The following is a 144,179-nucleotide window of genomic DNA, read 5'->3' on the forward strand; positions in this document are numbered from 1 at the left end:
ACAGAGACATTATATGTATTATATAAACAACTACTCTCAGTCCCTCCTGCAGACATCCTGCACAGACACACAGAGCTGCTGCGGAGGGGATTCAGCTCACGACTGTATATGGGGGACGATAGGTTGAGACGTGTCACGTGGGCGGGACGTTGCCAGGAGTTCAATGTAGAGCCAGCCCACATTTCAGATATGACGTCATATCGGCAGCAAATCTGGATCAGCTCATTTGTCCCCCCGTTTTTAGAGATGTGGGTAAGGAGGAAAAGAGAGAGGGTTGCATTTTCTGACACTGTCTGAGTCTCCTTGAAATGGAGATTGATTGTACTGACCTATTTTTTCCCTCTCCTGGGACATGTCTCCATGCTTTAATGTTCAAAAAGGTCTTTATTTTTCTCATACTGCCTGTGCTGCAGCACCTCTTTTCACCCTCTGTCTGAAACCAGAGCCCAGTCTGCCGATGAGACGTCCCGGCCCTTAGCCTATCACGTAGAACGAGTTTGAGCTAGCCAGTAGGAGTTTTCAATCGTGATGCCACTATGCTCAGGAAATAAACAAAGGAGTCCACTGGAGGCGTTTCAAGCAGGGAGGGAACACAGGGATTTTATCCTTTGCAGACCATTTACATGCACTAAAACCTATAGAACACACTACAGGAGATGGAAAACCCCCAACTAGCAGAATAACCTGTTTACATTTGGATGAGACGGCGACTTCAACCAATGGAAAATGTAATTCTGTCTCATCTAAGATGTAATCGAAAAGAACGGTGACATATGAAGTCAGTTGTGAAATAGGAAATGTTGTTGCAGTCATGCTCGGCTTTTTTATTTACACATTCCACTGTTTCTTCACACATCTGCATTAATGAGCTGCTTAATGATTCCAAATCAGCTCCGAAGGAGGCCCACTGAATACTAACGCACTCCATGTGACGTACAGCGATGACATTGAACAGTCAGGAGCCCTGTCTGAATTAACTTGGTTGATAACTTTACCATGGGCCGATTCCAGTTACACACACACACACACACACTCACTTTCTCTCACGCATAAATGGATTTACAGTGTCTGGTGTTTTTGGTCCCTCTGCTTTATCTCCGCTCTTGGCAAACAAAGCGAGGAGCCTACATTGAGACGAGATAAGCTCATCAGCTGTATGTGTGTGTAGCGGTTGTTTGTGTACGTGTGTGTCTAAAGGCTTTAGATAGCTTTAAGGCACTGTGGGCATTATGCCCCCTAGATGCAAAAATTTGGAGCCATTATCCCGTGCATGTGTGTTTGATTGTGTGTGTGTTATCCTGACAATGCTTCTGGGTCAACTCGCTCAATGTTGCACTCTATTTGACCCTACCTCCCAGGATGCAACACTCCTCCTAACCTCCCAAGGATTCACCCGGTTCGTCCTTTTCAATCACAGGCACATTCACACACACACTCTTAATGCAGAGATGCTGACACAAACACACACCTCTGTCTTCTCTCTGCCGGAGCTGATTGCTCTTTTCCTCAGAGTGACTGTCTGGTGACATTCGTTGTTTACCTTCTCTTTCCCTCCTGCTCCTCCTCTTCCTCGCTGTTTTTCTTTCTTGCCAACCAGACCTCAGAGAGTCTGTCTCGGATAAAGAGATCCTCAGACGCAAACTAAGATTGAGAGGAGACGACTGCTGTCTCAGTGCGATACCTGAAGACCTTTTCCTGTCCTGCTTTATTCAGGCATTGGAGAGTGTGTGTGTGTGTCCCGGCTGATACAGGAGGTGGTTTAAAGGTGCCATAGAGTGCATCTACCTGGTATTTTAAATTGTTCTCTGATGTATACTAAGAAGGCATATAACTTTGGTAGATCCCAACAATGTCCAGATGCGGTTTTACAGGCCCATTTGCGGGCCTTATTTGGGGGCTCATTTAAATCATTATGACGAACTCTGCTCTGATTGGCTGTTTTACCATGGTAAATACAGTTTTCCATTCTATGGCACCTTTAAAGTAATTAAGTACATTAACTTAAGTACAATTTGGAGGTACTTGTACTTCACTTATGTTATGCTACTTTATACTTTTACTTGACTACATTTTGAAGACCTTTTTTAAACTTTTTCTCCACAAATTGAGTTACTAGCTACTTGGAAGGTATGGATTTATAAGAGGATTGTAAGCTCTACTATAATACTCTTTCCCACCAATATATTCCAGGTCTCAGATATATACAGAACCTGTGTCTGATTGGCTGGAAACCCCAAACAGATCATTGTAGCATCCCATAACCCCATCTGTTTCCGCACTGATTCTGTGTCTGTAGCTTTAAATGCTAACGAGCTGCTGCAGGCCACGCCCCCTCTGAGAGATGATTGGTATAAAAAAACAAAACAGAATGGTACTCTAGGAGGAGATCCAGGTGATCAAGTAGGCGGGGCTTACCTTGGTTGGTTATTGGCTAATGGTTGCACAACAGCAAAAAAACATTGTGACATCACAAAGCGGCAAAATCTGCTCAGCTCATTTTCAGACAGGTTTTTATAGAGATGGATCAGGACAAAACGAGGGGGGTCTTTATTCCTGAGACTTTCAGAGTGTCTGAACACAGAGGGGACACATATTTATGTATAAAAGTGGATCTTTTAAATGATCAACTAATAACTCTAATAATGAGTAGTACAATTTAGATTTACTGGTAGTATTGCTACTTTTACTTAGATAAAAGTACTCTGCTGCTTACACCTCTGCTGAAAGGTCGCACACACACACATACACACACACACACACACACACACACACACACACACACACTCACACACACTGACACACACACACAGCGGGCCGTCACAGTTTATTGGCTGCAAAATGTGTCCCATATCGATTACACGCCTTAAATGAAAATGGGTGCTTGGAGAATCATAAGATGAATTGACATAGCTGTTTCCAGCTTGTTAAATGAACCTCCAGGGTGCCAAGACGTAGTTTCCTGTAACTGTCCTCACACACAAACACACACACACACACACACACACACACACACACACACACACACACACACACACACACACACACACACACACACACTAACGCAGGATGGGCGTCCTTAAGGCAGGTGAGGCTTTCTTCAGAAGTGTAAATGAGCGGGAGATGTGTTTGGAGATGACAGGAGCAGGATCAAATGCTCTTAAATCAGTGTAATAGTAAAGGCTCTCTCATCGTTACGGTGATTATTGCGCTTAATAAACACACTGCTGTAGTTGGAACAAATTTCACATTAATGGTGTTTGTTTTGATGCATGTCAGGAAACAGATGGTAGGGAAACAAGATAGAAGTGACAGTCACACAACAATATCAGACAGTTTAATGGTGTTTGCATACATACAGGTATGAATAAGTATGGATATGTTTAAGCCCTTTTATGGTTTTCCCTTTCCTGTAGTGTGTTATATATGTTTGTGTGCATGTAAATGGTCTTCAAAGGCTTCTTCTATATAAAGGTGTTAATTTGCCTTTAGGGATTTAATTAACTTTTAATAAAGCTTAAGATACTATCTGTTATAAACATCCACTATTCTTTACCGGTGCCTTAGTGTCCTTTTCGGCGAACGTGACATTGTGGTGTGTGTATGGGGGATATAAGGGAAATGTTGTGTGGAGGTGGTCAGAATATGTTTGGATGTGGAAACGATGACTATTGCATCAGGGTAAGATGTTTGAATACTCACAAAAATCTTGCATAAATCAGGTTTTTTTTCTAGATAAATATAGCATGAGGTGCGAACGTCCCTTCCCGCCAAAATCAAGCCCCGCCCACTTCTAGGTGAAAATCCTGCTTCAGAGCAAAGCTGAAAATAATAGTGTCTTCACAGTCTTAAAGCTGCTGAGTCCTACATTCCACCTCAAACAACAAATAAATCCAGAGGTTTCTTTACTTCCTCTCCAGAAAAAAGGAGAGTAAAAGAAAGGATCAGAAATCTCAGTCTCAGTGTCAGCCTGCTGCCTGCCACTCGTCCCCCGGCAGACCCACCGGACACCCATACCCTATTTATTCTCCGTAAGCTGTCTCTGCCGTCTGACCAGACATCTGACCCCATCTCCATATTTCTGGACTCAGTAAACCCTTTCTGACCAGCAGAGAGAGATTGTTTTCTGGCATCATTTTAACATTTTACTGGGAAAATCTTACCCGGTTTAAACAAAACTCTAATATACTATGTGTGTGTGTGTGTGTGTGTGTGTGTGTGTGTGTGTGTGTGTGTGTGTGTGTGTGTGTGTGTCTGTGTGTGTGTGTGTGTGTGTCTGTGTCTGTGTCTGTGTCTGTGTGTGTGTGTGTGTGTGTGTGTGTGTGTGTGTGTGTGTGTCCACAGTCGAGGAATGTGATTGTGTTTTGTTCTGGTTGCTCGTACACAGAAATAGACACAGTTAAAACAAGGACTTCAGCGCTGAACAACAAAAACATCAATATTTGAGCACAATAAATATTTGACTGCTGTGTACGGGTATAAATATGTATGAAATAGTATCTATATACGTAGTACATAAAAACAACACAATGGGATTTGTAAAGAGACGTGTAAAATAGAAAACACACATCAGATATTTATCTACAAGTAAAACCAGAGTTTATTTAAAGGATTCAATAAATACTGAGCGTTACACGGGACTACGGGACTAGTGGTAACTGTACTCAGACTGTTGACCTGTTTGTCTACTGCAAATTCTACCAGCTGTTTTCTGACATGATTTAGTCAATCCTGTTATTTATATTTTAGTTTGTGTATGGGACTAAATCAGAAACAGACACAGGTTTATTGCCAGGTAGATGAACACATTCAAGGAATCTGTCCTGGCGTTTTTGGAGCGTACGTACACATACTGAGAATATTGAGAACCCTTTAATAACAGGAAAATCGAATATGGTGGAACTATGGATTTACCCTGGAGAATAAAGTGCAGATCATGAAAGTTTAAATCCAAGAGAGTTCAGAAAACAACCTGGAAAAAAAAGCAGTGGAGCTAAATCCGTAAAGTTTTGAACGATAAAGAAAATACAATTTATTTCAAAATGTGAGTTTTGATCGTGATCTTTGAGAAACACAATTGTTAAAAGTTCTCCGTGCTTTTATTTTGAAAGAGGCTTTTATTTTGTAATACGGATTCTTTGTGTTTAAGCCTTTCGTACTTTATGTTTTTCCAGTCGCTACAGTGCACAAGTCACTTAGATTTGAGCTGCAGATTTGATCCTTTCAGTTCAGGAACTATATCTTCTCAGTTTCAAATCTTATTGACACATTTGAGGAGTTTGTGTAGTTCAAAAAACAAACAAAAATGAACTCATATATCAGAGGGTGAATCCAACTCCTCACTCCTCACTGAATCTAAGCGTCTTCCCTCGCCTGCCGACAGATGTACTGCTACCACACAGCCTCCTGGTGGCTGCGGGCGCGAGGCAAGTGTGCGGGTTGCTTTCCTGTTAATGCCACTTCGAATGCAAATCCAAAAACAATCTACGAAACAAACACGGACCATGGCTGCAACATCGACAGCTATACTCTTCCCGTTCTGCACCGAGGTCAGACTGATGCTCCCTAATCTGTTTATCAAATCATTGCCTCTAGAAGAACAAGTGGCAATAAAAGACAGGATGGTATTCACGTAGCATGCACACATATGCTTCTGTATGTCCATTTTATAAAGTTGAAATGGTGGCATAGTTAACACATTGCACCTTCTTAAAAACAATGCAAAAATGGAATTAATAAAATGGGAATGAAGAGGAGAAGAAAGGTGTAACTGGAGCGTATCCGGCGTCCCCTGCATCCACTGCTGCAGCTTCATTATGACCTGTGCTCTGTAACAAATGAATGCACCCTCCAGGCTGTTGAGTGGGTGCCATGCCATTGTTCCGACAACGCATTATTCCTGAAATCCAAATAGTTTGACAAATAACGCATTGGCCCGATTCCACCAAAATATCCGCTGCCAGCAGAACAGATATAGCTCCCAGCTAATTATTATGCAGACCTTTCTGACCCTCATCTGTTTCCTCCCTCATAAACCCAAGCAATGCAGTATAGACCGGACCAGCCCAACTAACGAGGGCAACCATTACTAGCCAATCAGATGCAGCTTATTTATGGTGGGTCATGCCTTTGGGGTATAGATGACAGATAGAGATTAGGTGCCTTGCTCAAGGGCACCTCAGCAGTGGCTTAGGAGGAGAACTGGCACCTCTCCAGCTACCAGCTCACTCCATTTTTTTTTTGGTCCGTTCGGGACGTGAACCGGCGACCCTTCGGTCCCAAGTCCCATACTGACTGAGCCACTGCCGCCCCTTAAAGGAAACACTTCGATGATGCTAATGAGGTTAGCATCAATCGTCAAAGTAAACAGTTGTAATGTTGCAAGTCAAAGTAGTGTGTATTGTAAGAATAATCAATATATTGAAACGGAACATTAAATGACATAATTCACTGTTTCCACACGGACCGGATTTCTCAGTTAGCATGTAGCTGATATCATATCGTATATGAGTAGAGGGAGAATGACGTGTGGAGTTACATACTAAGCACACCGCCACTAACTCTCACTCATTGACACTGCATTAATACTATTACGTGTTTAATAAGCAATAAACCTCAGAAGGATTGCATAATAACATATCATAAAGAGAAGGGTCATGATTGCGTAATCAGAATGCGACCGTGACGTCATAAGAGGGCGAAGCAGAATGCGCCCTGGACCCGCCTCGGTCGACGTCAGCCAATTGAAGCATGCTAAAGAAGAGACGGATATACGGCACATGTGACCACAAGGGGCCAATAGGATCCAGCCCCTGCCGCCAACCAAACGGGAGAAGACCGGAAAGGACCAGAGAGTAGAAACGCGTGATGTGAACGGAAGATCGAGGCCTTTTCTCCACGCTGCTGGGAGAGAGCTAACTGCTTCAAAGTGGACAACAACAACATAGTGGTACGATTTTACCAGATCGACGCTGATTATCAATCTCCTCTGTCATGTGTAAGTGTTTACCTCACTGACCATCGTAATTGGGCCGCTTCTACATGTGATTGACCCAAAACCCCTGTGTTTGTATTTACCGCCAACCAAATGACAGCATATGTTTTCATATTGCCTCATAAATTAAGTTACAAATGAGCAAAATCAATCAAATGTAGGGGAATTATTATAGCTTTTTAATATGCAGCTCTCCACAGGGTTTCATTTCATTTGTTGGCAGCTCATACCTTCAAACAGAAGCCTCAGATTGCTGATAATAAGGGGAAATACGAAGGATCTATTTCCAGCTGGTTATGGAAAAAAGTCCTTCATCAACTTCGACTTTATTTGGCAGCATTTATGTGACATTGGGCTTATTAACACATGAATACTTCTGTGTAATATCTGTGTACATATATATTTATCAATTTGTTTTAAAATTTGCTGCTGGGCCAATTAAAAAATGGTCAATGGCTCACAGTTTGGTCACCCCTGCTCTAATGTATAGGGGGGTAATTGTTTCCTGAGCAATGGGTGCGTTTTTCTACAAAACGGACTGTCATATATACATTTGATCAAATTTATACCAGGTTTTTGGAATAATGGGCCATGGGAACAATGGGGCGTCCACTCAGAGCGTCCGTGGCCTTTGTGATAATTACATCTGTGCTTTTACCAGTCACTCATCCTCATCTCTGTACAAGGGCATTATGCTGCCAGCTTCCTTTCAACAGTAATACCGCTGCCAGGATTACTGCCACATTTTCATTCAAACCGATATATTTCCATGCAGTGTATAAACCTAATCTCCTGTCAAAATGTGTTCTGTTAACACTAATACCATCCTATATGTCTGCACCCTGTAGGTCAATTTAGTTTGTAGAGGTGTGTAAACTCACTGATGGTGTTTCCGCTCAGTCCTGTGTCACCTTGTCACATTTGCTCGTTGGGGTGAGCCGACGCCGGTGCTAAAATGTTCATGTAGGTCAGTCATAAAGTCTGTCGTCAGAGACACAAACACAGGTTTAAAGAGGCCCTATTAAGGTTGTTGGAGGTGTCCCTTTCCTGTAGTGTATTATATTGGTTGTAGTGCATGTGAATGGTCTACAAAGGCTAAAATCCCTCACACTCCTCCATTGGACTTTATTAGCATTACAGTGCTTAAGGATATACGAAGGAGCCACTGAATCCAGCCTTCCTTAACTATAGAATTAGAAAAGCTCTTATCATGGCTGCCACTTAATACTTTTTAGGTCATTTCACTCAGTAATCATAAAAGACTATTCCACCATAGCCCGAGGCTCCATTTCCTCTCCATGTAGCTGGAAATGACATCTTCTTTCTCGCTTTGAATGGCACACATAATAAAAATTAAATGGCGCGATGAAAATGCAAAGCTACCGAGCCGCTCACCTCAATTATAGATGACGAGCGCCTTCGGAGGTCTGGTGAGTTCAAGTTCTTTCTAATTGCAGGTCGGCTCTGCAACAAGCAGAAATCAAGGCTGAAGACTTTCCTGTTTACCTCTGACTTAATAAATCAAAAATATCATTCATTTCTATCCGAGCCCTGTTGCTTTTATCCTTGTTTTTTAAAGCTGCCTTATTGTTGTAATGACTTAGTAATTGTATGAAACCATGTATATATGACATCCTCTGGAGCCACAAAGGGTAGTATACAACTTTTACCACCAAGTACCAGACTATCATTGGTGGAATTCCCCTTTAACAATTGAGTAATAGTACATTCAGTGTGAATTTAAAGTGAATAGCAGCTTTAGGGCTCGGTAACTTACATTAGCATAACCGTTAGCCACATTAGCTTCTCCACACACGTACACAGCAGAAGAAAAGGGACGTGAACATCACCTTTTTTTTACGCTGATTTGGGACGTTTATTCATATAGCACATTTCAACATGAGGTAATTCAAAGTGCTTTACATACATAACATTTAAAGCATTACGATAAAGAGCAGCTGACTTTACTATAGACTAGTATTCAACTGCAAGTGAGCTTCATATCGAGAGTCAGAAATGTTACTACGACCAAAGAAAAACCAGACATAAAAAGGAATATTTGATCAGCATATCAGCAAAGAAGCTTCTACATACTCCCAGTCATCCGTCTTGTTGAAGGCGGTCTCTTTGTCTATGTCGCCTCTGTGCAGAGACACTAATGAGCTAACGGGCTGCAGCTGTGGGAGCAGGCCGCGGGTCAGGAGGCTGATGAGGTGACGGGGAACAGGTGTGCAGAGAGCAGAGACACCGGGAGGGCGTCTGCTGGACAGGTGAGGCACGACTGCATCTGAAAAAACACGGATCTATAGAGATGAGGGAAACACGGAGACTGGTAGATGATGAAGGATATGGGGCAGATGTTCCTGAAACAAATTGGCAGTGAAAGTAAGCTTATTTGCTCTATTGCAAATAAATAGTGGATGAGAAGATTAACACAACTCATGAGGGGTTCTGTGCCCGACTATTACCTGCATCTTGCTATTCACCTCGTCAAAACTCCTATGAACAGGTGCTCAAAGTAGTACAGAGAACTAGGAAGTAACTTTGCCTGGATCCACATTTTCATCATTAGCATTTCTTCTTTTTCTGGTCATGTAAACAAATGCTAACAGGTAAATAGGCTTTAGCGTTGCTTGTGACTATTCTTGGGGGACTTATGTCTCCAAATTCTGACTTTAATCTCAGAATCTCTATGAGCCGAACATCTGGAACTGATCCGGGTACTTTTTGAATCTACAGTCGGTCCTTTGGGCTTCTTGTGCCACTGAGCAACTTAAATAGGAATGAACCAGGCCCGCCTCCGAAGCTGTATCCAGTTCTCTTCATGGATGGATCTTTTCGGTAGACCAGCTAGCAGGGAGATGAAGTTTTCAAAGACAGAAGATGATCAGAGCCGGGAACAGAACCTGCGTGATCTTCTGGGTGAGTAACGGATTATCGTTGTCTTATTGAAACCCAGATCAAACCCACTGAGGTACCCTTCTTGAGTCAGCTGTACAGATGTTGGTGGATGTCTCTCCGAACTTCTAATAGCCAGGCTCGCTATTTCCCACTGCTACGAGTTGAAATGCTAAGCTAAACCACAGCCCAGATAGGACATTGGAAAGATACATGTCTTCAAAGTTGTAGTATTCCTATAACAGTTGGTGGAAAAAGCTATAGAATAAATGAACTGACGCTCACGATACAAAACATGGTTTTATCTCTATGTATATTATTACCATTTTGAACCACATGGGAAATATAATCATTCAATCTTTCATTTTTATTTTCATTATTTGGCTCGATGGGTCTAAACTATAGAATTGAATTTAGTTCTCCCTCCATCTTTTACATATTTCAGATTTAAGATACAAGCCACTCTTCGCATGTGACACTAGCACGCATGTAGGAGGACAGAAACAAACACACACACACACACACACACACACACACACACACACACACACAGCGTCTGACAGGGTCTGGTTGGAGCAGTCGCTGTCAGTCTGTCAACTCTCGGGGTTTCCAAACAAGTCAAGACGAGCTTTCCTGGAGACAAGATACAAGGCAACACATCACTTTCGGCTATTCGTCTTTTGGGATGATTGTCTTGTGCTGAGATGTCATGTTCTTGAACATAAAGGCTAAGGGATAAGGAAGGGAAAAAAAGCACAACAACAAAGACTCTGGGTCATCATGTTGCAGATTGAGGCTAATTCTTGTTTTCATGGAAATTGATTGTTAGGATGCTGTGCATTGCGAGAGGACACTTGAGGCTTAGAGGCAGCCGGCTAATTAGGACTAAATTGTATTAGCACAACAACAACACTGACCCCGCAAAGCCCTCTCTCTCCTGCACACACACTTTCTGTTTTCCTCAGACACACATGCATAAACATGCGGTCTCTCGTTTGCACACTGGTAAATATACACCCCTCGTTATTGATGTTTTTGGTTAAGACACTCTCACGGTCCCTGCTGCTCTTGCCTCATGTAGAAAAAACAACCACGGAAACAAAAGCAGAGATTGGATAATATGGGTTTTACTACTCACACCAGTTTTAGAGGTCCACAGTAAACATGGCATGGTATTAGTGGCTCATACTGTGAAGAATGACTTTATAATCAATACGATCCAATACAAGAGTAAGTCCAGTGGATTCAGTTTGGTCCGTTCTTGTGTCTAACTACCAGTCATCTCCTTCACATGTTTCTGTCACTATTGTGTCCCCTTAGTATTGTAGAATTCCTGGATACCTCAGGAAAGAACGACAGAGAGAGAACGTTTCCTAATCTATATATTTAGGTGATATAATCATACTCTTTACCTCTCTCCAACTGGGTAACGATGTTCTAGTGTCACCATTTGTTTGTTGTGTGATCTACAGACCTTATTTCAGGTTTGCAACCACAAAAACAACAACATGGGAACCGGAAGGGGTAAAAAGCTAACTCATACCCTGGTTTTAGGACTCATTACTGCCCCACTCTAGTGTGGGATCCAGCAAATGACTGCTGAGGGTGAAGTAATGATATTATTGACATCATTCTTTGACGTTAGCAGCTATTGCACACGTAAACATCACATCAGGCAGAAACAGAAGCTGTTAAATTAAACGAAAGTAACAATTAGGAGTCAAAGGAACAGTTACATTAATAAAGTCATGAGCTCTCTATCGGCTCTATACACTAACAGGTGCCGTAAATATGACCCAATGGATACGCCAGTGTGTCCGCCACTGTGTCCTGCATAGAACATAAGACACGGTCAAACAGGGTGACTGCACTTCAACTGTTTGCCTATTCAGGAGCAGAACTTAAGCTTGAAAAAAAATGATTCAGCAATCAGTAACATACGCAGGTAAATTACACTGAATAATCAACGCTCATTACTCAAAGCATAACACTTTAATCAGGCTGGGAGACGTCTTGTCTGAGAGAACTGATTTCACGGCGGATAACATCGCTTTGTGTACATTTATTTAAGCTTTGAGTCATGGTAAGCTTGACAGCCAGGTATGTCATACAGTTAGATTTCGCTTGGGTCTTGCGGCTCAGAGTAGAGGAACAAAACCCCCCGAAAAAGGCTTTAGTTTTGAGGCTTTCCTATTTAATTTCCGCCTACAAATCATATCTGTTTGATTGTTTGTATGCCAAAGATGGAAACAGGTATTGATGCAATATTTGCTTTATTGCATGTCATAACTACCTGTGAACGTTTGGTCCAGATTTGGTGAATTTCTGATAATTATTTCCAGATATCAGTGTGATTAAGGCAAACACCATCCCCTTTGGAGAAGACTCACTACTCTGGGTTGCAGGAAGGATCCAAACATCAACCAAAATAACACATTTTGCTTTAAAATATTGTTATTCAACTATCTTTTTCAAGACCTACCTTACGTCTGGGTAGCTCTACTTTTAGGGGGTCTTAGTTCCTCTTCTATCAGTCAGGTGCAGGGCTCAAAGGAAGCGTCACAGATTAGCAACAAAGGACGACAAAAGTCTTGGCTGAGGTCCAGGTTCATTAAATCCGGTGGACCTGAACCCTCTTAGAGATGTTACATGGTCATGTTCAATGGTTGCCCATGAAAAGATTTGCCTGAAGGAAGAGACTTTGAAGAAACGATTAAACGACTCCAGTGGAAACCCATGATTAGCATTAGCGTCCCTGGGAGCTGGTGAAAGGCTTTCTGGACAGACAGCACCACACAGCATCTCAATATACATTTTGGGAGCAGAGTCTGTGTGCTCTGGTGGAAACTAAACGCTCAATCACTTTACATTAACATCCGTCAGCACATTATTTGAGTCTGGTGGGTCTCACTGGACCAAAAGACCATTTGTACAACAGCCTATTATCCTAAATGAAACCCATATCCAATTGTTCCGATGGTCCATTGTACTCTGGCCCTATAGGTCAAAACACAACACTTTAAAGACAAGTATTTTCAGTCAACAAGTATTGCTAAGACCCTTAAGTCACCGTGAGTGGGCAGGGACCACACACAGCCTCACAGTGTGTGTCCGGCTGGAATTATGATTCTGCAAAGATGCACAGAAACTGTCTCTGCAAACCTACGGGAGCCCCTATTACAGTTCAGGTCCTTTAGTGGTTTCCATGTCTGCGGGTGTGTGTGTGACATAAACCATCAACCCGGTTTGCAGCGACCCCAATTCAGACGTCCACATTCATCACAAATTGTGTTAGCGGCGGCCTGTTCAAGATCACCAACTGTGTGTGTACTAGAGTGCAAACTAGGCTTTTGTTTTGTTTATTAGTCCTGGTTCTTCTTCACATCACTCATCATAAACTCCAAAATACAACGTTGTACCTCTTGCAGTTTGTGCAAGCGCCATCTGCTGGCCGTGTCAATGTACAGCTCCGGCACTCAATAAAGTTGCCACGTTTTGAAGCTGTATTTGATGGACAGGCCTTCAGGTTTTTCTACTTATCAGGCTCCAAGATCAGTAAGTTTGTTTGTAAAAGGATATGACTTTATTGAGTTGGATACTTGCGTATTGTTGTGGGCCGGCGCAGAGGTTTGCATTGTAAGGGTTCCCTGGACCAAAATCAATGGGATTTTTCCATTGGATTTTGGAAATATTGCAGAAAATAAGCTTTGTGGCAAAACCATGTGTAATGCAATAAAGGAACTACATCACGGTCACAAGACTTCACGTCACCAATGCTAAGCTGAAGGCGGCTAATGTTCGCCGCGATGTCACTTGTTAGCGACGTCCATTTTCACGAAACAGACTTCGGACATTCTCAAGAGTGGCGACGTATTCTATGTCGGGAGAAAATCTTGTAAGCTTGTGCTATCCACAGAGCTTATTCCAGGCTTCTAAACACAAACACACTGAACAAACTGTTAACTTCAAGACCAGGGAACCAGAAGTGGACTCCTTTCTGGGTTTTATGACTCATTCCTGCACTTTTTTGCATCCTGTTATGACTCCACAGTTACAGCGCTTGTGTCTGTGAGGCTACCTGTTCAGTGCAGCGCCTCTGACCCTGCGCTGTGTAAGCTGCAGCAACCCTGATTAGAGTTCACTGACCTCCATGTTGGACGGGGAGCCGAGGAACGAGGGACGGAAAGCTAAACAGATGAGGATGTAAAAAGCTCTCTGCTAAAAATATTAAATTGCTCCGTTGCTGTAGCCTGGGAGCCGAGAGCAGGAGGGTTGAAAAGATTATCTTTAAGAGGCCGAAATGTGTCAGGACATTGGAGTGGATGGTGGGCTGTGGAGTCCCACTGGTGCTGAGTCTGATAAAACAACCAGCCAGATGAGAGGAAGATTAGGGGAGGGAGTCTCGGCTGGCTGACTCTGGGATTGCAAATACAAAGTAGTAAACCTTCATATGAGGGAAGTAGTAACAGGAAAAACCTATCCCTCTCTTTGCTTGGAAATAACTTATTCTTCTTTAGGCCCTGAAAACAAATATCCTGAAAAAGAAACCAAGATATTTAGGATAAGAAATGGTTTTATTTATAGGAAAACCTGCCTTAGGTCAACGCTGAAACACATGAGCACATACTACAGTTTACAGAAGCAGGAAGAGGATCTGAGCTGACAGGAAATGCTCCGTTTCAGTTTAACACACACAGTTAATCTCACACACACTATTCTATGAACATATAGGTTCACCTGCTGAATTACAAACAGAACAAATGAACCAAAGAGAGAGAAAACCATGAAGCAGATTCAGGCAGTAGGAGTATAGACTCACTCTGAAAGTATTAGAGAACAGAGCAGCTGACAGAGGAGAGAGGACACCTGATCCACTCAGAGTTATGAAGAAGTCAAACATTAAAAAGAAGTGAGATTTTTAAGATAAAGTAAGAATAAAATAAAAAAAGGTCATACATTTAAAAAATAGACAACAATTTGAAAATAAAGTCAGCAGTTTGGAAAAAAGTCAAACATTTGAAGAAAGGTCAGAAATTTGAGAAAATAATTGAGATTTTTTAGAAAAGAATTAGAATGGAATTGTGAAAAAAAAGGATTTCTTTGGAATAAAAAGATCATGTAGAAAATAAGTCGAACATTTAGAAAATATGTCAGAATTCTTTCAAAAAAGTCTACATTTGGAAGGAAAGTGAGAATTTAAAAAGAAAATCAAAAGGAAAAATATCAGAGACAAAAAGTCAGAGAAAAGGAAATGAGTAAGGGCAGATTCAGGCAGTAGGCGTACAGATTCACACTTAAAGTATTATCCTACAGAACAGAACAGCTCACAGAGGAGAGAGAACTTCTGATATTTCTGTTGCTTTTGATTTGAAAATCCCATCTTTCAGTGTCATTCTACGGCCGGTTAGTTTATATTAATTGAATTTAACTGGATTTAATTCCCTTGGCTTTGAAGTGACTGTCTGTCTCAAACTGAGGTGAAATGATCAGCGAATTAAAGTGAGTCAGCTCTGTCAATACTGCTCTATATTTAGCCTGCGCATACCAACGAGCCCCACAAACAGTAGGCATGCACTGACCCCCACCATCTGTTCTCACACGCACACACACTAATACACACACACACATGAGTTTAGCTGCTGCCCTCAGACCCCGCAGGTAAACCCAGGTAGATTTTTTAAATTCCCGTCTCGAGGCGTGAGGGGGACTCCCCACACTGTAGCCGCTCCGTAAAATTCCCCATTATGGCGGACGCAAATACTGTATACAACAACAAGGCTTCTCAAAGACTCACTGTGAGCGCAGAGAGCTATGGGGAGCCATTTTAATGAGCTCGCCTCAGTGTGTGTGTGTGTGTGTGTGTGTGTGTGTGTGTTTATAGTTACACATCTATCTCACATTATTCTCCCCTCTCACTGCTTCAATTATGGTTAAAGGACAGAATGACCCGACAGTATTCGTATAACTCCTCTTTCTAAATCCATATTCTGAGACACAATGTTCTAATAATATTTCTCGCACAATTTATTTCAGACGTGGACATTTTCTGCCTCCTCCCCCTGTAGCTTTAAAATGAAAGAGGACTTTACGCTGCTGCCTAAACTAAGATGTCACACTAATGTGTCTCTCCATGGAAAATCATTTACCACGGATGCGAAATAGGTGACGGAGGAAAGCAGCGAGTGTGATTCTTCAGGGGTCGTTATTTTTCTGGTTCAATACAAAAAAAATAAAAGGTTCGGGTGCAAAAAAAAAACCCCAACACTAACAGTTTGTAATCTATATTTTATGGCAAGTAGCTCCGGGCTGTGTATCTTAACCCTCACAGTCATTTGACAGGCTGTGTCCTTGTGTGAAATGGGGGTAATAACAGGGTAATAACAGGGTAATAGCAGGGTAATAACAGGGTAATAACAGGGTGATAACAGGGTAATAACAGTGTGATAACAGGGTAATAACAGTGTAATAGTAGGGTGATAACAGGTTGATAATAGCAGGGTGATAACAGTGTAATAACAGGGTGATAACAGTGTGATAACAGGGTAATAACAGGTTGATAATAGCAGGGTGATAACAGTGTGATAACAGGTTGATAATAGCAGGGTGATAACAGTGTAATAACAGGGTGATAATAGCAGGGTGATAACAGTGTAATAACAGGGTGATAACAGTGTGATAACAGGGTAATAACAGTGTAATAGTAGGGTGATAACAGGTTGATAATAGCAGGGTGATAACAGTGTAATAACAGGGTGATAACAGTGTGATAACAGGGTAATAACAGGTTGATAATAGCAGGGTGATAACAGGGTAATAACAGGGTGATAACAGTGTAATAGTAGGGTGATAACAGGGTAATAACAGGGTAATAACAGGTTGATAATAGCAGGGTGATAACAGGGTGATAACAGGGTAATAACAGGGTGATAATAGTGTAATAACAGTGTAATAACAGGGTAATAACAGGGTAATAACAGGGTGATAACAGGGTAATAACAGTGTGATAACAGGGTAATAACAGTGTAATAGTAGGGTGATAACAGGGTAATAACAGTGTAATAGTAGGGTGATAACAGGTTGATAATAGCAGGGTGATAACAGTGTAATAACAGGGTGATAACAGTGTGATAACAGGGTAATAACAGGTTGATAATAGCAGGGTGATAACAGGGTAATAACAGGGTGATAACAGTGTAATAGTAGGGTGATAACAGGGTAATAACAGGGTAATAACAGGTTGATAATAGCAGGGTGATAACAGGGTGATAACAGGGTAATAACAGGGTGATAATAGTGTAATAACAGTGTAATAACAGGGTAATAACAGGGTAATAACAGGGTGATAACAGGGTAATAACAGTGTGATAACAGGGTAATAACAGTGTAATAGTAGGGTGATAACAGGGTAATAACAGGGTAATAACAGGTTGATAATAGCAGGGTGATAACAGGGTGATAACAGGGTAATAACAGTGTAATAGTAGGGTGATAACAGGGTGATAACAGGGTAATAACAGGGTAATAGCAGGGTGATAACAGGGTGATAACAGGGTAATAACAGGGTAATAGCAGGGTAATAACAGGGTGATAACAGGGTAATAACAGTGTAATAGTAGGGTGATAACAGGGTGATAATAGTGTAATAACAGTGTAATAGTAGGGTGATAACAGGGTGATAACAGGGTAATAACAGGGTAATAGCAGGGTAATAACAGGGTGATAACAGGGTAATAACAGGGTAATAGCAGGGTAATAACAGGTTGATAATAGCAGGGTGATAACAGGGTAATAACAGGGTGATAATAGCAGGGTGATAACAGTGTGATAACAGGGTAATAACAGTGTAATAGTAGGGTGATAACAGGGTAATAACAGGGTAATAACAGGTTGATAATAGCAGGGTGATAACAGGGTGATAACAGGGTGATAATAGTGTAATAACAGTGTAATAACAGGGTAATAACAGGGTGATAATAGTGTAATAACAGTGTAATAACAGGGTAATAACAGGGTGATAACAGTGTAATAACAGGGTGATAACAGTGTGATAACAGGTTGATAATAGCAGGGTGATAACAGTGTAATAACAGGGTGATAATAGCAGGGTGATAACAGTGTAATAACAGGGTGATAACAGTGTGATAACAGGGTAATAACAGGTTGATAATAGCAGGGTGATAACAGGGTGATAACAGGGTAATAACAGGGTGATAATAGTGTAATAACAGTGTAATAACAGGGTAATAACAGGGTAATAACAGGGTGATAACAGGGTAATAACAGTGTGATAACAGGGTAATAACAGTGTAATAACAGTGTAATAACAGGGTAATAACAGGGTGATAATAGTGTAATAACAGGGTGATAACAGGGTGATAACAGGGTGATAACAGGGTAATAACAGGGTGATAATAGTGTAATAACAGTGTAATAACAGGGTAATAACAGGGTAATAACAGGGTGATAACAGGGTAATAACAGTGTGATAACAGGGTAATAACAGGGTAATAACAGTGTAATAGTAGGGTGATAACAGGTTGATAATAGCAGGGTGATAACAGTGTGATAACAGGTTGATAATAGCAGGGTGATAACAGTGTAATAACAGGGTGATAACAGTGTGATAACAGGGTCATAACAGGTTGATAATAGCAGGGTGATAACAGGGTGATAACAGGGTAATAACAGGGTGATAATAGTGTAATAACAGTGTAATAACAGGGTAATAACAGGGTAATAACAGGGTGATAACAGGGTAATAACAGTGTGATAACAGGGTAATAACAGTGTAATAACAGTGTAATAACAGGGTAATAACAGGGTGATAACAGGGTGATAACAGGGTAATAACAGTGTGATAACAGGGTAATAACAGGGTAATAGTAGGGTGATAACAGTGTAATAACAGGGTGATAACAGGGTAATAACAGGTTGATAATAGCAGGGTGATAACAGGGTAATAACAGGGTGATAACAGGGTGATAACAGGGTAATAACAGTGTGATAACAGGGTAATAACAGGGTGATAACAGTGTGATAACAGTGTGATAACAGGGTAATAACAGGGTGATAACAGGGTGATAACAGGGTAATAACAGTGTGATAACAGGGTAATAACAGGGTGATAACAGTGTGATAACAGTGTGATAACAGGGTAATAACAGTGTGATAACAGGGTAATAACAGTGTGATAACAGGGTAATAACAGTGTGATAACAGGGTAATAACAGGGTGATAACAGTGTGATAACAGTGTGATAACAGGGTAATAACAGTGTGATAACAGTGTGATAACAGGGTAATAACAGGTTGATAATAGCAGGGTGATAACAGGGTAATAACAGGGTGATAACAGGGTGATAACAGGGTAATAACAGTGTGATAACAGGGTAATAACAGGGTAATAGTAGGGTGATAACAGTGTAATAACAGGGTGATAACAGGGTAATAACAGGTTGATAATAGCAGGGTGATAACAGGGTAATAACAGGGTGATAACAGGGTGATAACAGGGTAATAACAGTGTGATAACAGGGTAATAACAGGGTGATAACAGTGTGATAACAGTGTGATAACAGGGTAATAACAGGGTGATAACAGGGTGATAACAGGGTAATAACAGTGTGATAACAGGGTAATAACAGGGTGATAACAGGGTGATAACAGGGTAATAACAGGGTGATAACAGTGTGATAACAGGGTGATAACAGGGTAATAACAGTGTGATAACAGGGTAATAACAGGGTAATAACAGGGTGATAACAGTGTGATAACAGGGTAATAACAGGTTGATAATAGCAGGGTGATAACAGGGTAATAACAGGGTGATAACAGGGTGATAACAGGGTAATAACAGTGTGATAACAGGGTAATAACAGTGTAATAACAGTGTAATAGTAGGGTGATAACAGGGTAATAACAGGTTGATAATAGCAGGGTGATAACAGGGTGATAACAGGGTAATAACAGGGTAATAACAGGTTGATAATAGCAGGGTGATAACAGGGTGATAACAGGGTAATAACAGGGTGATAATAGTGTAATAACAGGGTAATAACAGGGTAATAACAGGTTGATAATAGCAGGGTGATAACAGGGTGATAACAGGGTAATAACAGGGTAATAACAGGTTGATAATAGCAGGGTGATAACAGGGTGATAACAGGGTAATAACAGGGTGATAATAGTGTAATAACAGTGTAATAACAGGGTAATAACAGGGTAATAGTAGGGTGATAACAGGGTAATAACAGGGTAATAACAGGTTGATAATAGCAGGGTGATAACAGGGTAATAACAGGGTGATAATAGTGTAATAACAGTGTAATAACAGGGTAATAACAGGGTAATAGTAGGGTGATAACAGGGTAATAACAGGGTAATAACAGTGTAATAGTAGGGTGATAACAGGGTAATAACAGGGTAATAACAGGTTGATAATAGCAGGGTGATAACAGGGTGATAACAGGGTAATAACAGGGTGATAATAGTGTAATAACAGTGTAATAACAGGGTAATAACAGGGTGATAATAGTGTAATAACAGTGTAATAACAGGGTAATAACAGGGTAATAACAGGGTGATAACAGGGTAATAACAGTGTGATAACAGGGTAATAACAGTGTAATAGTAGGGTGATAACAGGGTAATAACAGGGTAATAACAGGTTGATAATAGCAGGGTGATAACAGGGTGATAACAGGGTAATAACAGGGTGATAATAGTGTAATAACAGTGTAATAGTAGGGTGATAACAGTGTAATAACAGTGTAATAGTAGGGTGATAACAGGGTGATAATAGTGTAATAACAGTGTAATAGTAGGGTGATAACAGGGTGATAACAGGGTAATAACAGGGTAATAGCAGGGTAATAACAGGGTGATAACAGGGTAATAACAGGGTAATAATAGGGTAATAATCGGGTAATAACAGGGTGATAACAGGGTGATAACAGGGTAATAACAGGGTAATAGCAGGGTAATAACAGGTTGATAATAGCAGGGTGATAACAGGGTGATAACAGGGTAATAACAGGGTGATAATAGTGTAATAACAGTGTAATAGTAGGGTGATAACAGTGTAATAACAGTGTAATAGTAGGGTGATAACAGGGTGATAATAGTGTAATAACAGTGTAATAGTAGGGTGATAACAGGGTAATAACAGGGTAATAGCAGGGTAATAACAGGGTGATAACAGGGTAATAACAGGGTAATAATAGGGTAATAATCGGGTAATAACAGGGTAATAATAGGGTAATAACAGGGTAATAACAGTGTGATAATAGAGTAAACACGGTGAAATATTGGTGGTAATATGGCCATAATAACAAAATGTAAAATGGGGGTAATAACAGTAAAACATGGGTGTAACAGGGGTGTGTAATTGTGTCATGTGGGTCTAATAACTATGTAATTATGGTGTAATAACAGTGTAACGTGGGTAAAATACGGCTCTGAAAATGGTGTGCAATATGTTTGTATTAATGTGTAATAACAGTGTGATAACAGGGTATTATTGGGGGTAACAGGGGTGTATTCATGTAAAATGTGGGTGTAATAATGGTGTTATAATGGTGTAATAACGGGGGTAACATGGGTCTAATAACTATGTAATTATGGTGCAATAACAGTGTTACATGGGTAAAATACAGAGTGAAAATGGTGTTATAACAGGGGTGCAATATGTTTGTAATAATATGTAAAAGGAGTGCAACCACAGTGTAATATTGGAGTGATATTGGTGTGACATGGGAGTAAAAGGGGTTTAATGCGGGTGTATTTGTGTGTAAAAAGTAGAATAGGCAAACGATTAATTTTCTAAAATATTTACATGTAATTTCCCATTAAAGGGTTAATGGAAAGTCAGGTTGATGTTCTATAATACCTCGTGGCTTGCCAGTAATATAGATTTCATTTATTTTGCTGCGTTTGATCCCTTCTTCTGTCACAAAGCACTCTCTTCCCCCACACATCCCTCTGGTCATGTGTTTATCTGTGGGGGACATTGGACATGAAACAGTGATTATTTGTGTTGTGTTTAAGGGCTCGCAGAGTGTCCTCTTCTCTGCAAGATGACAGCGTTGTCGTCCTCGCCGCCTATTAGACAGGAAGACTGACAGTGCAGCCTAGTGGTAAAGCAACGGAGCCTCACACACACCGACACACACTGCAGAGCAGGGACAAATCACAGAATAACAACGTCTGCCTGAATATAACCCGCTGCACTCCTCTGTGTTCACGCGCTGCCTCCATGCTTTATTGAGACACTGCACGTAGGCACAAGGCTTCCCCTATACAGGAAAGCATTATACGCACACACACAGAAAGCCCCTGTGTGTGCAGGCCTGGGGGGGTCGGAGGACGGGGGTTTGGCATGCGCAGCGCTGCCTCGATTTGGCCTGGACACCGAGCCTCCGTCCTCCTCACTTAGCAGGCCAGCTGCATGTACGCTCACACTCCAAATTCAGGGGGGAGTCCTCACTCGTAGTCTTTAATATTTTGCAGGATGAGAGGGACTACTTTTTCTTCTCGTGTGTGTGTGTGTGTGTGTGTGTGTGTGTGTGTGTGTGTGTGTGTGTGAGGAGAATGAAGCGATGTGTCAGCGGTGGCAGCAGCGGTGTGTGTGATGCCGTGTCCCGCAGCTCACAGGCCGGACACTTCAGTCTGAAACTCAGCACGAAGCAGGGTACACACACATTCCTCCTGTACAAACACACACACACACACACACACACACACACACACACACACACACACACACACACACACACTGCTCAAGCGGCTCACAGTAAACACCCCATAACCCCTCACGAGACGTACAGTAACTCTAACACTTTTGACAAAGATCTTCTCAATGATAAAAAGACTTACATGATGAAATGCTTTTCTCAAATCTAAATGTTTTTTCTAAGATTTGAAAGTAAAAATATTATTAGCATTAAGAGTATTAATTATTGCTTTTAGTTTCTAGATTTTTATTAGAACTTATTTGTACTGTTTTAATGTTACCTGTATTTTACGTGGTTTTATTGCTTGATTTAAATGAGACTTGTTCTCTGTAAAGCGTCTTTGAGCCGTTGATAAATAAAATGTATTATTATTATATTTAATTAGCAGTTGTTGTATGAACAGTCAGTACACTTTTATTATTAGTAACCAAAAATATATAAAATATAATGAATACAATTGTTATTATCAACATTGTAATTAGTATATTATGTAGAAGTCACAATAGTCACTGTTTTAGTAGAAAATGGATCCTCAGTAGTATTAAAATAAGTAAAGTTATATTAAAGTAGTAGAAGTTATACCTTTCTCTCTTTTCAGAAGGTTTTTTTATTGAACATATTCAGTAATAATATAGAAAATAAACACTATTATTTTGACCGGTTATCAGTAATGATGATGTTGTGTTAGTTGTAGCAGTTCTAAGTAATAATAACAGGGAGCAGTAGAAGTTACTGCAGTTGTTCCAACTAAATACAAATAAAGCTGTAATTATTAGAAAAAGTTTCGGCAGCAGCTTTTAATAACACAACGATTTTGAGCTATATTTATATTATTTTGAGTCGTGCAGCAATGTTGGTAGCAGTAGAAAACAACACTTCGAGTTTTGCCTTGCAGATCAAACATGAACTAACTGAGAAGTAAACAGCAGGGTGAGGAGGACAGAAATACATAAGTCAGATTATCAACGGAGTAAAACTTTGAGGAAAATGTAGAATTGTGCAATTTCTGAAATTTTGCACGTGTCCAAAGTTGTCTTCATAACATATTTTACACCTGAGACATCTGGAGTTTTTGTAGTAATAGTAAGACAACTAAATAAACAACCCAAGCAAAAGGGTTTAGGTTTAAAACAATATATAAATATACATTTAAAAAAGTGTTGAGTTCAGATTTGATTTGTACTCATAACAATAAAACAGTTATGGAAACCGTGGCCTGATCAACATGGACAGTGACACTGGGGAATAAGAAGACAACTTTGTACACAGTGACTGTCATTAAAATATAATGAGGAGTAGAAGTTGTACAAAATGAAAGCCAAAGCTGATTTTATTAATTAGCTTCAGAGTTTATTTTGAAGGTTAGGAAAGAAACTGAACAATCAGAGTCGCCTCACGGGAGCAGCGACTGCACGAACCTCCAGAATAGGATATTTTATACAGTTTGATACGTTTTAAATCAGCTTGAAGTTCATTTAGAGGCAATCCGAACACCAAACGTGCCTTGAGTGTCGAGATACTAGCACTTCAAACAAGAGTAGAGGATCCGACGGGTTTAAAAAAATAAGCGTTTCAATTTAGAGCAAAATCTGTCATGCGCAACACCCCGAATATCTGGCTCTAACTGCAGAGTAAAGACCACCAATCAGCTTTATAAACTACAGTTAATGATTTCACATCAACACCGCTCAGGTCACTTTGCAGCAGTGTGTGGAGGTGTGTGTTTATGTGTGTGTCATCTGCCGCATAACCAGCGTGCAAAGCTGATTGATCGGGACAGGTGCTGTGATCTGGCACAACTGCAGAGTTCCCAACTATCGCACCAGTCGATACGTGATCACAGACCTTGAATAACACTCACTCTCTCCCACACACACACACACACACACACACACACACACACACACTCACAGAACCATGTCAGGACACACTCCGCTGCACCTGGACATATCTAATAGCTTTACGAATGCAATAGAGGAGATCAATAACCAATCCTTGAGCCTCGCAGACATGCTGCTGTTTTCACTCTATCCCACCAGTCAGATAATAGCCACTGGGTAGGTGAATGTGTGTAGAGTGTGTGTGTGTGTGGGAGAGAGAGAGAGAGAGAGAGAGTGTGCCAGGTGATGACCCAGAGAGATAAACAGAAAGTGAGCCAGGCAGGTAGGACAGGAGGGTGTGTCATCGTACAGAGCATTTAGCGTGCATTGCCGGCCGATCCCATTGGCTGCTGAGACTTTGACAGACACTCCGGTCCCTCCCCCTCCATTTCGGTTGCCTGCCGTAAGTGTATGTATGTATGTATGTGTGTGTGTGTGTGTGTGTGTGTGTGTGTGTGTGTGTGTGTGTGTGTGTGAGGGAGCCGGCAGACTGAAGGCGAGCCACAGAAAGGCAAAGGCAGCCTCCAACTCAGACCCAATGAGCTCGCAGCCTGCACACTCCTCAACGCCGGCTCTCGCTTCAACCCTGGGACTCAGAGGAAGGGGAGGAAGAGGAGAGAGGGAGGCAGCGAGAGGCAGAGAGGGAGAGTGAGGCAGAGAGGGGAGTCAGAGAGAGGGAGAGAGAGGCAGAGGGAGACTGGCGGGGTGTGAGGAGGGAGAACACCATGGCTTCAGATCCGGGGCTGGCTGTGATGCTGCTATGGACTATATCACTACAGGCTCTGGGCACCGCGGGAACTAACAGTAACGAAGGTAAGAGTGTGTGTGTGTATATGTGTGTGTGTGTGTGTGTCTCTTTTTGAGGCAAACAATGCATATTCTGTAACTGACAGTGTGGATTAACTTCAAACATGTAAAGGAGCTCCACACCAACATTTCCCTACACACACTCTCAGATGGTGTGTGTGGGTGTGTGTGTGTGTGTGTGTGTGTGTGTGTGTCCTAACCCGGGGCACGACATCAAAGTTTGCTGCGCACCCCAACTCGTGCAATCTGGTCGAAATGTGTGTGTGAACTCGTTTTGACATTGCTCATATTTGGCTGCAGGAACAGCGCATGTGTTAAAGGCACTGACGTGAAAGTGTGTGTGAGATAGTGTGTGTGTGTGTGTGTGTGTGTGTGTGTGTGTGTGTGTGTGTGTGTGTGTGTGTGTGTGTATGTGTGTGTGTGTGTGTGTGTGTGTGTTTTCCATCCTGATCTGGGGTGAACATGTCACTTTTTCTTTTGAGGTCCTTAAATGTGCATCCATGTGCGTTTGTGTGTGTGTGTGTGTGTGTGTGCGCTCATGTCACACACACACCAACACACACACTTCTCTCCCTTAATCCCAGGCTGGGTTTGTTTACTTCCATCCTCCTGTCCTTCATGTTTCCACCGTGATAGGAAAAGTGTTGTCGTCACTTGTTAGACTAATGCCACACACACACAACTCAGAGTCCCCCGACGCCTTTCCTTTATGTGTGTGTTGGTGTGTGTGCGTGACAGGGACCCTGACATAGGTCTGGTCTCAGGAAGTTGAGTGACAGCAGGGATTGAGGGCCTGTTCTGCTTACTACTGCAGGGTTAAAAAAAAAAAAGCTGCAGAAAAAGAAAGAAGAAGAAGAAGTAGAGGAAGAGGGGGAGATAGTGGGGAGAAAAGAGAGATATCAGTGCTTTGGCTCAGGTGGGATCAGCTCAGCAGTGCAGAGGTGAGGGCAGCTCTTATCCCATGTTAAGCTGTGTAAACTCGGGACAGGAGTGGTGGGCCGCCTCAGGTCAGAAGAAGACAGACAGTCGGTCCAGTCCTGTGTTCCAGTCGTGTAATCATCGCTTTGATGAGTAACGGCTTTAAGAATAAAGGTATTTTTGACCTCACATTGAGTACCGAGCGCATTGACTTCCAGCTGTGTAAGAAAGTCTTCCTCATCAATAATCCAGTTTATTTTTGAAACGTGAAAGAGTACACACGATGTTGGGAGCTTTTTTAGTGTGTGTGCAGGTGTGTGTGTCCACTGAGGGAAAGCAGCATTATTGATCAACCGATCGAGGAAACTGAATCACTACAGCAAAACATATATAGAATCATGTTGACAATCAGTATCATGATCTTACTGTTTGCTTGAATTAATATAGATTATTGTCTTCAGTTATATGGGTCATATATATGCCTTTGATCCAGACTAAAGGGCACGTTTTGATACCTAAAGGATCCACTTTGTAATGTACGCAAGCAAACGGAAGCTATTTAGGTTTTCTTCCAAAATTCAGATTCAGTCTAAACTGATTTTTATGTTTTTAAGGCGTTTTTAATTTCTCTTAGTTACGGTAAAGAGATGTAGCGGAGAGACAGCTGTGACGTGCAACCCGGTTGGAGTCAAACCGGGACGGGATAGGTCAGGTCGGGTGGCCCCCTTCATTTTAACTCCAAGCCCGAACTCTTTTCTAAAGGGATTTCAAAACAGACCGAACTGAACTCCTTTAAAACGGCTCTCATTATCTTCCTCATAATAACACGGTCTTTAACATGAACACAAACAGTACGTACTCACATAGGATTTCGTGTCATTTTAGGTCACGGGATAGGAATAATATACTCAAGACAAATCAACAAATTGTAATACTGTTGTTAGCAAAGATATTAAATGTTTGTCTGGTCCTTAAACAAACCTATCTGTACTCACAAGATAAAAAGCTTGTTCAACATCAGAAAAAAGTACGTCTCTTATAGTTATTTAACCTTGCTCAATGCAAATGATTGAAGTGATTGCTATGCACACCAGGTTATGCTAGAAAGACGCTCTGACTCTGTAAAAGTCACCAGAGCGACGTAAATATGACGTCCCCTAAAGTACGATTTTCGCCCTGATCATGAACAGGATTATGTAAATGAAAACATGTATTTTTCAAGATCCTGCAAGAGAGTAATCACTGATTTCATTCTATTTGGGAAAATTGTTATATTTATTTAAATGCGTTGTGAAAATAACAAGCTGAAAATGTAATTTGGCCTCTTGGCTTTGCTGAACTTGGAACCTTTGTAAAGAACGACTAAGGGAAACATTAAATCGGTGGAAGAAAAGGCAACTGCTCACACAACCATGAAGAGCCCCCCCCCCCCCCACACACACACACACACACAGACTTAAGAGCGATCACAGAGACAGACGCTGCGTTTCTTTATGTATATTTGATATACGAGCCTCGGACAGCCATTTTGTTGTGGTCCATTGTTCACGTTTGCATCTTGTGTACGTGCAAGGGTTTAAGGCTGACCGGACACCTATCAACCTCTCCTCTCTGACACAGTGAGGTTTCAAATTGTGTACATTTGGGTTTTTGCTCCGGTCCACTTCGAACGAGTGTCCTTCAAACCTGTGTGCACGCACAGTACAATGCCGTGTATGTGTGTGTACTACGTATGTGTGTGTGTGTAATGCATGGGGAGAAATGGGGCAGGTTTTAATATTGTGACTCCTCTAAATGTGTTTTTCTTAAACAGAACGTGTGAATATATTAATCCGCTGGTGCCTGAGAGACACAGTCATTATAATAGAGAGTCAGATTGCCCTTTATTTTTAAATCCAGAAACAGAAAAAAAAACAGAAGCGGCTCGCTCAGCGGGGGTGTAGAGGAGGAAGGTAAAGCGTCCTCAGCTCAGTTTACCCCAATATTTCATTTGCATGGAGGGAGAATAATCATGTATAAGCTGATGTAAGGCGTTACCTTCTCTACATAGAGACTTCATGGTAACCGAAGCTAGTGTTAGAGGTGAACTGTTAAGATTGTAAACGTGTTAGTCTATGCGTACGGTTTGAGATGCATACTGAAAACAAAGTCTTTCTGAAACCTTTCAGTAGTTAACAAACATAGGTCTGTGTTCACCTGTGTAGTGTGCAGATAATCCCATTGGTTTTAAAATGGTTTATTTAGTGCGAGGATAGTCTTCTTAAAATCTCTTGAAACCTAATCCTTACGTTCTTTCTCTGTGTACTTATTTTTTATGTAATGGAGACACAAGGTTTTATTAGGCCTGGTTTCAAGTAAAACAAAAAACCTGATCTACATTTTTTAAAAGTAAAATCCCGCTTGAATTGTTTCCACACAACATCTGTCTTTCTCCTTCCCTGTTCTTTATTTGATATGTTGTAAAATATAAGTCAGACGATGCAAATGCAAATTCTGGACTCAAGAAGACATTCTTATCATTGATGAAACCAAAACTAATAAATAAATAACATTTTGTTCAATAAATAATCAGATTAAATAGAATACGGAGAATACTATAAGTAAATATCCGTCGGGTTTATGATGAGATGTTGTGTAATTCTCTCGCAGGCATTTTTAAGATTTATATTCAAGCTTTTATTTCAAATTCTATTTTGTTATTGCGTAATAATATCACAAGCTTATAATTTACACAGAGGGCATAGAAGCAAGTAAAAAGAAGTCATGGATCTCAGATCATCTCAAGGTGTGCTAACTGTATGTATTTCGCTTTTTGCTCTATGGGAGAATCATGTATTACTTAGACAAAGCGCTTCTTTATTTTTCAGTTTGTTAATGAAAAATCTGTCAGATTTTCGGTAATTTTGGAGTAAGGAAATTACTCTTAAAATATTTTTTAGGAAGCGAATCATGGGGCGGATACACGCGAGCCTTTCCGGTGGTATCACAGTTTCATGCTAGTTTCAAAATATCAAACTCCTTCATTTTTTGTACGCTCTGAGTCTCCGTAGGTTGTAGGTTTTCCTGCGATACAATTGCAAAACTGGGTCGCCTAATAGCCCACCTAGTAGCGCATGCGACCAATGCACTGGGGCTCAGTCGGTGTAACGGCAGACCAAATTCGACCCGCTGCGGAGCATTTGCGCATGTCATACTCTGTGTCCTACCCTCTCAAACCTGCCCTTGTAAAAGATAATCTAAATCACAACCTCAAGCGTTTACAAATGTGTCTTATTTGAAACAAATACACACGCATTTCTATTGTTTTCATCTTCACGTTATTTGCATTTTTTGCAAGTTGCTTTGGATAAAAGTGTCCGCGAAGTGAAATATAATGCAAGCACGCCGCAAACTGTATGTCCTTTTCACCGTGAAGTCTAAAGGAAGTTATAAACTAAAAGAAATCGGCACTTCGGATACAGATGTAGTTCTCTGGAGCAGAAATCATGTTTTTAGGTAAAGAAATAAAGGAAAACACGGTTATTGATGGATGGAAAAGGACACCATTAGTTCTGGTTATCAGTATTGAAGCCAGCCTTCAGATAAATCACTGTAAACCATCCACACAGAGAGGAAGCTCCCACATTGTGTAATCTCCGCCGAGCGTCCCCTCCAGTCCGGGCCTCTGTCCCTGATTCAACTCCTGCTCACTGTTTCACACCGCCACTCTCCCAGCGAGGATGCCGTTCCTTCAGGTTGTTGTCAGCAAGCAGGAACATGAAAAGCCCCATGCAGAGAGCAGGACTCGCTGCTAATGAGCAAACTGTAGGTGGATGGTTATTCCCACATACTTCTGCTGCAGGAGGACCGAGGGGGACAGAAGCACAGAGGCAGGGAATTAAGAATAGCAGCCTATGATTCGAACACATGATTTAGAAAAAATAAAGGGTGAAAAGTTGAGAGGAGAGAGACTGCTAGGAACTGCAGTTTCCCTCTTTCTGCAATAAAAGGCATATTTTTGACTGCGGAAAAAGAAAAGAGAGTAAGGCTTTTGATTGTGATCACTGCTACAGCAGACGCCTCTGTTTATATTGATCTCTCCTCAATTAGTGGAGTACCTGCTGGATGTGTGGTTACATCACATGAGAGAAAATACTCCGAACAAGTCGTAATTAATAGCTTGGAGGGGAAACATTCCTCCAATGGATTCCAGAGTAAAAAAACAGAGAAACAATGTGCAGCGGGGCCGTCATGATGCTTAATACATGACTAATGTAACTGCGTACCGATGCAGCGACGACAACGTGACTCAAAATGACGGCAGCACAGATCGAGTAACTGTCCAAGTCTGAACCAGTCTTTAAACACTGCCAGAGCCCAAACCGTGTTCCTGTTAGTGTTCACTTCCTGTCTGTCTTCTTCTGCTGTTCCCTTTAGTGTTTACTTCCTGTCTGTCTTCTTCTGCTGTTCCCTTTAGTGTTTACTTCCTGTCTGTCTTCTTCTCCTGTTCCCGTTAGTGTTCACTTCCTGTCTGTCTTCTTCTGCTGTTCCCGTTAGTGTTTACTTCCTGTCTGTCTTCTTCTGCTGTTCCCTTTAGTGTTCACTTCCTGTCTGTGTTCTTCTGCTGTTCCCTTTAGTGTTTACTTCCTCTCTGTCTTCTTCTGCTGTTCCCTTTAGTGTTCACTTCCTGTCTGTGTTCTTCTGCTGTTCCCCTTTAGTGTTTACTTCCTGTCTGTCTTCTTCTGCTGTTCCCTTTAGTGTTTACTTCCTGTCTGTCTTCTTCTGCTGTTCCCGTTTGCGTTTACTTAGTGTTTACTTCCTGTCTGTCTTCTTCTGCTGTTCCCGTTTGCGTTTACTTCCTGTCTGTCTTCTTCTGCTGATTTTCACTGACTTGTTGTCCACAGCCGTGTGTAATTGAATGATTCTGCGGATTAATAGGACAGTTCACCTTAGCAACAGTCTGTTCCCCTTAGCAACAGTCTGCTAGCGAAAATGAGCAGACCTCTTGAGTGTCCAAATGGTCAATCAGAATCAAGTATTCAACTAAGCCGTGTAATAAGCTCTTGTAATAAGTGCTTAATTTGCTCAAGGACACTTCAGCCGGCTCTCCGACAAGGAAAGACATTTTTTCTTCCTCGGTTCCTCCTCATTGAGCCTCTTTTTGACTCGTAGAGCTGCCTCTCTCCACACAGCGCGGCCATACTACATCCCAAAGTCTCGAGCATCAAAAATAGATCAGCAGCCTCATTAGTCAGTCTGTCAGTGTGTTGCTTCACACGCACACTGGTTTCTTTTGTTTGTTTTGCTCCATCACTTAGAGCTGTCAGTACCCAGGCTGTGATGGATTGATTGAAGCGCTTTAAGAGATGTGGTGGTCTCTAGGAAAAAATAAATAAATCACACACAGAGGTCTGGATTAATAACTCATGTTTTCACCTTGAAACTAAAATGAATGTGAAAATGTAGTGGTTATTAATCAGAGGACATATTCGGCTCATTTTCAGCTTCATATTTGTATTTTGTAGCTCTCCTGGGACATGTCTCCATGCTTTAATGTTCAAAAAGCTCTTTATTTCTCTCATACTGCCTGTATTTTCACACTCTGTCTGAAGCCAGAGCCCAGTCTGCTCTGATTGGTTAGCTGGCTGGCTCTGTTGTGATGCCCCGCCCCTTAGCTTATCACGTATAATGTGTTGGAGCGCTAGCCAATAGAACAGTAAACATAGTGATGTCGCTATGTTACTGGAATTAAACAAGTGAGTCTAATGGAGGCGTTTCAGGTTGGGAAATGGGAGTGTGTGACAGAGAAACCCCCTCGGGAACTCAGGGATTTTAGCCTTTGCAGACCATTTACATGCACACAAACCTATAAACCACTAAACCCCCAAAAGCATAAAAGGGCTTCTTTTAAAAGTAATAAAAGCAGTGATTGCAGTTATTATATCATTTCTTAACTCGAGATCCATTATCAGTTTACAGTGTCATCTCGAGGGGAGGGGGGAGCGTTATATGCAGTGTGAGGAAGTGCATTAAAGACCCTCAGAGGGCGTGAACCGTCCCTCCCTGTCTGCTGGCCCATCCTAACACAGGTTGGCCGGCTGCTCTTTTCCTCCCCAAGGCGCCGCTCTTTATTGAGACATCAGCCTTGTTAGCAGCTGTCGACAGGAATATAGAAGCTGCCGGATCAATACGGCCCAGTCTGCCAGTCCTCCTGAGCCAGGAAAAGCAGACGAAGCCTCCGAAAATCAGGGGCCTCTCTTGGGCCCTTTCCACCCATTAGCAGGACCTGATGCTGGGCTGGCTACAGTTCAGCGGCCCCTGGGTTTCGCCTCTGCCATGCTCTGTGATTGCAGCTGTATTGTTGGGTAATTAAAGTTTCTCTGCTCGGCTAGCATGGGAGGAGGGCTGTGGGGGGGGGGATCCTTCACTCAGATGGCTGAGGATAAAGCAAGAGTGAGATACAGCGAGCGCCTGACAGCTCTGTAATGGGCTGGTGTTGTGGTTGTGTTAGCACATCCCTCCTGGAGAGAGATTTCTCAGATGTTCCCTTCATGGTGACTGATGAATGACGGAGATGTGGCTCTGCAGCAGCAGCCCTCGCTCCGCTGTTAGAGACAGACAGAGGAACCCCGCGTGTGATAGAGACAAAAGAGAGTCATGGTGGGATACATGTGCAGACGGAGAGAGGGCAGAAACAAGCAGAGTGTGAGACGCTGACGGGGGGGAGGAAACAAAGTGAGGGGAAAAAGATGCTGTCTCGAATGCGACTCTTTAAGTTCCATCGGAGGGCGTCTTTATCAACACCGGCGGAGAGCGTCGAGCTGATAATTTGCAGCTCTCAATTCCCTTCAATCCATTAAAGGATTTAAATGTTCATTAAGTTTAATAGAAGCCCAGCGAAGGTCTAATACGCTCTGATAAACGCTGGCAAACCTGCCAACCTGTTCCAATAGCTGCGGCGGCAGAGAACCACCCGACTAATAAGGTCAAACTCAGAGTTTGTGCTCGGCTCACTTTGAGAGGAGCGTTTCCTCTGAGTCACTGCGACTCTAACACCGAGAGTGTGGAGTCATCAACTAGTCCTTTAAACAGGTTGTTTGTGGTTGTCTTTATACAACTTCTCACATTAACATCTGATCTGACCTCCCACTCTCCGGAGTTGTTCGTCAGTGTCTTCCTAGATTTACAATAGGTGTTTTTTAATTTGCCCCCTCCCCTGTTGTAACATGTTGGTCAAGTTTAAGCAATTAAAAGTACTTTTGTAGAAGCTCTATTAAACCTTTTGGGTGTTTTTTTATATAGGTTTTAGTGGATGTAAATGGTCTGCAAAGGCTACAACACATGTTTTTCCTCCAAAGGGAGTTTCCCCTGCCTGAAACGCCTCCATTGGACTCCTTTGTTTACTTCTTGAACATAGTGACATCACTTTGTAACACTCGCTCTTCTCCTGGCTAGCTCTCCAACACATTGTACTTGATAAACTGAGGGGCGGGACATCTCACAAATCACAACAGAGCCGGCCAGCTAACCAATCAGAGCAGACTGGGCTCTGGTTTCAGACCGAGGGTGAAAAGAGGTGTTGCAGCACAGGCAGTATGAGAAACATAAAGAGCTTTCTGAACATCAGAGCATGGAGACATGTCACAGGAGAGGACTCTACATACAAATATGAACCTGAAAAGGAGCAGAATAGGGCTCCTTTAAGGTTTGGGAGAACAGTGTTGGTGGTTTAGTGAGACCTAACACGTTTATGGGATACCGAATGTGAACAGTGGTGGAGTCAAGTTTCCCCATTTTCCACCAGACACATCAACACATCTTCCCTCACTTTAATCTAGAACTTGTCATTATTGTTTATTAGAATTTATTAGGAAATAGCCAGTTCATTTTCTACTTTCAAGTTCTTGAGAATCTTTGATGTAAACATGTGAAATTCATCACAATTATTCCTGAATTCTAACAAAGCACTGACTGATTTTAGTCTGGCTGTTGTGTCAAAATGACTCGCTTTGTTGTCCGGAAAGTTAAGTTGAACTTGTCAGGTAAAAATAATCCTATACTTATTTCAGCGTTGAGAAAATCAATGTTGTTTGTCTTTTGGAGAGCAACGGCGTTAAAAGCGAATGGTTCTCGGGGAGGATAGATCCCTCAGATTAAGGCAGGTAAGCGGCGCGCTCACGTATGATGTAGTGAAGCCCAAACCGAGCGTGATGCAAGCTGATGGATCTCTCCGGGGTCCTGTTTCCATAAGGAAATAATGCGTTTTACACCCCGTAATCTGTCCATATATCACCGGCCTGATGTAATTAATATGTGGCGGGGGAGGGGAGGGGGCGGGAGGATAGCTCATTTCTCATCTGATGAAAATACGGACACACACAATCAAAACACACACACACAAACTTACACACACTCCATCTAAAGGAATTATCTCTGTGGGGATCATATTAATGCCTGCTATAAGTGAAGCATTAGTCTAAAGGGAAGCTTTTATACTGTCCCTGCACAGATAGACGAGGAAGACAAGGGGAGACAACGAGGGGAGAGGGATTACATGAAGGGTAGTCTGGCAAAAAGGTTTATAAAAGTGTTTCAACGTCTTGCATCAGTGCCTGGTCCGTGGTTTACCTCCTGCAGAAGTTTCAGCAGTAGTAAATACAAAATCAGTGTCTCCCCTCGACGGAGGACAGGACTGTTTGTGGTAAATGAAGCCTGTCCTGACCTCCTGACATGTACAGTCACCGTTTTACAGAGAAAACATCATCATTACCCCGAGACACATCCAGAGCACTTATCTCTAGATTATTTCATAAGGTCTTCCAGTTAAATAACTCACAAGGGTTAGAAAACTGCTCTCTGTTGAAGAAGGGGAGACTTTCATCTTGCATTGACAGCACAATCTCTGCCGAGCCCATTGTTCCTCGTGCGAGCAATTTATTTTGTGTAAAACAACTTCTTTTATTTGTTTCCATTTATCTATTTGTCTTGTATCATCACTTCCTCTAACACTGTGCTTCACTGCAGGGATACACAGATCCTGGAGGAAATAGACAGCGCACATTTAAAGATTGCTGAATCTGGAAAGTTGTCATCAATCACAAAAAATAAAATAAAAAATGCAATAGTTGCTTTTATGTTCAAAAAGCTCTTCTGCAGCTCCTCTTTTCACCCTCTGTCTGAAACCAGAGCCCAGTCTGCTCTGATTGGCTAGCTGGCAACCTGTTGTGATTGTTCAGAGATGTCCCTTAGCCTATCACGTACAATGTGTCGCAGCGCTAGCCAATAGTCATTATGTTCAGGAAGTAAACAAAGGAGTCCAAAGGAGGCGTTTCGGGCAGGGGGGACTTTAGGATTTGTGTCTTTGCAGACCATTTACATGCACTAAAACCTATATAACCCACTACAGGAAGGGGAAAACTCCTAAAAGCATGATAGGGCCGCTTTAATGGAGCCATTTTGCAGGAGCTAACCCTCAGATGGAGCTAAAAGCAGCCGGTTCAAACACTCCTTTATCCCCCTCTGTTGTCTTATACAAACCTCACACTGCTGAATTCATTCATGTACTCACAAACAATCCATAATAACAACAAAGCTTGTGTATCCCTGCGGGGCCGGGGGGGACTCTGCTTTGTTTTGATGAGAGGAAAAGAAAAAGCTCAAGTTAGCGCCACGCTGTAACTTTCCTCCCTCTGATGTTTCCTGCTCCTCCAAAACAAACACACTGAGATATAGAGCATCCTATCATCCCATGCTGCTTTGGTTCTCGCTGCTCATGCCTTTTTATTTGAGCAGAGGCTAATATTATTGAGACACACGGCATGCACAGCTGGTGGCTGTGGGAGGGCGCTCATCAGGCACACACATGGGTACATGTTAGTTAAAAAAGCAGTGTTATTTTGCATCCATGTGAACCAAAGACGCTAAGACCTTTAGCAACAAGAGAACGCTCCTATGTGTTAATCATTACTCTATGAAAGTTAAGATGGATGCAGAAACAAGTGTTAGTAACAAGCATCGTAGTTACTCGTCAACACTTCTGCATGTTGGTGTTTTTCTTGCACTTCGTTGTGTATTTGTTTACATTGGATAACAAAAAAGTTAAGAAATCCAAAAGAGTTTACAAAAAGTACGTAATAATGGGAAAAAACGCAAAAACAATAAGGAAAAAATACACGAGACAAGAAGAGGAGAAAGTATATGGTGCAATTTGGTGTAATTTATACCATCTCTGTTCTTTGAGAAGGGGCTGCCCACACACACACACACACACACACACACACACACACACACTTTAGGTAACTTTTTCGGGCTTGTTTTGCCTTTATTGGAAAGTAGAAATAGACAAACAGTAAAAAGGGGGGGAATAATACCACTGTAATTGTCAGATCAAATCTGAAATTTCCCTCGCATCACATCAACAGTAATAAGGAGAGATATTCAGACACAATAAAGGAAAAACAAACATTATACGTCAGTCACTGAGAGAAACATGCTCGAAGACCCTTTAGCATGCATTCGACCTGGGAGTGCTTCAGTCTGACTTTATTAAACCGAGGGACCCCGTACATCCCATTAGATGGTTGTTCAGAACGTGTTTGGTGTCATGATCCTTGTTTCGTATCGGTCATGTCCTGTTTTATTTTGAAAGGTTTCCCCTCTTGTGTCATGTTTAGCTTCACTTCCTGTCTGTGTTTCCCTCCTGTGCCTGATTGCGTCATTGTGTTCACCTGTTGCCCCTGTGTTTTCTCCTCCCCCTTCCAGCTGTCTCTCGTCTTGTGATTACCGTGTATTTAGTCCCTGTTTCCCTTTTGCCTCTTGTTCGGTCGTCGTCATTTCTTCCTGATCTTGTCCATGTTACCTGCCTGTTCCTGTCTCCCTTCATGTCTGAAGCTAAGTGTTTTTCATGTCCTGTGTTCCCCTTGCTTCGTGGTTTCGTCAACAGCGTTTGAATAACGCTCGCTTTTTGTTTGGACCCTTACCCGCTTCCCCTTGATTTACTGCACTTGGGTCTTGTTTCCCCAACCCTGACAGTTGGGGTCAGAGATGATGTTGTTGGACAGCATCCATTATACTAAATAACGGGTAAGACCCAGGCTAATGTGTTAGCTGTAGTCATTTCAGTTCATTGTTATAATTAAACATAGATATCTTTACATTAATTTCTCCCAATTCATTCATTAAAAGCAACACATGGCAAATAATTGCTATACGACCACTTCAATCCACAGATTCCAGTTCATGGTATGGTATATCTGTCCCAATTCCTGATGCTATCTGGTTATGGATGTTGCACACTCTTTCCCTGTAAGCACGCACACTTCGGAGCTGAAACACCGACATGACTGACAGTAATTATCACCGTTCATCATGAAGCGTAATCCAGGGATGAGAACGGCTCTTTATGTGAAATGTCAGCTCAGTGAAATGATGAAAATGATTAAAGGGCATCAGAGAGGAACAGAGACGTTACACACCGCACTGAGAGCTGACGGAAAGAGCCGCTGCTAAAATAAATAAAGTATCAAAGTTGTTTTATTTATTAAGGAAGAAGGCAGAGGGGGAGAACTGGGCTCGTATAGAAACTTCCCAAAGATCTTTGCACCGCGAGTCGAGTCTGTATTGATAAAATATCACTGTGGTCTTGACTTAACTATTCTCTCTCAGCTCTCTCAGTCGAGCGCAGCTAACCTCCGCATGAACCCTCTGCACCGTGAATCAATACGTTGAGGCATCCTCGGTTTTTGCAGCAGCAGGCCGTGTTCAAAAGTCAAGAACTGTGCTCCGATCCAGGTGTTGTTGTCAAAACACACTGAAGAATAACTGGAACGTTGACTTTGAATGTATTAAGTCAACAGATTTCCCATTACGGTTCTAGGGTCGTTGAAAGCATTTATATTGAGTTGACACTACTAACAGTTTTGCTTTCAACTGACCTAATACAGTGAAGTGAAATCTGTTGACTTAATACATTCAATGAAAGTCAAACTTTGAAGACATTTCCTTTAATCTCCTCAACCTTTATGTATTTTCTATGCATGAAATATACTTTTACAAGGCAGGGGGATAACCTAACCTACTTCCTTAGTAGTTCCCGCTGTAGTTTGTATGGTGGTGTGTCAGGATGACTGCACAGTTGTGGAAATGAATGTGAAATAATAGCTAGATCTTGACAAGTGGTTTTGAATCCAACATCGATCAGTTCCACGTAGCGGTGACTAGATGAGATGTGCCTTTCTGGATACACTGTGATCTGTACACAGTCATGGACATTGTTGGAGCTATATCTTGATTTAAGTTGTCTTAATCCACATTATTTGTATTAGTTATTTAAAGTTATTCCGTATGCTTTTATTCTGAAGGTGGTTTTGGGCACCTGGTGATTATGCACATGATTAGAGACAGGTTGTAATGGGATTGGCGCTCCAGAGATGGCAGTTGTTTTTTATCGGGGAAAGCACAAGTGAAAACATGGTTTGATATTTGTTGGACATTGGATCCCCGACAATAAATTAACAAGAGGACGTTTCTTGCCCGTCCATTGGATGATTATTCCCTGCGTCAGATTTGCTTTCTGGTGCCTCATTGGCCGTATTGGTTTGAGTTAATGTTCTGTTCAAACACGTTGAAACATGATAATGAAATTGTTGAAACGCACTTATTTTTCTTAAGGAATGTCAGGTTGTTCTGCATGTTTTGTAAAAAGGTAGTTAATTTGAATACTTAATACTTAGTTAACACTTTCTTGCCCTTAAACAAAGGGAATCATTTAGAGTTGTCGTTGGTCTGTCCCACTTGAGATCAAATTTGGCTTTTTGTGGAACTGAATTAAATGAGTTTGACGCCCGAGCCGGATGATGCTACCAGCTGCTGTCATCTACACTTCTGTTTCTCACTCCCCTTCCTCTCTTTCCTCACCTCTCCTCTTTACCTGCTCTATAAATAGCTGTGCATGCTTCTCCTCCGCAGTGTCTATACCCCCTCCGGATGTTTTCCCCTGGGAAAGACAGGCAGGCCTGGGCAGCAGTGTAGCCGCTATTCACTCCTCTCCCCTGGGAGGAAGATGGGCCTCGCTGGCTCCCTCAGCATCCTCCACCCTCCATCATGCTGCAAACACTATATGCCTTGCAGGGAAATACAAAGGCAGGGTCCCATGCTCCAGCCTGGTAGCACCTGCTAAAAAAAGATATGAGGGATTGTGCCGGGGTTGCGCCGACCAGTGTGAACCGAATCATTTCAACAGACGCTTCTCTGCCCACTCTCTCTGGCATCATCTTGTTATTTTGGAAAAAGGGCTGAACTCTGGCGTGTTAGCATTACAGGCTTCTGTTTTTTAGTTTAGTTTTTTTGGAGGGAAAGCGCTGTCTCCAGTGCATTTTGTGCTGATATTATGGAAAAAGTTGCGCGGTGCACCCTTCCCTCGCCTCATTTCCATAACAATTTTGGATGCTCTGGCAGTGATGATGATGTGTGCTGTTGTGTCTCCGGTGTAAAAATCCTTACAGGAACAGCAGACCCATGCATGCTGCATCGGAAGAAGCATTGTTGGACAGCCTAGTACAGCTTTGGTGCAGCAGTTAGGTGATTGTAAGCCAAGCCTTTGTGCTGTGGTTGAGAAAATCTGTTCCCAAAATCAGTTATTTATAGACGAGGACAACAATACCAACCTTAAATTATTCCCGTGTTAGTTGGATATCGATTCTTCAGCAAACTCTATAAATGATGTGCCGTGTCTGTTGTCTCCTAAAGCATTGATCTGGCAAAATCAACAAATCAAAAATGGATCAACCAAGTAATGATTTCATCAAAAAAATATCAAGCGAGGGAGACAGTCCTATTGTTTGGGATTCTGCTAGAGTAACAAATCAAGCCTTCAATCTGCTCTCCTGGAGTCCTGTTGGGCCTCTGCTACGTCTGATGGAAGCGCCAATATGTACCTTTTAGACTCTGTGTGCTTATTTTTTTAACCAATATTTAATGGTAACATCATCTTTTGTCATTAATTCCTTTTCTAAAAATGGAATCTAATCCACCCTGCTTTAGTTTGACACAAGCACACACTTTACTTCTGCTTCTTGAGCTAACAGTGAGTTGGAAAGTGAAATGAACAAGCCAAAAGAAAAGCTGGCTGCAGATTTTCACTGTGAGAAATTGTGGGATAGGATTTGTCAGGTCAGTTTGGGCCTTTATCAGAGAGATACTGTATATTATAGAGGGGGAAAAAAGCAAAGGAAGTTTATCTATATAGCACCTTTCAACAGAGTTCAAAGTGCTTCTAATTCATTAAGAGCATTACCAAATAGTGCAGAATGATATTTAACAACAGTCATTAAAAAGCAGAGAGAATTCAAAGAAACACATAAAACAAGCCGATATATGCAGAACATGAAGAGCATTAAGAAATGACTCACTCCCACACGTTCCTGCAGCTTGCTAGTGTGAGTAAGGCTGGATTCAGACCTGCCGCGGGAACAGCTCTACCAAGTGAGCAAATGCAGTGGATTTGTAAGATAATTAAACCTGCCTGGAAAGGAGACTTCTGCAAATGTCTCCCAGATTTGCAGAAGGGTATTCTGTTGTGATTTTGAATGAATGCTTCTGACCTTTGCAACTTTTTTGATTGAAAAGAAAAGCCAGTCCAACTGTAATCCTGCTTTAGCAACGGTCTGTTCTCCTTAGCAACAGTCTGTTAGTGAAAAATAGTAGACCCCTGTCATGTCAGAAATTGACCAGTATTTAACTCAGCTGTTTTATCAATCACATCATAGCTTCTATACCATGCTTGTGTATATCTATTGCTGGTTTTTTGAAGTTGTTGCCTCCTATAACCACTTTAAATCCCATCCCCTGTGCTCACCTTACAAACAGAGGAGAGTTCAGAAGATGAAAAAACACTGCTTTTTTAAGAAGGGGTCGTCTGCATAACGGTGTCACGATAAGCCTCTGCCAAATTGTTCCCCCTCCGTACCGCTGTTCTGCTTTCGCTGCACCAAGAACAAAATGCTTACACCACACTGGAGACGCAGAGAGGAGAGCATGGCCTCTGGGGAGGGAAACTTCAGGGAGAGTCAGGAGGAAGATGAGAGGAGGAGGGGGAGGGGGAGGAGAGAAGGTTAGTGTAGGCGTGGAGGTAACGAGATGAGGTTTTAATGATCACTGTGGGGAAAATAGGCCACTGCTGCAACAATAGGATACAGAGAAAGAGTGTCAATGGTGGAGAGACACCACTGACCAAACCACGGTTACGGGTTAGGGTGAGCTCAACATTTTAAACTGCAGTTATGGAAATGTATGCAACTGCAATAAAAGGAAACTGAGATGAAGCATGCATTTAACCTACATTTATTCCACAGCTCAGTTGAATACTTTCTTCTGATTGGTCGATTTGGACATTCCATAGGTTTGCTATTTTTCATATGAAGTATTAGATCAATTTGCATCATTGAGACGAATAGGCTGTATACAGGTTGGTTTCTACAGTAAATGCAGGAGGTTTCAAACCAGTACGTTTATTTTTAAATTCAATATTGATAATTATTCTGCCCACTCACCTGCTGTATGGACAGCGCCACATCGAACTGACGGTTTCTCCCCTCTTGTTTTGAGCAGTTGCCATCACTTAGGGTAATAAAACCTGAGCTGTAAGCAAGGTGTTCTCCCACCATATGTCGTAGCCACATGAATGATTTTGTTCTAGCTCCCGAGAGCCCCAGGTGCTGGTAGATTACTTACAAAAAGATGTAGTGAAAGATGGTCGCATATTACACACGAAGTCTTCATCTGTCAGAATTTGAAAATGATCCACAGGTAGCTCAAACTCTGTTTTATCACAGAGTAATGTTGTCATGGAGTCAATATATAACCACTCATGGTTGTAGATAATGTGCTGAGAGGAATGAGTCCTAAAACAATGAAATAACAGCATTTTTTTAACCCTGGATACAATATTGTTTTCCTTTATTGACTCGTACTGAACTCCGTTATGATCATTTATATTTAAATGAAAGTTCTTTATTCATTAGATCCATATTCCCTAACTTCAGACCACAACAAGGTGTATAAAGCTTTAGGGTTGACGGGCTGAGACTGCATCAAATATTGAGGACCCCCTACCTTTCCCCAAATAAATGTAAATTGAGTTTGCCTCAGTATGTGGTGCTTAGTGGTGTTTAAATGAGGTACTATAAGGTCAGTATTTGCTGTGGCGCCTCACAATAATCAGCGGCCTGCTGTGGTTTCTGATGACCTGATGGCAAAGTGAATTCATTAAATGACATTAATGAAGAAATCGTGTTGAATGTGGATCGTTGACATCTGGATCTGCGTAATAAGGTTAGCCTAATGGACGCATCATTCATGATTATTATTACTATCATTATCATTATTTCCCAATGCTACCATCCCCGCTCAGCTTCCCCTAATACTCACACTACAGCGCTGTGTAATTGGATAGCTGCCTTTTTACACTGTGATAGACTCATGTGTGTGAAATGGAGCAGGTTAACATCTTAATGTAAGCGCTTCATTGCCGTTGACTTCCTGTTCAACCTGCTTAGGGAAATTGACTCGTGTGTTTTTATAATCATCAGGTTTTTGTTTATCAGCTATTCTGCTTGGCATCTTTTTATTGCTGTCAAGAGAAGTAACCTCTAGCCGTTACATGGCTTAGTTTTAAACTCAATTCTGATTGGTTGATTTGGACATTCCAGGTGTCTGTTATTTGTCAATAAAAGACTGTTGCTATGGAGAACAGACCGTTGCTAAGGATGATCAATTGGACAACGGATATTAGATTATTGCATCAAAACACTAAAGGGAACAGCAGAAGAAGAAGACAGACAGGAAGTAAACACTAAAGGGAACAGCAGAAGAAGACAGACAGGAAGTAAACACTAAAGGGAACAGCAAAAGAAGATGGACAGGAAGTAAACACTAAAGGGAACAGCAGACGAAGACAGACAGGAAGTAAACACTAAAGGGAACAACAGAAGAAGACAGACAGGAAGTAAACACTAAAGGGAACAGCAGACGAAGACAGACAGGAAGTAAACACTAAAGGGAACAGGAGAAAAAGACAGACAGGAAGTAAACACTAACGGGAACAGGAGAAGAAGACAGACAGGAAGTAAACACTAAAGGGAACAGCAGAAGAAGACAGACAGGAAGTAAACACTAAAGGGAACAGCAGAAGAAGACGGACAGGAAGTAAACACTAACGGGAACAGCAGAAGAAGACGGACAGGAAGTAACACTAACGGGAACAGCAGAAGAAGACAGACAGGAAGTAAACACTAAAGGGAACATCAGAAGAAGACAGACAGGAAGTGAACACTAAAGGAAACAGCAGAAGAAGACGGACACGAAAGGGAACAGCAGAAGAAGACAGACGGGAAGTAAACTAAAGGGAACAGCAGAAGAAGACAGACAGGAAGTAAACACTAACGGGAACAGCAGAAGAAGACAGACAGGAAGTAAACACCTAAAGGGAACAGCAGAAGAAGACAGACAGGAGTGAACACTAAAGGGAACATGGTATTTGCTCTGGCAGTGTTACTGATCATTTTAATAATCACTTGTAATCAACATTGTGAGTCGTTGGTTTGTTCAGTCTGTTTCTAAAACAAGTGTGGGTGTGTCGGGTCTCCAGCCTGCTACCCTGTGATGAACCACAGAGTGTCATAACAAGGCAGGAAGTCAGACGCGATGAGTTTCGTCCTCCTGAGATTAATGACGAGTGGAGATGGGTCGTCGTGAATATATGCCGCGGAACAGCTTTTACACACACACGCACGCACACACACACACACACACACACACACACACACACACACACACACACACACACACACACACACACACACACACAGCTGATGAGAAGGTAGTGGTCTGTGACAGAGGGGAGCAGCAGTGGAGTTAACTTCAGGAGAGAGACGGCACTTTATGCACTGACTAGGTGACTTTCCACTCGTTAGAAGAACATGTAAGGACATTTTGAAGTGTTTATTTCTGCAGTCAATTATTATTATATGTAGTAGAGACATTTTTGAAGAATGTATATGTATAGTCTGAATATTTGTATTACTTTTTTTACATTCAAGAATAATTTACAGGTGGGATTACAAAAGAATCAAGAGTTTCAGCCACATTTGAGGTCCTTTATCAGTAGATATAGTGAAATAATAATCAACTAACTACAAAAATGATGAATCTAATTGATAAACTGAGGCTTACTTTGTCATATTTCTGTCACACGGTGTTCTGTTATATCGTAAATTGTTCCTTATGTGGGTGTACATGAGTTACACATGCTTCAAAAAGGTATGATAATTGATAAATACATTCAGAGACAGTTACAGTGGGTCTCATACGGCTTATTTTACAATGTTTAATAGCAGACCATCATAAAACAACCCAATAACAGAGTAAAGATGTAAATAAGAAGGAGAGAAATGAGGACACATACGCAGAAATAAAGCTGGCATAATGTGTGGTGACATATGTCAGGTTTGGAGACAGCAGTGGCAGCAGCGCAGATATTCTGTGCGTTGGGTGTGATCACAGCTTGGAGTTGCGCTCCCATGTGTTTGTGATTTATTTACAACACATTTGTCATCCACAAAGTGTTGTTCCCTGTGAAATGAAAGGGATTACTGGCTGAGTAAACTCTTCAGAGGGAGTTTAGAGACGTTCTTCACTGCTGTTTACATTACGTCATGTCAAACATCACCCAGAATGAGGGGAATCTTGACATATGGCAACTCCATATGAGCAGGCTTACGGAGGAATGGATTACATGTGACGGGTTCATGTAATCAGGATACAAAAAAAGGTAACTGTATTCCATTACAGTTGTAATCAGACTACTGTAACAGGATTACAGTGTTAGTCAAGACCGTAAGAGAGCATCTAGTGTTTGATGTAAAGGATCAGGTGTTCTCTCTCCTCTGTCAGCTGTTCTGTTCTCTCATACTTTCAGAGTGAATCTATACTCCTACTGCCTGAATCTGCTTCATGGTTTTCTCTTTCTTTGGTTCCTTTGTTCTGTTTGTAATTCAGCAGGTGAACCTATATGTTCATAAAATAGTGTGTGTGAGATTAACTGTGTGTGTTAAACTGAAACGGAGCATTTCCTGTCAGCTCAGATCCTCTTCCTGCTTCTGTAAACTGTAGTATGTGCTCATGTGTTTCAGTGCTGGTGTATGGGCTGGATCTGCTTCATGAAAGGCAGGTTTTCCTTTAAATTTGATGGAGATGCTCTCATCTCTGTGAAGGCTTTTATCGTCTCCTCTGGTCGAGAGAAGAGAAGGAGAAGCTTGTTAGAGAAGGGAGGTGTTGATGAGATAATTACACAGCTGTCAAAGTCCCTGTCTGGCCCAAGAGCTGTGCCATCATTGTGTGTGTGTGTGTGTGTGTGTGTGTGTGTGTGTGTGTGTGTACTCAGATCTTGTACTTGAGTAAATGTACTTGGTAACTTCACACCATTGGTTGTTTGTTAGGCTGTACGTGTTGGTCTGTCACTTGTTCCCTGAAAAATTGGCATGATTTTTGTTTGTTTTCATCCGTGTGTGTGTGTGTGGTTATACTGTGTGTGTTGTTGTGTGTTGTTGTGTGTTCAGAAACATAATGACTGCACTTATTCTTTAAAATGTATGGCCGTGTCTTTTGAGGTGGAAATGAGGTTTTCTTGAGCATCTGCTCTCTCCTACCGTTCACTCCTCTATCCTTCTGTCCGTGTGTGTTCTTTTAAAAAGGTGTCATTTTTTTTGTTGGTGTCACCACAGGGGCTGCAGGCAAACTCCACTTCCTCCAAGACAGCCCATAATTCTTCCATGTTGACTCCAGACGCACACACTTCCCCTCTTTCAGCCCCGCCGTGACCACTGGCCGGGACGGATAGAGTGTGTGTGAATGCATTTCAAAAAAGCATCGGCTGATTTGATACATGCCTGCGACGTGAATGGCGGCCCGCAGGCGTCAACACATACACACACACACACACACACACACACACACACACACACACACACACACACACACACACACACACACACACACACACACACACACACACACACCCGCTCACCTAGAGGCCAGATTGAGTCGCAGGTGGAGAGGAAGTGGGGGGAAATAATAGGGGAGGAAAGTTGACCACTGCCCTGGGAAATATGTTGCGTGTCTCTGAGCGAGCAAAAACAAGCTCTCCGGTCGGCGGGCAGCTTTTTCATTTGACGCTCTCCAAGTTGTGGGGGACCAAGGAGGAATTGGTTGATGTGTGTGCGTGGAGGGCGAGTCTTGGTGGTTTGTGTTATGAACAGAACTCTGCGCTTCAGAAACAAACTCAATTTCAAGCCCAGAGTCCTGGAGGAGAAGCACTTGGTTTCTCGATTGGCAAACAAAGAGTCTAACCTCTTCCCCGCTGCAGGATGGTTTGTTGTTGAGGCAACTATTTATTTAGAGGTCTAATGCTCTTTAAAACTCTGATTAAGTATTTGTATCACTAGTTAAGGATCTAAAGCTAGCTCATCAAGCTGTCGCAAATAGTGTGTCTGAGCTTAAACTAAAACGGAGCATTTTCTGTCAGCTGCATTTAAGCTAAAGACCCTTTAAGTACAACCTTTTCCTGTGTGTGTGTTTTGTTAAATGGCCAAGGTGCAGGCAAAATATGTGGGTTTCAGTCTCCAATGGAGGATATGTGGACTTTCTGTTGTCCTGATTTCAACGGGGAGCTCGTTCCAACTTTTTTGGAAACAGTTGTGTTTTTGTTGAGGGGGTCAAACTGATTGGCCGATGCAGTCAAAGGTCCGAAACAAAACTGTGTGGACACAGTGGGAATGAGAGATGGGCTTCACTTCCTGCATGAGGGATGATAAGAAGTGCTGGGCGAGGGGGGGGGAACCACATGCTAATAATGGCCTGTCCTCTGTGTTATTCCTGCCATATTAAAGCAAAGTACATGCTTCTAAACTCCGTCGCTTGTATACAAGTCATAATTCAGACAGCCCGAGCAAATGAGATAAATGACTCCCACCACCTTCAACGACAGGGGGATTTCTCATTTCGGTGGAAATTAAATTAATACCACTGGGAACGGCTCATGCATCTTCACTCAGCGTGCTGCGGTGATAACGCCCCGCCTCAGATGTTTTCGGATATATTTGTCCCTTTTTTTTCCTCCTGCCCGGCCCTTTAATAATAACAGTACAGCACAGCGAAATTCCCTCGGTGCATGGGAAGAATTATTAAATCCACTTGTGCCAGCATGCCGCTTTCATTATGTCACTTTGGTGGGCCGATGAAGAGCACTCACAGGAGCGTAATTGGCGGCATCCATTTGTGACCTTGGCTAGAGCGCGGGAGGCCATCGCATCATCAACACGAGACGACAGGACGTCAGCGCCCTGAGGGAGGGGGGGTTGGGATGGCTGGGAGATGGGGGGGGGGGGGGGAATGGATGGGAGGACGGTGGCACTGCCATCTGTCTGTGTGTTCTGACCCACTGCCCTCCTCGGTGGCCCGCTGCCCAAATTAGGAGCAGCGACACACCGGCTAATTGCACCACGTGAGCGTTTGTTTATGCGGGAAGCACCCGTCTCTGCACAGAGAGATTACAAGGCTCCACTCGACAAGATTTTTATGGAAAAATACTCTCGTCTTATTAGCCCAAACCATGAAGTGGAGCAGACAAGAGTACTCCATCCCCATTACTGCTACATCCTTTTTGCCTCGATGCACAGTGGGTGTAGACACTTGTTGACCCGCAGGATGTGACAAACTGAGCAAAACTTTTTTTCCTCCCAAACAGCAGCAGCACGGTTTAGTGTTGGACTAGCAGAGGTTGGATATCTTCTATGTATCTGTGCAGGTTTGCAAACAACAAGCATCCTGTGCTCAGTTTCCTGACACGTCCTCTTGCGATTAAAAACTCATTATTTTCAGAATGGCTGACTCCTGCTATCGAGAGCCACCAAAGAGCCTCTGCCCGGAATACTTTTAATAAGAATGGTGTCATTGTTCCCACGGTCCTTTGTTCCCTCATAATTGTTAGTTTACTTTCTTTTTAAAAACTTAACCAACCACCATTTAAAAAAAACACATCACTTTTGGATGTTTAAAGTGTATTGTTGTATTCCAGGTTCATACAGTGGTGTGTTGTTCCATCCTTAATACACGGTTTTGATTACTTGATTCTGATTGGTCAATTTGGACATTCCAGAGGTCTAATTATTTTTTTGCTAGCAGACCGTTGCTAAGGAGAGAAGCCCATTGCTAAGGAGAGCAGACCATTGCTAAGGAGAGAAGCCCGTCGCTAAGGAGAGAAGCCCATTGCTAAGGAGAGCAGACCATTGCTAAGGAGAGAAGCCCGTTGCTAAGGACGCTCTGATCAAGGGACTACAGTATGTGCAGTCATATAATTTCCCCGAAAAAGATGCAGTTTTTCCAGACAATTCCGGACTATTTTATATAAGTGGAGTTCAAGTCAATGTTGTGAATCAAGCCGTTGGTCTGTTTTGTATGTAGTCGTGCAACAAGGCGATCCTCCTTTTTTCAGGATTGACCGCCTCGTTGCACATCCCTTACTAGCAGGTGCAAAAATACCCAACCAGAAATTCAGAAGTCAGTCAAACACAGTCTCTAAATCCTGAAGCAACGAGACAGAAAAACCATATATGTCTTTTTCTGTCAGCCTGCTACACATTCAAGCTAATAACAGAGTGGTGGCAAAAACTGAGCGTGTATCTGGAAACTCATCAGTAAAAAGCATACAGACTCTGCCAGCTGAGGGGGAGGAGGACAGGCCCTGCAGTTCACTTCCTGCTTCAAGGCAAAACGTTGCACAGTGCAGCTTTAACATGCAGGAGACACGGGGGGAGAGCAAGTGTCAGACAGGGAGATGAAGGATGAGAGAAGTGTGAAGGGTTTTGTTAAACTCATGCTAATGTGAGGGACATCACTTGGCCGCTTGACAAGCTACCCCGAGGCAGAGATCACATTACACACACACACACACACACGATTTGCCGGTGGGTAGAATTAGTGGTTCATTAAGTTCTCCATCCACTGTTTCCTCGTCAGTTCGTCTCTCCGTCTTGTAATATCCTGCCATTCAGATCCTAAGGTTACACAGACAGAATGTGAAGTAAATGTTAGTTATTATGTGTAATGATGCAAATTTGCTCTAAGTCAAACCAAGGCAAGGAGGTGTCTCAAGTGAAGCACAGTGGTGATTGTCTTTGGACTTCCTTAGAAATACAGAGAGGATAAGGAAAAGCAGAGAGTGGAAGAAAATGAATCTCAAGCAAGAGGTTCACTTCAGGGTCTGGAAAGTGGAGCTCAGGTGGAAGTGCGTTTACCTGTTTTATTTCTAATAGCCACCAGGGGGAGGGGACTGTGTCGGATATAAATACAAGTCAGTTTGTGTAGAAGCCTATGAGAGAATGACCCAACCTTTGACTTAGTTTATTACCTCAGGACTTGAAACTAGTCTTGATCAATATAGCATCTTGTTCGTACTCTACTTCTAAATATGTGTTTATTTATAGTAAATCCACCAGCAAAGCAGCCTATGACAAAGAGGGTAGCTATATGATGATTGACAGGTCACCACCATGCCATTGTGTGTAGTGTGATAGCTTACTGTATGCCCCTTCCAACCAAACCAGTTCCAGTTCTAGCTCCGTGCTAGTTGTTCTTCTTGTTCCAAACTGGTTCTTCTTTTGAGCCCCAGTTGTGTTTCCACCGCCCAGAGCCCCACTTTTATTTCGCCATGAACTGTTATTGCTCAGGTTAATCACTGGCAGTTTTTTAGTGCCAGTTAAGAACTGGTTTTAGGGGCCAAGAGGCGATGGAAACCGGTGTAGCTCCAAACTGGCCCTTGAACCGCTTTGTTGGGAACGGGGCAGAGTTGACCTTTAATTTTAAACCAGCAGTTAATTGGATATTTTTCTCTGTTGACTCACACTGTAGCGGCAAACGTTTTGTCTCCTGGTCTATTTCTGGCCTGCTGAGGTCCCCGCTCAAAGGGCTCTGAGGGTGAACAGGGTCAAGGTGACATCACACGCTGTGACACCTGGCCTAGAGTCCCCGTGACGACCGCCCCGCCTCATCAGTCACACCTGTCAGACAGGTGTATGTGTGTTTGTGTGTGTGTGTGACGCTGTCGGGTGCCAGTGCGCACAGATGATGGCGGTGAAGGACAGGATGGACAGATAAGGACGGCAAAAAACAACCATTTAAAGCTCATCACTAACTGTTGTTGTTGTTTGTTTCCCTGCAGTGAACCTACTCGACACGACGACCATCACCGGGGACTGGGGCTGGCTAACGTACCCGTCACATGGGGTAAGAACTAAATATAACGTACTCTATCAAAATCAGTCACTTTGACCCCATAACATTTTCAGTTAGACACACTGTTGGAAAGAGGAGACTCCGCAGGCCATCCTTATTGTTGTTGTTCTACAAATATTCAGATTACCTGATGACAAGACACACTTTAGCATACAGCTTTTGAGACAAAGTTATATTAAGAGTGGGCTCAAAGGCGTATTCCAAGAAAAAACACGTCAACAGGTTTAACAAAAAAAGATCTGACTTCTGTTTTTGTTTGTCGTGGATATTATCGTATCGTAAGTAAAGATTTAGGAGAAGCAAACATTCGATAAAGGGGCTTTGACTGGGAGCAGTGGGGTTGATGGTTCAACGCCCAGAAGAGACTTAAAATATGGAACGTGTACTGCTACTTGGAGAGGGTCCCAGTTCACCTCCTGGTGCCCTTCACCGATCCCCCACTCCCCATTGATGCCCGGGCGCTGTAGAATAGCTGCCCACTGCTCCCGGGTACTAGGATGGGTTAAATGTAGAGACCAAATTTCACTGTGTGCACATACTGTATGTGTGACAGATAAAGAGGGTTTGAAGGATTTGAAGTAAACAGTACATTTCATATGAGAAGAGAAACTATTTGTGGATACATCAGCTCAGTTTGATGTTGCAACCCTGTATTCTGAGATAATTCATGTTAGGAACTCAGGTTTGGGTCATTTGGGGGTTTCGGTTAGGGTTAGGGTTAGGGTTAGGGTTGGCTTTAAACAAAGTCTTGGCTTTCTGAATAGGAATCTTTTATTGATATATTCAGTCAGTAAATACATTTTTGAAGCTTGTAAAGACTTCATGGCGACGTTGTAAAACTGTGTTGTGTATTTGGAGGGGTTGGGGGTTTATGAGTTTGGTCATGAATGCACCATCAATTATTTTTTTGCCTGTTTGAAATGAGATGAAACTCCTCATGCACACATGATGAAGACTTCACGTGTCGCATCAACATCTACTCACCCCAGCGTATTTCCTGGGTTATCCTCATTGATGTACTGCACACTTTTCCACCACAATGAGACACCTGTTGCAAAAACACTCCTATTTTTATCCCATCTCCGGGCATGTGAGGTGGGGATTTTCCACCTGTGCTTATTAAAAAGGATCTGGCTGAAGCCATTGACACCACAGGCTAATTAACAGTTCCTCCATTGCAGTCAGACAACGACACGCAACACTCCCCTAATTCCAACATCAGCAGCGACATCACTTTTCCACATATTGTCACCAAGGTGCAACTCACAGTAGGGGGAGAGCCTACACCTCCTGAGGGGAGGAAGAGGAGAGGGAGGTGGAGGGAGAAAGATGAAAGAGGAAAGAGCGAGGTGACAGCGAGGGCATGGTGTTGCTACATTAGCATATTGTAATGCCACATGATGATGCCTGCGGTGATGAATTAGGACTCCAGCCGTGATCTTTATAGCGGCGAGAAAGCCACCGTGTCCCTGACTCCCCCGACTGTCAGTGAAGTGGTGGAAACATTTAACTCACCTCCAGCCCATACAACAGACGGCGGTGCGATTGAACGACGGCCAGCAGGAACAGATGGGCTGTCTTTCAAGTCCCGGGGAAAGAGCCGGAAGAATTGGATTAGAGTTCTGAGCAAAGTGACTCGTTCTGTGTCGAATCAGCGTGAGAAGTGAATCGCATAACATCTAGATTACACAAACTCAGCCCCGTGGTGTCTCGTGTCTCATTTCAGTTCAATATGGCAGACATATTCACCCCTAACTTGATGGGAGACATGTTTTCTCTCTGAGCTCCCGCGCATTAAATGGTTGATTGAATGGATTTAGATCCGAAGCGTGGCTTTGTGGCATTATGGTTACATAAGAATATTGTGCTGAATGACAAAAGGGTTGAGGTAGGTGAATGACCTTTTTCTGTTTCATTTTTGAGAGGTCTCTTTAACTGCAGAGTCACAGCCCAGCTATAGGCAGCAGCACGGTTATATACAACACATTAAAGCACAGAGAACATATTGTATCATGGTCCCAATCAGAAGTGTCATCAAACAATGCCTCTACAGACGGAGCTGCTTGCTTCTCGGTCTAAGAACGATATCATATTCAACTAATATTGCAGCTGGTTCCCAACAAATGGAGCAGCATGACTCGACACCTTTTTCCCAGCTCATAGAAGACTTAAGTCAAAACAAACAAGGCCAATGAGTTCCCGTGCTTCTCCGATGGACGTAAATCCGTAGATAAGGTGGAATAGCAACAATATTAGCCTTAGGAATAAAGATATGCCAATGGTTTAGTCTACAGGTGCTCAGAGCAGAACATCCAAGCCAAGCATTCAAGAAGCAATGCTGCATGTGAGGGTTTTAAGGTCGGCTGTAAATGTTGTATGAAGTTTTGTTCTCATCAGGTTTGGTACGGTAGGTCTTATCCTGAAGGAGGATAAGTGTTCAGTGGAATCGGGACTACATTGTTATCTTTTATGGTAAAGATTGATATCACTTCTAAGTTGTTTATTGGTAGCTGAGGTTGTGTCCGAAACCCCTCCATTGTGCATTAATACCTAGTCCTCTACTTCCATTACCAAACTTTAAAAATCCATGACAAACCCACCCCGACACCCTCACAATGACCCAATAACAATCGGATAAAAAAAGGTCTATTATTTGGAAGATTTGTGCTGTTGCGTCGCTATTATCCTGCGCGGCAGAAGCTCACTCTTTAGGGACTTTGCTGGGGAACTAGAGGGTCGCAGGTTCAAGACTCCAAGCAGACCATAGTAAGGAGTGTGGACTGGTACTTTGAGAGGTACCAGTCCACCTCCTTGGCACTACAATTGTGCCCTTCAGATAGGCATTCTCCCTCAGACGGTTCACAAAGCTGCTTTTGTTGGGTTTTCGTTAACAGTCTCTTGACGTAATTTGGCAAATTCCTGATTTCAAGAAGACTTCATTGATGATCATTATATCCATCCATTCAATGGTAATACATTAGTATAGCTGTCTAAGGGATTAATCTATACATTTGTGCCCTGCCAATCCCAACCCTCTGGTTAAGAAGTACCAATTAAACAGAGTCACAGAGTTTGGAAGGTTAGGTCACAGGAAAGACGTCTCCATCGCTTCCCTCGGCGCTGAACATAAAAAAGACCTCTCATTATTCATGTAATGTATCACCTCTAATGGCACAGTGTGGTGTTTCCTCTTGTAATGAATTAACTTGAGTCATACATTATATAAAATTCTTAAATGATAACTTTGAAGGTCTTGCAAAATGTTGTTGTGAATTATCAGCAGCGTCAGAAGCACTGTAAATATTCCCTACAGGGGAGAGTGATTTATTGGGAATAGAGGTTGCAAAGCACTTTCACTTAAGACTTTAAAAAACGGTAGTTTGGGACTATGTGAAATATGGGCTTGAGAGAAAATGCAGGCAACTGGTAAAATAACTCTGAATGGTATCTGCAAGCTGCCTGAGATCAGCAGTTCTTTCAGCATTTAAAACATCTGCTCATTCACAGAAAACTAACAGTGACCACTGACAGTGATATGTGTGTTTAGACAGATGTATTCTGGGTTCATTGTGTTCGAGAGAGAGAGCTTGGCTGGTGCAGAAAGACTAGACTGTCCTCCATATGGGAGAGTTGATGTACTCTGAGCAGTGCCATAGTGGGTCTGTTTTGAGCTTGATTAATGATGCATTCAGACTGATTCTTTAGCAAAGCTATCAGACCGGCAGAGGCTCTTTATTTCGGCGAATTGGCTTCCGCTTTCAGTTTCGGAAACCAGAAAGAAACCAATGGTTTGAAACGCCTTTTGGCTCTGCTTAAGACAATCCTTTACAGTCTGCTTCGACTTAAAGCAATAATGGAGAGCTAAAATGTACCCGGTTCTTAGCTTTTACAACTGTCTTTCAATATGTGTTTAATACGCCAGGCTCCAATATCTCTCCATACTGACTTTGAAGCAAGCAACCACCTCCACATCAGAGAAGTCAAGCCGATGCAGAAGTGCCTAAACATGCCTTTGTTCTGTCGTTCAGCAGGGGGGGCGACTCCTCTGTTTGCAAAACAGAGGAGTCAAATTGTATAGAAGTCTATGAGATAATGTTTGGCCCCTTCAAAGACACCAAAAACATCATGATTCATGTAAAAATGAACATGGACATGGGCGATGGTTAGTGCTCACAGCTTGTGGGAGACAGGCCAGGTCGGCAGGCATGAAGTCAAAATTGTCTGCGTTGGTTCAACACACACACACACACACACACACACACACACACACACACACACACACACACACACACACACACACACACACACACACACACACACACACACACACACACACACACACACACACGCACGCAATAGTTTTGCCCGACTATACTGAAAACAAGGTCGGTGAGACGAAACGTTAAAGTTTTGAGGAGTAGAAATCCAAAACAGTGAGCTAACAGACACTAAATTTAGACTTTAGAACTGATGGAAAATGCAGAGTTGGGTGATTTTTTTCGAAGATAAGTAACAACTAAACATCAAGTGGTGAAGTTCAGATTTAGGGAAATGATATCCTCTTACGAAGGGGAGGAATGATTCCAGCAAACCATTTTGGATGTTTTCACCTTTTATAATAGTGGTTTTCAATCCATTACATGTGGCAGATGGGTGAAATTGCACCTACTTAAAAAAGTCAAATTGAAATGGTCACAGTTTTAAAAACATGGTTAGGTTTTGAAAGGTTGAAAGTAAGTCTATTTGTTGGATAGACTTCATTACATTTGTCAATAAACAGGTTGAGTTTGGATTTGACACAGGATACAAACATTGGTTTCCTGATATACAAGATGCCTCAGACAGTATTGTGTGTGTGGGGGTGTGGGTGTGTGTGTGTGTGTGTGTGTGACAGCGAGAGAGAAAACCATTGCGGAGACCTCATGGGTTCTTTGATAAATGGATGTTTTGACAGTTTCTAAATCTCATACGCTCTCACCTTCACACACACACACACATACAGAACACACACATGAAGTCGTTTCTTTTTTTAACCTTCCTGACAGTTCACAGCGTTATGAATGTGCCACGCTTACAGCACGGATGCCCTCTTCTCCGGGCAGCAGCGCTTTGATGCTCTTAGGCTCGAGGAACAGCAGCTGCAGTGGAAAGATTTCTGTTGCCTGATGATTGTGTCACGAAAAAAAAAGCAGTTATCTTTGGGAGCTGAGAGTGACTCGTGTTTGTACCGTCACACTTTGTTTGATCCAAAAAGCTTGCCTGCAATATGCGAAATCTATTCTTCCATAACAAATACATTAAACCTGGCTCTGCCGTTATCCCGCAGGTTCACTAATGTTATTTTCAAATTGAAATGTTGTTCAGGAGGGGACACACATGTCACTTTGAGTAAGCGAGTGAGGCAAAGGTGAGAGCGAGAGGGAAGGGGGATATAGATAGAGAGGTTGCCCACAGGGAACTCAAGAGTGTCTGGTCCGCGCCGGAGGAAGATGGATTAAAATGGTCAACATACAGTTCCCTGAATTTGAAGACTTTGCAGATAGAGGGAAGCTGGCTGGAGGACAGGATTAACATAACTGTGTGTTGTCTTTCAACCGGCACAGATCTACGTACTCATTGGTATCAGTCAAATAACAGATATGTGTAATATGAAAAGTTAAGGAGAAATCATCCCAGTGTGCAAGTGAAGAAGCCATATGCATGCAGAGGTGGGAGGAGTACTCAGATGTTGTACTTGAGTAAAGTAGAAGTACTCAGGTCTTGTTCTTGAGTAAAGTAGAAGTACTCAGGTCTTGTACTTGAGCAAAGTAGAAGTACTCAGATCTTATACTTGAGTAAAGTAGAAGTACTCAGGTATTGTACTTGAGTAAAGTATAAGTACTCAGATCTTGTACTTGAGTAAAGTAGAAGTACTCAGGTCTTGTTCTTGAGTAAAAGTAGAAGTACTCAGGTCTTCTACTTGAGTAAAAGTAGAAGTACTCAGGTCTTGTACTTGAGTAAAGTAGAAGTACTCAGATCTTGTACTTGAGTAAAGTAGAAGTACTCAGATCTTGTACTTGAGTAAAGTAGAAGTACTCAGATCTTGTACTTGAGTAAAGTAGAAGTACTCAGATCTTGTACTTGAGTAAAGTAGAAGTACTCAGATCTTGTACTTGAGTAAAGTAGAAGTACTCAGATCTTGTACTTGAGTAAAGTAGAAGTACTCAGGTCTTGTACTTGAGTAAAGTAGAAGTACTCAGATCTTGTACTTGAGTAAAAGTAGAAGTACTCAGATCTTGTACTTGAGTAAAGTAGAAGTACTCAGATCTTGTACTTGAGTAAAGTAGAAGTACTCAGATCTTGTACTTGAGTAAAGTAGAAGTACTCAGATCTTGTACTTGAGTAAAGTAGAAGTACTCAGATCTTGTACTTGAGTAAAGTAGAAGTACTCAGATCTTGTACTTGAGTAAAGTAGAAGTACTCAGATCTTGTACTTGAGTACAGTAGAAGTACTCAGATCTTGTACTTGAGTAAAGTAGAAGTACCAGAGTGTAGGAATACTCTGTCACAGTAAAAGTATTCTAAATGTTCCTCCAGTGAAAGTAGAAAGTACTCTCCTCTAAATGTACTTAAAGTAGTGACAGTAAAAGTAGTCATTGTCTGATTGGTCCATTTCAGAATAATATCTCTGATATGTTTTATAATGATTGATCATTAAAGTGTTCTCAGAGCTGGTAAAGGTGCAGCTAGTTTGAATGGCTTTGTATACTGCAGGGTAGCTGCTGGATTTACTGCAGGTGAACTACAGTCTGATTTAAGGGAGATTATATTTACCATCATTCATCCTAATCTGCCCAGCAACTAAAGGGATTAAATACATGTAGTGGAGGCAGAATTGTTTGTGTGCGCCAAAGTGTTTATTCCCGTGTTTAGCTCCTAGCAGCTTTTTTTTGGGACTGCCTTCAGCTTCAAAAACAGTGTTTGGCAGCTCATTGTTTTGGGGTTTTACAGATCAACAGGCTTTAGTGTTGTAAAGCAAACACAATTTCCAGATAAAGTAAGCAACTAGATGGTGAAAAAAGATAACCATCCTAGGCCCAAAGAGACAGATATTTGTATTAGGGATTTTCAATAGTAGGCTTCCTTCTCCCTTTCATTCCAAAACACCAATATTACAAAATAAATAAAAACTGAAATCCCATTTGTTCAAAAGCCTGTTACCCCAAAAACAAACAGGACCTAATCTAAAAGAAAATGTCTCTTCGCCCTTCTCTGCCTCTGATTGGCTAGTAGTGCAAAGCAACCCTTTGCTAGCCAATCAGAGTCAGAGGAGGAAGGGTCATGATGTAACAGCTCGGTGTGTATTTTCAAAGAAACATGCCTTAAGTCAACCTGCTGAAAATATGAAATAGAACTATTGAACATCCCAGAACTCAGAGAATTTTTTTTCAAGGAGTGAACTTTCACTCTGGAAAAGATGGAGGGATGGAAGGAAAAGAGAGAGAGCGAGAGAGAGAGAGAGAGAGAGGAGCGAGAGAGAGGGAGAGAGAGAGAGAGGTTACAGGGGGATTAAAATGTTTCCAGGAAAATAGCTGAAGATTGGTGTGTGTGTGTGTGTGGGTGTGTGTGTGTGTGTGTGGGGGGGGGTTTAGGTCTTTATTAGCACCCTGACCTCTCCCTTCACGTGAGTCTCGTTTAGATGACATCATGACAGATCACGTCTCCGACTCAAGGGGCTTCTTTCCATCCAATTTATTCAGGCAATGGTTAGGACGCCCGATGGCTGTCCCAGGAGCATCTTTCTCTGTTTTTCACTCTGTCTTACACACACACACACACACACACACACACACACACACACACACACACACACACACACACACACACACACTCACACTGTATCTCACTTTCTCTTGGAGCTTGTCAAATAGAGCAGGAAGACTTCATTATCCTCCAGTCCGATCTATGTTTGGCCATGACAGGTTCATCCACCGGCCACCCCGTCGATCGATACAGCTGACAGAACAAGTTGTGTGTGTGTGTGTGTGTGTGTGTGCATGCGTAAGTGTGTGTGTGTTTCTCTGTCTGTGTGTGTGAAGATTAACGTGGGCCGCTGAAGCCATGATGTGGATGAGCTGAAGTGTCAAAAGCCTGCAGTCTGTTGCCATTACTAACTATTTCACCAGCTCCCAATTACTTTCTCATCCTCGGTCTCACACACACACACACACACACACATACACACACACAAACACGTTTTGCCCAACTATACTGGAAACAAGGTCGGTGAGACGAAACGTTAAAGTTTTGAGGAGTAGAAATCCAAAACAGTGAGCTAACAGACACTAAATTTAGACTTTAGAACTGATGGAAAATGCAGAGTTGGGTGATTTTTTGAAGATAAGTAACACCTAAACATCAAGTGTGTGTGTGTGTGTGTGTGTGTGTGTGATAGCGAGAGAGAAACCATTGCAGAGACCTCGTGGGTTCTTTTTATAAATGGACACACACACACACACACACACACACACACACACACACACACACACACACACACACACACACACACACTTTATCGCTGAAACGACCAGACCTATGAGCTTAGGTTTAGAGCAGCAGGGCGGCAATATTGTTTTTGGATTTCCTCTGTTTCCCTAGAAAGTTCTTTCAATTCCTATACTTTTATCTTAATGAACCTGCAAAGGAGCAGATTTATGCCAAATCTACTGACAACTAGGACCTGAAGGAGATCAACACTCATGCTGTCCTACGCTGCAACCAAACCCTGAAATGGGTTATCACTTTACCACCTCCGGTTCTCCTCGTTCCCCTTCTTCCTCTTTTTTGATGCCGCAAATAGCCGTTTGTCTTTATTTATACAGAAGATTGTAGGGGCTTACCAGAAGTGTAACTTTGGGGTCCACAACCACCTTAATCTGGCCTCCATCACATCTCTACCATGCCCCATTTTTCTCTTGTATGTATATCACAAGATGAATAAAAAGGTCCAGCTGTTATTTAACCATCTTTGAGTTTAATCAGCATTCATCTCTTAGCATTTCACAAAGACATGTAACTATAACTATAAGTGGAAACCCAACTTTGAAACTGATTAGACCCGGAGGTACCGACGTGCATTCAGAACATTGTCTTCTCATAACTTTGTAGTTCATTTTGACTTTGTTATTTGATAGAAAGTAAGCTGACAAAACACTTTCATTCTGCCAAAACAAACAGCTTCTCTGATCTTCTGGCAACTCAGAGGGCAATGTATCTGCTCGAGTGGAAATAGGCTGAATAAAACAAAAGAGATTAAAGAGAGGAAGGGAGCGCGGAGAATCAGAGACATCCTGGAACGTGGATCAGACGTGCATTAATTGCCACTGAGAAGCGATTTCTGACCCCAGATCTGAAACACAATTAGCAAGAAAGGAGAGGAAACCTTTACAGTCTTGTTATTTTTTGTAGAGAAGAAAGTCATGATATCAGTCTTATTATCACTCGGGGCATTCTGGGGGATCAGTGGACTGAGGTATAGATGAGTCACCAGTTTAAATAGCTATGCCGATGATACACTTTTTTGAAATGGTTATTTAACTTTAAATGATCGTTGTTTTAAATTGAGTCTTAAACCTCACCAGCTTATATTTACAAAATGTTCAGGATCAAAAATGGCAGTTTTAAGCAGAACGTGGCCATATTGTACTCTGCTGGGCAGATTTTAGGAATTTTTGGTGGATTTTGACATTTTAGGGGGCTCTAGCATCCATTTCTTTTCTTAAAATGTCAAAAATCGATTCAATTTCTTCAATATACGTCACAAACCACTCCAAAATTATCCAAATTGACCAAGCAAGTTTTAAGCTATTAATTGCATATGCTAATTTATGCAATTTATGCCAATTGTGCAACTTGCCCAACATATGCAAGTTAGCATCCGGCAGTTACTCTGTGCTTGAAAACCTGTAATCTACAAACTTTGGGGTGCTCAACACTGCCAAGTTAACTGCTAGCAACTAAACTCTTGTGGAAACACCCGGTGTAATTAAACACTTCTCCTACACACCGTCAGCCAGTCCTTGAGCTCCTGCTGACCTCTCGTTGACCGTCCGCTGTGGTATAATCGTCCGTTTATTCTCCCGTGAGACAGAGGCATGATGGCCGACACAGCACAGCAGCTGCCAGCCTAAGGTGCTAACACACCTCTGCAGCTGCACCGTGGACTTAATAAACACCCCGGGTGAAGGCGTGATGTGCTGCAGGCGCTGGATCACCGGAGGGGCTTGAGGTGGTGTCTGCTGGACCAGGAGAGGATGTGTGTGTGTGTGTGCTGCAGGCAGGTTAGTAGAGAAAGATAGGCCGACTAGAAGTCAGCATGAAGTGCAGGAGAAACTGCCCAGGTGTCTGAATAAGAGATTTGAGGCAGGCCTTGACAGGGTTTGGCAGACAGCTCTATTCTGCTGTTGGCTTTGGCAGACACAGCAGGGATGACCTGCTTGTAATGAATCAAATCAAATAGGCCTTGAGTGTGGAGACATCTTCGTTCCTGGTAGGTATTAGTCCTGTGGGCTGATCCATCAAGTATAGTATGTTCAGATTCGTTGTGTTGATATAGAGAGCTGAAGTGATGAAGTATGTTTGTAGACTGACAGGAAAAGTTAGCATCGCAAAGGCTACCTCAACAAAAAGCAAAAGGTTGATACACACTGTGAGCGTTCGGGCTCACACCTGGGTTCCCAATGTAGAAGGAGCCCTGGTAGTTTGAAACACAATACATTTATTTCTGCACAGCCCGTTAACAACGTTCTTGCTGGCTCGTCGCTCTCGTCCGGCGTGGGAGGTGGAGACAGGTTCTCCTCAGGACCCAGTCTACTGCAACAGCCCAGAACCAGGTTACGACCATGACTTTAATCAGTGCCTGATTACCTGATCCCGATCAGCTGTCTGGCCTCCGGCTGAGCCACTCCTACCACTCCAGCAGCCGGCGCCCTAACCACACCTTCCGCTGCCACACACACATTGCGTTCAGCAGGGTAATCTCCACATGGTAACACCACTTTGTGACTTATAAAACTTAATGTGACACAAACTAAGCTCAACATCAGCACCGCGAAGCTAATTGCTAATGGTCGGCGTGTGATGACGTTTAGTTGTTTTTTTAGTCACTACAGCCATTATTATGACTCATAGAAGCTTTGGATATTAATGAGTGGAGGATTGACCGACGTACTTTCTGTAAAAGGTTAAAACACAGACCTTATTTCAGGCTTTACCAAAAAACAAGTTCAAAAAGACTGTTAACCCCGAGACAAGGGAACCGGAAGTTAATCATTTTCAGGGGTTGTAGAACTCTTACTCACATCACTCTCTATGCCCAACAAGGTCCAGTCTTGCAAAGCCAACCTCTCCTGGAAAGATAAGTCCTGGAACTTCAAGTCAAATCCAAACCTGTCCAGTGATCTGTCCAGTGATCAAACACACTAGCTGATAAACGGCTAGACAGTCAACCACTAGTGCTTTCTGGTTACCCTGGCTTAGGAAGGCTTCTCCAATGCTGACTCACAAATCCTGACGAACAGAAGTCTCCTTCACAGTCTGAGCTGGGTGATGGTGACCGGGTTGGCGGTACATTTTGCACAATCAGTTCCAGACAAAAGTAGTCCTGGCGGCTGATTGCGCTTTCTAATATTATCCGATCAGATGTTGAATAATCATTTCTAATATCCATGAAAAAAATAATCTGTACTGGTCTCCACTGCTGTCGCCTCGTCTAAGTGCATTAGTAATACCGCATTTCTTCAGTGACGGGTACCAGAGCCGTTACATGACCCAACACACACTGCAGTACACTCTCTATGCATTTGAATTTGAATTCAAAAAAACATATTCTTTATTCCTCTTTGTTGGGATGTTTTCATTTATTTTTTGGCTCAAAGTTGCACACACACTAACACACACACACACACACACAGTCCTGTAAAAACCTACGTCTCAGAATAGATGGCAATTACACCGTCTCCCCCACTGATCCCAGACCAGTGCAATTAACACTTCTATTCCAGAAAGGTTATCGCTGTCAAAGAGTCCACACACATTGACACACACACACTCACACATACTCTCTCTCTCTCTCTCTCTCTCTCTCACTTCCACACACACACACACACACACACAGAGGCTAAGTTATTAAGTCTGTTCTGGTTGTGTGGCTGATAATACGCGAGGCAGAAAGGTGTTGGGCAGAGCCTGATATTTCACTGAGTTAATATGCAGACCTGTTACTTCACATAGAGCTCAGCATTAAGCCCGGAAATGCCACCAGTGAACACACACACACACACACACACACACACACACACACACACACACAAAGCCATCACATCCCGCCGACTCTCTCTATCTTCATCATCCTTTTTCTGTCTCTCGCCGTCATTCATTCTCTTTCTGTCTATGAGTTCTAAAGAAAATCAGACACTAATCTGAAATTAGATCTTTCAAAGTAGACACGAGACTTCGGCTTTGTCTTCCTTTTTGACGTCGCTTGTCCTCAAACGTGTGTTGTCTTACCGTTCTGCATGTTTCAATGCAAAAGAAAACCAGCGAAAGACGGTGTTGGGATGACGTCGCCCTTTTTTCCCCGTCATTTTAACAGTTATTCCATTATGAGACTATTACAGGCTGCCCTTGAAACTGAGTAATCCTTTTGCAGTTTTACCCCCAAAATCCTAAACTCAATATCCCCTACAAGTTTTCAACTGTATCAAACGGTGTTCATCAGTGGATGTAGTTCACTCTGCACAGACACTGTGCAAGCTGTCATCTGTTTTAACTTAATCCAAAGCACTGATGGCTAAAGTTAAGCCAAATATTTCACTCTTAACCTTCAAAATAGGATTCAAAGATCAATTGTATGTCTCTGTAGTCAAAGATGACTCGTGCCATTAGGGCTGGACAGCTTTGAAAATATAAGCACACTATTTTCTCTTATGTCGGCCAAATGATTTGAGCAGCCTAAAGCTAACCCCATGTATGGTGCATGATGTAAACCCATGTCTTAACACCCCAGACCAAAGCACTCTGGAAAAAGGGGTGCCAGTGAATAAAGTCCAGGAGTATCAAACACCGTTTCCATCCCGCTAGAGCTGACTGTTTTTCATTATTTGTTTTAGAAGTTACTTCACAAAAACAGTTTCCTCTCTTGAAGGAGGCCCTATATTTAATATTTCCAAACCTACAGTATATTGCTCCAAGCAGGGATTGTGAGTCGTTTTTAATATAAAAGAACCGATTAGCCGGTTCCACACACTCACGCACCACCAAGTGCTCTATATTAAACATTCAAAGACTCTTATGAGAAGATTTTCTGCACATAGGGAAACGGCTGCCACACTTTGATGATGACAGATGATTGAGTGTGAGTCTTGAGGAAAAGTAAGGGTTACTTCAGGGTCTTTTTTACCCGTTTGTTTTGCTTTTCATTAAATGCATAATGTGTTTGAACATGTGGTCGAAAGGCTTTGGGCAAATCTGGTTAGGAATGTAATTTGTAGGACGTCAATATAAGCAGGCTTTTTTTAGTGACAGTGCAGGTCAGGAACAGGGAGACAGAGGGGAAGACGCACGGTAAAGGGACCCAGGCCGGATTCGAACCCCGAGTTCACCGCATGGGGATAAAACCCCAGTATGTGGCCGCCTGCTCTACCCACTGAGCTATACGACGGCCAGGAAATCATCGCAGGACTTCCTGCAAGAATCAGTATCACAGTTAGAAATAGAGCCATATGGTGCGTAGGAATCGTAGGGTCGCCGGTTCAAGTCCCCGAACAGACTTGAAATAAGGAAAGTGGACTGCTACTTGGAGAGGTCCCAGTTCTCCTCCTAGGCCCTGCTGTGGTGCCCTTGAGCAAGGCACCGGACAATTCCAACCCCCCCGCCCCATTGCTCCCCGGGCGCTGCACAATAGCTGCCCACTGCTCCTAGAACTAGGATGGGTTAAATGCAGAGGACCAATTTCACTGTGTGTGCTCTGCTGTGTGCATGTATGTGACTAATGAAGAGGGTTCATCCTCCGATTCTATCTATCACACAGTACTCAAAGCGTATTTTGCCCTGATTTAACGTTGTACACATATACAAAATGATGCCTGAATAACATCAGCCTGATGCTGATTGGTAAAAACCATGATAGATATGTTATGGCGACTTTTCTGAACGGACATCGGATCAATCAGGCTAGGCTATGCTACCGTAGCGACGTTATGTGCCATGCCGTAGACCGTGTGTGGTTTGTACACATACGATATCCTCCAGTTTCTGTACAGATATGAGGAGATGTGAGCTGATCAGTACATTAAAGATGCCAGGCGGAGGTTCTCCCCGCTGCTTGGCTTTCGCAAAAACAGAACACACCATTAAACAGGCCTGCTATTGTCCCTCACAACAACACCACATCTTCTCAACCATCTCTACTTCTGTTAATCAGTCTTTCTTCAGCCTCTCATCTGTTTGTGCGTCCACTCTCTTTCACATCACACGATTTGAATGGAATTGATTTCATGCGTCAGGGCCTCGGGCTCCAACGAGAGCAGCTCTATAGACGCAATCTTTAGAGGCGAGTGCATTGACAAAACGCTTTCATTCTGCTTAACAACGCCGTCTCTGATCTTCAGGCAACTCAGATGGCAACTTCTTTGTCTGAGTGGAACAAAAGATGTGGAGATTAAAGAGAGGAAGGCAGCGTGTGCGTTAATTGGCACAAAGAGTCCGAGGAGGCTGGGCTCTGAGCACTTGACCCGAGAACGACACGATCAGAAACACAATTATCTGAAAAATTAGAAGAAACTATCACAAGCTGATCAAGGGACTACGTGAAGTCACATCAGGAACACTGGTCGATTTCACGACTTAGAGGAAGACGGACAGGAAGTAAACACTAAAGGGAACAGCAGAAGAAGACAGACGGGAAGTAAACACTAAAGGGAACAGCAGAAGAAGACAGACAGGAGGTAAACACTAAAGGGAACAGCAGAAGAAGACAGACAGGAAGTAAACACTAATGGGAACAGCAGAAGAAGACAGACAAGAAGTAAACACTAACGGGAACAGCAGAAGAAGACAGACGTGAAGTAAACACTAAAGGGAACAGCAGAAGAAGACAGACAGGAAGGGAACACTAAAGGAAACAGCAGAAGAAGACAGACGGGAAGTAAACACTAAAGGGAACAGCAGAAGAAGACAGACAGGAAGTAAACACTAACGGGAACAGCAGAAGAAGACGGACAGGAAGTAAACACTAAAGGGAACAGCAGAAGAAGACAGACAGGAAGGGAACACTAAAGGAAACAGCAGAAGAAGACAGACGGGAAGTAAACACTAAAGGGAACAGCAGAAGAAGACAGACAGGAAGTAAACACTAAAGGGAACAGCAGAAGAAGACAGACAGGAAGGGAACACTAAAGGAAACAGCAGAAGAAGACAGACGGGAAGTAAACACTAAAGGGAACAGCAGAAGAAGACAGACAGGAAGTAAACACTAAAGGGAACAGCAGAAGAAGACAGACAGGAAGTAAACACTAAAGGGAACAGCAGAAGAAGACAGACAGGAAGTAAACACTAAAGGGAACAGCAGAAGAAGACAGACAGGAAGGGAACACTAAAGGGAACAGCAGAAGAAGACAGACAGGAAGTAAACACTAAAGGGAACAGCAGAAGAAGACAGACAGGAAGTAAACAGTAAAGGGAACAGCAGAAGAAGACAGCAGGAAGTAAACACTAAAGGGTACAGCAGAAGAAGACAGACAGGAAGTAAACACTAACGGGAACAGCAGAAGAAGACAGACAGGAAGTGAACACTAAAGGGAACAGCAGAAGAAGACAGACAGGAAATAAACACTAAAGGGAACAGCAGAAGAAGACAGACAGGAAGTAAACACTGGCCAATAGGAGCATGAACGTTCCATAGTGATGTCACCAAGTTCAGGATGTAAACAAAGGATTCCAATGGAGGCATTTCAATCTGGGGAAAAGTGACCTAATATGATATTTCTTTTTGTAAGTTATGTTAATGTAGTAAGATAACAAATTTGTTTTCTGTTTTCTGTTTGATTTCTCCTGATGAAAGATCCGATGTGTTGACAGGCAGGAAACAGATGTGCAATTTACAGCCAATTAATTCCTCATTGTCTTTCTCTCTCTCTCTCTCTCTCTCGCACATGCACACACACACACACACACACACACACACACACACACACACACACACACACACACACACACACACACACGCACACACACACACACGCACACACTCCTCTGTCTGAGATGTATATCCTCACACACTTACACTGCAGTGTCAGCGGGTGGCTCTGTGAAGCACCGTGTCTGTTGTCTCTCTTATCGTGCTCTCACAAGATAAAAATGCCCTGCAGAATCTCTCTGAGTTCTTCTTCTCCTTCTTCTCCTTCTCCTTCTCCTTCTTCTTCTCCTTCTCCTCTTTCTCTCCTTCTCCTTCTCCTTCTCCTCCTTCTTCTCCTTCTTGTTCTCCTTCTCGTTCTCCTTCTCCTTCTCCTTCTCCTTCTTGTTCTCCTTCTCCTCCTTCTTCTCCTAATCTGAGCAGAAAAGATTGACATTATTTACAAGACTAAAACCCCAACCAATCTCGTCCAATCCCGACCTCCTGACAATCTGCCTTCAGCTGCTGTCATTTTTCACGCCGGATAAAAATTCCCAAAATAGGTGAAGGAAAAAAAAGGGCTTTAGTGCAACGATGGCAAGACGGGAATAATGAGGGGGATAGAGAGGTTATAAACCCCAGTAATTAACCGGGGTCTCCGAGAGTTCAAGGACAGTTTCAATTTAGCTGATAAAGATGAGAAGGAAGAGGAGAGGGGAGGGAAGGGGTGAGATGGGTGAGACTTCCTACATCTTAATTATCCCGCTTGGTTTTTGGCTGGCAGTGCCTTGGGGAGTGTGTTGGGGGAGCCGGGTGAGTCGGGCCGAGGGAGAGGAGAGTTGGAGGGCTTCCATGCTGATCCTCCCCGTCCTCTTATCCGAGGCAGAGTTCAGCCGGGTGACGGCCAAACCTTCCCGGGGTCGACGCTTTCCCTCTCAATTACCGCGCCACTCCCAGCCCAGGAGGATCATGGGAAATGGCGGGGTTAAACACACATGCACTTCTTCATTTATACATGCATACAAACGGGCTGCAATAAGACTGAAATAATCAATGCAGCATGTTGTTGAAGGTTGAGATTTATTGTGTGCATGCAGAAACGCCCCCCCCCCCCCCCCCACAGCTCATCTGAAGGAGGGAGTTTGGGAGAATTGCTTTCCTGTTGGTAGAGGAAGAGGGATGGCACTGAGTGAGTCACTGGTTTGGTTTACTTTCACTGAGATATTACCCCCCCTGAAATGAATCACAAACAAACTGTTAAAGAGGCTCTGTTATGTTTTGGGGGGGGGGGGTTCCCCTTTCCTGTAGAGTATTAAAAAGGTTTTAGTGCATGTAAATGGTCTGCTAAGGCTAAAATCACAAGATCTCCCCCCCCCCCCCGCCTGAGACGCCTCAATTGGACTCCTTTTTTCTACTTCCAGAACATAGTGATGTCACTATGTTACACTCGCTCTCTTATTGGCTAGCGCTCCAGCACTTTGTACGTGATAGGTTAAGGGGCGGGACTTCTCTTAGCTGAGCCGACCAGCTAACCAATCAGAGCAGTCTGGGCTCTGGGTTCAGACGGAGACAGTATGAGGAACATGAAGAGCTTTTTGAACACTAAAGCATGGAGACATGTCCCAGTAGAGACACTACATACTGATATGAACCCTAAACTTGGGCAGAATATGACCGCTTTATTAAATGTACCACTTATTTATCCAATTTTCTTTCCACACTGATTTGGATTTGAGTCCGACTGAAGATAGATTGACTTGTTTGTGTACAACCTGCCTCACTATAGCTCAGTGAAATGAAATGCAGATGGTTGTTTGTACTGTTTATGGAGCGCAAAGAAAGCAAGCACACATGTAAAGGAGATTATTTTTTGATCTTCTCCTCCACTGCAATATAGGCCTTTGTACCCACTGATGCATCCAAAAAAAATCTGAATTTTCAATGTAATCTTCCTGTGCGTGCTACTACATGAAATCTGTGCATGTCCCGGGCTCCTCATCTGTAGATTTGGGAGTGCAGCTTATATCTCCTCACAATGCCTTCAGAGGAGGGGTGGATGGAGACTGCAGTAGTAGTAGTAGTAGGTGCAGGGGAGTGTAACGCACATTTAGAAAACACATTTCACTTACTGTTCCTCCTTAGCAATTCTATTATGTTCTGCAGGCAGCATTCAGTAAACAATGCAAATCTAATCACATACATGAGGGACATCTCATTACGGGAGAATGGGTCCCGATGGAATTCCATTAAGTGAATTCCAACATGCTGGAATGTGGAGCACATGACTGCATGTGTTCACCGTCGCTCGCCCGAACAGAATACATCAGCATATTAAACCCCAGGAATAATTTGGTGTTAACAGTGTTCATCAAGACTCTAAATGTAATGTTTCTGTTGGTAGTAAAAGGATCAGATGTTCTCTCTCCTCTGTCAGCTGTTCTGTTCTGTAGGAAAGCACGTTAAGTGTGAATCTATACGCCCTACTGTCTGTTCAAGGGATCTTTTTTTTTGTTTGTGGCCATGATAAGTTTCTTTTAAAAGTTCCATGTTTGACTTTTTTAAACGTTCGACTTAAAATCAATTTTTAAAATATTTTCAAAATTCTCACTTTATTCAAAGAAATCTCAATTTTTTTCTTCAAAATTTCTTTTTTTTCCTCAAATTCTGAATTGTTATGCCAGATTTCAATTCCTTCATAAATCTGGACTTATTTTTAGAAATTGTTTGACTTCTTCCTAATCCTGAGTGGATCAGGTGTCCTCTCTCCTCTGTCAGCTGTTCTGTTCTCTAATACTTTCAGAGTGAATCTATACTCCTACTGCCTGAATCTGCTTCATGGTTTTCTCTCTCTTTGGTTCATTTGTTCTGTTTGTAATTCAGCAGGTGAACCTATATGTTCATAAAATAGTGTGTGTGAGATTAACTGTGTGTGTTAAACTGAAATGGAGCATTTCCTGTCAGCTCAGATCCTCTTCCTGCTTCTGTAAACTGTAGTATGAGCTCATGTGTTTCAGTGTTGCTGAATCTGCTTCATGAAAGGCAGGTTTTCCTATAAATACAATCGTTTCTGATCCTAGATATCTTGGATTCTTAAGGTTACATTGTGCTGTTGTCTTTTATGATACAAGAGTAATCAGGTCACATTTCTTGTATATTCTGATACTCAGATTAGGTTAGTGATGACATTTCTTTATACATTTTTATATCAACCCTCCAAACTTTCAGTGTGCTTCACTTCCACTTATATTGATAATTCGGTCTGAAAACATATGGAAATGTAAAACATGTTGTTTTCTGCAGATGCTGTCATACTCCTGCCACACATGACGGTGACGGGAGTCGTCACATGTTTCATATCAAGTCAAAGCTAATCATCTTCAGACGCTTCGACAGCAGAGAGTGATTTGCTGCACGTGAATGTGAGAGAGACGTTCGAACGTGTGACTGACCCAAAGATTCTTTTCCTTCTCTTCACAGTGGGATGCCATTAATGAGATGGACGAGTACTTCACTCCTATCCACACATACCAGGTGTGTAACCCTCTCGCAGTTTCTTATGGTTAATTATAACAAGAACTTCAGTGGAATGAATCACTCTGCTCCAGGGAAACTGGTTGGTTTTTATCACACACACTGGAAAATTGATAACCAGTTATCCTGATATGTGTGTTAAATTAACTGGGATTTATTGGAATGGAAATATAGATTCTATGACTGTTTCTGCTGGTGTTCAAACTCACTTAAACACTGTTCAAGGTGGTATTTCAGTATCTCAGATCGGTTCAATTATATAATATACAGTAACCATGGCATGAGTCCAAACACACTCCACAAGAAAATGTTGAGCAGACACAAAAAGTAAAGTTTCTGGGAATTGTTTAGTCAGTAAACTTAACATTTGCGACAATTTTAATGAAAATATGCAGTTATTAAGTCTTTTCTAAGTGTACAAAGTAGTCATCTTTATTGCTGTTCATCTTTAGATTGAGTAAATTGAACGCTTTTATTTAAATTCTTCACTTTTTGTCTGTAAACTGTGATTAAGTTTATCCTCTAAATGTATTTAAGCTGTATGTTACTGCTCGAGTCTGTGATTAAACCCCCCGTCCTCTGATCCAGGTCTGTAACGTGATGAGCCCCAGCCAGAACAACTGGCTGAGGACGGGCTGGCTCCCCCGAGAAGGAGCCAGGAGGATCTACATCGAGGTCAAGTTCACCCTGAGAGACTGCAACAGCATGCCGGGAGTCCTGGGCACCTGCAAGGTAACACTCCCATACCTAGAGAGGGGGAGGGAAGAGAAGGGGGGAGACAAAGCTAGAAAGAGGAGGGAATGAGATGAGGAAAGAAAAGAAGATCAAGGTTTTTACTTAAGATCTGGAAAAAGATCTTAGTGAAAATGTGTTGTTAGCAAAACTCGTTATCAAAATCGACCAATCAGAATCGAGTATTCAACAAAGCCCTGAAAAATGTACTAAATCAAACAAAATAGGTTGAAACTATAATGGATTTCAGTCCGTATTTAAAGAGTTAACTAGGTTCAAATTTAAAGTTTGTTCTGTAACCCAATTACACCTTTCTTTGTTCTACAGGAAACCTTCAACCTGTACTACTACGAGTCTGACAGGGCGGTGGGCTCGGCGGTCCGGGAGAACCAGTTCATAAAGATCGACACCATCGCTGCTGACGAGAGCTTCACTGGGGTGGATCTGGGGGTCCGCAGACTGAAACTCAACACTGAGGTATGAGCAACAACTCCAAACACAGCCATGAAGCCATGAAGCCTTGTCTTACTCCGGAGTGAAGATGCACTCCCATTCTCAGCACGTCTGCAGACGTTCAAGACAAGTTGGAAAGATCCACAGCCCGAGAGAACCTCTTGCTGTCCCGTCACTCACTGTAGATCTGTCGAAGGAAAGCAGTTCAGTGTCAAGGGAAATACTTTGATATCGATAACACAGCTTCAAATTTGATCCTGGGTAGTGGAGCTTGTCTTTTATTGATACCTTACATTGTTAGAAAGATGAACATATGAAGGGTATGGTATAATTCATTGTACACCGTCCTTCTGCACGTTCATCCTGAGTTAGGTACAGGAACTGCAAAGAGTTCAATGAAGTTGTGGTTTTTGGTGTTTTTCCGTTGACTCGTTAATCTTTTGAAAATGTGTCGCAGAACTCTGGCTCTTAAAAGGTTGAGAGCTTGACAAGTCTTAAGCAGTTATTTGTTATCCCATGGTGTGTTCAGTATATATTTCCTGATCCAAATTCAAAAGCGCTAGCATTTAGCTAACAACAATTCTTAAACTTAAAGAAAAAGTTTCTCAATTTCTTATTTTTTCAGAATCAAAGTCTTAATCCTCACCATGTCTTTTAGGAAACTGCTTTTCAAAGATACTTTTGCTCCCTTTACCTAATATAAAAACACTAACTCTGGGCCATGCTAACACTTAACACTTAATCAAACCCTTACGTCTTAATTATTAAGCTGAACCTGTTCAAAATTGCTTCTGAAAACCAGTCATGTGTGGGTTATCCAGCAGTGGCTCAGTCAGTAGGGGCTTGGACTGGGAATTGTAGGGTCGCCGGTTCAACTCCCAGAACAGACTTGCAATACGGAAAGTGGACTGCTACTTGGAGAGGTCCCAGTTCACCTCAAGGCAAGGCACCGGACACCTCCAAACCCCCCTCCCCATTGCTCCCCGGGCGCTGCACGATAGCTGCCCACTGCTCCAAGTACTAGGATTAAATGCAGAGGACCAATTTCACTGTGTGTGCTCTGCTGTGTGTGACAAATAAAGAGGGTTTCATCCTCCGAGTCGAAAGTTATCTTGCCCGTAGTTTAACTTTGGGACATTTGACCAATAGCAATCCATTTCACATCTCCTATTAGCAGAACTTTAACATTCAATTTGACTTAACTCCCTCTGGAAGGTTATATATTCAGAGTTAAGAGACAGGTGTACATGGCAAAGGTATAATAATAATCATAATAATAAATTGTATTTCTAAAGTGCTTTTCTCACACTCAAAGTCGCTTTCAAATATAAGGGATGGTCGGGGTGGGGGGAGTACAAACAAAACAAGGACAAACAAAGATGATCAGTGGGCATGGATTGATCGGGGGTGGGGTTATGGGTTTAGGCAGACGAGAAGAGATGAGTTCTGAGGCGGGACTGGAAGAGTGTGAGGGTGTCAGAGTCACTCAGAGATCTCGGGGGAGGGAACTCCAGAGCCTGGGGGCCTCCACAGAAAAGGCTCTGATTGGAGATTGGATTGAGGGACGGATAGGAGACCGGCTGAGGTGGATCCGAGGGGCCGTTGGGGTTGGTAGCGGGTGAGGCAGACAAGATGGTGGAGGGCTTTGTAAGTGAGGACCACTTATATTAAAAATATGTCTTTTGAATTAACAAAGCTAAGCTAAGAGCTAACACACTGCTAATTAATTGATAGAGAGCTTTATTTTTAATCGACAACTGAACAAAATGGAGAGCAGACCGAGAGAATAATTAATGGAAACACATCTGCCTAGTAACCAATTAAATGCAGTTGTTAAAAAGTAAATAAGCATCCCTGTAACCGGTCCCTGATCCTCAGATTTCCAACATAGACCTGTTAAATAATGTTCTGAATCCGTGCCTGGGTGTTATCAAGATAATCAACGGTGATAGAGATGAAAAACAAGCATATAAAAATGTAAAAAGGTTCATGTTTCCAGCTGCTGCTGTTGTTGTTGTTGTTGTTGTTGGAAGCGGGGGAAGTTGATTAATGGATGCTGCCAAAGCACAACACCAAACACCAGTCCAGAGATTAAATTAAGGCTGCGTTCACCACTGCAGCAACAAGAGGTTTTAATATGAACGAGGGAGAAAACTTTCCCAACCGAACTTCTCCAATACGTCGCTGAACCAATCAGAGTCGAGTAAATCGAATGAAACCAAACCCACGCAGCCCTGATGCAGCAGATTAGCTTTATTTATTCCTATTAGTTTTTGAATAATGCCTTCAAATGTTTCTCAGTTTGTCTGGACATGAATTTTTATTGTTTTATGGAAATCAACGTCGTATTTGAGGTGTTCAGGAGAACTACTAAAGTAATTTACCCTTTATTAATCACCTGAATTAGGCAATATTTACATGTTCTGAAAGCCAATACTTGATACTTGTGATGGAAACTTCTGAAGCAATGGAGAGGAAACTCAGAGACACACGAGGAGAGCTGGAACTCTGGTGGCAAACACTGAAGGTTTATTAGGAAGTTGACAAGACCTGTGCCGCAGTCACGAGTCCACACAGCGGTTGCACGACCGATGCTGAAGATCTCTTCTGAGGTTTTACTCCGTTCAGAGTGTGTAATCAACATTCTTAGCGAGACTACACAATCTCACTAGAGCTGTCGTCCATGGAAAAGAATATCCGTCATGAAACACCTTCATGCAAACAGTTCCTGATAAACACAATTCAGATGGATACCTGGTACTGTTTTTAATGGAGGATAGTATTCCTGTATTCAGTGTAGAAAACGGTAAATGTGTGCTCTTTATTATAAAGTGGTGTATATTTGCAGGGACTATTGCCGCTTATAAACATCAGATTTTAATTTACAAAAAAGAAACGCCATTAAAGATTTTTGTGGACATTTTATTTATTATTTTTTGTCCAAGAGATGCTGATTTGAGAGCGTTGTTAAAAAAAAAATAGCTACGGCATTTCCTGTTTCTGCCGGAGAGAGGGGAGATCGTCCCAAAGCTTGCCGCCATATTTACACCCAACACCTGGAAGAAGGGAGCCTCCTTCATCTTGCAAGTTACAGTGGGACCGAGTGGGAGTGGGTAGGGTGTGGTTTGGAATTGGGCCACAAACACCCTCATGATGCCCTGAGGTGTGTGTGATGTCCTGAAGTGTGTGTGATAAAAGTGTCAAACTCCTGTCCCCCCCCTCCCCCCACCAGGTTCGTGGCGTTGGCCCTCTGAGCAAACGGGGCTTCTACCTGGCCTTCCAGGACATCGGCGCCTGCATCGCCCTCACCTCCGTGCGGGTTTACTACAAACGCTGCGCCGGGGTGAGCCGCAACCTGGCGGTGTTCACCGACGTGGTGACGGGAGCCGACTCATCCTCTCTGGTGGAGGTCCGGGGTCAGTGTGTGGATCACGCCGAGGAGAGGGACACGCCCAAGATGTACTGCAGCGCCGAGGGCGAGTGGCTGGTGCCCATCGGGAGGTGTGTGTGCTCCGCCGGGTTCGAGGAACACCGAGACTCCTGCGTGGGTGAGTGGACCCACAGTGTTTCCAGCTCAAGTAACACTATTAACCTCATTTAACATGTACTTCACTTCTCCTGCATTCTGCTTTCATATTAATCTGGCCAAATTCTCTGTTCACTCTGTTTCTTCTTGCACTCTTTTTATCGACTATTTTATTTGTTATATTGTTTTATGTCATGTGCATTGATGTTGCATTGCTGGAGGAGCGTAGGCACTGAAGGTTTTCATTGCCTTAACTACCCTGTAGCTGTTCATCGGACAATAAAGCATTCACACTTTGAACTAGGGGTTAGGAATAGGGTTAGGGTTGGAACCGAAGCCAAACCAGGAAAAATCACATGGTATTTTGAGACTGTACTTGGGACTTTACCTTAGCTTAGATTCAAACGTCTAAATAAAAATGTAACAAAATGTACAGAGACAGATGAGATTAGATCAGATTCAAGCTTTTTAAATTTCACAAATACAAAGAAAAGGAAATGCAATTTAAAAACTGTCTTTACAAATTATTCATATAGTATTTACTTTTCGATGAAATTCGATTGGCCAAGAATAGAGATATAATATTCACACATAAGGCACTGAAGTGTGTAACGGCATCATCCCATTTTTCCTTATGCACTTACACATAGGGCCCTATGATGATACTATCCAGAAATCATCTCTAAGATAATCCCATTTAAGAAAGACAAACATGGCGCTTTGCTGCAGGAAATTGTAATTTTTATTGGGTTTTTATTCCTCATACATTCAATTTCAGAGTTTTACCTCCATCACGATACTTATGTACCTTAGATAATCTAATAATGAAATATGATTTGTATTTAAACCTAAGCTTCAAAGACAAGGAGAAAACAGAGATTAAATAAAAGCGGTTGCTGTAAAGCTCTCCGGAGGATGTGTAAATGAGCGAAGGAAACAACAAGCCATAATTAATGGAAGTCCTTTCATATCTGTTCATCAAACATGTATGTTTTTATTACACCCATAATTACCACAGCAGCTTATTTTGAAAGTCATAAATAGGAGAGTTTGACTGACACAAGAACCAGTGCGAACACTTAAAGAATCAGTCCCTTCTTTGGATCGAAGACAGTACTGTCTTTCGGGAGACGCTTGGAAACCGACCCTCCTGGCTACATTGTGATTTTTATTTTAGCATCTCTATTACCCTCTTTTTCAACTTCAAAAAAGTCATCATGTAGGCATCAGAGTTGCCCATTTATTTAATGATCCGAATGTTTCCTCTGGGCTCAGAACATCAGCAGAAATTTAACCAGAGTGTTAAAAAAAGAAACCCTTTGAAGCAACACATGAATTTGGAAAGGGGGTTCTCACCTTTCTAGTGAATCAAAAAGTCTGTTTGAAGTTCTGCCTGTGATCCTGTGAGAAGTTCAAGGTCCGGTCAAAAGCTTTTTCTGAGGTTCAACGCTGCTTTCAATCCGGTAAATCGTGAGAGAATAGCCGAGCGTGTCTCTTTCCCTCATCCAGCCTCTGATGGGGAATAATAAGTGAGACGTTTCGATGCAAAGATTCTTTCCTTGATGCTTTTCCTTTTTTTTTTTCTTGAACAACGTTCTGTTTATTTTTGTCTTTTTCGATTTTTCCATGGGGTTTTGATTGCGTGACCTCATGTGGCGAACTGTGCATATTTCAGGTTGCCACGGGTTACAGTAATTAAAGCCTATTAATCACAGCGCGATGGATAATTAAACGCTAAAAACAGTTTGTCAGCCAAACGAGCCGAACGAGACACGCAACACCGGTTTCGCTCGCATCCGTCCTGCCCTGTTCCTCCTCCCAACACCTACACATACACACACACACACACACACACACACACTCACAGACACACACATCTGTGGTCTCTTACAAATCTGAGGCCAGTGAAAAACAACCTTCTTCGTGCACAAGAAAATTGTTTGTGTGTTTGTGTTTGTATTTGTGGGTTTTTGGGGACCCCACCTTTTTACACACACCCCACAGGGACAACAAATGCAGAAATCAAATTAAAGGTGCTGTAAAGTGTTTAGCTTTGGCCCATAGTGTGTGTGTGTGTGTGTGTGTGTGTGTGTGTGTGTCCAGTTTAGAAGGCCACTCTCAGACCTTCTATAATTAGTTGTAGCTAATTAGCGCATGAATGCAAAACAGAGCCGATAATGAAAGTAAGGACAAGGTTGCACTTCAGGTTTATGGAGAAGGTTTTATCCATATTGAGATTGATTTTAATCTTAACTTTTAGATATATATATATATGTTTTTTAGACGGAAAAAGCTTAAAAGCAACGTAAAATAAAGAGAGCTTGCTCGATGATAACTCTCAGACAAGGTGATGTTTTTACTCCGTATTTCCTTTACCATTACATCACAGCAGCTGTAGTAGAAAGTGGATTTCCAGTGGACGGAGGGGGGAGGGGATGGGCGAGTAAAGAGCTCTTCAGTAAATTCTCCGCTGACGTCTTGTCTCTTCTGGCACCAAACTGGGTCGTCGTGCTAATTCGCCCTCGCCAAAGCCAGCCACAGTCACGCACACACGAGACCAGACAAGACACAGCGAGGGGCGGGGGGGCACGAGATGGTAAAAGGAAGAGGGCTTAAGTGGGGAACGCCTGTATGTGTGTGTGTGTGTGTGTGTGTGTGTGTGTGTGTGTGTGTGTGTGTGTGTGTGTGTGTGTGTGTGTGTGTGTGTGTGTGTGTGAGCGGAGAGAGAGGAAAAAAATCTTGAATGTGCGTGAATATGTGTGTGTATATGAGCGTGGTTAAGTGGTTCTCCCCTGACAAAGGTGCAGAGCTTTGGCTGAGAGCACGACATGGTTTTTTTTTGTGTGTGAGTGTGTGTGTGTGTGTTTGTATGTGTGCGCGCGCGTGCATGCGCGTGTGTGTGCGAGCACAGGGTTGCGTGACATGCCGTTAAAAGTGTCACAGGGAGGGAGGCAATGAAAGACGAAAGGAAAAAGAGAGGAGGGCGGAGGGAGAAAGACTCTGTTGGAGTAGACCCCTCGTCCACTTGAGTTTACATCAAAACACTGAGTCTTTGTGTGTGTGTGTGTGTGTGTGTGTGTGTGTGTGTGTGTGTGTGTGTTTGTGTGTATGTCTAGTTGTGCATACATGTGTGCAGGTGTGTACTGTAAGTGTGTGTGTGTGTGTGTGTGTGTGGATGTGTGTGTGTGTGCCTCCCGGTGCCGGGGAAGAATAGACTAAAGTGCCCCATACAGTGCGAGTGATCGAGGACACACTGATATGAGACACACACACTTAGGCTGGTCACATCTACTCAGCTCAGCCAGCCCACCCAAGCCTGACACTCACACACACACACACACACACACACACACACACACACACACACACTGGGGAGAGAGGGGTTAATTCCCTCCTCTGCCCAGTCACTCGACCACAGCCTGTCCTAGTCTGTGAACTTCACCTCTGAAGCTTTTATTGAAATACTGCTTGAGTTTTTAGAGGATTTAGAAACTAGAATAGAAATGCTGTTTTGCTGTAAATCTAAAATACAGTTACTACTACTACAGTTACCCCTGAGGTAAGAAGAGGAAAAAAGAAAGCTTCTTAAAGTAAGTGATCAGCTATGTTTCACGGTGTCTTCCAAAATGTGTAGAATTTATCCAAATATTTCTATTTCCATTTCCCAACTTCTGCAGCACAAACAACTATCAAACCTTTTTCATTTAGACTGTTTATATCTCTGTATCAGGTCTCCTCGACCCCTCAAAGCTCTTTACACACACACTCACACACCGTTGGTCGATCGGGAGCAACTCGGGGTTCGGTCTTCCCCAAGGACACATCGACATGTTGACTACAGAGGCGAGGATCGAACCCCCACCCCCCCCTTTGACATACGTTAAAAACTAAAAAAAAGTGAAATAAAAAATGTTCAATAAAGAAAAAGAAAAGTAAAGTAAAATATAAATGTCAAACAAACCAATTTCTTTGAAGGCTTTTACAGAGGGGTTGTTAATATGTAATGCGTGATTTATATTTCCAACAACAAGGTGACAAGTATATTAAAAGGGGTTTGGATCCAGGAAAAATAAACCCGATTAATCAGATGATCATTTTAATTTGAATATTTAAAAAACACGCACGACTGAATTTGCTTGAACTAGTTTAGTTTTTTTTCTATTTCACTATTGCCTGAATGACATTTCCACAGATTTATCATCATAGATTCTAATAGCCTTCAGATTTGTTTGAACGCTGTGTCAAGACTGGAGCAAATAATCAGATTTAGGAAATTGGTTTGTCAAATGTCAAGCGTCCGATGACATCTGAATATGAAACGACTACTTTGTGTTCGTAGTATTTTTAAAGTAGTGTTTCTTTTAGATTCTGCCATTTATGGACAGCTCTCTGTAAGGCCTTTCCCACTGAGCTTCAATTCTACTAGTAAATAAGCATCAAAAGCAGTAAGAGTGTTTTAGTAATATGACTTTATTTCTAAGACTTATTGAATAAAGACAGGCCAATCATACACAATCTGGGATGTTATCCTGCGTTGTTATGCACGCCTGTTATCAGCAACACCTTTATGCAGTCGTAAAAGAAAAGCTGCATCAATTTACTCGGACAGTTCGATTTTTCATTTCCTTGGAGACATTAATTTAAGATAAAAAAAGATACCATGATGCTTAGATCTTAAATCTGATGATCTGATCAATTCTGTTTCAGCCTTGTGTTTTCGTCCAGGTGTGTGTGTGCGTGTTCGTGTGGCAGAGGGGAGAGGATTAGAAAAAGGAGGAGAGAAGAGGATGTAAGAAAGACGAGGAAAAAGGCAGTGGGTGTTTACATTAGAAAAGAAGAAGTGTGTATGTCCAGGTGTGTGTGTGTCCAGGTGTGTGTGTGTACAGACGCCGTGATTGGTTCCTGCAGACACTGATGCATTGTGGGATTGCTCCGAGCCTCTTTGACTCTTCTGTACGCAAACTCTGCTTCCTGTCGGTCAGAGAGAGGCTTACAGTAGGTACGGAAAGGGTGAGGGATGAAGACTGAAATGAATAAGGTGAGACACTATGACGGAGATTAGGAATCAAAGTGAAAGGAGCGAGGTGAGGCGTCAGGAGAGAGAAGGCGTGACACGTATTGTGATCCTAATCTGTCGACGTGGCACCTTAGAGAAATATCACAGGGAGACGAGGAGGATTTAATAACCCTGTTTTATATATTTATTTATATTCATTTTCTTTATTCATTTACTTCCACACCGAGAGAGGAGAGAGAGTCCTTCCTCTGGCCTGTCAGCTCCTCCTCACTGTGGCACACACACACACACACGCACACACACACACGCATACTCACAGGTCATTGAAGCTCCAGAGACAGAGCTGTGACAGGGTGAAGCCCCCTGATTGGCCCCTGGTCCCCGAGGTCTGTGCAGGTGGAAACAGCTGACACTCAGGAAGGAGGAAAAGAGGTTGATGGCTTTCTTCAATAAAATAAGAATAAATGTGGATATTTATTATTCATTCTTTGAGTTAAAGACTGGATAGTTTGTGTCCCCTGAAGCGTATCGTTTTATATAAGTCTGGATAACTTCAGGAAGGGACCTGAGACAGGAGCCTTTGAGGTCCACGTGTTTTGAAAACCTGAATATATTAAACTGTAATCAGGAAACTTGCTTTTTATTCATGAATTAAACCATACTCCTCTTTAGACCTCTCCTATCCTATAAGAGGACTCCATTTTTGATGCTTAATATCTTGGTTTTCTTCTTCTCTAAGGTCACATTGTTGTGTTGTCTTACAGTACATCACATTTTGGCTCACCCTTTATCCCAAGAGAATTAAAAATAGTGCAAAAAACATAAAAATGTAAACGCTGATCAACAAGGAAAGTGCGGATATATTCAAGTCAAAGTCAAAGTCCACTTTATTGTCAAAATGTCCACTCGTGTTATACATACAGAACATTGAAATGCCGTTCCTTGCAGTCCCACAGTGCGAGTATAAACATGAACGTATAACATAAAAAGATAAGGGCCTACAAAAAAAGGGGGGAGTAAGGGCCTTAAACTAAGTAATACATTAGACACAATCAACACAATTTGACAGTAGTGCAAGTAGGTCTTCAGTGCAAATAATAGGTCATACCGTGATCAGGGTTGGTTAATTAGTAACAAGGCTAAAGTAAAAATCCTCCTGTTTCTTTTCTCTGTTTGTTATTTGAATTGCATTTGATAATGAGGTAATCCGACCCGGTAACAGGTTTACCAAAAATACGAATTCTCCCCGTGAACTGTTAGAGTGATGCCAGAAAACAATATCTCTGTGGGTCAGAAAGGGTTTACTGAGTCCAGAAATATGGAGATGGGGTCAGATGTCTGGTCAGACGGCAGAGACAGCTTACGGAGAATAAATAGGGGATGGATTTCTGATCCTTTCTGATACTCTCCTTTTTTTCTGGAGAGGAAGTAAAGAAACAGTGACTCTGGAATATGTGTTGCTTGAGGTGCAATATATGACTCAGCAGCTTTAAGACGTGAAGACGCCATTATTTTAAGCTTCGCTCTGATGCAGGATTTTAACCGGAAAGTGGGCGGGGCTTACTTTTGACAGGAAGTGACGTCAACGCCTCATGCTATATTTCTCTAGAAAAACCCCTGCAGGTAACTAGCAATTGTAACAGATTCCATTTTTAAAGTAGCCCTCCCAATTCCAGACGGATGTATTTATTATTCACCTAGTTGTTAAACTAAGTCTAACTCTTTAGCACGTTAGCTACCGAGCTGCTACGTCTCCCCTCCATGACGTCCTCCTACTTCCTAATGAAGAAGCAGTTAGGATGATTTGGGAAAACAGATGATGGCGAGGCTTCATTATTCCCCGGCTCACGGCCACTTGAGTGGAACACGATGTTCATAATTGCTGTCAGATTCAACTTGTGGCGGTCCGCTATGGAGAACGTATGAGGAGCTGAAATTGAAGCGGTCCCCGGAGAGATGGGGGGGAATACCAAGTGATCAAATTAGTTCCTTCCTCCGGGCGGTCTGTAAACAAATGCTGATCAACAACACTGTTACTGTTTAGAGGGAAATGACACCGAGGTTGCAGAAACACTCCCACACACACAGCCTCGAGCGGGAAGCTGCCTGGTGTGAGCACGCACACACACACACACACACACACACACAGAGTGACACCAAGTTGCATACACTCAAATTTAAATCTGACGTATCAATGTCATTAAATCTCTTTTTTGGTAAATATATTTTCATTTTATTTTACACCTAACACTTAACTTTTAGACCATTAGAAGTTAGAACTGAATAAAACAATTATACAAATGAAATAATGTCGACTAAATAAATAAATAAGAAATGTTTTTTAACTTAAATTAAAACAAAGTACAAAAACTACAATTATAATAATCTACTAAAAACCAGCAGAACATTTATAAATATATTTTATAAATAATGTAAAACATAGAAATAGAGTAAATCATTTAAAGGAAAATATATCAAATGAATAAAACACAAAGAATAAATTGTAATAAATACAATTTGATCCAAATAATGCAGTTTTAGCAAAACAGCGATGCCATTTGTCCTGATTTGGAGAAACAAAAACTTAACAAAAGCACAAAACATCAGCCTGAGACCCCCTGCTGTGCAGCGGGAAATGAGGCGTTGGAACGAGTCTATGTTAATGTGTTCGTGTGTGTTAATGCTCTAATGTGTGTGTTATTAAACGTGTGCACAACTGTTAGTGTTTGAGCATCAGTGAGGAAGGATTTGTTGTTGCTGTGCCAGGACTTATTAGTCTTTGTGTGTGTGTGTGTGTGTGTGTGTGTGTGTGTGTGTGTGGGGGGGGTGATCCTCATTGGATGATTGTATTGGTCAGTGCAGAGGGGAGAGGATTACAAAAAGGAAGGAGGAGAGGAGAGAACAGGATGTAGAGAAGAAGAGGAGAAAAGGAAATAGGAGAGGAAGAGAAATGGAAAGGATGTAAGAAAAGAGAGCAGGAAGGGATAGAGTGAAAGAGGAGGGCATGGAAGGATAGAAAAGAAGGTAAATGAGGGAGAAAAGGGGAAGCAGAAAGGAGGGAAGAGGAGGACATTAGGAAAAGAGGAGATAAGGGAAGGAAGAAGAAAGGAGAGGAAAAGGAAATGCGAAAAAGGAAGGAGGAAAGGAAGAAAGAAGAGGATTAGGTGGAAGTAGAGGGGAAGTGTAAATGAGAGCAGAGGTGGAAACGAGGAGAAGCTGGAGGAGAGGAAAGGAAGGAGAGGAAATCAGAAAACATAAAAAATGAGAGAAGGGAGGAACAGAGGAAAGGAGAGTAAGGAAGGAGGAGAGGAAAATGGGTGAGGGATGAGAAGAGCTGGTATTATTAAACAATTTAATGCTGCTAAGCCATCATGTGTGTGTGTGTGTGTGTGTGTGTGTCAGAGTGTGTGAGAGCGAGTGTGTGAGAGCGAGAGGGAACGCGGGAGATAACACAGTGAATCGTATCTCGGCCAGACACAGCTCTGTTGTGTCACTCAAACTTCCCTCCAATCTTTGTTGTGATTGGCCGAAGCCCTATCTCCACAGCAGGTGCAAAGGGCTTCACGTCAGCACACAATGCTACTTTACGGACACACACACACACACACACACACACACACCCACAGGCCTGTATTTGTCCGTTGCCAAAAGACATACAAACAAATCCTCTTTTGTGCAGCCCGTATGAATGCTTAATCCAGGAATGGGAACAGCTGGGTTTGGAGGGTTACCTACAGTATATAACACACTGCAGGAAAAGGAAAACCACAAAAGCAGAATTTGTTTTCCTCCTTTTGATATTCTTTTCAGACATTTGATTTTTTTTTCCCCCAAATTTCGACTTTTTTGAATATCCGACTATTTCTTCAAATTCTGACTTTTTTCCTAAAAATTCTGACTTTTTTTCAAATTTAAATTTCTTTCAAAAATCGACTTTTACATTTTTTAATTTTAATCACACTTTTTGTCTCCCAATTTTTTATTCCTTTTGATTTTCTTTTCAAAATTCTGATTTCTTTTTTTTAAGTTAAACTTTTGGGAATTTCAGATTTTGGGGAATTTCAGATTCTTTTTTTCATCGATATAAAGTTAAATTTCCACCCAATTAAATCATTTTCAACACCACAAGCAAGTTTGAGTCTAAAAGCGTTTCAACCAGGTTAAAGAGTTGCTTAATTTAGTTTATAAATGCAGTTATTTGGAATATTTTCGAGTCATTGAGTTGGTAATGGACTGAAAGGAGATGCAGACTGGAAGGAAATCAGCTGTATTTTTAAGTTAACCTCCTTTCTGTGAATACTTGGCTTAGAAACTTGGTTAATTGGATAAATGGCGACTATAAAACACTCCTGTGAGGATTGGAGTTTTTTTACAAGGTATTTTCCCTTTCCCAGACCACCACCATTCTTTGGTTCACCACAGTGTTATCCTAAACCTGAAACAAATACACAAAAGACGAAGAGCTGCTGGGTAAATTATTGATTGAGTGTGTGGCACCCCTGGCCCCGCAGTAGCCACCCATGTCCCAGTCCAGTGTCTTAAGAGCTATTAGTGGTGACAGTAAAGAGACAGGAGACATGATAGCAGATCACTGGGAAGCTGGCAGCCCCCGTCTGGAGGGACTGCGGGACTTCTTCAAATGATTTTCTGCCCTGACTCCTTGTTGAGTTAAACTGATGTGCACACAGGGCGCCGTCACTTACTTCTGCCTCCTTCCAGGCCTCCGCTGAAGGCAGCACAGTGTGTATGGATGTGGATGGTTGTGTGTGTGTGTGTGTGTGTGTGTGTGTGTGTGTGTGTGTGTGTGTGTGTGTGTGCATGAATCGTAATGAAGTTGGCATTTAAATTAGGGGGACAAGGGAGACAAATGTTCGCCCTTCCATCAATGTCTGTTGATTCCTTGGAAAGATAAATTGACAGTAAAGAAACATTTAAAGGTTATGGTATGCAACAAGTCCATCATTTCATATTGAAAACCACACAATGCTCTACGGCAGTCTGCTAAGATGTCACTTGAACATCTAAGTGGCTCCCAGTCAACTAGTGAGTCATTGTTTTACTTTGGGAATGCTGCACTTTGTTTTTCCTCATTTAAATTCACCAAGTGCACAACATGAATCAACCACCTGAAGAAGTTCCAAAACCCCAGCTGCATTGTCTCTCGTCTTCTAACGGCTCCCAATGTACTTTCCTGTAGAGTGTTGTATATAGGTTTTAGTGCATGTAAATGGTCTGCAAAGGCTAAAATCCCTGTGTTCACAGGCCTGAAACGCCTCCTTTGGACTCCTTTGTTTACTTCTGTAACTGCAACACTTCTATTGGCTAGCACTCCAACACATTGTACGTGATAGGCTAAGGGGCGGGACATCTATAAGCAGTTGGCCAATCACAACAGAGCCGGCCAGCTAACCAATCAGAGCAGACTGGGCTCTGGTTTCAGACAGAGGGTGAACATGGAAGTCGTTTGTTCGACACGTCCTTATCCAAATGTTGCTGCTTCAAGAACCAGAGAGGATTCTGACTTTGTTTTGAATCTTGTGAACTTCCTCCGAGTGTCTTAGATCCGACCTGAGCTGCAGTGTGACTCCTGCCTCCTTTTCAAATATATAAATAATGAACAACAGTTGATTAATTTCCCCTGTGATGCACTGAAGCGATTGCTAATGTCGGAAAAAAGACAGAAGTTTAGCCTCACCCCCCTCCCGGTCCCTCCCTCCCCTGCTGCCTTTATCCCTCTCGCTTCCATTTCCGACTCCCGCACTTCACTCTGTCTGATCCTCTCAATCTGCTGCTAATATGCCTTTCAGAAGGCCCGTATTTTTCAGAGCCACCCTCCCCACTTTCCCCCTCCCTTCCTCCTCCTCCTCCTCCTCCCAGTCCCTCCATCAGACACAGTTTAATGGTGACAGCCATTCAATCGGATAATTAACATCCGTTTAACGCTCATTAACCGGGATGTATTTGTCTCGTTTGATTTGTAATTACCAGGCCGTTTTCACAGAAAAACACCGCAGTAATGTTTCCTTTGTGATGGCTTCATTGACGGAATTGATTTGAACCCAGCAGGGGGGCCAACAGGGAGGCAGAGATGCATATGGCCTGAAAATATTGATGCCACACTTTTCTTTTTTGTCCTCGTCGCTGTCGTTGAAGCCTTCTCAGGCCGACATAAATCCTGACAGCTAGAGAGGAATCAATCTGAGGCATGAACACAACATATACTTACAGACGTCTGCAGCTGTGAGGTACAAACAAACATGATTCACACCAAATGTGTGTGTGGAGAACTATATTTCTAAGCCCAGATCCAACTGAAATTGTGTTTCTTTTCCACAGATTTGAGCTTTTTAGTTCTCAAAGCATAGATAAACAAAAGGGGGAATTTCATCCCTATATCTTTCCGTTGTTTTGGTCTTTTATTGCAAACAAAGGTATTATTTTATACAGATAGTTTAAACAATACAACCGTTTATTTTCTGTCAGATGCCTTTATGTATCCAAACATAGAGTAGAATAAATAATACAGTCAATATATTATGCGTCTTGGATCCTTTTAATGACTGAATAGGAATGATTGGTGTATTTTCTATGACTTTAAGGAAGGTAACCTGTATTTTAACACAACAATGATAATACCATATTATACGTCCTAAACCACGGTCAGGGTTTGGAGAGATACTTTAAAAAATATATTAAAAATGTGTTTATTAACCTGATCTGGGTATCCAAATACTAAAGTTATCTGATTACTTTCAAAAATGTGTCTTGTGCAGAAAAAGTAGTTCTAATTTTTACCGAATTGTTTGAAAATAATCGCAAATTAGAAAAGGTCATGATTTCCAGCAGCGGCTCAGTAAGTAGGGGCTTGGACTGGGAATCGTAGGGTCGCCGGTTCAAGTCCCCGAACAGACTTGAAATATGGAAAGTGGACTGCTACTTGGAGAGGTCCCAGTTCACCTCCTAGGCCCTGCTGTGGACACCTCCAATCCCCCCTCCCCATTGCTCCCTGGGCGCTGCACAATAGCTGCCCACTGCTCCTAGTACTAGGATGGGTTAAATGCAGAGGACCAATTTCACTGTGTGTGCTCTGCTGTGTGCATACATAAAGAGGGTTTCATCCTCCCATTCTTCTATCGATTTGGAAAAAAGGCAGACATTTTTAAAAAAGTCCAAATTTGGAAAAATAAGTGAGAATTAAGAAAAAAACGAAATATGAAAAAAAAATCTGTGAAAAAAAATCTGAACCTTCAAAAAAGTCGGAATTTGGAGAAAAAAAGTCTACATTTTAAGGAGATTTGATAATTTTGCTTTTAGAATGTAATTGTAAGTGAAAGCAGTTTTTTGTAATCTCATTACGTGTAGTCCCTTACTCCCCAAGCTTGACCACAGCTTCTGAGACACGTCTTCAAAGAACATTCAAAATACTTTCCCCCTAACGATGATTATAGCGTCTCTCTTGACCCCAACACCAACAAGCTGAAGCCATCCATCTATCCTCCTTAAAGGATCCTTAACCATCCCGATCCATTCTACTCCCAAGGTCATGGATCACCCTGCAGCGAGACACAGTAAATCAGGCCTGTCTCAGATTGGAACGCCATTCCTCCGTTTAAGGGTGTACAGTGGATTGAGGCAGAGCGGCGATCCAGCTGTTAGTGTCTGGAATTGCGAAAGTAAAGAGGAGGGACAATGTAGATGGCGAGTGTCCCATTTCCACAGCTGATCTCCCCGACACGTTCATCCATCACTCGGACAGCTTCGGCGGCTCGTTAGCGGCTTCATGCGCTCCCCGGGGGACGGGCTAAGGAGCTGTTGGCTAACTTTGTCACCGGATTGTGGAGTGTACTTGATTCCTTGCAAGGTCGGTGCTGCGTTGGGTCTAGGACATCGGGAATGTTTTTTGAAGCCCGTGTAGAACTTTTAGATCTGCTTTGAGTTTGATGCTCTTTTCCTATGAAGTAACTGGCACATGAAGTGAATTAAGTGGACTATATTTATCCAGTCTCCTCAAAGCATCCCTTCACCTATGCTTTCCCAAAGAAACATCCTCATGTTGTCTTCAGGGATCAAACATACAACCCAGAACACACCCCTGGTTACATAGCACAGGCTACAGTAGCCCCCACATATATAATCTTGTATATTGTGTTTGACAACATGTTGATTTCTATCCCCCTTTAGCTAACTTTTATTCTAATGTATTTCATTGTTTGATTTGATCCTTGTGTGTGCTACTTCCAGTCCATAGTGGGACAGATGTTCCTGTATACTTTGCCAGCCACTTGTTTATGATGCTTTCTGTATGCATCCTACATCCTGCTGTTAAGTGCTGGACTGTCTGAGGGGCATAGTCCCACAAGATCTTACTTAAGGAGGCTTAAGATCTGGAGTCCGTGAGCCCAGGAACCCTATACCTCCGCCCCAATGGCAGAAGGTGAAAGTGATGGTGGATGGGGTTGGGTGGGGCGTCCAAGATGCCTTTCTGACCACTTTCTGTATATTGGTCTTACTGTCCTTATCACCCTACTGCCCCTTTTCCACCAAACCGGATCCGGTTCAAGATCCGATCTTTTGCTTTTGTGGCGCTTTTCTGGTTCTAGCCTGTAGCACCCCTTGTGTTTCCATCGCTCAGAGGCCAAGTGGAGCTCAAGTGGAGCTGCGTCATTGCGTCAACGTTTGCGTCATGACGTAACCGTTGACGTGCCCTCTTACGACTGAATCGAGCAGCTGATGCATACCCCCCCCTCCCCATAATTGAATGTGTTTCATTCTGAATTGACGCTGTTTGGCATCACAACTCTGTTATGAAAGTGTCTCTGTCTTTAGACAGGTGATGTTAGCACAGCAAGCGAGGCTACTCTGACTATCTTCACTATTCTGCTATCCTATTGTGGCATAAGCCGTTTTCTACAGGCATATTTTACCGGCGTAGTTTTCGTTATGATTTTACTTCTGATGGCAACCGGTGTAGCCAATGTATTGAGTCCATCCGATAGCTGCAATAATACAAGACAACAGGATCCGGCGCCGCTGTGGTGGAAACACGAAAAACCAGATCTTTATCGGCTCCGGCTCCGGCTCCGGCTCCGGCTCCGGCTCCGGCTCCGGCTCCGGCTCCGGCTCCGGCTCGGCTCCGACTCCGACTCCGGCTCCGGGTTGGAGGAAAAACGGCATAAGACTCCTGCCATGAGAAGGAGCTGATTTCTTTTATTTAAATGGACCAAAAACACTTTAACCGTCAATGGAAAGCCATTAACAATCAACAAATTTAGTCAAAAAGTAAATTGATGGGCATAAGACCCTAACCCTAACAAGACTTTGTTCAGTGGTGGTTGTGCATCTCTCTTCAATTTATCCATAATTTAAATCCTTCTTCAGTGTCCTTTATGCTATTTTAGGGATCTTTTAACCACTGCATGCAGATTCTGTTTTATGTTCTCATGTAGAAACACACCAAATGTCAGCTTTCACCAGCCAACCGGTTGCACTTAAGGCCCGCTTCTCCCCCCCTTACTCCTCCCTGAGTCTCCTCACGCGTGGGACGATGATGTGCTTTCTCCAACTCCCCCGTTTTCCCAATGTATTTATTTACCCACTTATACAGGGAATAAATCAAGGTCAGCACACAATGCCGCACACGGCTATTAAGATTCATTGTAATGCAAATTCTCCTGAAGCGAGTGTACTACATTGACAGGTACTGACACGCCACACACACACACACACACACACACATGCACAGACACACACACACCTTTACCAACTTAGAGATTCTGTAAACTGTTTGCTGAGAGGAGTGTGATGGAGCAGAGGAGTATGAGTCTATTTACCCATCTCCTTCTGTTCCTTTATCTCCTCCCTTCAGTATTGTTGACATCATTGAACAGTCACGTTGTTATCTATGCTGTAAAGTATAACGGATAGTGTTTCAAAATGCTGGTAATTGAAGACTATTAAAAAACAGTTTTTGATGGATGGTAATTCCATTGTTAATCTGTAGGACTTTTTTTTACCTCTGTAGTTTCGCATGTTAGTTGTAAGTCAGTTTAACACAAATTGGTTTTATGCATTTCACTGCAAGGTCATTTAACTCAGGCCCAAACCAATACGTACATTTGATCAGATACAAAATGAACGTGCTGTCCGTTAAAATATGGCATTTGAAAAGTGCAAAAGGGTCTCACCATGCCACACATGCCTACCAAAGTGTGCCAAAAGCTCCAGCATTTAAGCAAGTTAGGGCCCGTACAAACACGATTTATTAACGGCAATAATAATAACTGTACAGATTTCAAAAGGTCCTTCTCTCCCAGATTGCTTTGACTAATAATAAAAGAATACTAAATAAAATATATTAAATGATGATCATAATTATAGAATCATAACTGAAATCCTGATAAATATCGAAAATAGAAATGAAATAAATATAAAATAAAGACATAAATATAATTAAAATTAAAATAAATAATGGTTTGGATCCCAATAGGATCCTTCAACCCCACGTTGTTGGTGCTCTGACCCTTATAAGGAGTGATAAACTGAAGCTTGTCTTGTCAGGCTACATCCCAGAATCCATTAGTAATTATGCTTCCATTGATCATCTGCTTCCTACAGTCGTTGGTCACTCTGTTAATCTTCTGATAATGATTACGATGATACACTTCTCATTCGTATCCAAACATTTTCTCCATCCAGAGTGACTGAAGAGGGAAAGGTCATCACGGACGGCCCTGCATTTCTACCCGATAAATTCATGTTGTTGTTACTGTGGCTGCAACAGACACGCCGTGTGTATGTTTGTGTGTGTTTTGCATTATCATAACCTTTGCGTGTGTGTGTGTGTGTCAGTGTGTGTGTGTGTGAGCATGTGTGTGTGGAACTCCTGGTGAATCTGTCAGAGACTTCAAAGCGCCCGCCGCCTCTCTCCTTGATGAACGAGCTGCTCCGATGTTTATCGTGACCTGCTTTTCAACTCAGGGGCTTCACAAAAAACATCAAGGGATGGATGGGATTACTGGGATGAAAAGGAGGAGGAAGAGAAAATACTTTGGAATAAATACTGCAAATAGAAATAGTTTCTGAGTGGTGGGGTGGCCCTGAGAGCAAAATTAAAAGGGCTGCCCCAGAATGTTTACTCACAAGGTACTGTCCATTCATTCTGTTGGAATTATCACGCTTAATAACAGCAGATAGTTTAGCTTCAGCATACGGTAGCTATAGCCCGAATAAAATCTAGCATTATAGAAAAGGCCATTTAGTTCAAATATAATCTGCATCAAATATTTCCACCCTGGGATTTTGTTGAAATATGTTTTATAGATGAGCAAGAAAACTCCTTGTCCTTCCTGCCCCTGGACTGCGGATGATATGTAGCTCTGTAGAGACAACGGCTCCGTGTCGGGACCCTGATCACCCCACTTTTGCGGAAAATAACAAATATCAAAGTCAAGACAACTTAGAACTTTATAAAAGAAACAATAAGGTTGTTTTGTTTTACTACCAGATGCTTTTTACCTTTTATAAATGCATCTCTCTCCCGTTTGCACAGAAAATCCTTATTTGCCGAAGCAATGGAGTCAAAAAGTCAATTAATGGGCATAGGACCCTAACCCTAATTTATTCATAGTAAGACTTTATTTAGTGGTGCTTTTGCATCTTTATCTTCAATTATCTATTATTTTTAAATCTTTCTTTGCAGTGTTTTATTTTATTTCAGTGATTTTATGTAGAAACAAATGTCAGCTTTCACAAACCGGTTACACTCGCCCCCCTACTCCTCCCCGAGTCTCCTCATGACGATGATGTGCTTTCTCCAGCTCCTTCGTTTTTCCAATGTATTTATTTACCCACTGATACAGGGGATAAATCACGGTCAGATACTTATTGGACGAAGCATCTGAAACCTGGGAAATAAAGTATGGTTTGCAATTAAACCCGACTCAAACAATAAAATGAAAAGGTGCGTTTAAGAAGTTAAGAAGCCCATTTGAAACCAATGCACCAGCACTTACAGTTTATTTGTTCAGATTTGGCATCTTCATGTATGTTGCACTTATTGGTAGTCGCGTGTCGGTGGGTGTTGAATGACTTCCCTCTGCCACGAACAGCTGGAGTAATGTGATGGCAGCGAAACCTCTGGCTGCTTATTCGCGGGAACAAAACTGGTCGGTTTGCAGGTCGGAACCCAGCGCGGGGATCCAGGTGGATGGAATAACATCTGATTCATTCAGTGGAGTTGGATTTTTCACAACTAATGTGAACTTTCAGACACTTAACAGGTTAAAAATTCATGAGGAAATGCTTCATGAGGGAAATAAATACAGCAAGAACAATTAGGCGGATTTTAATGGCTGCGATAAATACAGCCTTTAAATGAAACACCATTACACGGGATATCATTAAGAATCTAATCTCACGTGAATTGCATATTTCTGAGTGTGTGTGTGTGTGTGTGTGTGCGCTTATCAGAGACAAGCACAGGAACGTTTCATTCCTTTTCCAACGCGTTTAAAATGTCAGCAATCTAGAATTAATTTGAACTATTCGCTTTTGTTGTAATTTCTCTCATCCAATTTCATGGTTCTTTCAGCCCCCTTGAAGTCTAAGCACCTTAGAGTGGGCCTTCTATAACATTAACAAGAAAAAGGTCAGGTAAACACCGTGTAGGTAAACTAACACTCAGCATTCTGGGAAATATAAATCACTAGGCAGAAGCAAACACTCGCCGGTGTCTGCTGCTGCAGCTTTCCGAGCATATATATATACAAGCTTTACTCCTGTCCCATTTACCACAGCAGAAGCCAATTAACGGCCTGGAAAGAGAATATATTTATCCGAGCCCCCTCCATTATTAATCAGTGCAGAGTTAAAAGTGAATATGTATCAGAGCAGCTGAATAAGGTTGAAACAGGGTCTGGATTCTGAGGGTCTCACTGGGACTATCAAAAGTGCAGAGCCTTTTCAGCCCAAATCTGAGCACAGAGAAGTATGACTTTAATCTCCCTGCTCCACGGTCTCTACGGTTACAAAGCCTGTAATTATACATAGATTTGGAAAGACGGGGGGGGGGGGGGGGGTTCCTAAAATGAATGAGGAGATGACACAGTTTTCAAAGCAGCGTTGATATGCACAGCTTCCTATGGGCACGCCTCTCTGAATGCACAGCCTGAGTGATTTTTGGGAGAGCTTTTTCTCTGCAGGCTCTCTATTTATTCTGTTTACTCCGTCCCTCTCTGCAGCCTGTGAGGTGGGTTTCTATAAGCCGGTGGCGGGCGATGGCCTTTGTGGTAAATGTCCTCAACACAGCCACTCGGAGACCAGAGCCGCCCTGTCCTGCCCCTGCGACTCCAACTACTATCGAGCGGCGGACGACCCAGCAGCAGCTCCGTGCTCCCGTAAGCACAAACACACACAATCACCTAATCCCTCAGGAAGGATCCACTCCAATTCATATCTCCAAATGAGTATGCACACACTTGCACAAAACCATCTAACTTAATAAATGGGACGATAGATGGGAAAATAGCACTCATGACTCATGACCCAATTATTGTTAAACTGTTTTTTCCTCTGTTTTTCTGATTGGTGGAGGCCCTATTTCGCTTTTGGGGGTTTTCCCTTTCCTGTAGTGCATTATATAGGTTTTAGTGCATGTAAATGGTCTGCAAACGGGTGATTTCTCTTCCTCATCCTGCTTGAAACACCTCCATTGGACTTCTTTGTTTACTTCCGTAACACAGTGACACCACTATGTAACACTTGCGCTTCTATTGGCTAGCGCTCAACACACTGAACGTGATAGGCTAAGGGGCGGGACATCGCTACTCGTTTGACCAATCACTACACAGTTAGCCAATCAGAGCAGACTGGGCTCTGGTTTCAGACAGAGGGTGAAAAGAGGTGATGCAGCACAGGCAGTATGAGAAACATAAAGAGCTTTCTGAACATTGAAGCACTGAGACATGTCCCAGGAGAGACACAGAATACTGATATGATCGTACAGTTAATATAAAAGGGCCCCTTTAATGTATTTTATGATCAAAACAGTAAATTAACGCAGACTTTCTGTTTCTCCAGGCCCTCCATCTGCTCCAGTTAATGCCATCTCCTCTGTCAATGGAACATCTGTGAATTTGGAGTGGGATCGCCCTCTGGATACTGGCGGTCGCAGCGACCTGAAGTACAGCGTGTTGTGTCGGAAATGCTCGGGGGAAGGAGGGACCTGTGAGGATTGCGCATCTTCCCCCGGAAGCACCAGCGGAGGAGGGAAGGCGGGCGGAGGGGCGGGCCTCGGAGGGATGGTGGAGCGCTTGGGCTCCGCGGCGATTCGATTCGTTCCCCGGCAGACCGGGTTGACGGAGCCCTGGGTGACGGTGCTCAACCTGGTGGCTCACACCAACTACTCCTTCCGTCTGCAGGCCATGAACGCGGTGACGCACCTGAGCAACCAGCCGTCCCCTTATGCCACGGTCAACATCACAACGAACCAGGCAGGTAGGGTTCGGAACAATGATACGACATTTCTCAGTAAGAAAAGCTTTGGTGCGTGTGACAGAAATAACCATTTAAGGAATAACATGTATTCTTAATGTCAATCCACGGTCCTGGGTTCTGCAGAACACATGTTTTTACAGGGAAAAAGCTCTTCAAACACACCCGACAATACCTGCTCAAAAAGGAAGCGCCGTTAGAGACTAGCTGGTAAACATAGTGCCGCATTTAGCAGCTAAAGAGACAAATATCTATACCAAGAACCTTTCCCGTATCAACTTAAAGCATGATGACGTAACAATGTTTACGCTGCCCCCAGAAGTTGGCAAATCTTGTCTACAAAATAATTGGGTAACGTACGGTACCGAGTTCTTTATAACGAAATATTCTCAGTCATTAACTTTTATATGAAGTGTAAAAGATAGGAAGACTGAACGTAGCACCGAAGTCTTATTCTTTCTTCAAAGTTCAGGTGATCTAGGCTCTCGTTTCCAACCCCAAAACACCAATGATTTAATGCACCAATGAGCCCCCCTACTTCAACATACAGTGGAAATCTCATCAATCAGTTTCTGTGTCTGTATACCAACGCACTGAATACGGTAAGGTGGGTATAATGCTTAAAAGAAAAGTTAATTGAAGAAGTTCTCATTATCAAAGTTACTATTCCTGCATTGGTAACAACTGTATTAATCTCAAAGCAACCCCCAAAAAAATGGAAGACAGACTTATCAAAGAGGGATAAGTGCTGCGTATCTGAGCCATCTGCTCTCAGCTGCAGCTAGCTTTGTAAAGCTAACGGTAGATTCCAGCCAAATGGAGCTGTTTTATTTTCTACCTCTTCCAGAAAACACACTCTGGGGTACCACTTAAATAAAAACATGATCAAAAGTTGTCCAATAATGCCAAAAATAAACCGCCTCCACGGTATGCAAGAGTGATTTGTTTGTGTGAGTAAACAAGATCTAGGCTACATTAATCTGAGCCCCTCTCCCTTGACCACAAATCTCCTCCTCAATGTTCTTGAGCTTGGCTAACTTCCCCTTGCTGCCCCTCCTCAGAGTATTTACCTTTTGTTATGAGCGAGGCCGTCCGACTGCCAGCCTTGTCCTCAGCTTCTCCTGCAAACCAGCCTGGCCAGAAACTTTTCAGAAACTTCTCGGATGGTTCTCCTTTTCCTTTTCAGTTCCTCCAGGTAAATCCTCTGTAGGCTTTGCCTTCGGGCGCTGTGCATCAGACTCCTGCTTCTCTTGATTGAGGCGCATGGTAGCTAGACTTGGCTGAGAAGCTTGTTTGTGAGGGGAATCTGGTGGAGTGACAAAATAACACTCAAGATTGTGTGTCCTCCTACATGTTGAAAGTCTCCACATCCTTGTTCATAGAAAACCCTCCCCCTCAGAGGCCTGTCCATGGGACAAAACGAGCAGCTTCTGGCAAAAAGCCCAAAGCTTCGGGTTGAGCTTTGCTAAAGAAACCTCAAAGGAAGACGTCAATGCTTCGGCTAGAAGAAGAAGAACTCGTCTTTTCTGGTCCTGGAGGGACAGGAAGGTCTCAACCTATTGGAGAAAGATATCACCTGTAACAAAACAGTCAATCAATACATCATATCAACAACAGTTACAATGGTGAAAAATCTCCAAGCCTTTTCCAATGCACAGTGTACTTGCCAGCACCGTGAACCCGGAAATGTGTAGTAGTTGGGCTAGCATTCATTAGTCAACTGGACAACAAGTGGATTCTGCACAAACTGATTGGCCATGGCATCCCATGAGTTGCGTGGTGACCATTGGGTGTAGAGAACACAGCAAATAGATAAGCAATTTGTCCAATGCAAAATATGCAGCGTCCTCACTTCAAAATCAACTCAAGGTTCATAAAGAATTGGCTCGTTAGGGGAAGAAATACGCCCATTTTGGATCCTGAAAATGTCAGAGATGGATTCAATAACCTTCCAACTGACTCCAATATTGATCAAAGTGGCCAAGGGACTTATTATATTGCAAGTCAATGCCAATTATTGTGCTAATTGCCCAACACATGCACAAGTCAGCATCCATCAGTTTCTAAATCCTAAAGACACATTGTAGAATCTTTCCAGCTAAAAATAAGAGCGTGACTATTTGTTTAAAAGCCCAAGATGTTTGAATGTTTTTCCTGAACTTCAGCACTCCTTAAGGTCTTTAAGGAACCACATCTTGAACTGACAAAGCGGTGTTCCCTCCTGTTTCCCGTGCAGCCCCCTCTGAAGTGCTAGCCATCCGCCAGGAGAACACCAGCCAGAACAGCGTGACTCTGATGTGGCACGAACCCAACCAGCCCAACGGAGTGATCCTGGAGTACGACGTCAAGTACTATGAAAAGGTATTCAACCAAAAGCATCTGTAGCACTCAACTGCAAGACTAGAGCCCTATCAGTGTTTCCCTTTCCTGTAGTCTGGGTATAGTTTGCATGCATGTAAATGGTCTGCAACTTACCACTGTATGATAGTGACATCACTTTGTTACACAGGTGCTTGTATTTGCTAGCGCTCCAACACATGATAGGCTAAGGGGCGGGACATCTCTAGTGTTTGACCAATTACACCAGAGCCGGCCAATTAACCAATCAGAGCAGACCTTTTTGAACATTAAAGCATGGAAACATGTCACAATATGCAAATATGAACCTACAAATAAGCATAATATGTCCTCTTTAAGGGTTGTGTCTGCTTATTATCCAAAAACTGCTACACCTGGGGAACATGCATTGTCTTCAAGGTGCTGGGACTAACCTGAGCCGAGTTATTTTGAATGCAGAGGAGTGGTTTGATAGACCATGGATAACTTAATCCCAGAAAAAGATCCTGCCGGCAGCCCGGTTAATTGAAAGGGAAATGGGGGTCGAGAGAGTTAGAGGCAGGAAGGAGGATGAGACGGTGTGGATTCCACCTTAGCGAAAGTGACAGTGACAGCAAGCGGCTGGCGGGCGCATAAAGCCTCGACATCGACTAATTGCTACGAGTGTGTGAATGCAATGCAGATGTGTGTTTGTGTGTGTGTGTGTGTGTGTGTGTGTGTGTGTGTGTGTGTGTGTGTGTGTGTGTGTGTGTGTGTGTGTGTGTGTGTGTGTGTGTCTGTGAGAGGATAGGAATCAGCTAATTGCAGAGGGAGCAGCCAGGAAACAGGCCGTCTCATAGACATACAAGCAAGGATGGTGCGGGGAGTGATGGAGGATTAGCTCGTCTCTTGCTCCGGTGTCTTAATCTGGCTTCGCTCTGTGGGGGGGGGGGCGAGACGCCTGTGGGGGATTTGAAGTGGACAAGTCAGCAGTGTGCTTTCTTAAGTCTTTTCTATTCGACTGTACTGAACACGATGAGTCACAGCGAGGGAGCTGCTGCGGCACACAGGCTGGGGACGATAATGAAGACAAAAAGTTGCTCTTATTTCTGCACCTCTTCCTAATTAGGCCCTCATCGTTCCTAAGGACACATGAATGATTTACTTATTCTGCCGTTTGATGCACATTGCACCTCTTCTTACTGTGTTTCACCTCAATACAAAGATGCAGGTAGATGGAAAACAAGATGAGGAATGCAATGACGATGATTATGATAATGATCAACTGTATTATTAAACTTCCACTGGTCTTCAAAACATTTAATTCCTCCTGTTTTTGATGAATATGCACACAAAGAAATAAATCCTTGGATGACAGAGAAGTGTAATAAGCTCACGTTTGAACAAAGTATGCATCAGGAGTGAATTATCGGAATGAAGTTGGGACAAAGTAAGACAAACACTCTTCAAAGTACGCGTTATTCTTCTAGCAGATCTAAAGATGTTTGAGGAAACGACGCGCCAATTATATTTGATTGGCGTGTAACGGCATACGCGGAGTATAGTTCAATCCTGGAAAGGCTTTTTTTATGAATGGCAGATATCTTACGACAGATGTATATTCAAAACACTCATCAGACAAATGGCCAAGCATTGTTGTAAAGATTGATTTAAAAGAAATGTCTTTAAAGTATATCGACTAAAAGTTTATGGAGCATTAAAATATGTCAGTCAGGATTAGGAAGAAAAGGATGTTGTTGGAACATATACAGACTTTTGAATATGGTAAACTTCAGTAAACGTAGAAGTACTCAGGTCTTGTACTTGAGTAAAGTAGAAGTACTCAGGTCTTGTTCTTGAGTAAAGTAGAAGTACTCAGGTCTTGTTCTTGAGTAAAGTAGAAGTACTCAGATCTTGTACTTGAGTAAAGTAGAAGTACTCAGGTCTTGTTCTTGAGTAAAGTAGAAGTACTCAGATCTTGTACTTGAGTAAAGTAAAAGTACTCAGGTCTTGTACTTGAGTAAAGTAGAAGTACTCAGATCTTGTACTTGAGTGAAGTAGAAGTACTCAGGTCTTGTTCTTGAGTAAAGTAGAAGTACTCAGGTCTTGTTCTTGAGTAAAGTAGAAGTACTCAGATCTTGTACTTGAGTAAAGTAGAAGTACTCAGGTCTTGTTCTTGAGTAAAGTAGAAGTACTCAGATCTTGTACTTGAGTAAAGTAAAAGTACTCAGGTCTTGTACTTGAGTAAAGTAGAAGTACTCAGATCTTGTACTTGAGTAAAGTAGAAGTACTCAGGTCTTGTACTTGAGTAAAGTAGAAGTACTCAGATCTTGGACTTGAGTAAAGTAGAAGTACTCAGATCTTGTACTTGAGTAAAGTAGAAGTACTCAGATCTTGTACTTGAGTAAAGTAGAAGTACTCAGATCTTGTACTTGAGTAAAGTAGAAGTACCAGAGTGTAGGAATACTCTGTCACAGTAAAAGTATTCTAAATGTTCCTCCAGTGAAAGTAGAAAGTACTCTCCTCTAAATGTACTTAAAGTAGCGACAGTAAAAGTAGTCATTGTCTGATTGGTCCATTTCAGAATAATATCTCTGATATGTTTTATAATGATTGATCATTAAAGTGTTCTCAGAGCTGGTAAAGGTGCAGCTAGTTTGAATGCTTTGTATACTGCAGGGTAGCTGCTGGATTTACTGCAGGTGAACTAAAGTCTGATTTAAGGGAGATTATATTTACCATCATTCATCCTAATCTGCCTAGCAACTAAAGGTGTTAAATACATGTAGTGGAGTAAAAGTACACAAGTTAACTCGGAAACTGTTTCTGTTTCAGGATAATGAAGCGCAGAGCTACTCCACTCTGAAGTCTAGAAACACCAGCGCTCGGGTGTCAGGGCTGAAGCCGGGAACTAAGTACATCTTCCAGGTCCGAGCCAGAACGTCAGCAGGCTGCGGACACTTCAGCCCCAATGTGGAGATCCAGACTGGGAAAGCAGGTGTGTATGTATAGGGAACACAACATTTCACACCTCTGGAGAAAAAGTCCAATAACAAAGCAGTTCTTGCCTCTAACAGCCAGCAGACTGCACAGCATGGTTCCTGGGTTTAAGTCTCAGGGAGGCCAATAAGCACCTCTGTCCATCCTCAGTTCAATTGATTTATGCTTTGTCGGGTCACCCCTGTCAGCAAAACAGCAGCCTTTTCCCAACTACAAACGGCTGTACACACAAAGCCGGGGGTGGGGGAGGCGTCCACCTGAGGCGAGCACACCACTGAAAGTTAGGAATTACAAAAAAAAAACTACCTTTTTATTGGAACATTTTTCTCTCCTAATAGGGGATTTGGCAGATAAGGTGCACAGAAGTCTCTAGGTCTGCAAAGCTCAACCTCCTGCCCGGTTGGAGTCCCAGTGCTGTTACATTGACTAATAGTCTCCCTTCATTCTGCTGCTCACTGAGCCCAGACCCTCCTCTTCTTGATGCTGATTCATTTTCAGACTCCACAAAACAAGCACACAGCCCACTACCCAACATGCTGAGTAATCAATACGTCTAAAAGTTTAGGGGAGAGCAGACTGACTAGGCTTTTTGTTGTGTCTGTCCTTTTGGATCTGAGTAGTACCGAAGCTTGCTTAAGTTGCACACGATAATATGACTGAAATAACATTGGATTAGCCTCTCTTGGGTCAGGGTTAGGGTTAGGGTTAGGGTCAGGGGTGGCAATGTCAGTCTATCAATAGGTCCGTCCACCATTCCGTTTGGAAATCAATATCTTTAATGGATTGGCATGAAGTTTTGTACAAACCTGATTTTCGTGATTCTCCGATTTACTCTAAGACTACCAGCATCTTAATGGCACATTAACCCTGTAAAGCCCTCCCTTTCAGATGGTGTTGTAGAAAGCTTCTGGGGCAGAAATGAAAGAGTTTTCACATTGTGTACGTTATGGAAATGTTGTAATATTGCAATGTCAAATTTAATCAAATAAAGCAAAGTAACATTTGATTAATATTCCACAATAACTAATTATGGAAATGTTCTAGAATATTTGAGGCATTTTACTTACTTGAATCTGACAAATCCAAATCCAATAAAACAAAGAAATGTTGTTGGTTTTGAGATTTGGAAGTTGTGTGAGGGCGGGACCAATAAACACACATTCTACCCAATAGCTTGTGAGGCTGAACAAAAGGACCGTTTGACATTGACTGAATTTTTATAGCTTAAATTCATGTTGTGAAATTAGAACCAGGGGCCTGACAGGGTTAAAGCAGGCCTGAAACATTGTGACCCCAGCCATGTCCTGTACAGTGAATATGAACTGCTACTGTAAAACCTGAGTGTCCCACTAGTTAATAAAGTAAGACTTAAGCACCTTTCAATCCTCCAACTACATACAGAGATAAATCCCAGTTCGAATCATTGATAAAGGGTCTTGAACATTAGGTCCTCTGTGATTGTGCGTGATGTCTTTTCCCTTTGTTCTGGTCCTGGCATGTGTCCTTGTTGATGTTGCAGATGGAGCTGCTTTGAAGCAAGACAAACTTAAGACCTGATCTGACTTTCGTAATTACCAAAGTCAAATTTATTGTCAATCTTTCAGTTTGTGTGTACCGAAATACACAATCCAGATGATAAAAAATATAGTAGAAACTGTACACCAACTCATACATACATACATACATAATCAACATACACACAAATATGCATACGCACACATTAAGAGGCATAAATAAAGGCGCAACAGACAAAATATATTGAGCTAAAACATGTGCTTTAGTGCAAAAGAGTGTCCATAGCAGCGTAGAAAGTTACTGGTGCTGGATGTGTGTGTGTGTGTGTGTGTTGGGTGTTAAAGTCCAGGTCCAATGGGGGCAGGGAGGGAGAGGTGGGAGGGAAGGGGAGTGAGTTCAGCCTCCTGACAGCCTGGTAAAAAATGCTGTCGGGTGGCGCTGGACCTCAGACCTTCATCCAGCGACATTTTTACTTTTAGCCTGGCTCTGTTGGATTCAAATCCCCCCCCCCCCCCAGCAATTTAAATACTCTGAATTCTGTTCCGTTATTTGAACTTGTTTCAAACGTTGGTTGATGATCAGCTGTACAACTAAAGAGTGATATCAGTGGCATTGTTAACCAGTATAGGCGTGCTAACGTGCTAAACTCAGTTGGCTAATCATACGCATTATTCCTGCACAACGTCAGCATGCTACTGTGTCATTGTAAGAAATGGAGAGTTTGTTTTACTCTCCATTTTCCCTTTACTTGTTGTGTCTTATAGGAATAGTCTTTTCTTTGTATTCACCTGTTAGTCTTGCAGCTACTTAAAGTGCTTTCTTTTTACACTGCACACACAAATGTACCATTCACACACTGGTGGCTTCCTTCAGGATCTAATCCAATTCTCATTCTCACACACACTCACACATTAATAGCTTTTCCACCTAAAGCAATTTATCAAATTAGTGGGCTTAAAGCCGCATTAAATGTTAATGTACCATCATTAACATTTAAAACCAGTCGCTCTTATTGCCTTTTGAAGAAATAAGTGCCGTTCCAAGTTCATACTGACATCCGTTCAATGTGTTAGACCTTTATAGAACATTTGACTAACTGTAAGAAAGAGCTGCATATAATGTGTGTGTGTTAAAGGAAGTACTTATCCATGCTGTAACTCAGGTAAATCCATTATACACTTAATCCTTTTAGTTGGGGTTGCTTTTGCACCTGTGTTTTCCGCTGTATGTGTTATTGTTAATCTGCAAACTCTGGTTGTTGGTGGTACTTTTTCCTGAGGTAAATCAATATGTATGTTGGTGTTTTTCCAGCTCCTCTGCGCTACAACACCATGACCATCATCTGGATCTGCATGGCCTTGGTGTCCGGCCTGGTCACCTTCCTGGCCATCATCATCTGCAGGAAACGGCAAGGCTACACTTTACCACACTACCCATCGCTGCTGTGTGTGGAAAACTTTCTTACGCTATCGTATCTCTCTTTGTGTGATGTTTGTTGTGATCAAAGCCCATTGTGCACTGTGTTTCTCCCTGCTGTTGACCCCCATGAAGTAGCGGCTCCAGAGCAATGAAAGTAACGTTTTAGACTCAACAGGAAAAATCCCCACCAAGACATTTTGACTGTATGCTAATGCCAGTCCTTATATTGGCAGAAATAACAAGGACTTGTTGGAAGTAGCTGTATTGTGGCCTTCTGGGGTTTTAAATAAATAAGAGAAAACAGCCTCAACCTGCTTTTCCTAGAACAATCAGGTTAATATATGGGTTTTTAAAACAAACCTCCCACTGAGCTCTCAGTAGGGATACGGAAATACTCCATGAATGACATGTTCGTCTCCAAAAACAGGGCCTTCCTTGAGGGATCATTTCTATGTTTTCATCCTATGTTCCCAGGGTCCTCGGATTCCAGTGCCCTAAGATCGAGGGGTCATATTTTCCCCAGCTTTAAATACAACCTAAAAAAAAAGTCTTACAGTGTCTTTAAAGAATATTAAACCAGGGAACATACAGCTTTGGGAACATAGGGCCTTGGGAACAAATATCCTAGCTAAAATGTAACCTTGGGAACACAGGACAGTGGGAAAATATGACCTTGGAATAGGGCTTTGGGAATATTGGCCTTGGGAACATATAACCTTGGAAAGTAGAGCCTTGGGAACATAGGGCCTTGGAACATATAACCTTGGGAACATAGGGCCTTGGGAACATACAGCCTTGGAAAAATAGGGCCTTGGGAACATACAGCCTTGGGAAAATAGGGCCTTGGACATACAGCCTTGGAAAGTAGAGCCTTGGGAACATATAACCTTGGGAACATAGGGCCTTGGGAACATACAGCCTTGGAAAAATAGGGCCTTGGGAACATACAGCCTTGGGAAAGTAGAGCCTTGGGAACATATAACCTTGGGAACATAGGGCCTTGGGAACATACAGCCTTGGAAAAATAGGGCCTTGGGAACATACAGCCTTGGGAAATAGAGCCTTGGGATATATAGAGCCTTGGGAACATAGGGCCTTGGGAACATACAGCCTTGGGAAAATAGAGCCTTGGGAAAATAGGGCCTTGGGAACATACAGCCTTGGGAAAATAGAGCCTTGGGAACGTAGGGTTTTAGGGACAAATTCCTTGGGAACATATAACTTTGGTAAAATAGGGACATGGGAACATAGGACCTTGGGAACATAGGGCCTTGGGAACATATAACCTTGGGAACTTAGGGCCTTAGGGACAAATTCCTTGGGAACAAATAACTTTGGTAAAATAGGGACATGGGAACATAGGACCTTGGGAATATAGGGGCTTGGGAACATGTAACCTTGGGAACATGTAACCTTGGGAACATAGGGCCTTGGGAACTTACACTCTTAGGAAAACAGGGTATTGGGAACATAGGGCCTTGGGGACATAGGTCCCTGGGAACCAAAATGCTCCCGTTTTTTCAAAGATGAATCACCTTTAGTCTCCCTTATCATGTTGAAGTGTTCAAAAGGTCGGAGCTAACAAATAATCTGCATCATGATCTATCAGTTATACGGATCATGATTAGAGAGGAGTTTTGTAAACCAATGATTTCGCTTCTCTCATCTCCTAAACACTCCCTGTCCTCTCACTGTCTCATTTGGCTCATTTGTAAATGTGTAATTTCCACCTCAAAGTGGATTTAATTATGTTAATTCATGTCCGGTAACTAGCAAGCCAAATGTTCTCACTTATCCCATCATCCCCCCCCCCCCCCACTGTTCCCTCCCTTCTTCCTGTCTTCAACCTACATCTCTGTAGTACTGCATCAAATCATTAATTTCATTGGCTGTAATTAATTCATATTTCAATGCATATTAAAATTTCATTACCGTTCTGTTTGAGGGGGAAACGATGTTTTAAAGATGTTATCCGGGGAAAATCAGCTTGTCATGACTGCTACGTATCATATTATTAATGCTGCTCAGATGGAGTGTCACACTTACCAAATTACTATTCAACCCATGAGAAAATACAACAACTCCCTCTGAAAGTTTTAGTGTTTACACAGGAAGGTTCACGTTATTCTAAATAAAAAAGGACTTTGGTTTACGCTCGTGCTAAGCTATCACTCAATGCTAGAACGCTAGCATGGAGAGTAATGGATGACTTATGTCTCTGTATCATCACTTCATAAGTCAATTAGCTGATTAGTAGCAGATTTTGCATCCAGAGCTAAGAAATAATACCAATAATGCGTTGTGAAAAAACTATTAATTGACATACTTTATGTAGATGCAAAAAGAGCTATGAAAACCCACATGCTACAAGTCTAAGAGCCTTTAGCAGCCCACTCAAAGGGGGAATCTGTGGCTAATAGTACACTTTAGTTATATATCACCTTTGAAACAGAGTTATTAAGTACTTCACATAAAAACAGATCACAATTAATTACATTACTAAGCTTGAGATGAAGTATAAACCTTGTAAAAGTAAAAGTTATTAAACATAAATACAATGATATAAAAACGTTGTCCCAAAATGAAACACAGAGCGGTTTCGCCCCACTTTCTTCCGTACAGTCCACGAGGGACCTCTTAAATTAATGTTTAAAAGAACAATGGGATGAACCTAAACCAATTTAGGTAGAAGTAACACTCCCCGTGCAGAGTAATGGGACATACTGCATCTTGAGGGAGGCATGCTACATCCACGGATAACTTCTTTATTATCTACTCTTTGAAATCACGTGCCATGCCCTGTTTTATATGCTACTGCAGCTACAAAAAATACCCAGTTTAGGATTTATAAAGTACATCTTATCCCATCCTTTTCTATTTTACCACTTTTAACACAGAGCTAGTATATCTGACTTCTTCAATAAGTAATACAATTCTCAAAGTATAGCTTCCCGATCCCGTCGATATGTGTTAACCACCTTTTTGTGTCCCGTCTCTCCTGAATGTCTTCCCCAGATGTGTTTATTGTGCCTTCTTATCATGAATATTGATGTCAGTTGTTCTAACTTGAAAGCATGGAAGAATAGAGGGTCGATTAGCATAAAAATGAAGCATCTTGTTAATAAAAAAGTGGAAAACCTAATCAACAGAACAGCTGACTGGTTGTTCTTTATGAATAACTGAGGACCACTTGTGATGAATAGCTCTGTTGAAGTTTAATATTTCATTACTAACAATTATTGATTCATTAATTATGAGCTTGATAGTACACCAGTGTCCCGTATTCATCCCACTGTATGTTTATGTGTTTGCATGTGTGTTTGTTTTGGTGTGTGTGTGTGTCTGTGTGTGTGTGTGTGTGTTTATATAGACACTGTGGTTACAGCAAAGCCTTCCAGGACTCTGATGAGGAGAAGATGCATTACCAGAACGGTCACGGTATGTTTAGCCCATTCTTCAGCTCCAACCAATATATAGATATCGATTAGATTGCTTCCCCATGTACTGTAATAAAAGCTCATCGTTAGAGCAAACACATTTCATAACTCGCTGAGTGAAAACCGGGGCACACAGGCCTTATTTCCTGCATGTTGTTCATTCTGTGAGTCATTTCTTCTCTTTCATCAACTCCCCCTCCCACACACACACACACACACCACTGACAGGGGCTCAGATGTGATGTTGTTCTCATTCTCCGATATGTGACCAAATGCTAATTTTGTTTATCTTAGTGTCGTTCCCCGACGCGAGGTTCTATATCGACCCGCACACATACGAGGACCCCTGCCAGGCGGTGCACGAGTTCGCCCGAGAAATTGAAGCTTCCAGGATCAAAATAGAGAAAATCATTGGCTCAGGTAAAAACCTGTGTACACACACACACACACACATACACACACACACACACAAAGAGAGAAAATGTGAGAATCATTGGCCGGGCTAACTTAAAATCATTGGCCGGTGTAGAGGCTGTGGTGTGCAGCAGAGAGGAGGATGGCAGAGCGGAATCAGAGCGTTGCGTTCGGGGCTGTCAATCAAAACTCCTCAGACGGCCGGAGAATACTAACACTGTGTTGGTGCCACGATACACCGTGCGAGATATGAGTCCTGCAGGCATGAAGTGATATATTCGGTGCATAATTGAGAAAAACCAACAACAGCAATCGTACTTAAAGTTCTGCTGGGCTCCGGATAAGAGTTCATGAGGAAAGAGGCTCATGGATGATTAGCTCACTTCCAGTTTTGCACACACATGTAGCCTGTAAGTGGATTTGTTTCTCGTATACTACAGTGACTTAACTTCCGGTTGTCCTCTGGTTAAATTTGGCCCGTTTTTAAATATTTTCCTCTCATGATAAGAAGTTGATTGGCAGAAATATAACACGGATGGTTTCGTATGATGTTTGTGTGTCACTTCTTTCATTGAGTTGCATTTGGTGTCGTTATGAGCTGCCATTGCATTTTAATAAATGCTTTTAAAACACTTTGATGTCTACCACTCAGATAATCCATAGAGATATGCTCCTGTGATCTGTTTCTGTAAAATTAATTCACATGTTTGCCTTTTGTTAACTCAAAATTGGATTTAAATGAGGTCCTTTGATCAAAAATGCAAAGGAAGATGAGTGGAAATGAGTTGGATGAGGTTGGATTTAAATGAGTTACCCAGATTAATGTGGTTTTTAATACAATATACTCCAATAACCAGGACAAACATTGCACAGCTAAAGGGAAAGACAACCCATTTACAATATCTGCCTGAAGAGTTGTGAGTGAATCGGGGCCCATTGCATGTTGAATACAGAGTAAAACATGTGGTGTCTTCTGTGCTGAATTGGGATCGCTCTTGTGTTCAGGGGAGTTTGGGGAGGTGTGTTATGGACGTATGAGGCTCCCGGGGAAAAGAGACATCCCGGTCGCCCTGAAGACCCTGAAGGCGGGATACACGGAGAAGCAGAAGAGGGACTTCCTGGCGGAGGCGTCCATCATGGCGCAGTTCGACCATCCCAACGTCATTCGCCTGGAGGGGGTCGTGACACAAAGTAGGCTTTATTTCCGGTTTCCTGCAAGGAATAGTTAGGACAGACCATCTGGAATATCACTGATCAAGATAGTTAATAATAGAAAGTCTACATATGTCGTGTAGGGTTAGGGTTGGGGAGAAAACGTACAAAACTTTAGCAACATTTACATGAACCAAACAAACTCTCTGTCAGTTGGGATAGTCTGTATTCCAACAGGATATAATTCTTTAAGCAACAAGGTCTTCTACATTACATTCACCTACGACTGAAAGGGTTTCTACATTACGCTTGAGGAAAAGAACACAGATTGAAAGAAGACAAAATTGCTTGGTTATGATTAGTAGAAAATCCTGATCAGGCTTAAAATAAGAGCGTTTGTTCCCACATTTAACATTCAAGAGGGAATTCTGACTTTATGTTTCACGTAAACATGGACAGAACTTCTTCACAGTTTGTCGAAAGGGAACGTCATTTATAGGACACCTGGTTTGTGTTACAGAACCACTTTTGAACACCCTTTTTAATGTGTAAATACAAAACTCTTCACTCTAGATGATGTGGTTGCAGGAAGAGTCCTAAAGTTCCTGTTTGTTCTTTCAGGCAAACCAGCGATGATCATCACAGAGTACATGGAGAACGGCTCTCTGGACTCCTTCCTCAGGGTTGGTATTCAGGCTTTTGTGTTGAAGCGTTCATGGTTCCTGTTTGCATTTCATATCAAGCGTCTGCAGGTTAAAAAAAACAACTGGAATGGGTAGAAAGACGGTCTTTTCTGAGGACTTGTTTCTGCATTCCTCTATAACGGCTGATTGTCAGGTGAAAACCAAGCATCACAAAGTCAGTAACTGACTTGTGAAATAAGATAACTGCAATGCTTTACTTTTCGTGTAAATAGTATTTAACTTCGCCTTCCCAGAAAAAGGCAGCGAGATTTAAGTTGATTTAACATTGTGTTACATCGACAATGTCAAACAGCGCCGCTATTTGCTTATATGAAAACACCCTGGATTATTACTTAAAAGCAAATCCCTGTCATGTTTAGTTCTCTTATCTTCCCCCTGTTCTCTATCTTGATTAAAATCTCCTCTTATTACCACTCCCCTCATCTTGTCTGCTGCTAAACCATCATTTTTATCTTCCGTCTCTCTCCTTACCTCCACCCTCCGTCTCTTTTCCCCCCAAACTTCCTGTAGAGACACGACGGCCAGTTCACCATCATCCAGCTGGTGGGGTTGCTGCGCGGCATTGCGGCCGGTATGACCTACCTGTCTGACCTGGGCTACATCCACCGAGACCTGGCGGCCCGCAACATCCTGGTCAACAGCAACCTGGTGTGTAAGGTGTCCGACTTCGGCCTGTCCCGAGTGCTGGAGGACGACCCCGACGCTGCATACACCACCAGTGTGAGTTTTCACATTGAGGCAAGCAACGATGCAGCACACGATAACACACAGACACACACACACACACACACACACACACACACACACACACACACACACACACACACACACAAAATAAATACCTGTCAGGGAGCAGGAGTCACATCTACTTTGTTATTATTAAACCTTTGATTTCAAAGCTATAACATCAACCAATCCAACACAAAGGATGCGCTAAGCGACTAATTGGATAATGTTTCCTCTTTGGCTGAAAGTCAAATGAACACCAATGATTGTTTATTTGATGTAATGTCAGTCCTTATATTTCTTATTCTCAAGGATACTTTATTTCAGTTTTAGCTTCATCATACAGACATATTTCCACTTAGCTGTATCTACACTGCATGGCTAAAAAAAAAAGGTCCCCAGCCTGTATGGGGGGCAGTGCTCTGATCTGGGGTTGCTGCAGTTGGTCAGGTCTAGGTTCAGCAACGTGCCCAAAGAATGAGGTCAGCTGACTCCCTGAATATACTGAAGGACCAGGTTATTCCATCCATGGATTTCTTCTTCCCTGATGGAGCGGGCATGTTCCAAGAGGACAATGCCAGGATCCATCGGGCTCAGATTGTGAAAGAGTGGTTCAGGGAACATGAGACATCATTTCACACATGGATCGGCCCCCACAGAGTCCAGACCTGAACCCCATTGAGAGTCTTTGGGGTGTGCTGGAGAAGACTTTGCGCAGTGGTCTGAATCTCCCGTCATCAATACAAGATCAAAGATGAATGCAAGACAGAAATAAATGTTGTGACGTTGCAGAAGCTCGTGGAAACGATGCCACAGAGAATGCGTGCCGTAATCAAAGCTAACGGCGGTCCAACGGATACTAGAGTGGGACCTTTTTTTGGCCAGGCAGTGTATATATGTACATAAAATAAGTGCTAAAAGACAACAAGCCTTTTCTACGCACAATATGTTTTTGCAGCCTCTACATTTATCAAATATCCTGTTATTTCTGTTTTATTTTCACTATTCATTTCTTATTTATCGTTGTTATATATATTTCTAGACACATGCATTTCACTACGTACCTATGTTGTCAATGCATGATCTTTTTAATGAACATCTATTGTACGTCTGTCCGCCCTGGGGGAGGGATCCTCCTACGCTGTTCTACCCGAGGATTCTTCCATTTGCCCCCGTTAACTTTTGAGTTTTTCCTGGTCCGATGTGAGAGGACAGAGAGTGTCGTATTCAGATTTTCTACAAACTGTAAAGTAAAATTGTGATATTGGGCTTTATAAATCAACTTTGATTGATTGATTGGTTATATAACCTTCATCTAAGAGGGCAGTTCCACTTAAAACCTGGCCGAGAAAGTAGCATCAGGACTTTCACAAAAGGTTAAAACAAATACAAAGTGAGTGCAAAGTCAAATCCTCCCGTCAGAGAGCAGCCCAATATCATCCTGTAAGCTGGTGAGCACAAATGTATGAAGCCTTACGAAAAGAAATGAAGTCAATCTCCTTCCAGAGTCTGATGATATCAGCTCTCAAAACAAGATGTAAATCAGCATTTATTACATGTGTCTGTTACAGTGTGTTAAAGCAAAGCCATCAGATTACAGAAACGGAGGCGATTAAGTTCACTGAGACACTCTGAAGGGGAAAAGGATGCCGATGATGACATTACAGACGCTATGGTATCTCAACTTAATGGTTGATTATGTCTTAAAGATTAATACAGTTCACATGAAATGCCTGGAAATGTGAACAAATCTGCTTATTCTATGGAATCTGGAAGGCAGTAAAGTCACTTTGAAGAACCTTTAAGTGTAGAGATGATAAGAGATATTAAACGCTTAGCGAGAAATCAAGGGACCGTAATGGGCTTCGTTTTGAGAGTGACCTTCAAAATGTTTAAAATAAGCCACAGGGAACGCTTTGTTTGTTTAAGAGGTGATGTATCCATCTGTCAGCCTAATTAAGTGCCAGTTTTATATCAAGATTAGTGTAAGTAGTTCACATACTTGCCAACATTTGCAAGTCTATTCCTGTCTTGGCCTGTAATAGATGCACACAGCGGCTCTTTCAGTCATTTAAGTGTCTCTGTCTTTAGTAGAATCCCTGTTGGCACCAGCATGAGCTATGGCGTTTATTATATAGTCTTTCTACCTCCATGATGAAAAGTACCGCACATTGGTGGTTCTCTTGTGAGCTTTCCAGCCATAAAGTGGTGCAGTGGTGACGTGTTTTTGCAGGCCAACCCGGAAGTTAGTGAGGAATATCTTGTAGCGATGTTTGTGAAGATGATGAAGAAGTCTCCGGAGACACAGCATAGTATCATACACCAACACGGGCCATACGAGGTTCCCAGAGCCAATTGTGGAAGTCCCCCCGAACTGTCTTTGTGCATTCAATTTATAGGAGAAAATGTGTGTGTGCATCCAAAGTGTGTGTGCTCACATGAAGTGGTCAATAACACTGTGTGCCCCACTAAGGTGACCTAGGTCAGTTCATAGGGGCCCCTTAACATATTCCAGATGTTGTTTTTCACTCTCCTACCACCCAACATTTCTCTTCCCCAAGCTATGACCTCAGAGAGTATCTACCTTTGTATATCACCAGATTTAATACACCACATTAGCATCACAAGAGCTCCCTCATCAAAAAGCAATGGGATTTTTCCATTGGATTTTGGGATATTGCAGAATATCAGCGCTGTGGCAAACACACGTTTATGATACTTACAGGTTTGGTGCAGCAGGATAATCTCCACATATTAAGACCACGTGCAATCATCAGCATTAAAAAGCTAACGTTAGGCTATGATCAAACTACATGGCGGTCACAAAAGTGCAAAAGTTTAGGTAATTTATCCGTTTTAACCGTTTTCAGACAACAATGGAGCTCTACGTCCCATATATCTGACTCTGGATACAAACTCTACTGTGCATTTGATTTCTGTTAAGGCCTTTATTCCTCAGCCATCAATCAGCTGATCCACTTTGTCTATATATGGGGTAGTTGTTGCCAAGCTAAGCAATCAACAGATCTAAGGTATCGCACATTTTGGTGCCATTATTCTCTTGTTTATTTGACTCAAGCGATTCAAATGTTGTAGTTAAAGGATGTTGAGAGAATTTCAATGCCTATGTTTTGTATGAACGCTGTGTATTTTGAGAAGCGGAAAGGGAAAACCTGTAATTATAACCCACTAAATCAGTCTGGTTTAGGTCAAAGCCACATGGGACACTTCAACGTTGGAAATTAAGGGTAGGCAACATGGTTAAGTCTAAGGGTTGGATGATACGTGTATTGGTTTGGTTGTGTTGAAACGGCAGGAGGAAGTCAGATGTGTTGGTTGTTGGTTTTGGTCTTATTGACAAGATGCATTCACATGACACACGATTGACTCTTGAGGTTTGGCGCTGAGTCTTGCGGGGAAAACAGCTAGTTATGTTTCTGTGTTTAGCTAGCTCGCAGCGCTACATTCAGCTGTCCTCTGATTGGTTTCACGTCGAAAGCACAGCGCTACTCAACGTCAAAATTGAAATAAGGCTTGCTTTGATGCATCAGAACATTTATAACGCATGTGCAATGATTGCAGTTTTACAAACATGTAGAACATAATCAGAACTACCCTTTAAACTGTGAAGATAAGTCAGATTTTATGACCTCAGGATGTGCCTCAGAAAGTCACCCCAGTCGAATTTCTTCATGTTCCTGACAGGGCGGGAAAATCCCGATCCGCTGGACCGCCCCGGAGGCCATCGCCTACAGGAAGTTCTCCTCCTCCAGCGACGTGTGGAGCTACGGCGTGGTGATGTGGGAGGTGACGTCCTACGGAGAGCGACCGTACTGGAACCTCACCAACAGAGACGTGAGTCCTACAACCGACTGTCCTTCTCAGGGTTTTCAGGACAGACGCTGTTGGTTCGAAGTCAGGCCTGGGGAGTGATGGATAGTTAGATAAGGGTTAAGGGTAAAGATCATCTAGTGTTTGTAGTAAAGGATCAGATGTTCTCTCTCTCTCTCCTCTGTCAGCTGCACTTTTATCTATACGCCTACTGCCTGAATCTGCTTCGTGAGATCTCAATTATTTTTTGGCCCTAATCATTTTCTTTAAAAACTTATTGTCTCCAATATTTTTCCTTTTGAATTTCTTCTAAATTTTCACTTTTCTTACAAATTTAGATTTTTTTCTCAGAATTCCAACTTTTTAAAATGTTGACCTTTTTTCAAAAATCTAATTCTCATTTATTCCTAAAACTTCTGACTTTTTTAAAGAAATTTGGACTTTTTCCACAAATTCCGTCCGTTCCGTTAAATATGCAAATATTTTTTTAATTTCCAAATTGTAACTCTTTCCCAAAAATCGTACTTTTAGAAATGTTGGACTTTCTTCATAACTCTGAGTGGATCAGGTGTCCTCTCTCCTCTGTCAGCTGTTCTGTTCTCTCATACTTTCAGAGTGAATCTATACTCCTACTGCCTGAATCTGCTTCATGGTTTTCTCTCTCTTTGGTTCATTTGTTCTGTTTGTAATTCAGCAGGTGAACCTATATGTTCATAAAATAGTGTGTGTGAGATTAACTGTGTGTGTTAAACTGAAACGGAGCATTTCCTGTCAGCTCAGATTCTCTTCCTGCTTCTGTAAACTGTAGTATGCTTCATGACATTATGGTTTCTTCTTTTCTAAGGTGTTCTGTTGTTTTACATAATACCCTGATCATATTATCGTGTACAGGTGATCAAATCTGTGGAGGAGGGCTACAGGCTGCCCGCTCCTATGGGCTGCCCGGGTCCTCTGCACACGCTCATGCTGGACTGCTGGCAGAAGGATCGCAACCAGAGGCCGCGTTTCTGCCAGATAGTCACCGTTCTCGACAAGCTCATCCGCAACCCAGACAACCTGAAGTCTATGGACACGCTGTGCAGGTGGGTGGGCAGTGACGCATTGTGTCACACGCCGAGGAGTCTTTTGATTTAATTTAGCCACACAGTTCGCCCCAACATCGAAATCAAATATTGGTTTGTGTGATTAGAGGATTAAGCTGCAAATCAAAGCAAGACACCATCTGCGAGGGGGCTAAGAAGATGATCTCCTGGACAATATGTGGTGACAGGCTACTAAGGAACTGTCCTGGTGTGGGAGGCAGAGGAAATCCAATCTCATCCCGCTGATATGAAACATGAGCGCGGTGGGATAAAGTTGCAGCCTAAAGTTTCCCCTTTCGAAGTTCTCCGGCAAATGAAGCGAGCGGTCGCGTTCGTTTTCCAATAAGCTCATTTCTGATGGACGCGCTGTGCGTTAAGTAAAAGCCTGGCTGTGATATTGACATTGATCTGCTGTGAAACTCCGAGCACGTTTGAGAGGACACCGAGCTGGACCTGTGTAAATTGCTCAGTTCAGATCCCGGGTCCTACGGCGTCAGTGTAGCGTGGCTTTAAACCTCTGTGGGTGTGTGTTGAGAGAAGGTAGAGGAGAGGTGTTAAGGATTTCTCCCTGTATTAATCTACCCAAAGCAGCCGCCTCTTCTCTATCATTTTAACTGTTATTGATTTCCTGCCTCAGTTACCAGCGCATTTCAAAGCCTCTCTTTCCCCCTGGTCGCTCTGCCTCTTGCTCACCTTTCGCCTCTTTTCTCATTTTCAAACTCCCTCCCACTAATCTTTCTGTCCTCCCATTCATCTCCCTCCCTCTCTGTCTATCTGTGGCTATCCGTCTCTTCCTCGGACGCAGTTTAAGCAGTCCTCCGCTGATGGAGAGAGCCATCCCCGATTTCAGCAGCTGTAACTCAGTGAACGAGTGGCTGGACACCATAAAGATGAGCCGCTACAAGGACCACTTTGCAGCAGGGGGGTACCAAACTCTGGGACACGTCATAAGCATGAACCAAGGGTAAGCACTGACCATGATGGAGAGTGGTGATGCTGGGCTCTACTAGCTGGTGTATGAAGCCCCTTTCACATATGAACTGCAACTCTAAATGGATCTAAGCATTTCCAGAGGACATTTATGCTACAACAAACATTTTAACTGGATATGAGATGACTTTTTTTCTGCTAACTTCCTACTATTGAGTCTGTGTGTGTGTGTGTGTGTGTGTGTGTGTGTGTGTGTGTGTTCACAATGTTTCTGTTGGGGCTCGAGCGCAAACAGAAGAGCTTGGGTCAATAACTTCAGAGGGAAATATGACATGCAACAGATTATCGGACACTTTTAAGGAACAGGAGTCGACTACATGGCGGTTTAATCTGTGTCATGTATGCCGGTCGAAATATCGAACTTCATTGAATGCTATATCGCCCCATTAACTACACTATGTCAGGGTCATTTCAAGACTATTTTTTGCTAATGTTATAATGATAACATATAAGAATATCGATGCAAGTACCACCTTTTTCAACGGCAATTCAGTTTAATTAGAAATAATCAAATAAGATATACACATTGGTATAAGAGTGTGTATGTAATAAAACCACACAACCAAAACAATACATGAAATGGACCTATCAATAATAATATTCATAATAATAATAATAATAATAATAATGATAATAATAATAATAATAATAATAAAAATGATAATAATAATAATAATAATAATAATAATAATAACAATAATAATAATAATAATAATAAAAATGATAATAATAATAATAATAATATTAATAATAATAATAATAATAATAATAATAATAATAATAACAATAATAATAATAATAATAATATTCATAATAATAATAATAATAATAAAAATGATAATAATAATAATAATAATAATAATAATAATAATAATAATAACAATAATAATAATAATAATAATAATATTAATAATAATAATGATAATAATAACAATAATAATAATAATAATAATAATAATAATAATAATGATAAAAATAATAATAATAATAATAATAATAATAATAATAATAATGATAATAATAATGATAATATTATTATTATTAATAATATTATTATTATTAATAATAATAATAATATTAATAATAATAACAATAATAATGACAATAATAATAATAATGATAATAACAATAATTATAAAAAAAAATAATAACAATAATAATAATAATGATAATAATACATTTTATTTGTGAAGCATCTTTCATTTCTAAAAGTAATCCCAAGGTGCTACAAGGGGCAAAATAATAATATAAGATCCTCTAAAAAAAATATAGACTGACCCAGATTTGTTTTGGTAGGGGAAACCTCCTTATTCTGGCACTGAATTAAAATAGCTTGAAATCTTGTCCATAAAGCGTACAATAAATTGATATTGGAAACGATGTTGAGGTACTTTATTTACATGTACCGTATTGTATAGTATCGTAGTCAATATAAAGTTCCCTCCGTTCTTTACATCCACACTTAGCTGTTAAATCTGCTATATTTTGTTGGCCACATGGGGGCAGCAGAAACAAGTTGTGAACTCAACATTAACATATTATCACCAACGTCAACTTGATCACAAACTTCTTAACAGTGATTTACACACCTAACTGTTACGGAGCCGCATTATTGGTGTTATTACAAAACCTAATGTGACTAAAGCATTTTGGGATTAAATTATGAGGCCATTGTAGATCACTCAATCCGGATTTCATGTGTTTTTCTGTGTGTGTGTTCATGTGTTGCAGAGACATCCAAAGGCTGGGGGTGACGCTGATGGGCCACCAGAAGAAGATCATGACCAGCGTGCAGGTGATGAGGGCGCAGGTCCTCAACAAGAGCGTGCCATCAGTGCACGTATAACTCCGACACTGAGTTGTTTCTCGGCTGAAAACTAGAAACCCAGACTTCTGCAAGAACTCGAGGGACTCCGTGGAATTTGAAGATGAGCTGTTAATGGGAGAAGAGGAGACGTGGGAACTTTACAAGACTTTTTCCTTGAGGGATTGAAGAGCAAAAACATTTTAACTATGGAGAAAGTAAACATGACTTCTTTGGGACAAGTCCGACTTCATTTCTGTTTTCCTGTCCAGTTTCTGATTTTAAAATGTCTTGTTTATAAATGGAAAGACTGCCTTAATAACCGCAAATTACATTTATTTTATTTTACAAAGAGCAGATAATTTATCAATCATGAAGTTTATTAGAGAGATATGATTTACTGAACCGGGGCAACAGTACAAGGAGTAAGGTCGTAGAGGTGGAGATGGCGGGTGGTTTCCGAGCCTCTCCTGCAGCTTGAGGCAAAAGAGGCCCAGAGTGGGTCTTGAGCCGGTAAAAGTGGAGTAGAGTGAGATTGTGCTCACCCGAGTTGCCAAATCTTCTTCACAGCGGAGGAGACCCATTTCACCCCAGGCTATTAATACCAACAACAGGCACATTTCTCCACTGTCTAACCTTGATGAATGACCCCCGGATATCCCCAGAGCCCTCCACCCGGGGTGAAGCTGCGTGGCGCACAATTACTGTACTTGGAAGTTGTGTGTGATTCAGTTTCAGTGCACTTTATTCTACAACGTCTCGGTGTTGCAGAGGCTTGGCAGTTCTGTCAAAAATCTCAGACAGTTGGTCGGTAATATTAAATAAATATAAATTCTGATTAACTACAAAGTGTAAAAACCAAGAGGGAATAAAGATATTTAACATGTATTAGAGTAGTTAGTAGATCGCTCATGAGATTTATTTCCAAACTTGTGTCACTGTGACAGTCGTCATACAAAATACTATTGCCAATTTCAAATACTCTGATGAATACTGCATCTGACGCATTTTCAATATATTGGAGATTCTTGTTATTTAATCCAACTGACTCCTAATACAGTGGTGTATTCTTAGCACAACCCGAAAGTTCGCATCACAAGTGCTCCCTCAACAAGAAGCAATGGATTTTGTTGTGTGGAAAATAAGCACTAGCATGGCTAATCTGGCTAACCTAAAGCCAGATTTGTGTATTTTGATAAAACTAATCTTGACTAAAGATGTACTTAGAGAAAGCTGTAGGACTTATTTCCATAATGTTACCAAAGATCAATGAAAACGAAGCAAAGTTGAGTTTTGTGGTAAAGAACAGGAGAGTCGATATCAGAGAAGATCCCGAGCAAGTGGACCTTCAGTTTAGATTATTTGGTCAAACTATTTTAGTCAGTCTAGTACATTTTCTACAAGAATTGACTTTGAAATGTCAGATAAAATATATTGCAATTTATACTTCTTAAGACATGTTGACCCTCCTTGATTACGATCAGATACAGAAATGCATTTTAGAGCAGTTTGACGGGATGCTTCCAAATGCGTCAGGAGGATTTCATATTCTGAAACTGTTTTAAAATGATGATGAGGATGATGATGATGATGGCTCAATTAACAAGAACACGTTTGGCCTTGCTTGTTAGCCAAGAAGCTAACAGCCAAGAAGCTAACAAGCAAGCTTGCGTTAATGCTAACTGTTTTTTGAAGCATCCCATGCATTGAAAGTGTTTTAATACCATGATGATGATGATGATGATGATGATGGCCCAGTTAGGATTAATTTACTAGCTAGCCAAGAAGCTAACAGCAAGTTGATATTAATGCTAACAGTTTTAAGTATCAGATACAATTTTATGCGGTTGAACTTCATTTTTGAAATGCATTACGAGGATCCAATATATTGAAAATGTTTTAGAATTATGATGATGAGGATGATGATGATGATGATGATGATGATGATGATGATGATAATGGCCCAATTAACAACATTAACTTTTTGCCTTGCTAGTTAGCCAAGAAGCTAACAGCAAGCTTGTGTTGATGCTAACAAACGATGAGATGTACATTTTTCATTTTGTTGTGTTTATTGGCAAAAGTACAATTGATATAACATTTGCAAAATACAACATTGAGCATCAAATATAGAATTGTTTTAACAGAGGGTTATAAAATAATATAATAATACTGTTAGCCAAGAAGCTAACAGCAAGCTGCGGATAATGCTTACGGATGGATAAAGAAATACATTTCGATGCGATTTTGAAATGCGTCAGAAGGATCCCATCAGTTTCAAATGCTTTAAACTGATGACGATGGCCCAGTGAACAGGAATAACCTGCTAGCTAGCCAAGAAGCTAACAGCAAGCTGGTATTATGCTAACGTTTTTACTCTGAGGTATAAAATGAATTTTGTATCTCAGAGTAAATACAGAAAAATGTAAGTGCATTAGAAGGATCCAATATATTGAAAATGTTTTATGATGATGATGATGATGATGATGATGATGATGATGATGATGGCCCAATTAACAACATTAACTATTGCCTTGCTAGTTAGCCAAGAAGCTAACAGCAAGCTGGTGTTGATGCTAACGAACAACGAGATGCTAACCGTAGCTTTTATTATGATGTGTGTAAGAAGGAGCGTGCTAACTAGCAAAGCACAATATATTATGTGTAAAATATAACACTAAGCACCCAAAATACTGTAGAGTTTCTTTGACATAGGACTATAACATATTATTAAAAAGGATACAACGGTTGCTGCCAAACTCTGCTAAATTGTGTACAGCGTTTTTATATTTAAAACAAATTCCCTTAAATGTTTAGATAATATCAACACGACATACAGCACATGTTTTTAGCTTTCAACCGAAATTACACATTAAGGAGGATTGTCCACATAGCCAGGGTTACCTTTAATAAATATTGACATCATTTGCTTTTATTCTTTTGGCTTTTAAGAACAAAATGCTACAGAGTCTTGTTTAATCCGATGGACGTTTATCAAATCGACATCAGCTCTGATGCTATCCCGTGGACTCTGTTCCCCTGGAGATCTGAATACATGTTTGTGGGAATACTGGGAATATATTTTACACAATAAGCTACACAGACTGTACAATAAAGTGTTACTTCTGATTTAATGTGATCACGCTGTTTGCCTCAGTGATGATGAAATGGAAAAGAAAAGAAGAACATGTGAGTGGAATGTTTATCTCTCAACGCTGAAGAAAGACCATCACGCATAGCCCTGAGTTATACCCCCCTCCGTGCCATCAAGAGAATGTCTTTTTCTCGGTAGGTTTTTCCTCTAGATGATTGATGTCAGTTTTTGTTAGAGAAAAAAACCTCGTGGCATCTTTTGAATATGTATAATAATGGTACTTCACTACTGGTTTTTCTTTAGGAATGTTTTTCTTTCATTGAAGACACTGGACTTGAGCTGAAAGTCGTATTTTATAAAGCTAGGATATGTTTTTGCTAGATGAATTGATTTATAATGTATACTGCGAGTTCAGTCACTGGAAGGAAGTAAAAAAAGAAAATATCAACTGGATTTCTTCACATTTCATTATTTATTCATGCTCAATTTGTTTATTTTTTAAATAATTCAACTATGAGAGGTTTTACTGCAGTTGATGAATCATCCTTGTTGCTAATGATAAACCATAAATGTGCAAACTGTCCATAAATACACAATAAAGGAACGTTTGTCTGTGTGTGACTGCAACAGTGATTTGCAGATTATTTCTAATACATTCATTTCAGTTTCACTTGAATTTTTGTTCTTCGTGTTTGCGGGCTCTAAAACCTCACGGGAGCTGCTGTTTATTGAATGCATACAAAGTAGTAATTGCTTTATGTTGATTTTAAGCCGCACAAACTCATGGGCTTGTAACAAAAGATCAAAATGACTTCATGTGATGTGAAATATCGTCCAACTTTGAAAGCTCCGCACAGCTGTGAGGCTCCGTTTAGTGTTTGATTTAGCTCAGTGTTACTGCGTGATCACGGCAGGCAGCTGATGGCACAAAAATAACCTAAATAATGAGAAGCTAGTACAGAAAGTCTAGCAATTAGAAGCAATTATGAAGATATTTTCCCTTCAAATAAGCCAAACCATCGTTAGTACTGGTGCTAAGTGTTCTGTTTTTTTATCTGATGTCCAAAGTATCAGAGAAACAGATTCAACAGTTTTCAAATTGAGGAGGAAGATATGTAAACTGTCTGCTGTCCTGATGTCACTGGGAAGCGTTTTCCAAAATTGTGTAGCCAGGATAGCCACCAGGTGTGTTTTAGTTTAAGGTGTCCAACTTGCTGTGAGGGAGAGGCAAGCTGATTGGCTGATGCAAAGTGTTAGGTTTGATCAAGTCCTGGTTGTAGGAAGGACTGGATCCCTCTGCAGCATGGTAGGCCAGCACCAGGGTCTTAAAGCAGATTGGGGCAGCTACGTAGCGGAGGAGTGGTGAAGTGTGGGAGAGGTTTGGTAGGTTGAAAACTAGTAGAGTTTCCCTAAAAGTCATGTTACAGATGTGAGGTGGACAGGGTTATAACTCAAAAAGTATAAAAATATGTAAGTTTGGATAAATAAGTAGAACATTGCCTGCTGACAAAAGCCATAACAACTTTGTGAAATTCTTATATGCCATATGTGGTTTTTGGGGTTGAGATGCAGCCAAAGGAACCAGGTCAAGGACAACATGCTAATTGTGTTATTCAGTAAATTAATATCCATTATGCTCAGAATGTAGAATAAAATATGGGGCGACTAGGGTTAGTGTTAGGGTTAGGGGCCGAATGTTTTCATCCAAAAAGGTGTGTGGGCATAATGAAGAGGGGAAGTACCTCATTTATACCAATACAAGTGACACTAGCTCATTTAAACTGCCTGCAGGACTCAATATGTTCAGGGCTAAGGCTCGATTGTGCCTGAAGTCAGCTGTGAATAAATCCCGTTACCAGTTTATTTAAGAGCCTTAAATAAACTGCATTCATCTCCTGATGCACTCTTCCTCCATGCATGGGATATTTCTAAGGATCCATCTGGACAAACATGAAAGACGTCTGCATGCAGTCCTGATAGCCCCCTGAGAGAGATCTGCTATATGAGGGCTGCATCATTTAAGCAATCACATCACACGGTCCGCAGATCATCAGTAATGAATACTTTTTCTGTGCATTGAGAGGACTGAGCTCTGGGAAAATGTATCTAGGATTCATCTCTGACAAACACATCGTTTCACATGCTGGAAGCATATTTATATTCACCCTGAGGTGTTTGATCAGCGGTGATCTGAACTTTGCGGCACCGTAACGCTCACTGTGCAACGCTCAGGTTGAAAACAATTGACTTTGACTTCCTTAATGCTCACGGCTGAGTTTTTGAGTAGATTGCTTTTTTCCTTCTTCTGTGGGAATGAGCCCTGACCCGGCTCTGAAACATCATTTCGAGCTCGGCCTGAATGGGGAATGTGTCTGATGAATCTGTGTCTGAGTAATTGTCCTTTCCCTCACCTTAGGAGGGCTGTTAGGAGATAATCCTCTCCTTGGTGAAACAAGACCTAACACAACATCATTAATCTCATTACTAAGGCCGTGTTGCTTTGTTGCCACCGAGTCCCACGTCCAATTATCAGTCGCTGCCCCGTCCCCATGACGAAGGCCAGTCCCGCCCATCGTTAAGGACCATCTACACTGTCCCCTGATTGACTTCTGGAAAAGAGGCGGTGATAGCACTTTATATCTTCGCTGAGGCAACCACCCGAGCCTCTGCTGCGTCCGTGTCCTCGTGTCCCGTGGCTGTCCTGCGGCTGACTGCACAAAGCTGATCACGACAAGAGTGGCTCCAGCTTTTCTTATCGCCTCACAGCAGGTCCGCATCACGACGGAGCGGCAGACAATGCAGATTAAAAATGCTCCGGCATTTATTGTCAAGTTTGCTTCTAATCGTAAAGCAGGGACAATACAAATTCATTAACGAGCTTTCAAATCGCTGTAAATCTGTGCACAGTTATAATGAAGGGAACAACCTTGGAACAAGGCATGTGTACAGCTGGAAATGTTGTAATTCTACAAGTTTATTTCATCAATCGTAGAGCTGAGAGAGGAGCAATCACTGGGGATTGATAGTTGATCATTTGACACTGCTATGTGAGGCCGGCAGGTGCTAACACATTACAGCAGCCTGAAACATTTCCATCAGGAGAAACAAACTAAAGATTAAACAACGATGCAATATAAAACACAAATGTGCCAAAACATGCAAATTAAGAAACATCTTCAAAAACTTGGAAATATTCACCAGGTTGATGAAACATGCGCAACGTTCACTAAAATAACGCTGCGTAAATCACTAGCTGCATAAAAGACTAGCCGTAAAAACGACTAGCCGCAAAAACGACTAGCTGCAAAAACGACTAGCCGCAAAAACGACTAGCTGCAAAAACGACTAGCCGCATAAACGACTAACTGCAAAAACGACTAGCCGCATAAACGACTAGCTACAAAAACGACTAGCTGAATAAATGACTAACTGCAAAAACGACTAGCTGCATAAACGACTAGCTGCAAAAACGACTAGCTGCAAAAACGACTAGCTGCAAAAACGACTAGCTGCAAAAACGACTAGCCGCATAAACGACTAACTGCAAAAATGACTAGCCGCATAAACGACTAGCTACAAAAATGACTAGCTGAATAAATGACTAACTGCAAAAACGACTAGCCGCATAAACGACTAGCTACAAAAATGACTAGCTGAATAAATGACTAACTGCAAAAACGACTAGCCGCATAAACGACTAGCCGCAAAAAAGACTAGCCACAAAAACAACTAGCTGCAAAAACGACTAGCTGCAAAAACGACTAGCTGCAAAAACGACTAGCCGCATAAACGACTATCTGAATAAATGACTAACTGCAAAAACGACTAGCTGCATAAACGACTAGCTGCAAAACGACTAACTGCAAAAACGACTAGCTGCAAAAACGACTAGCCGCATAAACGACTAACTGCAAAAATGACTAGCCGCATAAACGACTAGCTACAAAAACGACTAGCTGAATAAATGACTAATTGCAAAAACGACTAGCTGCATAAACGACTAGCCGCATAAACGACTAGCCGCAAAAAAGACTAGCCGCAAAAACGACTAGCTGCAAAAACGACTAGCTGCAAAAACGACTAGCTGCATAAACGACTAGCTGCAAAAACGACTAGCCGCATAAACGACTATCTGCATAAACGACTATCTGAATAAATGACTAACTGCAAAAACGACTAGCTGCAAAAACGACTAGCTGCAAAAACGACTATCTGCATAAACGACTATCTGAATAAATGACTAGCTGCATAAACGACTAACTGCATAAACGACTAGCCGCAAAAACGACTAGCTGCAAAAGCTCAAAACACAATGGAAACGGGGACTCTAAAAAGTGACGCACACAGCTAGGACCCGATTACTTGTTGACTTTGATTTTAAAATTGGACAACTGTGACTGTTGTTGGAAACTTAACTAGAATATCAGTTTCATTGACTTGTTTTCAAAATGTGATCAGAAGACTTGGAGGCTGTGGCTGTGGCTCAGTATATTAGTGTGTTGATCTTTGGATCAGGGGAGCACTGGTTTAATCCCTACTGCAGTCAGCATGTCATTGTGTCCCTGTGCAAGACACTTCACCCCAAATTGCTCCTGAGGGGTTTGGATAAAAGCGTCTAACAAGTGACATGTTATGATTCCTCAGCAGAGATGCTAACTGGCAAACCTAGCTAACTTGTCATTCACAATACCCTGCCAACAGAGACAGCTGGCAAACATTATAATCACCAATGTCAACAAGTTTCCCCTGGTTTCTGCTGTGTTTCGAACGAGTTGCAACGTTTAGTATTTGCAGCACTTTTAGTAAAGGCTGGGGGTTAAGATGTGTCTTCATTTGCATGTGTTTTGGCCCATTTGTGTTTTTATAAGTGCAGTGCATTGCAAGTGTTTTGGGCCACCGTACGTTTTCCTTCCAAAATACCTCTCTATTTTTGAACACTTTATTTGAGCAGATTGCAAAAAGAAGCAGTGCACATTCAACACCGCGAAATGTGATTGCTACGCTATAAGAGGAAAGGAACACTCTGTATTCAGGAGCAAACTGTTGAATGAGCCTAAAGCTCCCGGTTCAGTGTGAGGGCACTCTGCCTTCTTCAACAAAAGAGCAGTTACTTAGGAGCAGAGAATCGAGTGCAGTAAACAACCTGATGACTGGTGGAAAACCTCCTCAAGGAAAATGAATGACTTCTGGAAATGTTCCAGAGAGCTGGAGGCTTCCCATAGAGTAAAAAAAAATGATCTGGGAATAGATGGGTTTATTTTCATGCAGTCACTGTCTGCTTTCTGCATATTTCTCCAGTGTCATGTAAACAACAAATCCAGTGTACATTATCTGAGAGGGAGCGATAAGAAAAACGGATTTCTCCAGCCAGATTTCTCACTGGGAGAAAACCCATTCCTCGCCATGTATAACCAGGCTTCATTGTGACAGCGCTGGAGAGATCATTGTTAGTAGAGATACACACCAATAATTTAAAGTGTGACCAAAATCTGACATTAAGTAGAGTCTGTGAGACAGATATTTTTGCAGTTCAGCATTTGACAGTTTGTTAAAATGCAGACACTCTGGCTCTGTGTGTGTTGTCATTACAGAGCCTGTCCTCTCACTGCGCTGTCAGTGAAGAGCACACACATACTTAAACATGCACACAAAACAAACAGGAAGCAAGCTCTTGTGTTGTTTGTGTTATTCATAATAAGGCAGGGGGAATATAGGAACTGAATCTCCCCTACCCCCCAAAAAATCAAAAAGGTGTCCTTCTATGGTTTTTTAATAAATTAATTGCATATTTATTTGTAACATTCAAAATAACACAATTTTAAAAAGTGTAACAAAACCAGTGCAGTTCCAGTGAACCTTTTTGAATTTCCTGGTTTTAAATGAACTGTTATTTATAAATAAAATAATATTATTACTGTTAATTATTTTATTATTTTTTGTTTATTTATTTTTTAATATCACTGTTATTATTATTATTATTATTACTATTATTATTATTATTATTTATTATTATTATTATTATTATTATTATTATTATTATTATTTATTATTATTATTATTATTATTATTATTATTATTATTATTATTATTATTATTATTACTATTATTATTATTATTATTATTATTATTACTATTATTTATTATTATTATTATTATTACTATTATTATTTATTATTATTATTATTACTATTATTATTATTATTATTATTATTATTACTATTATTTATTATTATTATTATTACTATTATTATTTATTATTATTAGTATTATTATTATTATTATGTATTATTATTATTATGTATTATTATTATTATTTATTAGTAGTAGTATTTATTTTTACTATTATTATTATTATTTATTTTTCATTTCATTTTATTGTATTTATTTTAATGTTTCACTTCTTTTCTTGGCGCTGCTTCAGTGGAAACAGGGATACATAGTTCCCAGACAATTCATTATTTATATTACAGTAAATATACATAATGTACTTAAATAAACCGTCATTGTCGGAGCTATAAACTGCTTTATATTATTTAATACTTAAACACCTTGCTGTTTTTGTTTCTCCTCAAGCGTATTATTATATAAGTTAGTAGTCTCTTTTTATGCTTTTATTTTGAAGGCTTCTTTGGGCACTGGGTGATTGGGGCACCTGGTGTAATTGCATATATTGGAAACAGGTGGTGTTGGGAGAAGAGCACCAGCAGGCCCATGGTTCTTTACCACAGGGAAAGCACAGGGAGGCCTTTAGGAGAGGCAAAGGGTTATTTTACGTAGGAAACCTGTTTGTTGTATTTTGTTCATGTTGGTACATGGAAATACATGCACGGACAGATATTCTTGTCTGGGGTTTTTCTAGTCCTACATTGCACCTCAACCAACAAATAAATACTTCCTCTCCAGAAAAAAGGAGAGTAACAGAAAGGATCAGAAATCTCAGTCTCAGTGTCAGCCTGCTGCCCGCCTCTCGTCCCCCGGCAGACCCACCGGACAACCATCCCCTATTTATTCTCGATAAAAACAAAGCTGTCTCTGCCGTCTGACTCATTAAACCCTTTCTGACCGACAGAGATTTTGTTTTCTGGACTCATTCTAACATTTTACGGGGGAAATCTGCATTGTCTGAGGGCGCACGCCCCCAGTAAGAGGGAGAGAGAGCAGTTATAATATGTTATTAGCAGTAAGAACTAGTTCAGATCATTCGTTAACTTGAAGTAAGAGCAGAAGCAGCTTTAAAGTGTCACAGCGGATCCAACCATATGTTTTATATGCACACGTTTGCACAAGCGTTATTATACCATGCATACAATCATGACTTGATGGTGCTCTGTAAATAGGTCATTTATAATTCATAAGGCACACACAGACTGACAATATAAATATAGAGTCAAAAGAAACTTCAAAACTCAAGAGTCCTTTGGATTATGGTCACAGGAGTGTGTGTGCTCAGGTCATGGTTTTAATTGCCCCTCTCACTGAAGACCATCGTTGTGTTTGTCTCATAAGTGTTTACCAAACACCGTCTGAAAGCCGACTGATGAATAATGATCGCCGTGTAAATGTTTGCCACATGGTTACAGATTTAAAGTCCATTTATTCATGTGTTTGTTCAGAATGAACAGCATTAACTCATTATGTTGACACAAAGATTTTAATAACACTGCTGCCGGACGGACTGAATAAACAGCCGGAGTTCAATTACAGTCACCTTTTCGGAAGATGAATCATCAAGTCTTTAGGTGGACGTCGAGATTGTGATCAGACATGTCGGACGGGTTTGAATCCTGTTGCTAAAGTAAAAAAAGTAATGCAAAAACTGACAGAAAATGCTCCATTTTAGCTCAGAAGGCGTTACATTTTGCAAAAGAACTTAAAATTCTGAAAAAATAATCTGACATTTTTTAAAGTTGAAATTTCAAAATAAAATCTGAAATTTGAAAAGTCAGATCTTTTAGGAAAAAAGTGATAATTTTGAAGAAATAGTTAGAAATATAGAAAAGGGGGGGAAATGTGAGACAACAAATAACACACATTAAGATCTCATGAAGCAGATTCAGGCAGTAGGAGTATAGATCCACCCTTACAGTATTTATCCTACACAACAGAACAGCTGACAGAGGAGAGAGAACATCTGATCCTTTACAACAAACACTAGATGATCCGTTTAGGTTTTTAATGACATTGTAATCCTGCTAGTAATCCCCAATTATTAAATGTGTAACTGTAATCTGATTACTTCTTTGTTTTACGTAACTGTAAACTGTACAGTTACATGTTATCCGTTACTCCCCTAACCTGGTCACAATCAGTCCGTCCTAAAGATTGCTTCTTGCGATGGTGTAGAAGTCCGTATAGGGACTTGGATTGGGAACCGGAAGGTCACTGGTTCAAGTCCCAGAAAGACCAAGTGCTACCGTGGTGTCCCTGAGCAAGGCACCGTTCCCTACACTGCTCCTGGGTGCCTTAAATATGGCAGATGGGTCAAAAGCAGAATGTAAATTACCCGTCGGCGGGATCATTAAGGGTTACTTCTTCTTCTTGCATTCTTAAATTGTCCGCCTGCGTTATGGGATCGAAACAGTCTATCGATGAATCCATCTGTCCGTCCGTCTGTTAGTTTATATATAAACAGGTTTCTCTTTGCTTTAGCCCTAAATGGTGCTTTGATGCACATCACTCAACATAGAAAATCAATAAAACAGAAGAAACAGAATCTCTAACACAGAGGATAAACTCTTGACAGTCCCAGAGAAACTAGCCCAATTTCATAATGAGTAACCCAAAAAAAACAAAAAGGGAAGCCCGCTGACGGTAGCCCGCTGACGGTAGCCCGCTGACGGTAGCCTGCTGAGTTGTTTGGATTGCGCTCATGTCATGAAGCAGGAACTGAGAAAAGATGTGAGAGATTTGTGTTCATCAAAAGAGCTTCAAGCAAACTCAGGGAGTTCAGTTTCAGTAGAAGAAGAAACCAAAACTAAATCTCCACTTATTGAAAGTGGTGCGTTAACAACAGATCAAAAGACTGTGTAATGTGACAGGGGTAGGGAATCTTAACTTTTGATGCCGTCCAGCGTTCATAGATTTACTTGTACTGCCTGAACTGCACTCTTCAGGTCTCAAAGCTTCCTCAAAAGCCTCTGATGGGTCAAAAGGCACTAATTGTTAACCCCAGGATGCATCCATTGGCAGTACATAAGCTTAGGGAAGTCTCTACACATTAATGGTTTTACAGGATAGATTACAAATCATCTGAAAATGATATGAACATGCCACAGCATATGCAAGGAAGGTACTGAGCTCACCTATAACAGGCAGTTTACAGTGAATCTGTATCTGTCTCCGCCTTGGAGGCACCATCGCGAGAGTGAAAAGATCTCTGTACAATACACACAGCATATTCAACATGTGCGAGTTATGTCTTAAGGCTCTCTCCCGGGGGGCACCACCAAGAGGCAAACTACAAACAAGGCAAGTTTATTTATATAGAACCTTTCAACACGAGGCAATTCAAAGTGCTTCACAAAAATGAAAGACATTAAGAGCATTTAGAAGTAGTGCACATTATAAAACAGTCAAAGTTAGCAGCCTGGTGAACGTGGTGGAGCTTTTGAGGCGCGAAATAGGATGCTGAAGGTCCAAAAACCCAGAAATGATTGAACATTTCAGGAGTTCTGGTTTCCTCGTCCCAAAGTCAATCATTTATTGAACGTATTGTTGGTAACACGCCTGAAACACAGTAAGATCTGTGGTTAATACAAGAAGCATTCTGATCTACGACATAAAATATGTCCGTACATTCTCCACTGGGGAGCGCCTGAAGCTTATATACGTCATAAAAACACTAGTGACTAAATGAGACCACTGGCTGTCATCACGCCAAAGATTAGCCACCTTTAGCTTAGCCGCCTTTAGCTTAGTAATGGTGACATGGCTATAGTTCATAGCCTCAATTAAGCTATTAACTTCTAGCAATGCAGTTACACTTAAACTCTGATTTAGATTCTCCTGCCTGAACCAAACGTCCTAAGAAGCGTCAGGTAACAATGGAAAAATACCATCGGCTATTTTTCAAGGGGATCATTGCACACACACCAGAGCATCAGCAGTCTAAATATTGGTGTAAACAGGTTAGTCGTAACATCGTATTTGGCCACCTTCTACTAATTCCTTTATTTATGCACTTATCCAGGTGGCAGTGACAGCAGACTAATCAGTGTAGTCCAGTCGCTCCACAGTCCCTGCCTCCTGACGGGGGACCCTGAGGCGTTCCTCGGTCAGATGGAATACACAATCAGATCCTGACAGCTTGTTCAGGATCTACTTCACATCCTCCTGGACATCTGGGTGGCAGCAGTTATATTCCCAGACGTTTTTATTAAGGTATAGCTTTAATAACCTGGTGGATTTAGTTAGTGTTTCAACCAATGAAGATCACCGGGCCTTTCCTTCAGGCGACAACGGCACAACTTTAACAAACCTTTCTCCTACAACAATGACTTTCCCATAGAATAAAACTGCATTCTCAGTTACTTTTGGACAGATAAGTACTTTGTCTCGGATTACAGGTTATATAAAAGTCATGAAATACTTTGGGAGGTTTTGAGACTCTAATTAAAACCTAATTTAAAGGTCTCTCTTCTACTCTTTAAATGCTAACGAGCTGCTGCTGGCCACGCCCCTCTGAGAAGTGATTGGTTTAAAAAAAAAATGCTGCTCTAAGAGGAGACTCAGGTGATCAGGTGTCACCTTGGTTGGTTATTGGACATCACAAAGTGACCAAAATCAAGTGACCTTTAACTAAAATGTCAGCATTTCAATGTTGATTTTCAGAGACATGAACCATGGTCTGATCGTTGAAGGTCTGGGCTAATGCATGTGTATAGGTCCTGTATGTGCGTGTGTTCATGTGTGTATTTGGACCTTTGAGTGTAATGTTCATACACTAACGGAGTGAAGAACTGAATTCCCTCGGATTAATACAAGTATTTCTTAAAAGTCACACACTCACCGGCAGCCTGACCCAGACGCCGTGCTGCCAATCTGCTCCAACCGACGGGCTTTCCTGTGTAAAGACAGTCTGACGGGCACAACAACAAGCTTAGCATGTGATTTCTACAATAACGTCCCCGTCGCTTCCCTGTGTAGATGAAATCATTTCAATGCTGCACTCATAAAACGTTGCTATGTGGACATGGGACATTAGAAGCTGGACGAATCTCTCCACCAAATGGCCTAGAGGACTTTATTGGGGTAACACTCAGTAGGCCTTTGGTTCGGACCCTTTAATTTGAGAGCTGGTTTAGACATATCCTGGTTTCATCAGGGTCACATTTAAGAGACAGCCCTATTGTAAGTCGATTGTGTTTGCCAGTCTGTTGTGTGAGCACATACTTGGATAAGCTTGGATGTCTTTAATCTCTTTGTGGGGCAAAAGATCTTAACAGCTCATTTAAATCACAGCTTCGATATAAAAGGATATGTTTCAAAGGAGACATGGTTGGGCAGACGCCGATTTGAATTCTCTTGTATGGAAATAATGAAGACACTACGAGCAGAAAAACAATTCACATGGCTCCTCTACCAAATGTGATTACTGTGATAGTGCTAATGTGTTGTGTTTGTCACGCTGGGGTGCAGATGAAGAGGCAGTCACACGTGGTAGTGCGCCACTTAGCCGGTCAAAAGCTGTGTGCTTGTTCCAAATGAGTCCCCATTCATCTACCTGTTTTGGAGTGTGATTGTTTGAACGTCTAAAATTTCATGACCCAGTTCCCATGCAGGTTTTATCAAAGAGGGCATCAAATGAAGCCGATCACACAGGGTATAATCATGTGGTGTGAGCAGAAAACATCAATGATCCGCCTCGACGTACTCCACTTCAAACACATCACTCATATCAGCACCAACATGGACAATGGCGGGAAATCAATTGTGCGTGTGTGTGTGTGTGTGTGTGTGTGTGTGTGTGTGTGTGTGTGTGTGTGTGTGTGTGTGTGTGTGTGTGTGTGTGTGTGTGTGTGTGTGTGGAGTAAAATCAACACCTGGAACCAAAAAAAAGAAGTGTTTTCTAACCCCGTCTGTCCTCTCCCCTGCAGCCAGGACAGCTCATCACTTCATCACACCACCGGCTGTTTCTGCAGAATAACAAGTATGCTATTAACATATATGGAAATACTGTTTGAAAACAAGTAGCTACCCTCTTCCCTCATGCCCGCTGTATGCACCCGTCTTTGCACGAGTCTGCGCTGCGAGTGTGTACGTGCATGCCCGAGAGTGTGTGTCTGTGCATGCGTGCCCGCTGTGTGCACCCAGATTCTGTGTTCAGAGGGAATTGCTCGCTTTGATGTTCTCTCCCGATGCAGGCAACTGCTGATACCCCTATTAGCTCGCGCGGAGCTGATGCAAGCTAGTGCTACTCCTCCAAAACCTGGTTCATTTCAATGCTAAGTAGAGCAAGGTGGACAAGTAAGGCTATGTTCAAGTGCAGCCCGAGGATGTCAGCATAAAGAGACAAAACCACACACTTTATTTAGGAAGATAAGGCTCTGGAATTAACACGGCGATAATGATGATGATAAAGTCGCTCTTACTGCGAAACAGCCAAAGGGGCAGTGCTGAATCAGAGCGGGGAGGGAGGGGGGGGGGGGGGCGGGGGACGTTGGGGGTGAGGAGATAGGAAGCCGAGTCACAGAGAGGAAGAGAAAAAGGAAGGGAAAAGTTCAGGAGTGATAATTGAGGGAGAGGAGGGGGAAATGAAGGGGAGATGGGAGGCAGGTTCTAAGGCAAGAAGATAATGTTTGGAAAATGGATAATGACACACACACACACACACACACACACACACACACACACACACACACACACACACACACACACACACACACACACACACACTGGTGGGATTGGGTTATGTTTGATTCAAACTGAAGCTTTTTTTTGTTGTTCTTGGTCTTCTCGAGTACAAACCTTGTCCAACATTTAAAGCCTGATTTTTTCTACTGTTAGGTATGTTTGTATACATCAGGGCTGTCAAAGTTAACGCGTTATAAACATATTTTAAAGAAATCATGTTTATCCACTCAAACAAACACGTAAAATATCCCTTTAAGGTTCATTTAGAACAGATTACAAACTGTTTTAGTCGTTGATTCAATATTTTAATCGATGACAGCACGAGTTTATGTATGCATTGTATGTTTTGTGGTTGGAGCCCCTCGAATACGAGATGGTTCAACTCAAGCGGCTATCCTTAAATACAGTTTCAAGTTAATAGGAACCGACTGGGACTGAAAAACAGCCCTGGACCCGGACCCAGCCCAGCACACAACAGTTGCATGCAGGCTGTAGTGCTATTTCTTTAAGTAACCTTCGACCGCAAGGCAACAGTTGAGGCAGGTTGCAAAAGTTATGCAACCACTGTCAATAAACACTCTGCAGTAGGGCTGCGTACCTAAACGTAACATCAGGAACAGGTACAGAGGTTTAGGTCCGGACCTGTACCTGATGTTACGTTTAGGTACGCAGCCCTACCCTGAAAGCTTTGTTTACGTGATCCCAGACCTTACTGGTCTTCCCAGGTGGCATGACAAACAAATTCACTCCGCGCAGTCCGCGGCCTTTAACTTACGCGGCAAAATTACACAAAGCAACAAAGGCCGCCGATGCCAGCAAAGGAAAAATGGCTGACCTGCTTTTGAGTCTTTTTGACCAATCAGAACGCTGGATCAGCCAAGCTCTCGCAATGTCTCGTGAGACTGTGGCGAGAGGATCTCAAATCAAAGATGGCTCTGATTTCAAGTTTCAGCGTGGCATTTTCGTCTTTGTGGTAGGATTTACGCATCTTCAGTCACAAAATAAGCACATACTTGGTGTACATTTATATCGGTACAGTACCGGTACTTCATGATCCGGTATTTTGGTATTTTGACGGTACAGTACACAGTACCGGTACACAGTACTCTGCAGTCAGACTCAGCTCAGCAGGAAGGTGAATAAACCTTCACACATCAGAAGCTCGGTTGTGACTTATTGTGCTTTTTGAGGAAGGAGACAACCCGTCACCAGGGAGCATCATACCTCCATCTGTCTTCAAGAAATAGAACTGATTTTTCATCTGGACAGAGCTGTAAGGCCCTAGTTGCGATCTGAGTAATAGAAGTATGTGCACTGACAACACACACTTTTGTGCGGCCCTGTGTGAACTGCAGATCTTAGTGTTCCTCAGAAAAAAGTATCCAAGCGTCGGCAGCACAGCACACGGAAGAGCTCGAAGAAGATATCTTTTCTTGGTCGGTGAGAACAAAGTGTTTCTACGTTTAAGAATGAACATCCGCTGCCTTGTTCTGTGATTCTCCACAACACACAGATGGCCAGTATGCCCCTGCTGTTAAACAATCAGGTAGATTTCTGGCATGATGTCCCTTCATCTATGTTTAAGGGCTAACTTTAGCCTTGACTAAGCCTTTGCCGTGATGTAAACACCAGCCTGAGGGGTCTGTAATTTTCAGTTTAAGCCTGGCAGCGAGCCTCTGGGAGGGCCATATCTGTCTTCCTCTTTGGTTCAAATGGAGATGAACTTTAATCTAGCATGAGAAGAGAAGCTGAACGTCGCTGAAAGGTGATAACAGTGAGTTGTGTGAGTCAACCGCAGACTGTTTATAGTCAGTCCACAGGACATACCAAATCAAAGTGTATTTGTTTCGACAATCAAAGCGTGTTTGTGCCAGTGGGTTTTACAGAGTAACAAACATAGATGATAAAATAAGAATTACTTTATTAATCCCAATGTGTTTGTGTTGCAGAATACAGAACCAAAACTAGAAATAAGCAATGCTAAAGTGTAGACAAAAGAAGAAATACAAATAGGAATAAATGAGAGAACAGATATATATATATATATATATACAGCTGACTATGAAGACAAATAATCTATAAAATGTCAGACAAGTAAACACTATTGAAATTAACAAAATATAAAGACTGTAAAATATAGAACAAATTACAAGACAATGATTCTAACAACAATAAACCAGATTAGAGACAGTAAAAACAATCACATAAAATACCTTAAAATGTAGGACTCAAACGTAGGGAAATCTAAATCTACCAGAAGAATAAATTGCACTCGGTTTGTCCAGCGTTACATTCAACAAGGACACATTCAAACCTCCCAGTGTTCACTCAGCCCTTTGGATTCTACGAGTTCACAACAGCTAAGTGATTTAGTAAAAGAACCCGGCCCGTGTTGTTCTCTGTTTTCTTCCCCACAGTTAGGGTCCCCTCATCAGGGCAGAGTTAGGACACCCACCTCCCAGTCATCCCCTTCTTCTCCCCTCACCATTGATCTCCCCGCCATGTGTGCATTGTTACGCTGCAGCACGAAAAGCAAACCGGCCTGCAGAAAAGAAACGGAAAGACTTTGAGCCCTTACAGCCCGGAGAGGTTTATCTGTCAGACGTAAGCCTGCAGTGCCTTTCCTGTAATAAAAAAAAAACCCCACAAGTTAAAATTTCACGCACTAATCCAACTTGACAGCACGTTTAGTGTGATGAGGAGTTCAGATGCCCAGAGCCAACGGAGGGACATAAGAGGTGACTTTCAAAGGTTTTTTTCCTCATATTAACAGCTGCAATCGGCGGGAAAGACGGGCACATCACGAGATAGGATGTGTATTAATACCACTGATACTTCTGCATTATAGGGAAAGGTTATCGGACACTTCTTTGGGGATTGTAGGACTAACCCTAACCCCTAACTGGGGGTGAACACTTCCAAAAAGGGTGTCAATAAGATTAAGCTGCAACCTAAATCTATGTAATATTCAATATGAAGCTGGAGAAGACGGCCGGCTCTTTTCTGTCATTTCGCACTGAGTCATTTACATCTACCAACGCTTGCAGACTATTTAACTTAAGATCTGAAAGGCTGGCATTGAGGAACTGACATCAGCATTCATCGGTTCCAACAGCTGGAGGGTTGAATCAGAATACCTGCTTTGTAAAAAGATGAAGAAGGGCTTGAGTTTACCTTTTTTAAAGACGGTGCTTCAGCATTATGACAGCCAAAGATGCCGCCTGATGTATGTGCGGTCTGTGGGATGTGAAAGCGGTTTTATGTTCATGGTTATATAAGTTTTCTGGGCACCAAATGTCACGAAAAGACGCTTAAAACTGCAAAGACGTTTATGCTTATATTCCACATTCATCAAGGTTTGGAGGTTTACTTTTAAAAGGTATTCCAATACAATAACTAGTTACCTGTAACTCCTGTAACCTGAAGACTGTTGGATTACCTCCATATCAAATGCAACACAAATGAGTGTTTGATGTAAGACAACAGAACCATGGAAAGAAGTAACCGAGATATTTAGGAAAATCTGCCTTTCATGAAGCAGACTCAGACAGTAGTCTAACACTGAAACATAAAAAATAGTCCATTTAGTAAGGTTTTGAAAAAGTCTAAATTTTTGGAAAAAAAGTCAGAATTTTCAGAAAAAAAAAGAGATTTTTGGGAAAAATTGAGAATCTTGAAAAAGAGTCGAAACCTGAAAAATAATCCGAATTCTTTTTGGGAACAAAGTGCACATTTTGAAAATGTCAGAAATCTGAAAAAGTCGATATTTTGAAGTCAAGTCAAACTAATTACACAAACTCTGAGTTTTGATTATATTTCAAACAGAACTTGCAAAGTTTTTTCTGGAAGATTTTTTTAAAAAAAGGAGAATTTTGAAGAACATTTTTTATTTTTGATGAAAAAGTGAGAATTTTGGAAAATGTTGAAATTAAAAAATACGTCAGAAATTAAAAACAAGTAGAATTTTGATACAGATTCAGGCAGCAGGAGTACAGATTCACTCTGAAAGTATTAGAGAACAGAACAGCTGACAGAGGAGAGAGAACACCTGATCCTTTACAACGAACACTAGATGCTCTGTTTAGGTTTTTACTAACACTGTAGTCCTGCTACTAACCTCCAATTTCTACGTAACTATCAGTGAGCACAGTTACCTTTTTTTGTATCGTGATTATGTAATCCCGTTACATTGTGATCCATCACTCCCAAATTTGAATCTACTAGACCTGAGTACTTCCTGTTTGACTGGGAGCGATATGTTAAACAGCTGCTCAAAGGCCAGCGGTCTGTGGCAAGATCCTCCCAAATAAAGTCCACCATACACACACACACACACACACACACACACACACACACACACACACACACACACACACACACACACACACACACACACACACACACACACACACACACACACACACACACACACACACACACACACACACACACACACACACACACACACGTCCTGCCCCCAGATTCAACTTTCAGAAGCTTAATAGGAAACCTGATTTTCGAGCGGTGCCAAAGGCATGTCGCCCTGACTAAACTAACTCTTCACAGTGGGGGGGTTTGGGGGGGGGGGAGACAGGAAGGGTGAGGAGAGGATAAATGAGGAGTTCAGAGAAGGCGAAATGAATGCCAATGCAGGAGGCATCTCAGCGAGGATGCGCACAGCTAATGAATACGGAGATGAGTTTATGAGCATTTCTAGGTCACAATTGAAATGAACGGCGTGTTTCTTATTTAGCAGGAGAGGAAAACAAGCCGGTTTGTGACGGAGCGTCAAAGACTTTGCAGAGCATCCAGACAACGAGTTTCCTTGTGAGTGTGTGTGTTGTGTGTGTGTGTGTGTGTGTGTGTGTGTGTGTGTGTGTGTGTGTGTGTGTGTGTGTGTGTGTGTGTGTGTGTGTGTGTGTGTGTGATCTGAAAAGCCGTCTCTAAACAATAAAAAGGATTTCCATTTCATCTTATTCACTTTTATACTGAAGGAACTTTCTCTCATCACACATCTAAAAGAAAGCATCCCGGCCTGTAAGGACATGTCCTATTTGTTGGTCTAAAGATCTTTAAACGTCATCTAACAACCGATACATGATTCAATATACCATAATGATAGAGATGTTTAATATGTTTAATGGGCCCTCTGTTCAATTAACCACTGATACAAAATCTAAACAACAACCAGAGGATTCTCAAGTTTATTTATAAAGCACATTTTAAACAACCTGAGTGCTTTCCAGACTTAAAATAAGACCATCAGAAATCAATCAAAGAATAAAGACATCATTAAAATAGATGGAAAGAAAGAAATACAATTAAAGCAACAATAACGCTAGGGGATAAATAAAGTACAACCAAGATCAGTTGCTGGGGCCCCGAGAGAAGGACTGGGTCTCAGCAGAGTTTTAAAGTGCTTAAGAGACTGTGCAGCTCCCCCCTGAACAGACACAGGGGCCACTACTGAGAAGACCCTATCTCCCCGAGTCTTAAGCCGGGCCTGGGTCCTGCCAGGAGGAAGCCAGAGCAAAGAAGCAGGAACAGGACTAATGTGGGCAAGCCGTTTCTTTCCGCTCTGCCGCTGCACTCTTTCACTAACTCTAAACAGAGAATTGATTGGATTGTAAAAAGTACATCGGCCTTTCTTAAAGTAAAAGTCTCTGTATTGATTACATAATATAATGTGTGTATGGACGTCAGAAGTTAAAATGTATATTTGACTTTATTTAAATACAAAGCGTAAACATCAACACGTGACAGATGCTCCATTTAAGAACGTCATAAAAGATAAACACAAAACAGATGTATAGGGGGGCGGCAGTGGCTCAGTCAGTAGGGACTTGGTCTTGGGACCGAGTCGCCGGTTCACGTCCCGATCAGACCAAAAAAAATATGGAGTGAGCTGGTAGCTGGAGAGGTGCCGGTTCTCCTCCTAGGCCCTTGAGCAAGGCACCTAACCTCTATCTGCTCCCTTGGCGCCGGGTACCTGGCTGCCTCTCTGCTCTGCCACCTCTCCTCTGCATGTGGTTGTGTGTGCATGTATAACCTCTGTGTGTTTAATGTGTGTCAACACAACAGAGTAGAGAAAAGCAATTTCCCTGTAAGGGATTAATAAAGTATGTCTTCTTCTTCTTCTTCTTCTTCTTCTTCTTCTAAACACCAAATGTTAATGTAAGATAAAAATATCAAATAAATAAAAACATTCATTGAAATATACAAGTTAAAGTAAAATGTTTAATAAAAAACAAAATAAAAAATAAATATAAATAATTAATTAAAGAAAACATTAATAAATAAATAAATACAAAAATATTAAAATATGAGTTAAAGTAAAAATGTGCAATAAAAAGATAAAATAATAAAGACTTTTATTGAAACAATAGAAGTTAAAGTTAAATGTCCGAATAATGATTAAATATCTGCAGAAAATATGAAGGAGTTATGATGCTCCGTTTTAGAATGAACTCAATAAAAGATGAATAGAAATGGATTAAAAGTAACAGTAAAAATATTGATATGAAAATAAGAAGGAACAATAAAAACATAAAGAAACGTATTTAAATATAAGAGTGAAAGTGACATGTCTAATAAAAGGCCATATAAATACATATTAATTAAAGAAAACTTAGAATAAATAAGATACAATCATATAAAACACTTAAGGAAATATGTGTCCTTGTGCTTCATAAGGGAGATAATATAACTTGGTGCAGAGTGAAGCAGTTTGCCGATGTCAGCATTTCATATGTGCAGGCTCGCATGCTGTAGCTGTATCAATGTTTGAATGTGTGTCAGCATGTGTGTGTGTGTGTGTGTGTGTGTGTGTGTGTGTGTGTGTGTGTGTGTGTGTGTGTGTGTAACGTGGCAGCGTGTGTGTGGATGTCCCAGTTTAACCACTGATCTTGGCTTGGTTTGTGTTCACAGTGTGTGACGCCCCCCCGCTGTTGCAGGAGAAGAGAGCAAGGAGAGGGAACACGCCAAGTACTCACACACACACACACACACACACACACACACACACACACACACACACACACACACACACACACACACACACACAGAGACGCTACACACTTCAATAAACCTGTATAGCGTTAAAGGGAGATTACAGACGATACTTTTTATTGTGTCGCTTTTTATAAAAACATTACTCAGCTTCTCTTTTCTTTTGGTTGGTTTTGGTCCATTATAATAAAGCCCTTTATTATCACACACATATTGATTTACTCAGAAGTTAGTTTATTATATGAAGGGCTGATTTAGTTAGTATGTTTATGATTCTTCTTTGAGAGTTATGTCAGAATAAAAGAACTGAAAATTGGACTGTTTTATTTTCAGTGAATTAAATGTATTTGTATATCTACAGTTCATAGAAGTAAAGTAAAAGCAGGGGGTCTGGTCAGTATTATACATTAAATAAATAGAAGATTATCTGATCTTTTAGAGTAAAGGGCATCAAAAAACTAAATCTAAAAAAGTGAATTTGAGACGGACAGGAAAGATAGAATTTTCTGAATAAAATACATAAAAAGTGCTTCTTTTAGAAAACAGAGACTGAAGCAGCCAATAATCTCTTCGGTTGTTAATTTGATAGAAAGACATGTATAAGCTGTTCATTACACTTTAAGACATTTCATATTGAAGAAAGCTGGAATGCAAACATGGTCAAGGTGTGTGTGCTGCAGCCATTCGGGCAGGTCAAACAGTCTTGAGATTTTATGTGAAACTGTTCTTCATGCTTTGTGTTTTTTATGTTGTTATTTTAAACACTCTATACTGCTGTTAAATACGCAAAATTAAAGACTCTTTGTCAATTGTGGAGCTCCATAAATGTTGGATTAATACTTGTTGAAAAAGGAGCTGAACGACAAAAACAAGTATTGGGTTTAAAGTAAAGATATTTTAACAGCCAGCTTCAGGAACCCAGACGCTGATTTCAAAACTCACATTCCGCTTTGTCTCAGTAGTAGGCGAGCAAGTGATCCGCTGGTCACGTGATCCGTTTGATCATGTGTGTTTTTTAACCTTTTCCTCCCCCACTGAACCCCTGCAGATCAGTGAGAAACACATTAAAGCCGTCCTTTTTTTTTTTAAAGCACAGACCTGGCTGACCCATCCCTTTCATATCCTCAAGTTAATTTAAAATTCAAATCAACTGTAAGAAATAAAAAAGGCTTCATGCATATAATTTATACATAAAACACCCATTCTGAGGTGTGTGTGTGTGTGTGTGTGTGTGTGTGTGTGTGTGTGTGTGTGTGTGTGTGTGTGTGTGTGTGTGTGTGTGTGTGTGTGTGTGTGTGTGTTTCTTTCCTCTAACAGCCGGAAGCTAGAGAAGGGAAATTATTCCTCTCCAGATGTATTGCATATGGATGAATGAACGAGTGCCATGGAGATCAGGCGCTTCCAATATGCAAATGGGGAGACTAATCACTCCCAAAATAAAAATGACCAACATCAGCGGGATTCTGGTCTTCCTCGAGTAGCACAGCTGAACACTAGAGTTCACCCAGCGTGGGCTTCTGAAGGCCCACACCTTCTTCTGAAGCGATGAACCTGCAGATTGTCGGTAAATTGTGCCGGCATCCTCTGCCTTTGGTGTGGGTTTCTCTGAGGTCGAGCAAGTGCACAATTAAAGCTGCACCAATGAACAGTTTTATACCAACAGTGGGTCAAATGTCGGAGTGTAATGCAAAATTGCCGACGGGTGCAAACGCGTTACAGCGGGTCAAAACACTTGGTGCAGTTTCGAAAACACATACAAATAAAAAAAGCACAAATATGTCCAAACACATACAAATGAAGAACATCACTGTCACCAGAAACTAACCTAAAAAGCACATTTTATCTGCCATTTTAACAATGTGGTTACATGATTCCTTCTAAAACTATTGCAGATCTGCTGTAAGCTAACTAGCTAACTTAGCTAGCATTTCAAGTACACTAACACAACACTTTACAGTAATGAAACAGGCTAACTCTCTCTGACTGACATGAACGTAAACAAGCGCTCCAGTGCCAGCTGTGTGCGTCACTTTTGAGGGTCCCCTGGTTTCCGTTGTGTTTTGAGCTTCTTGTGTTTGCAGCGTTTGGTTTATGCAGCGCTTTTATTAATACTAGTCGGTGACGCTGTTTATTCATTTGCATTTGTTTTGGCACATTTCTGTTTCTATATTTTGCAGAACAGTTGCACCTGTTGTTACTTTAGGTCTGTGTTGCTGCTTATACCTTTACTGTAGTGACATTTTGAATGCCAGACGTTTACTTGTTATTCAGTATTCCCACACGGTGGAATTATTACTTTTGCTTCAGTAAAAGATCTTCTGCCACAACTGAATCAGATTCACATCATTTCAGTCCTCACTGTAAAACTGCTCTGAGGTTTGTCCAGTTTAAAAGTCACCATGTGCATCTTTTGGTTTGGAGTGTGTGTGTGTGTGTGTGTGTGTGTGTGTGTGTGTGTGTGTGTGTGTGTGTGTGTGTGTGTGTGTGTGGCGTTTCAACCGTAAAACACGACATGGAAGGCAGTCTGATCCTGGGTTGATGTGGGTTAAACAGTGCTGCACGCAACCACTGGCCCAAAAGTGTGTCTGTGTCTGTGTGTGTGCGTGTGCGCGTGTGTGTGTGTGTGTGTGTGTTTGTCTGCCCCTAAAACACGACATCCTGACATGGAAACCGGCCTCAGGGGTGACACAGGGTTAATGAAGGATTTAAACAAACATACACACACACACACACACACACACACACATACACACACACACACACACACACAGACACACACGGGCGAGGCTGCTACACACCTCCCCCTCTACTACAACTTTCTCTGCCACTTCTGCAACCTTTTATCTTTTCATCAATTATAAATGTGTGTGTGTGTGTGTGTGTGTGTGTGTGTGTGTGTGTGTGTGTGTGTGTGTGTGTGTGTGTGTGTGTGTGTGAGATCATTCCGTGACTAGAGCATGCTCACGACAAGTGGAGAAAGTAGTGTAATGGTCATGAATGAAATATACACAGAGGGGGCTGCGTGGAGGACCTCAGTGTGTACAAACACACTTACTATCGGCACAACAGCTGAGTAATGAGAGCGGGATGAGAGCTGACAGCAGTATGACTTCAAAACAGAGCAAGGAATAATTAAAAACACTCTGTTTTTAGGGGAGCATTAGACATTTTACATCTTAAAGGGGACATATCGTGCTCCTTTTCGATTAGTTGTTGTATGTAGTGTCTCTCCTGGGACATGTCTCCATGCTTCAATGTTCAGAAAGCTCTTTATGTTTCTCATCCTGCCTGTGCTGCAGCACCTCTTTTCACCCTCTGTCTGAAACCAGAGCCAGTCTGCTCTGATTGGTTAGCTGTCCGGCTCTGTTGTGATTGGTCAACCGCTGCTTAGAGATGTCCCGCCCTCTTAGCCTATGATGTACAATGTGTTAGAGCATGAGTGTTACAGGTCACTATGTTCTGGAAGTAAACAAAGGAGTCCAATTGAGGCATTTCATGCAGGACCAATGTGGTAGTTCGATAAAAAAGTATCAAACCAAACCCCAGTTGTTTTTTTTACCAATAAGAGTGTCAGCCATTCCATTAGCTGTTGCAGCAGTATAATTAAAGGCCCGGTGACAGCCATTTATCAGTGCCCCGGGGTCCTGACGCCTTAAGTGGCGGAGCAGAGGTGCGGCGGCGGTGGTCTTATAGCGGTTCATGGCGGGTCGCAACACTCATTGGATTGATACTAATTGGTGGGGCCTTGCATTGGGCAAAATAAGGCAGCGCTAATTGGCGGTCAGAGACATTTTTCAAGGACATCTCAAACAGAGGCATCTGCTGCACTCCTGAGCCATTGCAAACAAACACACACACACACACACACACACACACACACGAGCTTTGGACAAACAGTGGCATCTGTGCTTCTCAGCGGCAGGCTGAGGCTGAGCAGAAGGCCAGGGTTTGTTTTCTGCAGCGAGCGACAGTATCTTTCTGAAAGGACTGAAATTTATCTACTGAGACGTTTCACTTCAAATGAGTGTTCACGCGTCGATGTTTGCACACTCAAAGCCACCGATGAGTCCCCGTGAGTGGAAGGGAAAGTATAGCAGACACGGGAAGGGCAAACTCATCAGGCCCAGGAACGCTGCAGGATGGAGAAACACAAAAGACTCTCCATCTCTCTCCTGCAGGATTAGGCCTTCTAACGGCAGAACAATAGGTGGACTGTTGTGCTGATAACGTGAATCAGGAATGTTTTCTCTCCCCTTCATCTGCCGGCTCGCTGTTTGAGAAGCACTGGCATGCCATCACCCCATGGTGTAGTATACTGACAGATGGTACGGCCTTACAGCTCCAGAGGGCCATTCGTTCCTTCCTTTCTTCATCAGAAAGTATTTATT

General features: G+C 41.9%; 1 protein-coding gene across 1 annotated transcript; it reads left to right on the top strand.

Moving 5' to 3' along the window:
* The first annotated feature begins 25,159 nt into the window (after window positions 1–25,159).
* epha8 (eph receptor A8) lies at window positions 25,160–120,547 on the top strand. Its single transcript, XM_063911932.1, has 20 exons — window positions 25,160–25,312; window positions 50,475–50,539; window positions 70,176–70,229; window positions 70,818–70,961; window positions 71,289–71,438; window positions 74,647–74,962; window positions 93,196–93,351; window positions 94,034–94,450; window positions 96,684–96,808; window positions 99,599–99,761; window positions 102,590–102,686; window positions 106,068–106,135; window positions 106,429–106,554; window positions 107,554–107,739; window positions 108,322–108,383; window positions 108,915–109,124; window positions 112,836–112,985; window positions 113,853–114,043; window positions 114,849–115,007; window positions 116,765–120,547. Exons 1-20 carry the CDS (start codon window positions 25,225–25,227, stop codon window positions 116,877–116,879), a joined length of 3,042 nt encoding a protein of 1,013 aa, XP_063768002.1. The 5' UTR covers window positions 25,160–25,224; the 3' UTR covers window positions 116,880–120,547.
* Window positions 120,548–144,179: the final 23,632 nt, after the last annotated feature.

This window comes from Eleginops maclovinus, chromosome 20 (assembly GCF_036324505.1).
Source record: "Eleginops maclovinus isolate JMC-PN-2008 ecotype Puerto Natales chromosome 20, JC_Emac_rtc_rv5, whole genome shotgun sequence".
In the NCBI taxonomy this organism is placed as follows: domain Eukaryota; kingdom Metazoa; phylum Chordata; class Actinopteri; order Perciformes; family Eleginopidae; genus Eleginops; species Eleginops maclovinus.

Bases quoted from the DNA above. Each gene is read 5' to 3' on its own strand.
- epha8 (XM_063911932.1), top strand. From the start codon at position 25,225: ATGGCTTCAGATCCGGGGCTGGCTGTGATGCTGCTATGGACTATATCA. The intron at 96,809-99,598 runs GTATTCAACCAA...TTTCTGTTTCAG, and splicing joins ACGTCAAGTACTATGAAAAG to GATAATGAAGCGCAGAGCTA. The intron at 112,986-113,852 runs GTGAGTCCTACA...TATCGTGTACAG, and splicing joins GGAACCTCACCAACAGAGAC to GTGATCAAATCTGTGGAGGA.